Source organism: Coregonus lavaretus (genome assembly GCF_964263955.1).
Source record: "Coregonus lavaretus genome assembly, chromosome: 18".
Classification (NCBI taxonomy): domain Eukaryota; kingdom Metazoa; phylum Chordata; class Actinopteri; order Salmoniformes; family Salmonidae; genus Coregonus; species Coregonus lavaretus.
Window position 1 is genome coordinate 5703975 of NC_140005.1, and position 144179 is coordinate 5848153.

General features: G+C 43.3%; 4 protein-coding genes across 4 annotated transcripts; 3 read left to right on the top strand and 1 right to left on the bottom strand.

Annotated features, from left to right (window-relative positions):
* Positions 1 to 1445: 1445 nt before the first annotated feature.
* LOC311145958 (NACHT, LRR and PYD domains-containing protein 12-like) lies at positions 1446 to 44444 on the bottom strand. Its single transcript, XM_084182361.1, has 13 exons — positions 44400 to 44444; positions 42019 to 42132; positions 37674 to 37744; positions 31700 to 33476; positions 29156 to 29329; positions 26032 to 26202; positions 20549 to 20722; positions 20132 to 20302; positions 7903 to 8076; positions 7569 to 7739; positions 5109 to 5282; positions 3380 to 3414; positions 1446 to 3086 (listed from the first exon to the last, which is right to left on the bottom strand). Exons 1-13 carry the CDS (start codon positions 44441 to 44443, stop codon positions 2530 to 2532), a joined length of 3807 nt encoding a protein of 1268 aa, XP_084038487.1. The 5' UTR covers position 44444; the 3' UTR covers positions 1446 to 2529.
* A 17083-nt stretch (positions 44445 to 61527) lies between these two features.
* On the top strand, positions 61528 to 69591 carry LOC311145300 (matrilin-3-like; the record flags this gene model as incomplete). The annotated part of the gene is made up of 5 exons (XM_084181534.1): positions 61528 to 61783; positions 64619 to 65188; positions 66331 to 66450; positions 69233 to 69364; positions 69548 to 69591. The coding sequence occupies 5 exons, from the start codon at positions 61528 to 61530 to the stop codon at positions 69589 to 69591; spliced, it is 1122 nt and encodes a 373-aa protein (XP_084037660.1).
* A 1600-nt stretch (positions 69592 to 71191) lies between these two features.
* On the top strand, positions 71192 to 112848 carry wdr35 (WD repeat domain 35). Its single transcript, XM_084181668.1, has 27 exons — positions 71192 to 71271; positions 71670 to 71787; positions 72435 to 72506; positions 72649 to 72741; positions 74112 to 74240; positions 74461 to 74594; positions 74781 to 74946; positions 78286 to 78431; positions 78621 to 78746; positions 85274 to 85519; positions 93146 to 93206; positions 94081 to 94225; positions 96321 to 96390; positions 96574 to 96627; positions 96739 to 96848; positions 97096 to 97315; positions 100583 to 100663; positions 100946 to 101082; positions 103374 to 103577; positions 103849 to 103995; positions 104226 to 104358; positions 105028 to 105138; positions 106075 to 106239; positions 107326 to 107466; positions 107939 to 108095; positions 108766 to 109006; positions 110276 to 112848. The coding sequence occupies exons 1-27, from the start codon at positions 71248 to 71250 to the stop codon at positions 110424 to 110426; spliced, it is 3582 nt and encodes a 1193-aa protein (XP_084037794.1). The 5' UTR covers positions 71192 to 71247; the 3' UTR covers positions 110427 to 112848.
* A 5548-nt stretch (positions 112849 to 118396) lies between these two features.
* On the top strand, positions 118397 to 119908 carry LOC311145303 (delayed-rectifier potassium channel regulatory subunit KCNS3-like; the record flags this gene model as incomplete). Its single annotated transcript, XM_084181538.1, has 1 exon — positions 118397 to 119908. One exon carries the CDS (start codon positions 118397 to 118399, stop codon positions 119906 to 119908), a length of 1512 nt encoding a protein of 503 aa, XP_084037664.1.
* Positions 119909 to 144179: the final 24271 nt, after the last annotated feature.

Genomic DNA, 144179 nt, shown 5'->3' on the forward strand with positions numbered 1-144179 from the left:
AGAATGTGAGTGTGTGTCAGTATCCTTACTTAATCTGCATACTGTATGACACGTTGTTGTACCCTAGGACATACAATAGATACATATATATTCAACCACAAGGGTGTACTAATGAGCTATGCGAGATAGAAAAAAAATGAATCATAAGAGGAATACTGAAATTATATTAATTTCAGTGTAGACAAGGGAAGGTCAGGTTAAAATAAAAACATGACGGCCAGACAAGCCAGTGTATGAATCAAACGGATTTGGATATGAATGGAGTGGAAATTAGCTGACTTTGTGATCTGTAAGGTAAGTAACTTTAATGTGTCAAGCAGATTACACGTTTTATTTGCTATTTCGGATTTAATGTTGTAATGTTAACAAGGACACCAAAAAGTAGTTCGAAGTAATATAATTAGCTAAACAAAACTTGTTTAAACAGCGAAATTGTGACTGAAATCAGCCTCGTTTGCGTAGCGATGATGAAAAGAATGTCATTTAGGCTGTAAGGATCTCCAGAATTCTAATTATTAGGTCATCACACCGTTGATATAGCAACAGATGCTAATAGTTTATAGAATGCCATTGTGACGCATAGGGGGACACTATTTGGCCGGGGGACATTATTTTAGCATGACAGGCCCCCCCTGATTTTGTTAGTCACTCTCACTCAGATATCCTATTAACATGGCATAGGTCATGGCATCAGAAATGGCTAAATGTGTAGAATTGCAGGAAATTAGCTTTAAAACTACAAAATGTTTTCACTCCGCCCCATTGCAAAACAAGTAGAATTGCATGAAATTTGTTATAAAATTGGAAAATGTTCTCTTCGCCCCATGGCAAAATGTGTAGAATTGCAGGAAATTAACTTTAAAAGTTACTTTTTCAACCAAATCTCGCATAGGGCCCCCGGAACTTATAACGATCACCCTGTCAGAGTGTTTGAGTTTTTAAATGTTTTGTGTATTTTAGTTCTAAAAATGCTTATAAAGTTTTTAATTCACAATTGAAAATATCAGACTTGATTTGCTAGAAGAAAATAAATGTATCAACCCCTACAAAAATGTCCATTAATTATAATCCACATAATAATTCACATTTCCTGTTGCTGTAGGATTATTTTCCTGCTGTGAGAAACTGGTCAAATTAAGATCCTACTGATTATATCTGTATCTCTCTATTCTATAAAATAATCTTACATGTTAAGAGGAGAGCATGTAGTCGTATTTTGAAATGTGTTATGTTGAGTTTCACGTCCCCCTTTCCTTATTCGGTGGTGAGTGGAAACCCCGAGCGGATGCTTCAGGTTTTAACCCCATGTGTAATCTGTGTTTCCCCTTTTATCTGTGGTAATACTGGGCTGACACTGTTCCGCTCCCAGCCTGTTATTTCAATAGTGTGTCAGGAGGTCAGGTACTGTAAACAGTAAAAATATATACACATTTTAGCTGATACAAAATGTTTGTTGGGGGACTTTTATTTTGAAAACTCCCAATGAATGATGTTGAATAAATGTGTTATGAAGGTTGTTATGAATGATACTGTAACAGTAAATGTGTTATGACTGGTGTTTAGAAAGGCGTAATGTATACCCCCTTCATATAAAGTGTTACTCAACAAGCTTTATAGTTGGTAGCAAAAAGCTGTGTTGAAGCAATCGAAGTTACGTCAGACTGCAGATTTCAATGTTGGTTTGGTGTTTGTAGCTTAGGTGTTTCAAGAGCAGTGGCGAATCCAAATTGTACCATTGAAGTCTATGGAGCTTTTATGCAAATGTTTTAAATGGTTATAGTCAAAACGTACACATGTAGTATCCAAATACACATACCGTACGCAACAGAATACAGAATAGAAAGTCAGGAGCCATAAAGATGTACCATAAAACCATAGCTCAACCATAGCTCAACCATAGATCAACCATAGATCAACCATAGATCAACCATAGATCAACCATAGATCAACCATAGATCAACCACAGATCAACCATAGCATATATAACAGCAGCATCAATCAAACAGCATTAGTAAATACATACTGTACCACAATACAACACAGTACAACCATTAGCATCAAATATAGAATCAATGAACCAACAATAACAGACAATTACACCATCGTAAGATACCATCACTAATACAAATATTGTCATCCTTAGAAACCAGGCTACTGCACATAAATCAACACATGATCCATCTCATAGATCCATTAAAGAATCGTATTGCAGCCAGTACTAAATAAATATCGCTGTAATCTCTCTGTACCTTAACAGAATAAGACGTTGCTTTGCGGCTGCAGCAGGACATTGTGCAGGGGCAGAGTCACAGTTCAGAATAGTCCGTGTTTTCACCCCCCTCCTCCTCTCAACTATGAGCTCCAGCGGTCAAGCTTCAGTCCCATCCAGAGTCGACTTTCTTGACCAGCGTGTCATTTGAAAAAAAAAGAGAGGACACTGGCCAATACACTCTTTCCAAACGTAAAAAAAGCAACTCCGGTTTCTTAAAAAGAACAGCCTGTGTGGCCGTCACAATTATCATGACAAACTTATGACTGTGTTTCTTTGAAGGCTTTGTTGTCTACATGGCACAGGGTCACTGAAGAGCCAACCCAAAGCCTAAACCCTGGGTAAAGAGGCTCAGTGAATTTGGCTTGGAACGTGTGCAGGAGAGTTGCTGTGTCTGAGGAGACGCTGTAGAAGGACAGAGTGCCGGCTGGCCAGTCCAGATACACTCCTACTCTGTTGGAGCAGGGGACCGGTATGAAAGTACTCTTATTATTGTACAAGGCAGTGTACCTGTGATCAGAGCACAACATTCTCCAGGACTTGTCATTAAATCCAAACCCACAGTCTTTCCCCACTCCTTTCCTGCCGATTCCTTTATATGTTACTGCTATATCAACCACATCTCCACTCCACTCTGCCTCCCAGTAGCAGCGCCCAGTCAGACCTTCTCTACAAAGCACCTGTGTCCAGTCCATAAATCTGTCTGGGTGATCTGGATACAGTTTCTCTTCTTTCTCCCATGTCACCTTTCTGTTGTCCTCAGACAGAGAGAGGTGTCTGTATGCTGTGTTCGGGTCCAGTGTTAGCTCACATGCAACTAATGAGGTTAATCAAGGAAGAACAGAGCATGTAAAAGTCATTATGGAATGCGCTGTAAGTATCAGAAGAATTTTCAAAACATTAGTGAAGACGGACGACCGACTTCATTGGTAACAAACCTGATAAAGCTACATAAAAAAAATGTGTTGTTCCTTCATACACTGCAATGAAAAATTACAAATGGAATGAAGTCATGGTCGGCCGCCCGCCTTCACTAGTGTGCTGTTTGTACATGCATTTTTGGATACTTATTCAAGACGTAAAAGCTTGATTTAACAGCAAATTACTTACATCTCTGAAACAGCAAAAACCCTTCAACGTGGCCACTGCAAGAAAAGCACAATGATATGAAGTGACTCTGAAAACCTTATGATATACAGTGGGGGAAAAAAGTATTTAGTCAGCCACCAATTGTGCAAGTTCTCCCACTTAAAAAGATGAGAGAGGCCTGTAATTTTCATCAACTATGACAGATAAAATGAGATTTTTTTTTTCTCCTGAAAATCACATTATAGGATTTTTAATGAATTTATTTGCAAATTATGGTGGAAAATAAGTATTTGGTCAATAACAAAAGTTTCTCAATACTTTGTTATATACCCTTTGTTGGCAATGACACAGGTCAAATGTTTTCTGTAAGTCTTCACAAGGTTTTCACACACTGTTGCTGGTATTTTGGCCCATTCCTCCATGCAGATCTCCTCTAGAGCAGTGATGTTTTGGGGCTGTCACTGGGCAACACAGACTTTCAACTCCCTCCAAAGATTTTCTATGGGGTTGAGATCTGGAGACTGGCTAGGCCACTCCAGGACCTTGAAATACTTCTTACGAAGCCACTCCTTCGTTGCCTGGGCGGTGTGTTTGGGATCATTGTCATGCTGAAAGACCCAGCCACGTTTCATCTTCAATGCCCTTGCTGATGGAAGGAGGTTTTCACTCAAAATCTCACGATACATGGCCCCATTCATTCTTTCCTTTACACGGATCAGTCGTCCTGGTCCCTTTGCAGAAAACCAGCCCCAAAGCATGATGTTTCCACCCCCATGCTTCACAGTAGGTATGGTGTTCTTTGGATGCAACTCAACATTCTTTGTCCTCCAAACACGACGAGTTGAGTTTTTACCAAAAAGTTATATTTTGGTTTCATCTGACCATATGACATTCTCCCAATCCTCTTCTGGATCATCCAAATGCACTCTAGCAAACTTCAGACGGGCCTGGACATGTACTGGCTTAAGCAGGGGGACACGTCTAGCACTGCAGGATTTGAGTCCCTGGCGGCGTAGTGTGTTACTGATGGTAGGCTTTGTTACTTTGGTCCCAGCTCTCTGCAGGTCAATCTCTAGGTCCCCCCGTGTGGTTCTGGGATTTTTGCTCACCGTTCTTGTGATCATTTTGACCCCACGGGGTGAGATCTTGCGTGGAGCCCCAGATCGAGGGAGATTATCAGTGGTCTTGTATGTCTTCCATTTCCTAATAATTGCTCCCACAGTTGATTTCTTCAAACCAAGCTGCTTACCTATTGCAGATTCAGTCTTCCCAGCCTGGTGCAGGTCTACAATTTTGTTTCTGGTGTCCTTTGACAGCTCTTTGGTCTTGGCCATAGTGGAGTTTGGAGTGTGACTGTTTGAGGTTGTGGACAGGTGTCTTTTATACTGATAACAAGTTCAAACAGGTGCCATTAATACAGGTAACGAGTGGAGGACAGAGGAGCCTCTTAAAGAAGAAGTTACAGCTCTGTGAGAGCCAGAAATCTTGCTTGTTTGTAGGTGACCAAATACTTATTTTCCACCATAATTTGCAAATCAATTCATTAAAATTCCTACAATGTGATTTTCTGGAATTTTTTTCTCTCAATTTGTCTGTCATAGTTGACGTGTACCTATGATGAAAATTACAGGCCTCTCTCATCTTTTTAAGTGGGAGAACTTGCACAATTGGTGGCTGACTAAATACTTTTTATCCCCACTGTATTGTACACATGTATACATTTTACAGTTTAAAAACAAATCTGTTTTACCTGACTGTTTTGAGATGATATTGGGGATCCTCCAGGGCAACAGTGAGCAGCTCCACTCCTGGGTCTCCTGGGTGATTGTAACTCAGGTCCAGTTCTCTCAGGTGTGATGAGTTTGAGTTGAGAGTTGAGGAACATTCTTCCAAGTTTTTCTCTGTGATGTTACATCGGTTCAGCCTAAAAAAAAAAAAAAAAAATAGCTATATCTTAGTGGCTAATGTAATGAAGTAGAATTGTATTGGGGGCTGCCACTAACGCTAGGGTTATCAGGAGGGAACTATTTACAGAGCTATTTGTTTTCTAAACAAATTGTTTTATATTCAGTATGATATATTTGATTGATCAATTTTTACATTTGCTCCAACTACATATGCTATTCTATCCGGTAAATAGATGCAGAACCGTAGCCAGGGAAAGCACACTAGCCAGTGCGCCAGTCAGAGACCCAGATCGGCTACTTTATTTGATTTATTTCACCTTTATTTAACTAGATAAACCAATTCACATTTGCAATAACGATCTGGCTCCACTGAGAAACATACAGTGATACACACAACTACTCATTTGACAACAGCAGCAATTACAATTTGCTACATCATGAGGTTGGAGTAAGATCTTTCAGATACAGTGCCTTCAGAAAGTATTCACACCCCTTGACTTTTTCCAAATTTTGTTGTGTTACAAAGTGGGATGAAAATTGATATAGTCGTCATTGTTTTGTTAACGATCTACACAAAATACACACATTTCAAAGTGGAAGAAAAATTCTAACATGTATTGATTGATTCAGGGGGTTGAATACTTATCTAATCAAGATGTGTTAGTGTTTTATTTTTCATTTTTATTTATGATAGAATCACTTTTGGTTGTTGATCATTGCTAGACAGCCATTTAAGTCTTGCCATAGATATTCAAGTCGATTTAAGTAAAAACTGTAACTAGGCCACTCAGGAACATTCTATGTAATCTTAGTAAGCAACTCCATTGTATATTTGGCCTTGTGTTTTAGGTTAGGTTATTGTCCTTCTGAAAGGTGAATTTGTCTCCCAGCGTCTGTTGGAGAGCAGACTGAACCAGGTTTTCCTCTAGGATTTTGCCTGTGCTTAGCTCTCTTCCATTTCTTTTTCTCCTAAAAAACTTTGTAGTTCTTGCCGATGACAAGCGTACCCATAACACGATGCACACACCACCATGCTTGAAAATATGAAGAGTGATACTCAGTGATGTGTTGTGTTGGATTTGCCCCAAACATAATGCTTTGATTTCAGGACATGAAGTTAATTTCTTTGCCACCTTCGTTGCAGTTTTACTTTAGTTGATTATTGCAAACAGGATGCATGATTTGGAATAGTTTTATTCTGTACAGGCTTCCTTCTTTTCACTCTGTCATTTAGGTTAGTATTGTGGAGTAACTACAATGTTGTTGATCCATCCTCAGTTTTCTCCTATGACAGCCATTAAACTCTGTAACTGTTTTACAGTCACCATTGGCCTCATGGTGAAATCCCTGAGCAGTTTCCTTCCTCTCCAGCAACTGAGTTAGGAAGTCCATCATTACTTTAAGACATGAAGGTCAGTCAATGCGGAACATTTCAAGAACTTTGAAAGTTTCTTCAAGTGCAGTCGCAAAAACCATCAAGCGATATGATGAAACTGGCTCTCATGAGGACCACCACAGGAATGGAAGACCCAGAGTTACCTCTGCTGCAGAGGATAAGTTCATTGGAGTTACCAGCCTCAGAAATTGCAGCTCGAATAAATCCTTCACAGAATTCAAGTAACAGACACATCTCAACATTAACTGTTCAGAGGAGACTGTGTGAATCAAGCCTTCATGGTCGAGTTGCCATATTATTATTATTATTATTTAATTGTTAATATTATTAGACAGTAGTTGCCATATTATTCGTGTTACTAAGTGTTGTTTGTTTGTTTTGTTGTTTCCATTTGGACACTTGAAAACGAGATGTTGCATCTCAAGAGATTTCATTCTGCAAAATGTCTAATAAATAAATAAACTACAACTGTTTTTTTAAAGTCAGTTCAAGCCCTCTGATGTGATCATACATGAGTTCACTTCATAAATCTGACATGAATGTTAACGTGCATGCAGCCTGAAATTAACATAATTACACACCCAACATCACCATATTTGGGTAGAAAAATCCACTATTGTATAGACAGTAGAGCAGAGAGGAGAGAAGAGATGTCAAGAGGTGACCGTAACAAATTGATATTCTATGTACAGACGTTCACTTGTTCACCAGTAAAACTGAGTGTACGCACATCTCAGAGCAGACGTGGGATTCATTTGAACACACCATATGATCACGTTGATGTTGATAAATACAGAATCTTGCTTGGAAATAAGCGCATGTCCACTTTACTATCTGTCACCTTCATTTGATAAAGGAGGGCCAAAGTTAATATATGGTTGTAAAGTCAAGTCGCTAAATAATTCACCTCAGCGTCTCCAGTTTACACTGCAGACTCCCCAGTCCAGCAGACAGCAGCTCCACTCCTGAATCCTGCAGGTCATTGTCACTCAGATCCAGCTCTCTCAGGTGTGAGTTTGAGCTGAGAACCGAGGCCAACTCTTCACAACATCTCTCTGTGAGTTTACATCTATTCAACCTAAAAGAAAACAAGTTGGACAAAACAAATTGGATCAAAATTCACAGGTATTTGCACAGTGTAACACCAGAACTCCCTGAATATATATTTATTTTAAAAGCTTAGTCACACTTCAAAGGAATTCAACAAGGTTCTGCTTATCAATAATGCCAGTAATACTGACCTCAGTGTCTGTAGTCTACAGGTTGAACTCCCCAGTCCGGCAGAGAGCAGCTTCACTCCTGAATCCTGCAGGTCGTTCACACCCAAGTCCAGCTTTCTCAGGCATGAGGAATTTGAGCTGAGAACTGAGGCCAGTGCTTCACAACATTGCTCTGTGAGGTTACATCCATGTAGCCTATAATATAAATAAATTGTTGAAGTAATTACATTTTATACAGCATTTAGGCCTCAGTTTTCGATGTATTCCTATTTTTTTAGACGGTGTGCAGGTCTCCATCTCTTCCAGTATTCTCATTTTGATACTACATGGAACCCAAAAGTGTTCCACCTGGAACCAAAAGCGTTTTACTTGGAACCAAAAAGAGTTATTCAAAGGGTTCTCCATTGGTGACATCCGAAGGACCCTTTTAGGTTCTAGATATCACAATTTTTTCTAAGATACTGTTTGTCGTCCAACATTTCTGTCATCCCTCTCCATGTCTCTAATCACTTCTTTTTCAAAAAATCATTTTCTGTCTTCCAACCCCACCCAGTCAACCCCTACCAAGATGGTTACATGCGGTCGCAACCTTCGCTCTCCCTCTTCCACTTCGCTCTCCTCCTCTGCCCTACACTCTTAGAAGTAACGGCGCTATCTAGAACCTAGAAGGATTCTTCGGCTGTCCCCAGAGGAGAACCATTTGAAGAACAATTGTTGGTTCCAGTTAGAACCCTTTTGGATCCAAGTAGAACAGTTGTGGGTTCCATGTAGAGCCCTTACCTGGAACCAAAAAAGGTTATCTTATGGGTTGCGGTGACCATATTACTGCCACACGAGTCATGACGGCAGACAAATTCCACGTGACCATTTAGTCACAGTTATTAGGCTTCTCCAAGCTCTGATGCTGCTGATGGTCATTAGTAGCCTACCAAACTTGCTAACTGCCTGGTACTCAGCACTCTATTGTCCCTCTAATCACTCTGACATCAAGTCAAATGTAATCGAAAATCAAATCAAACACTTAATGAGAACCCATGAGCTCATGTTGCGCAACATTTCTATAGGCTAAGCAATTGTGTAAGAAAACAGAGTGATGGCCTCTATTAAAAAGAGGAGGATCCCATCAGCTTTCTATAGGCTAGGCCTACTATATTTATTTCTCAACTTTCCTAATATTAAGCACATTGCTTATTTTACAACAGGAGTATAGCCGACCTGGCTGGCATGAAAATGAACCATGGGAAAAGCGTCCTCCATTCTTTATTTAAGTGCATAGATGACATGTATGTTTTCCCCTGCCCCTGTTTCGAGACAGGTGCATGATAATGGTCCATTCTAAATCACAACACATATTATTTAGTATATGTAAAGACAAAATTAAATCAAGAATAGTGTGATGGGTGACACTATTAGCTTATCACTGAAGGCAAGAAACAGCACATGCTTTTTTTGGTGACTTTTTCTAAAACTACTTCCCGAGGGGGAGAGCTCAACATCGTCAAGGAGCGGGTGATCAGGACAGTTAGCTCTCTTCACCACTTGCTTGCTGAACACCTCCAAGAGCTGTACCTGCTGGTAACCGCCCTGTCTAGCCTGTTTTTGTTGCCAACATCAATATTACCAAACCAGGCCACCGTAGAAAAAGTCTAATTAAATAAAACTCCTATAAAACATTATCATCATTGTCTTGCTGACATTAAAAGAGTTAATCTTTCTCAGAAAGAAAAGTTGCTGCTGTCCTTTTTTACACACTCTTAGAAAACAGGGTTCCATTAGGGTTCTTCGGCTGTCCACACAGAAGAATCCTTTTTGGTTCCAGGTAGAACCATTTTGGGTTCCATGTAGAACTGTCACGCCCTGGTTCTGGGGACAATGTTATGTTGAGCCAGGGTGTGTATTCTATGTTTGATTTTCTATGTTGGGCTGAGTGACTCCCAATCAGAGGCAACGAGTGACAGCTGGTTGTCTCTGATTGGGAGCCATATTTAACTATCGGTCTTTTCACTTTGTGTTGTGGTTTCTTGTTCCGTGTTGGTTTGTTTTTGTAACCAAGGACGTCACGTTTCGTTGTTTTGATCGTGTGATCTTGATAAAATAAATATGTTTGCTTTCAACGCTGCGCCTTGGTCCTCTCCCTCCTTAGACGATCGTGACAGAAGAAACCACCATAACAGGACCAAGCAGCATGAAGAAGAGAGAGGATGGACTTGGGAGCAGTTGAGTAGGAGTCTCGACTGGGCCAAGCCAAGAGAAGAGGAGAGAGGTTGGACTTTGGAGCAGTGGGGTGAGAGTCTGGCGAGAACGATGGAGGCCTGGCCCACGGGGAGGAGAGACCCCCAGAAAATTTTTAGGGGGGGGCTCACGATGTCGGACCAGCAGGAGGCCGCGATAGAGCGGCCCAGCGGGTTGCCAGAGGAGGCCGCCAGGTTACGGGGGCCACTGGTCGAAGAGGGGATGGAGGTTGTAGAGGCACGGCGAGAGGTACTGGGGTGTGTTACCAGTCCGGTCCGGCCCGTTCCAGATCCCGAGGTAGAGCCAGTGGTGTGTGTCCCCAGTACGGTCCGGCCTGTTCCAGCCCCTCGCACCAAGTGTACGGTGCGCGTCGCCAGCCCAGCCCGGCCTGTCCCTGCTCCACGCACCAAGCCTACGGTGTGCGTCGCCAGCCCAGCCCGGCCAGTCCCTGCTCCACGCACCAAGCCTACGGGGTGCGTCGCCAGCCCAGTCCGGCCCATCCAAGCTCCCCGCACCAAGCCAGTGGTGTGCGTCATCAGTCCGGCACGGCCCGTGCCTGCTCTCCGCACCAAGTCTGTGGTGCGTTTCGTCAGCCCTGTCCGGCCCGTTCCTGCTCTCAGCACCAAGCCTACGGTGTGCGTCGCCAGCCCAGCCCGGCCAGTCCCTGCTCCACGCACCAAGCCTACGGGGTGCGTCGCCAGCCCAGTCCGGCCCATCCAAGCTCCCCGCACCAAGCCAGTGGTGTGCGTCATCAGTCCGGCACGGCCCGTGCCTGCTCTCCGCACCAAGTCTGTGGTGCGTTTCGTCAGCCCTGTCCGGCCCGTTCCTGCTCTCCGCACCAAGTCTGTGGTGCGCGTCGCCAGCCCAGTCCGGTCCATTCCTGCTCCACGCACCAAGCCAGGGGTGCGTATCGTCAGTCCGGCTCCGGCCAGCGGGGCCAGACCGGACCAGGGGTACTTTGGGGGGTTGGAGAGGGAGTGGGGATCAGGTCCGGAGCCGGATCCGCCGCCAAGGCGGAGTGCCCACCCGGTCCCTCCCCTGTGGGATTTAGTTGGCGCGGTCGGAGTCCGCGCCTTTAGGGGGGGGTACTGTCACGCCCTGGTTCTGGGGACAATGTTATGTTGAGCCAGGGTGTGTATTCTATGTTTGATTTTCTATGTTGGGCTGAGTGACTCCCAATCAGAGGCAACGAGTGACAGCTGGTTGTCTCTGATTGGGAGCCATATTTAACTATCGGTCTTTTCACTTTGTGTTGTGGTTTCTTGTTCCGTGTTGGTTTGTTTTTGTAACCAAGGACGTCACGTTTCGTTGTTTTGATCGTGTGATCTTGATAAAATAAATATGTTTGCTTTCAACGCTGCGCCTTGGTCCTCTCCCTCCTTAGACGATCGTGACAAGAACCTTCTGTGGAAAGGGTTCTACATGGAACCCAAAATGGTTCCACCAGGAACCAAAAGCGTTCTACCTGGAACCAAAAAGGTTTCTTCAAAGGGTTCTCCTATGGGGACAGCGGAAGAACCCTTTTAGGTTCTAGATAGCACCTTATTTGCTAAGAGTGCTGATGGCATCTGTGTTCTCCTCAAAGGTCAACTGATTGTCTACAAAAAAGTAATAATAATTGCCCGCGCTGCAGGCGGCTATATCGGTCCGCAAATATAGGACTATTAAAGGCCCAGTGAACTGCTTTTGTGAAAAAAAGATTTCAACAACAAAAAATATATTTTATTAATATATTTTATATTTATTGTGATTTTTCAGGGGGTGTTGCAGCACCCTCAGCATCCCTACTTCCTGCGGCTCTGCCACCACCGTTCCCAGGTACTTTTAAGCACTGACCAGCTAGCTCAATGTACTGTAATTGTCCATAACCACAGCGGGCGTGGGGTTCTGTGGCTGCCTTCTAAAGTCAAATGGCCATGTCTCTAGTTTTGGAGACATTCAGTTGGAGGAAGCAGTTCTCACACCATGACACAAAGTAATCTACCACAAGCCCACGCTCAGACTCTCCATCCTGTAGTAGACTGATAATGACTGAGTCATCAGCAAACTTGATGATGTCTGTTTTCGTATTACAATCATTAGTGTAGTATGTACGGGAAGGGAGAGAGCACGCAACCTTGTGGGGATCCGGTGGAGGAGCAGAGCTGCTTCCACATGACGCCATTTACTCTCACTTGTTGGGACCGGTCAGTAAGGAAGTCCACTATCCAGCACAGGGAGACACCATCCAAAGTGTAATGAATAACTTCACCATGCTCAAAGGGATATTCAATGTCTGCTTTTTTATTTTCAACCATTTATATTAGTTGTATTGGTAGTATTAGCAGTAGTTTATATTAGTTGTATTAGTAGTTGTAGCAGTAGTTTATATTAGTTGTATTAGTAGTTGTAGCAGTAGTTTATATTAGTTGTAGTAGTAGTTGTAGCAGTAGTTTATATTAGTTGTATTAGTAGTTGTAGCAGTAGTTTGTATTAGTTGTATTAGTAGTTGTAGCAGTAGTTTGTATTAGTAGTTGTAGCAGTAGTTTGTATTAGTTGTATTAGTAGTTGTAGCAGTAGTTTATATTAGTTTTAGCAGTAGTTTGTATTAGTAGTTGTAGCAGTAGTTTGTATTAGTTGTATTAGTAGTTGTAGCAGTAGTTTATATTCGTTGTATTAGTAGTTGTAGTAGTAGTTTGTATTAGTAGTTGTAGCAGTAGTTTGTATTAGTTGTATTGGTAGTTGTAGCAGTAGTTTATATTAGTTGTATTAGTAGTTTGTATTAGTAGTTGTAGCAGTAGTTTGTATTAGTTGTATTAGTAGTTGTAGCAGTAGTTTATATTAGTTTTAGCAGTAGTTTGTATTAGTAGTTGTAGCAGTAGTTTGTATTAGTTGTATTAGTAGTTGTAGCAGTAGTTTATATTCGTTGTATTAGTAGTTGTAGTAGTAGTTTGTATTAGTAGTTGTAGCAGTAGTTTGAATTAGTTGTATTGGTAGTTGTAGCAGTAGTTTATATTAGTTGTATTAGTAGTTTGTATTAGTAGTTGTAGCAGTAGTTTGTATTAGTTGTATTAGTAGTTGTAGCAGTAGTTTATATTCGTTTTAGCAGTAGTTTGTATTAGTAGTTGTAGCAGTAGTTTGTATTAGTTGTATTAGTAGTTGTAGCAGTAGTTTGTATTAGTTGTATTAGTAGTTGTAGCAGTAGTTTGTATTAGTTGTATTGGTAGTTGTAGCAGTAGTTTATATTAGTTGTATTAGTAGTTGTAGCAGTAGTTTATATTAGTTGTATTAGTAGTTGTAGTAGTAGTTTATATTAGTTGTATTAGTAGTTGTAGCAGTAGTTTATATTAGTTGTATTAGTAGTTGTAGTAGTAGTTTATATTAGTTGTATTAGTAGTTGTAGCAGTAGTTTATATTAGTTGTATTAGTAGTTGTAGCAGTAGTTTATATTAGTTGTATTAGTAGTTGTAGCAGTAGTTTATATTAGTTGTATTAGTAGTTGTAGCAGTAGTTTATATTAGTTGTATTAGTAGTTGTAGCAGTAGTTTATATTAGTTGTATTAGTAGTTGTAGCAGTAGTTTGTATTAGTAGTTGTAGCAGTAGTTTATATTAGTTGTATTAGTAGTTGTAGCAGTAGTTTATATTAGTTGTATTAGTAGTTGTAGCAGTAGTTTGTATTAGTAGTTGTAGCAGTAGTTTATATTAGTTGTATTAGTAGTTGTAGCAGTAGTTTATATTAGTTGTATTAGTAGTTGTAGCAGTAGTTTGTATTAGTAGTTGTAGCAGTAGTTTGTATTAGTTGTATTAGTAGTTGTAGCAGTAGTTTATATTAGTTGTATTAGTAGTTGTAGCAGTAGTTTATATTAGTTGTATTAGTAGTTGTAGCAGTGGTTTGTATTAGTAGTTGTATTAGTAGTTTGTATTAGTTGTATTAGTAGTTGTAGCAGTAGTTTATATTAGTTGTATTAGTAGTTGTAGCAGTAGTTTATATTAGTTGTATTAGTAGTTGTAGCAGTAGTTTATATTAGTTGTATTAGTAGTTGTAGCAGTAGTTTATATTAGTTGTATTAGTAGTTGTAGCAGTAGTTTATATTAGTTGTATTAGTAGTTGTAGCAGTAGTTTATATTAGTTGTATTAGTAGTTGTAGCAGTAGTTTATAATAGTTGTATTGGTAGTTGTAGCAGTAGTTTATATTAGTTGTAGGCCAGTTAGTAGTTGTAAAATAACTTTTTTATGCTTTATGTTTTAGTTGTTTATTATTAATATTACTATTATTATTTAATTGTTAATATTGTTAGACAGTAGTTGCCATATTATTCTTGTTACTAAGTATTGTTTGTTTGTTTTGCCATTTCCATTTGGACACTTGACAATGAGATGTTGCATCTCATGAGATTTCATTCTGCAAAATGTCTAATAAATAAATAAAATAACTGTTAAAAGTCAGTTCAAGCCCTCTGATTTGATCATACATGCATGCCGCCTGAAATTAACCTCATGAAACGCCCAACATCGCCATATTTGGGTAGAAGAATCCACTATTGTATAGACAGTAGAGCAGAGAGGAGAGAAGAGATGTCAAGAGGTGACCGTAACAAATTGATATTCTATGTACAGACGTTCACTTGTTCACCAGTAAAACTGAGTGTACGCACATCTCAGAGCAGACGTGGGATTCATTCGAACACACCATATGATCACGTTGATGTTGATAAATACAGAATCTTGCTTGGAAATAAGCTGTCACGGTTTCGGCCGAGGCTGCCTCTCTTCCTTGTTCGGGCAGGCTTCGGCGGTCGTCGTCTCCGGAGTACTAGCTGACACCGTTGAATGTTTCTATGTTCGTTTGGTTTTGTCTGTATTATGTACACCTGTTTTCGTTTAGCACTAATTAGTGTCCTATAAGTTCTCGTTGTGTTAGTCTAGTGTTGTGTGTGATTGTTTCGCTGTCGTGTTTGTGCGCTACTGTTGCCTTGTGCATTTCGGAATTTTCCTCCTCTGTGTTAGGAGGTTATTTACGCACTGTTTTGTGCGCCTTTTGGTTTTCGCCTGTGTGCGGACTTTCTCGCCTCCGGGCGTTTGGCTCGTTATTTTGAGTGTGCTTTTCACTAAAGTCTATTGGACTTATTTCCTGCGTCCTGCGCCTGATTCCTGCACCACACCCACCTACAGCACCCACTGACAGAATCACACACCTGAAGGATGGAATCAGCAGGAGCCGCAGCAGCACATGAGTCTCTGGAGGATCGGGTCCGGGAACAGAATGACCAGATCCTTCGTATCGGTAACGCCCTGCAAGACGTGATTAACACCCTGCAACGCTGGGAGACCAGAGGGACACCCCCAACTCCACCTCCCCAGCCATCAACATCAGCCAGTCAGCCCATTCAAGCTCCGGAACCCAGGGGAATTCGACTCTCCCTCCCGAGGGCCTATGATGGGACCGCGGCCGGGTGTCAGGGCTTCCTTCTCCAGGTGGAGCTATACCTGGCCACCGTGCACCCGGCGCCCTCTGGACACGAGAGCGTGTCCGCCCTCATCTCCTGTCTTACCGGCAAGGCATTGGAATGGGCCAACGCCGAGTGGAGGAGAATAGACGCCACCACCATCACTTACTCTGAGTTCTCCCGCCGCTTCAGGGCTGTCTTTGACCATCCACCTGAGGGGAAAGCGGCGGGGGAGCGTCTGTTCTACCTCCGGCAGGGGAGGAGGAGCGCCCAGGAATTCGCCTTAGAATTTCGTACTCTAGCGGCGGATGCAGGGTGGAATGAGCGGGCCCTCATCGATCACTACCGCTGTAGTCTACGAGAGGACGTCCGTCGGGAGCTGGCCTGCAGGGATACCAGCCTCTCTTTCGATCAGTTAGTGGACATGTGCATCAGGTTGGACACCCTGCTGGCTACCCGCGGACGGTCCGAGGGGGGTCCGTCCATTTCATCCTCCAGCGCCTCCGAGCCGAGCCCTATGGAGCTTGGGGGTGCTGGCGCTAGAGAAAGGAGGGGTCGGAGTACGAGGGGGGCCGTCTCCTGCACCATCTGTGGCCGTGGAGGACATACCGCGGCTAGGTGCTGGGGAGGGTCTCCTAGGGGAGAAGACGACAGGCTCCGCACTGGGGAGTCATTCCAGGTGAGTAGGCGCCCCACTTACCCAGAGCTCTCTGCTGCGCACTTCTGTATACCTGTGCGTTTTCCACAGGTAGCACCTCATTCCCAGCATAAGGCGCTGGTAGATTCAGGCGCGGCTGGGAATTTTGTGGATTGAAAATTTTGTTTAGAATTAGGGATTCCCCTTCTTCCTGTTGAGGTCCCATTCCCCGTTCATGCCCTCGATAGCCGTCCGTTGGGATCGGGCTTGATCAGGGAGGTCACGGCGCCACTTAGGATGTGTGCGCAGGGGGGTCATGAGGAGATTATCCAGCTGTTTCTGATCGACTCGCCTGCGTATCCAGTGGTGCTGGGCATGCCCTGGTTGAGTATCCATAACCCGTCTATTTCGTGGCAGGAGAGGGCTCTGATGGAGTGGTCTGCCCAGTGTGTGGGTCGATGTTTAGGCGTTTCCGTGGGGGCTACCTCGGTGGAGAGTCCAAACCAGGTGCCCGCATTGCACATTCCCCCTGAGTATGAGGATTTGGCTATTGTGTTCAGTAAGTCGAGGGCGACGCAGTTGCCTCCCCATAGGCAGGGAGATTGTGCGATAGACCTCCAGGCAGGAGCTGCGCTCCCACGGAGCCATGTGTATCCTCTGTCTCAAGAGGAGAAGAGAGCTATGGAGACTTACATAGACGAATCTCTGAGACAAGGATACATACGGCCTTCCACTTCCCCTGCGTCCTCGAGTTTCTTTTTTGTGAAGAAAAAGGATGGAGGGTTACGCCCGTGCATTGATTACCATAGTCTCAATCAGATCACGGTGAAGTACAGTTATCCACTTCCTCTGATTGCGACCATGACGGAGTCATTGCACGGGGCGCGTTTTTTCACTAAATTAGATCTCAGGAGCGCTTACAACTTGGTGCGCATTAGGGAGGGCGATGAATGGAAGACAGCATTTAGTACCACCTCGGGGCATTACGAGTATCTTGTCATGCCATACGGGTTGATGAACGCTCCTTCAGTTTTCCAATCATTCGTGGATGAGATATTCAGGGACATGCAGGGGCAGGGGGTGGTCGTGTACATAGATGACATTCTCGTGTACTCGTCTACCCGAGTCGAGCATGTGGCCCTGGTGCGCCGAGTGTTGAGGAGGCTGTTAGATCACGACCTGTATGTCAAGGCAGAGAAGTGTCTGTTTTTCCAGGAGTCGATCTCCTTTTTGGGTTATCAGTTGTCTGCGTCAGGGGTGAAGATGGAGGTTGACCGGGTGTCAGCCGTGCGTAATTGGCAAACTCCAACAACTGTGAAAGAGGTGCAGCAGTTTTTGGGATTTGCGAATTACTACCGGAGGTTTATCCGGGGTTTTGGACAGGTGGCAGCTCCCATAACGTCTCTTTTGAAGGGGGGTCCGGTGCGTTTGCAGTGGTCAGCGAAGGCGGACAGGGCTTTTGGGAGGCTGAAGGACCTGTTTACTTCGGCTCCGGTGCTGGCGCATCCGGATCCCTCTTTACCATTTCAGGTAGAGGTGGACGCATCTGAGGCCGGTATAGGAGCCGTGCTTTCTCAACGGTCCGGCAAACCACCTAAACTCCGCCCCTGCGCTTTTTATTCCAAAAAGCTCAGTCCGGCGGAGCGAAATTATGATGTAGCGACAGGGAGCTGTTAGCCGTGGTGCAGGCCCTAAAGGTGTGGAGGCACTGGCTTGAGGGGGCTCAACACCCTTTCCTCATTTTGACTGACCACCGTAACCTGGAGTACATCCGGGCAGCTAGGAGACTGAACCCTCGCCAGGCGCGGTGGAACATGTTTTTGGCCCGGTTCGTATTTAAGATCACGTACATCCCTGGGTCACAGAACGGTAAGGCAGACGCACTGTTTCGGCGGTATGACACGGAGGAGAGGTCCGTGGAGCCCACTCCCATACTGCCGGAGTCTTGTCTGGTTGCACCGGTAGTGTGGGAGGTCGATACTGAAATCGAGCGGGCGTTGCGCACCGACCCTAGTCCTCCTCAATGCCCGGAGGGTCGGACGTACGTTCCGCTCGAGGTTCGGGATCGTTTGATCTATTGGGCTCACACGTCACCCTCCTCTGGACATCCGGGTATAGGCCGGACAGTGCACTGCCTTAGTGCTAAGTACTGGTGGCCCACGTTGGCGAGGGATGTGAGGGTTTATGTCTCCTCCTGCTCGGTGTGCGCCCAGTGTAAGGCGCCTAGACATCTGCCTAGGGGTAAGTTACAACCCCTGCCCGTTCCACAACGACCATGGTCTCACCTCTCGGTGGACTTCATCACTGACCTTCCATCCTCGCAGGGGAATACTACTATACTGGTCGTTGTGGACCGGTTCTCTAAGGCCTGTCGTTTGCTCCCTATGCCGGGCCTTCCTACTGCCCTACAGACCGCCGAAGCTCTATTCACCCATGTTTTCCGGCACTACGGGGTACCCGAGGATATTGTGTCTGATCGAGGTCCCCAATTCACCTCCAGAGACTGGAGAGCCTTTATGGAGCGTTTGGGGGTCTCGGTGAGCCTCACCTCGGGTTACCATCCTGAGAGTAATGGGCAGGTGGAACGTGTGAACCAGGATGTGGGTAGGTTTCTTAGATCATACTGCCAGGACCGGCCGGAGGAGTGGGCACGGTACGTGCCCTGGGCAGAAATGGCCCAGAATTCCCTACGCCATTCCTCAACTAACCTAACCCCTTTCCAATGTGTATTGGGTTACCAGCCGGTTCTGGCACCTTGGCAGCAGAGCCAGATCGAGGCTCCTGCGGTGGATGAGTGGGTGCGGCGCTCGGAGGAGACATGGAACGCTGCACACGTCCACCTGCAGCGGGCCCTCCGTCGTCAGAAGGCGAGCGCCGATCTCCACCGCAGTGAGGGACCGGTGTACGCACCTGGTGATCGAGTCTGGCTCTCTACCAGAAACCTGCCCCTCCGCCTGCCCTGTCGGAAACTGGGTCGGCGGTTTGTGGGGCCATTTAAAGTCCTGAGAAGATTGAACGAGGTGTGTTACAGATTACAACTGCCTATTGAGTATAAAAATATTAACCCCTCGTTCCATGTGTCTCTTCTCAGGCCGGTGGTAGCTGGCCCACTCCAGGAAAATGAAGTCAGGGAGACTCCTCCGCCCCCATTGGACATCGAGGGGGCACCGGCGTACTCTGTGCGGTCCATCTTGGATTCGAGACGTCGGATGGGGGGTCTCCAATATCTGGTGGAGTGGGAGGGGTACGGCCCGGAGGAACGGTGCTGGGTGCCGAGGAGAGACATTTTGGACCCGTCTCTCCTGACAGAATTCCACCGTAGTCACCCTACGCGCCCTGCTCCGCGTCCTCCTGGTCGTCCCCGAGGCCGGAGTCGGCGCACGTCTGGAGCCGCGCGTCAAGGGGGGGGGGTACTGTCACGGTTTCGGCCGAGGCTGCCTCTCTTCCTTGTTCGGGCAGGCTTCGGCGGTCGTCGTCTCCGGAGTACTAGCTGCCACCGTTGAATGTTTCTATGTTCGTTTGGTTTTGTCTGTATTATGTACACCTGTTTTCGTTTAGCACTAATTAGTGTCCTATAAGTTCTCGTTGTGTTAGTCTAGTGTTGTGTGTGATTGTTTCGCTGTCGTGTTTGTGCGCTACTGTTGCCTTGTGCATTTCGGAATTTTCCTCCTCTGTGTTAGGAGGTTATTTACGCACTGTTTTGTGCTCCTTTTGGTTTTCGCCTGTGTGCGGACTTTCTCGCCTCCGGGCGTTTGGCTCGTTATTTTGAGTGTGCTTTTCACTAAAGTCTATTGGACTTATTTTCTGCGTCCTGCGTCTGATTCCTGCACCACACCCACCTACAGCACCCACTGACATAAGCGTATGTCCACTTTACTATCTGTCACCTTCATTTGATAAAGGAGGGCCAAAGTTAATATTTATTTGTAAAGTCTAGTCGCTAAATAATTCACCTCAGCGTCTCCAGTTTACACTGCAGACTCCCCAGTCCAGCAGACAGCAGCTCCACTCCTGAATCCTGCAGGTCATTTTCACTCAGATCCAGCTCTCCCAGGTGTGAGTTTGAGCTGAGAACTGAGGCCAACTCTTCACAACATCTCTCTGTGAGTTCACATCTATTCAACCTAAAAGAAAACAAGTTGGACAAAACAAATTGGATCAAAATTCACAGGTATTTGCACAGTGTAACACCAGAACTCCCTGAATATATATTCGTTTTAAAAGCTTAGTCACACTTCAAAAGGAATTCAACAAGGTTCTGCTTATCAATAATGCCAGTAAATCCCCTGTAGCTCAGTTGTATGCACTCACTAACTGTAAGTCAATCTGGATAAGAGCGTCTGCTAAATGACTAACATGTAAATACTGACCTCAGTGTCTGTAGTCTACAGGTTGAACTCCCCAGTCCGGCAGAGAGCAGCTTCACTCCTGAATCCTGCAGGTCGTTCACACCCAAGTCCAGCTTTCTCAGGCATGAGGAATTTGAGCTGAGAACTGAGGCCAGTGCTTCACAACATTGCTCTGTGAGGTTACATCCATGTAGCCTATAATATAAATAAATTGTTTAAGTAATTAAATTGTATCCAGCATTTGGAAAGGCACACACCTGTCTATATGTGTCTATATGTGGTCCTCTGTAGCTCAGCTGGTAGAGCACGGCGCTTGTAACGCCAAGGTAGTGGGTTCGATCCCCGGGACCACCCATACACAAAAAATTTATGCACGCATGACTGTAAGTCGCTTTGGATAAAAGCGTCTGCTAAATGGCATATTATTATATTATTATTATTATATAAAGTCCCACAGTTGACAGTGAATGTCAGAACAAAAACCAAGCCATGAGGTCGAAGGAATTGTCCGTAGAGCTCAGAGACAGGATTGTGTTGAGGCACAGATCTGGGGAAGGGTACCAAAAAATGTCTGCAGCATTGAAGGTCCCCAAGAACACAGTGGCCTCCATCATTCTTAAATGGAAGAAGCTTGGAACCACCAAGACTCTTCCTAGAGCTGGCCGCCAAATTGAGCCATCGGGGGAGAAGGGCCTCCGTCAGGGAGGTGACCAAGAACCCGATGGTCACTCTGACAGAGCTCCAGAGTTCCTCTGTGGAGATGGGAGAACCTTCCAGAAGGACAACCATCTCTGCAGCACTTCACCAATCAGGCCTTTATGGTAGAGTGGCCAGACGGAAGCAACTCCTAAGTAAAAGGCACATGACAGCCCGCTTGGAGTTTGCCAAAAGGCACCTAAAGGACTCTCAGACCATGAGAAACAAGATTATCTGGTCTGATGAAACCAAGATTGAACTCTTTGGCCTGAATGCCAAGTGTCACGTCTGGAGGAAACCTGGCACCATCCCTACGGTGAAGCATGGTGGTGGCAGCATCATGCTGTGGGGATGTTTTTCAGCGGCAGGGACTGGGAGACTAGTCAGGATCGAGGGAAAGATGAACGGAGCAAAGTACAGAGAGATCCTTGATTTAAAACCTGCTCCAGAGCACTCAGGACCTCAGACTGGGGCAAAGGATCACCTTCCAACAGTACAATGACCCTAAGCAAACAGCCAAGACAATGCGGGAGTGGCTTCGGGATTAGTCTCTGAATGTCCTTGAGTAGCCCAGCTAGAGCCCAGACTTGAACCCAATCGAACATCTCTGGAGAGACCTGAAAATAGCTGTGCAGCAACGTTCCCCATCTAACCTGACAGAGCTTGAGAGGATCTGCAGAGAAGAATGGGAGAAACTCCCCAAATACAGGTGTGCCAAGCTCGTAGCGTCTTACCCAAGAAGACTCAAGGCAGTAATCGCTGCCAAAGGTGCTTCAACAAAGTACTGAGTAAAGGGTCTGAATACTTATCTAAATGTGATATTTCCGGGGGGTTTTCCTCATAAAATTAGCAAAAGTTTATAAAAACCTGTTTTTGCTTTGTCATTATGGGTTAATGAGTGTAGATTGATGAGGGGGGGAAAAAACTATTTCATCCATTTTAGAATAAGGCTATAACGTAACAAAATGTGGAAAAAGTCAAGGGATCTGAATACTTTCCCGAATGTACTGTATTCCTCTTTTTTGACAGTGTCTCCATCTCTTCCAGTATTCTCATTTTGATACCTACGCACCTGGAACAGACTTGATTTGGTACAAAGGACATTTAAAGAGTGCAGATTTCCTTCTATTACATCCAGGGAAATGGGAAATGGGGATCAGCTCATATTTTGGGGGTCTGCTAATCTGTGAACAACTGTATTTTATTTATTTATGAGTTGGACATACTGCTTAGCTCATTCCCCGACCATGGCTAACCTCTGACCCTACTCGGGACTCTTCAACCCCTCGACACATTCCACTCATTTCTTTCCACATCTTTCCTTTTTTGACCTCACCCATTCCCAGTCCCCTCCCACTCACAAGGCAGGCAATGTAGTTGACCTCATCTTCACTACACTCTTAGAAAAAAAGGTTATTCTGCTGATCCCATAGGAGAACCCTTTTTGGTTCCAGGTAGAACCCTATGTGGAAAGTGAGATGTTGCATCTCAAGAGATTTCATCCTGCAAAATGTCGAATAAATAAATAAATAAACTACAACTGTTTTTTTAAAAGTCAGTTCAAGCCCTCTGACGTGATCATACATGAGTTCACTTCATAAATTTGACATGAATGTTAACGTGCATGCAGCCTGCAATTAACATAATTACACACCCAACATCACCATATTTGGGTAGAAAAATCCACTATTGTATGGACAGTAGAGCAGAGAGGAGAGAAGAGATGTCAAGAGGTGACCGTAACAATTTGATATTCTATGTACAGACGTTCACTTGTTCAACAGTAAAATTTAGTGTACGCACATCTCAGAGCAGACGTGGGATTCATTTGAACACACCATATGATCACGTTGATGTAGATCAGGGGTGTCAAACGTACGGCCCGCGGGCCGGATTAGGCCCGCAAACGGGTTTAATCGGGCCCGCGAGATGATTAAAAAATATATATATATAATAATAATAATAATATTGTAAAGTATAAAAATGCGCTGCAATTTTTCAATAAAATAAACTGCTGTTCCAATTGCGTCCACTGGATGGCGCAATAGCAATTGTGTTAAGCAAGCAAACTGTTTATACCGGGGCAGAGCAAGTAGGTCAAGCACGTGCAGCCAATGAGCTACTTTGTTTTGCCCGCGATATTTATTACGGCTTCTACTTTTAACATTATGTGCTTTGGCACCCTCATTGCCCCAATATGTCTCTGTCAAAAAAGAGAAAAGTGGACGCAGAGTGCAGAGTGTTCCAAGAAAAATGGTCATCCTATTTAATCACGGAATTGAATGGGAAAGCTGTATGTTTGGTGTGTTCAGAGCATGTTGCAGTGCTGAAAGAATATAACCTTCGTCGCCACTATGTGAGTCTTCATGCCGACAAATATGACAACTTTCAAGGACAGCGGAGATGAGAGAAGGTGAATGAACTGTTGGCGGGTCTGAAGAAACAGCAGTCTGTGTTTACTCACAGCCGAGACATCAGTGACGCTGCAGTGAAAGCTAGCTACCTCATTGCTAATGAAATCGCAGTGGCTTCAAAACCATTTAGTGAGGGTGAATTTGTAAAAACATGCATGATGAAGGCAGCGGAGATTGTGCCCTGAAAAGCGGCAGGCTTTTGCAAATATCAGCCTGACAAGAAACACAGTTGCAGACAGGATTTCCGATCTTTCAGTGGATTTGGACAGCCAGTTGAAGCAAAAAGTAAAGTCATTTATTGCGTTTTCGGTTGCAATTGATGAAAGCACGGACATTACAGATGTTGCACAACTGGCCATTTTTTCATCCGCGGAGTTGATGACACATTGACCGTCACCGAGGAGTTTGTGGAGTTGGTGCCGATGACAGATACAACGACAGCAGCTGATATTTTCACCGCACTCGTCGGCGCGCTGGACAGGGTCGGAGTGGACTGGTCCCGCGCTGTCAGCCTGGCTACAGATGGTGCGCCCTCAATGATCGGGAAAAAAGCAGGCGTTGTGACAAAGTTCAGAGAGAAAGTGCAATCTGCAAATGGAGGACGTGATTTTTTGACTTTTCACTGTATTTTGCACCAGGAGACTTTGTGTTGCAAGTCATTAAAGATGGATAACGTCATGAAGGTGGTCATCCAAACTGTTAATTTCATCCGATCCAGAAGCCTGAATCACCGTCAGTTTGACAGCCTTCTCAGAGAGAAAGACCACATCTATGGCCTGCCATACCACACTGAGGTAAGATGGTTAAGCCGAGGTGCTGTGCTGAGGCGTTTCTTTGATTTACGAGAAGAAATTGAACAGTTCATGGAAGAAAAGGGCAAACCAGTGTTAGAATTTCATTCCGCAGAATGGATGCCGGACCTTGCATTTATGGTGGATGTTACAGAGCACCTGAATAACTTGAACAAACAGCTGCAAGGGCGCAACAAAGTTGTCACGCAGTATTATGACAGCATACGTTCTTTCAAGTTGAAGCTGTCATTGTGGGAGACGCAACTTGCCGGTGGTGATGCAGCTCACTTCCCCTGTCTGAAAAATGTGTGCGCGACCCAACATGTGGCAGACATGAAGCGGTTCAAAGATAAAATAACGGGACTGTTACGGGAGTTTGAGCAACGCTTTCAGATTTATGTTTATATGTTTTTATGTTGATGTGCTATTGTTTTTAATTGATTTTATTTTATTTGTATATTTAACCTATTCTTGACTCTGTGGTTCTTGCACTTGTTTGGGGAACAGGATTTCATTATTTTTATCTACATTTCTGCCTCAGAAATGACACCCTGATATAGTTCTGTGATCTGTGATATACTTCTGTGAATCACTGAGGCATTGTGTGTTTGTGTGTTCTTTGTCCTCAGAACTTTCAAATAACTTGAGGTGTTTTATGATTAATAGTGATGTTGTGCTTTTGGACACTGTCCTCAGGCTCCAGCTTTATGTTTATATGTTTTTATGTTGATGTGCTATTGTTTTTATTTTATTTGTATATTTAACCTATTCTTGACTCTGTGGTTCTTGCACTTGTTTGGGGAACAGGATTTCATTATTTTTATCTACATTTCTGACTGAGAAATGACACCCTGATATAGTTCTGTGATCTGTGAAACAGTTCTGTTAATCACTGAGGCATTGTGTGTTTGTGTGTTCTTTGTCCTCAGAACTTTCAAATAACTTGAGGTGTTTTATGATTAATAGTGATGTTGTGCTTTTGGACACTGTCCTCAGGCTCCAGCTTTATGTTTATATGTTTTTATGTTGATGTGCTATTGTTTTTAATTGATTTTATTTTATTTGTATATTTAACCTATTCTTGACTCTGTGGTTCTTGCACTTGTTTGGGGAACAGGATTTCATTATTTTTATATACATTTCTGCCTGAGAAATGACACCCTGATATAGTTCTGTGATCTGTGAAACAGTTCTGTTAATCACTGAGGCATTGTGTGTTTGTGTGTTCTTTTTCTTTAGAATTTTCAAATAAACTTGACGTGTTTTATGATTAATAGTGATGTTGTGCTTGTACTATTTGGACACACTGTCCTCAGGCTCCAGCTTTATGTTGTATGTTGATCGTATTAAAACAAAGAAAACAATCTGAAGTTGTTGTTTTTAAGTTATATATACCATGATTTTTCCGGTCCGGCCCACTTGGGAATAGATTTTCCTCCATGTGGCCCCTGAGCTAAAATGAGTTTGACACCCCTGATGTAGATAAATACAGAATCTTGCGTGTAAATAAGTGCATGTCCACTTTACTATCTGTCACCTTCATTTGATAAAGGAGGGCCAAAGTTAATATATGGTTGTAAAGTCAAGTCGCTAAATAACTCACCTCAGCGTCTCCAGTTTACACTGCAGACTCCCCAGTCCAGCAGACAGCAGCTCCACTCCTGAATCCTGCAGGTCATTGTCACTCAGATCCAGCTCTCTCAGGTGTGAGTTTGAGCTGAGAACTGCTGCCAACTCTTCACAACATCTCTCTGTGAGTTGACACCTATTCAACCTAAAAGAAAACAAGTTGGACAAAACAAATTGGATACAAATGATCCACTACTTAGATTCTACTCATTAAACTCTTAGAACCTAAAGTAACAGGACATTATCACTTCAGAGGCAGAACAATAGACTGATTCATTAACCACATTTCCATTCACAGTTTTTATGCGAGTAAAGTCATACCGTATTTTTAAAAAATCACTACAGCTGTGCTGGAAACAAGAAGTTTCGGTACAATTTTATAAAATGGCAACAGATCATTTGTTCGTTCGACACGGTGGGATCTTTTTGTGTCGGTAAAAACAATTATATCGAGAAATGGCGGTGGAAACACCTTTATGCACAAATATTGATATAATAACCATCATATAGAAGTAAACTTGGAGTCACGCGATGATATGGTGTGTGGTCCTCCCACTACAACAAGGGAAACCATGTAGTTTATTAGGCTACTGATGAAATAAGTTATGATGAACGTCACAGGGTGGTGAAAGTGCACGGTGATCTTGATGCTCCTTTCCAATAAATATCAAAAGTCTGGTTCTGGTGACATGATGATCGAGGCTTGGCTGCCATTTTGACACATACAAATATTATCGCTCTTATCCATAATATTCTCATGTAGACTACCCTACCTGCTACTACCTACCTACTTACCCGCACTGTATATGTGAGCTGTTGCACGTGCCAAGACCAGAGAAGCCACATAACATGTTGCTATTTAACGCAACAGTTTTTGTGACAAAACTATTGGTAGAGTTGAAAATGTGATGGAAACACATTGAACTTTATAGATTTTTATTGGGTACAAAAAAAAAAGTACATTTTGTGTACACTACGTCATCACACACTGATTTTTATCCGCAACAAGTCAGTTTGGTGGAAACACACCACTGGTGGGAAAATGCATATATTTTCTTTATGCAGATTTTAGAATATTTGCATGAAAATGTGTCGCCAACTGGATAGAAACCTAGCTACTGTTAGCCTTTATACCTTGGATGGGCAATTTTGATGGGGGTGGGGCCACAAAATAGTTTTACTTATCATGAGGGGCCGCAGTGGCTCGTGGGTCTGCGTCAGTGGCGTTGCGCAGTTTCACGGAGCCCCCACCCCGCAAGGTCTGAGCAAGCCCCCCCAGAGAGAAAAATGTGCAGTTATATAGCTAATCTCATGCTATTTTACATATTTTGCCATGAGGCTGAGAGAAAATGTTGCTGCTTAAGAGCTCAGGGATTCTTGAAAGACGGGACAATCAACTATTTTTCCACAAATATTTTTCTTTAGGCCTTATCACTTGTTGGACTATAATTGTAAAAATGAAATAGACTGAATAGACTGAATAAATCCAATGAGTTGCTGTCACGTCTCCTCCCGTTGCTCCCCTCCGGCGCTCTGATTCGCCGGTCTACTGAGCCACCGGTCTGAGCGCACCACCTCGGCAACACCGGAATGGAAACCCAACACACCCTAATCACCTCCAGCGCACCTGCACCTCATCATCTCATCACTACCCCTATACAGCCCTGGACTGTTCAGCGTTGTGTTGTGTGTGATTGTTAGTGTTATGTCGTGTACTCGCTCTTTGTTGTTCTCTTGCTCAGTGTTAAGGAAACCTTTACATTGTTGATTCCTGCGTCTGCGTCCTGCCTCTTCGTATCCTCAGTACTCGTCACAGTTATCTTATATGTTTTGCTTTTTTCAAAAAAATTAGGAGGTTGTTCCTTTACATGGTGTGATAGCTGATACTTTGGTCTATCAAAATATATATTTCAAATGTTGTTAATATTGATTGTTTAATTCTAACATTAGATGATTGAAATATGTAATACAAATCTTCAAACTTATTTTTGTTTTGCTTTATAGTACTATTAAATGCTCCAGGGTTAATTTCGTCAGCTTTTTGGCATGTTTTTCTAGCTCAGCAAATACTTCAATTGTTTAAGCATATGATGCAGAACAGTGATTAAAATATTTTTTCAGAATATTGACCAAATAAATCTATCTTAAGGGGGTTAGCCATCAGTGACAGAGTTATCAAAAAGCCACTGACAGAGTTGACAACAGATACTCAAAACAAACATATTTCTGCATCTAAAAGTCCAATACGAACATTTGTAAAATATGGAAAATGATTCATTTGGAATTCCCCAATAAAAACGACCTTTCTATCAGATCTTTCAGCACTCTTACGGAGTGGACGTTAGACTTAAATCTGACTGTGTTGATGTTTTACGGAGTTGACAAAAATGGCATTTTTCTTCTTCATTCAAGTGGTATACACAGTAGCAATTTAGTTTTTCCTCAGTAGTTTTATGACCCCTAAACCTAATTAAATGTAACATATTTGAACCAAAACTCATATTTTATCTTAATCTATCAGGCCGATGGAGTTGATAGTTTATGGTTGTGACCATGGTGATTCCAATATTGTTTGTTTAAATAATCAAAAGTAGAGAACTTTACAGATCATGAGTGGTCTTGTTGCACTACATGTAATGAGGACATGAAGAAGGGGTCCTTGTGGTAAAGCTGAACTTGCTAATTCCTGATTAATCAGTTGAGTTGACCAAATCTCCTGACACATCTTTTAGGGATCACAGTTTTTAGAGAAATATTCTCTGGCCTCAAGCAGCAGTTATTGGAAACGCGGAAAGAGCCAAAACAGGAAATGCAGTGCAAGGAGGTTGGTTGTGAGGGGCAATGGTGTGATATGCAGGAATCGTAATCCACGAGCGGCAGTGGTTCAGATCCAACAAAGGTGCATGCCTGATTTATCAAAGTTTTGTATTTGACGGACCTGATTGTCCCGAGTTAAATCTGAGTTCAATGTTTACCTGCATGCGACATGAAACTAACATAATTACTCACCCTTACGTCGCAATATTTGGGTCGGAGAATACACTTCACGATCATATCAGCGCACCTTTATTTGATAAGGGCCAATGTAAATAACTCACCTCATTGTTTCCAGTTTACACTGTGGAATCCCCAGTCCAGCAGACAGCAGCTCCACTCCCGAATCTTGCAGGTCATTGTCACTCAGGTCCAGTTCTCTCAGTTGTGAGGAGTTTGAGCTGAGAGCTGATGCCAACTCCTTACAACATCTCTCTGTGAGTTTACATCTGTTCAACCTGAATAGGACATCAATTGAAATTGAATCAACACAATGTGAACATTTTCAAACAGAACTGCCAAAATATTCAAATCTAACACACCCAGCCAAGTTCTTAAACCATTATAACTACTTACAGAGCTGTTCTGGAGGCTTTGACCACTGGCCAGTGGCGGCTCCTGAAAAAATTCTCAGGAGGGGCAATTTTTCTGATGATTTAGGTGACCTACACACATTTTAAAAAAGATATGTCCAGCAACAACATGAAGACAGGGGCAGCATATAAGTCAATACCAGAAGCATTTATTGACTGATCTGGGGAGATGGATTCCAGTTTCTGTGACAGATTATAAATAATCTCTGATGCCTTTGTTATATTAGCTTTTGGTTGAATGTACTGTCGTAGTAAATATATAATGTTATAGCTTGGTCTGACTAAAATCTTGTGCATGACCCATTTTGTGTTGGGCGTTTGTTTCTGTTCCTATCCTATAACAATGGACAAAAGAGTCCTATCTTGTCAGCCTTGTCAGCAGGTGGCCAAGGAGTGGTGATCCTAGCTGACCTAAGACAGGACACTTTTACTTTACTCGCGTGCACGAACGAGTCCGTGCACGCGATTCCAGATATCTTTACCTCTGAATAAACTGCCTTTATTATACCATATCCACCCTGTCCAAAGTCTCTACTTGGTCTCAGTTCTCCAGTAAACTTGTGATTATCAACAGTACACAACGGTAACAAACAATTGGGGGAACTCACGGGGCAGATAGTAACCACTTAAAAGGAAGCGATTCCCAAACCTTCCATAACAAAGCCATCACCTACAGAGAGATGAACTTGGAGAAGAGTCCCCTAAGTAAGCTTGTCCTGGGCCTCTGTTCACAAACACAAACAGACCCCACACAGCCCCAGGACAACAACAACAACAACAACAACACAATTAGACCCAACCAAATCATGAGAAAACAAAAAGAGAATTACTTGACACATTGGAAAGAACAAACAAAAAAACAGAGCAAACTAGAATGCTATTTGGCCCTAAACAGAGAGTACACAGTGGCAGAATACCTGACCACTGTGACTGACCCAAACTTAAGGAAAGCTTTGACTATGTACAGACTCAGTGACCATAGCCTTGCTATTGAGAAAGGCCGCCGTAGGCAGACCTGGCTCTCAAGAGAAGACAGGCTATGTGCACACTGCCCACAAAATGAGGTGGAAACTGAGCTGCACTTCCTAACCTCCTGCCAAATGTATGACCATATTAGAGACACATATTTCCCTCAGATTACAGCGATCCACAAAGAATTCGAAAACAAACCCAATTTTGATAAACTCCCTTATCTACTGGGTGAAAAACCACAGTGTGCCATCACAGCTGCAAGATTTGTGACCTGTTGCCACAAGAAAAGGGCAACCAGTGAAGAACAAACACCATTGTAAATACAACCCATATTTATGTTTATTTATTTTCCCATTTGTACTTTAACTATTTGCACATTGTAACAACACTGTATATATACATAATATGACATTTGAAATGTCTTTATTCTTTTGAAACTTCTGAGTGTAATGTTTACTGTTAATATTTATTGTTTATTTCACTTTTGTTTACTATCTACTTCCCTTGCTTTGGCAATGTTAACACACGTTTCCCATGCCAATAAAGCCCTTAAATTGAATTGAATTGATAGTAAGGTCGCAATGACACAGAAAGCAGTTCAATGTCGGGGTACAGAGTCGCTCTCTTACCAGGATCGCGGTCCGCTCTGACCAGGGTGAAGGTGGCCGGCTCCACTTCTCTGTCCGGGACTCTGTCATCCAGCCATGTCTCCCAGCTGTATTGGGATTACAGCTGCCTGCAGCGTTTTCATTATTTAGTCCGTTCGTAGCGGGTATGTACACGATCAACAAGATCAGTCCAAAACCGAAAGATCAGTTCAAAGCAGAATGTTTGCAGAATGTTTGTAAACTAAGTCTACAAATTAAAAACATAAAATAACACCACACTGCAGGTCACAACAGAGACGCTGCTAGCCGCCATTGTCTTAGTTACGTTCATGGTTACGTCACGTATGACGAAAGCGCGTAAGTGCATGCCCACAGACACCCATAGAGAATGTATTGAAAGCTTTGAAATTTGAAAAAAATAGATTTTACATGACAGGCTATGAGAGACTTCTGGGCGATTTTCAACTTGACTGAAATCGCCCCAAAAACGGGCGGGGCCATTTGAAGCACGACTTTAGCCTGATTTGATATTTAGTGGCTGGCAGATCAGACATGAACACTGATAACTACTGTTGCCGTGATATAATTGATTAGAAAAAAAATCCCTTCCTTTTCCCGTTTGGCAGTGCGTCGCCCATATCGCCCTATTGAACACACCGCCCATGCCACTGGCAGCAACCTCAGAAGACCCTCCTCTGATCTGGAGAATGTATTTAGGTCAAGAACATCCAGCTCCTTTTCTGAAGTCAGCAACACAAAGACCAGAGCTGACCACTCTGTATCAGACAATTTGGCTTCTGAGAGACTTCCTGAGTTCAAGTAACTTTGGATCTCCCACACTAGATAGTGGTCATTCAGCTCATTCAGACAGTGGAACAGATTGATGCATTTCTCTGGTGAGGGATTCTCCCTTATCTTCTCGTTGATGTACTTGACTGTTTCCACATTGGTCAGTGAGCTGCTCCCCGTTTGTGTCAGTAGGCCTCGTAGGAGAGTCTGATTGGACTCCAGTGAGAGGCCCAGAAGGAAGCGGAGGAACAGGTCCAGGTGTCCATTCTCGCTCCGTAAAGCTTTATCTACTGCACTGTTGTAGAAGTCGATCGTAGATTTGTGTCTGATTGATGATTCCTGTTCCCTGAGTGAAGATCTATTTTTGACCAGTGGATTCTCTCCGCTTTGGTTGAATGTGAGAAACACATATACAGCAGCAAGAAACTCCTGGATGCTCAGATGCACAAAGCAGTACACATTCTCCTGGTGTAGCCCACACTCCTCTCTGAAGATCTGTGTGCACACTCCTGAGTACACTGATGCGTCTCTGACATCAATGCCACACTCCTTTAGGTCTTCCTCATAGAAGATCAGATTGCCTTTTTCCAGTTGTTTGAGGGCCAGTTTTCCCAGAGAGAGAATTATCTTTTTATCCCAGTGTGGATCGCTGTCATGGTCTTCAAGATACTTTTGAATCCCTTGTTTGATGTGAAATACCAGGAAGTGTGTGTACATTTGAGTCTGATTCTTGGGCATCTCTCCACTCTCTGCCTGACACAACAGTCTCTCTAGAACAGTGGCCGTAATCCAACTGAACACTGGTATGTGGCACATGATGTAGAGGCTCCTTGATGACTTAACGTGGGTGATGATTCTGCTGGCCAGGTTCTCATCACTGATTTTATTCTTGAAGTACTCCTCCTTCTGTGGGTCGTTGAAACCTCGTACCTCTGTCACCTGGTCAACACAGTCAGGAGGGATCTGATTGGCTGCTGCTGGTCGGGATGTTATCCAGAGGAGAGCAGAGGGGAGCAGATTCCCCTTGACGAGGTTTGTCAGCAGCACGTCCACGGAGGTTGACTCTGTGACATCACAGCAGCTCTCGTTGTTCTTGAAGTCTAGAGGAAGTCGAAACTCATCCAGACCATCAAGGACAAACAGAACTTTGTAGCTGTCAAAGTTGGAGATTCCAGATTCTTTCATCTCAATGAAATAGTGATGTATAAGTTCATTCAAAGAGATTTTTTTATTTTTCATCAAATTCAGCTCCCGAAAAGGAAGTGGAAATATGAACTGGATATCTTGATTGGCTTTTCCTTCAGCCCAGTCCAGAATGAACTTCTGCACAGAGACTGTTTTTCCAATGCCAGCAACTCCCTTTGTCAGCACAGTTGTGATAGGTTTGTCTTGTCCAGGTGAAGGTTTAAAAATGTCATTACATTTGATTCGCGTCCCTTGTGCTGCTGATTTCCTGGACGCTGTTTCAATCTGTCTCACCTCATGTTCATCATTGACATCTCCGCTTCCCCCCTCTGTGATGTAGAGCTCTGTGTAGATCTTATTGAGAAGTGTCGAGTGTCCTTGTTTAGCCATTCCCTCAAATATGCACTCATTTCTCTTCTTCAGGGTAGATTTGAGTCGGTACACCAGAGGAAGTTCATCTATTTGTTGAAACAATTATTATAATAGCAAAATCCTTAACTTTACGGATGTAGTTTGTCAGATAATTACTAAAGTGTAGTGTACCCCTCAATTTTTTAAGAATGCAAAATTACAAATATATTTTCCATAATTCTGAAACCATTATTTTCACAGACATATTGTTACGTTTATCATTTTCAGCATCAGTGTTCAAATAAATGTATTCAGGAGGAATAACATGCAGCCCTAAGGACTCTCAACATTAGAAACACTGACATGAAGGATGGTAAGACTCCTCATTTTGATTTGTTAGCTCTATCAGTATAGAGGATAATTAAAAGGGATGTTCCACTCAAAATACAATCTTACATGATTTGTCCACTTACCTTGGCTGTTTTTGGCTTTTGGATATGTATTTTGCTTACTTCTGTATTTGATAGATATATGCTAATTTATCAAACAATCGTAGAAATAAGTGTGGATTTGAGCACAGATGTGGTTGTACCCAAAAGTGTACATCTGATTTATCAAAGTTTTGTTTTTGACTGATCTGAGCGTCAACGAGTTCACTGCTTAAATACATTTTACATGATAATTTGCTTGCGCGCAAACAAACAAAAAATTAACATCATTACAGATCCATACGTTGGCCAGATATGAGCAGAATATTCTGCTCCATACTTGAGAAATCCACTTTAGTTTGCAGAATGCTGGGTGACAGTAGAGTAGAGTGGGGACGAGAGATACTACATTAATACAGGAGGAGACAGACGACAGTAATACAGGAGGAGACATCATCAGACGACAGTAATACAGGAGGAGACAGACTACAGTAATACAGGAGGAGACATCATCAGACTACAGTAATACAGGAGGAGACAGACGACAGTAATACAGGAGGAGACAGACTACAGTAATACAGGAGGAGACAGACTACAATAATACAGGAGGAGACATCATCAGACGACAGTAATACAGGAGGAGACATCATCAGTCTACAGTAATACAGGAGGAGACAGACGACAGTAATACAGGAGGAGACAGACTACAGTAATACAGGAGGAGACAGACTACAATAATACAGGAGGAGACATCATCAGACGACAGTAATACAGGAGGAGACATCATCAGTCTACAGTAATACAGGAGGAGACAGACTACAGTAATACAGGAGGAGACATCATCAGACTACAGTAATACAGGAGGAGACATCATCAGACTACAGTAATACAGGAGGAGACATCATCAGACTACAGGAGGAGACATCATCAGACTACAGTAATACAGGAGGAGACATCATCAGACGACAGTAATACAGGAGGAGACAGACGACAGTAATACAGGAGGAGACATCATCAGACTACAGTAATACAGGAGGAGACAGACGACAGTAATACAGGAGGAGACAGACGACAGTAATACAGGAGGAGACAGACGACAGTAATACAGGAGGAGACATCATCAGACTACAGTAATACAGGAGACAGACGACAGTAATACAGGAGGAGACAGACTACAGTAATACAGGAGGAGACATCATCAGACGACTGTAATACAGGAGGAGACATCATCAGACGACAGTAATACAGGAGGAGACATCATCAGACTACAGTAATACAGGAGGAGACAGACTACAGTAATACAGGAGACATCATCAGACGACAGTAATACAGGAGGAGACATCATCAGACGACAGTAATACAGGAGGAGACAGACTACAGTAATACAGGAGGAGACATCATCAGACTACAGTAATATAGGAGGAGACAGACTACAGTAATACAGGAGGAGACATCATCAGACTACAGTAATACAGGAGGAGAAATCAGAATACAGTAATATACAGTGCCTTGCAAAAGTATTCATCCCCCTTGGCGTTTTTCCTATTTTGTTTCATTACCTGTAATTTAAATGGATTTTTTGGGGGATTTCATGTAATGGACATACACAAAATAGTCCAAATTGGTGAAGTGAAATGAAAAAATAACTTGTTTCAAAAAAAATTACAAAATAAATCACGGAAAAGTGGTGCATGCATATGTATTCACCCCCTTTGCTATGAAGCCCCTAAATAAGATCTGGTGCAATCAATTACCTTCAGAAGTCACATAATTAGTTAAATAAAGTCCACCTGTGTGCAATCTAAGTGTCACCTGATATCTGTATATATACACACCTGTTCTTAAAGGCCCCAGAGTCTGCAACACCACTAAGGAAGGGGCACCACCAAGCAAGCGGCACCATGAAGACCAAGGAGCTCTCCAAACAGGTCAGGGACAAAGTTGTGGAGGACTACAGATCAGGGTTATAAAAAAATATCCAAAACTTTGAACATCCCACGGAGCGCCATTAAATCCATTATTAAAAAATGGAAAGAATACGGCACCAGAACAAACCTGCCAAGAGAGGGCCGCCCACCAAAGCATTAATCAGGGAGGCAACAAAGAGACCAAAGATAACCCTGAAGGAGCTGCAAAGCTCCACAGTGGAGATTGGAGTATCTGTCCATAGGACCACTTTAAGCTGTACACTCCACAGAGCTGGGCTTTACGGAAGAGTGGCCAGAAAAAAGCCATTGCTTAAAGAAAAAAATAAGCTAACACATTTGGTGTTTGCCAAAAGGCATGTGGGAGACTCCCCAAACATATGGAAGAAGGTACTCTGGTCAGATGAGAATAAAATTGAGCTTTTTGGCCATCAAGGAAAACGCTATGTCTGGCGCAAACCCAACACCTGTCATCACCCAGAGAACAACAAACCCACAATGAAGCATGGTGGTGGCAGCATCATGCTGTGGGGATGTTTTTCCCATCGGCAGGGACTGGGAAACTGGTCAGAATTGAAGGAATGATGGATGGCGCTAAATACAGGGAATTTCTTGAGGGAAACCTGTTTCAGTCTTCCAGAGATTTGAGACTGGGACGGAGGTTCACCTTCCAGCAGGACAATGACCCTAAGCATACTGCTAAAGCAACGCTCGAGTGGTTTAAGGGGAAACATTTAAATGTCTTGGAATGGCCTAGTCAAAGCCCAGACCTCAATCCAATTGAGAATCTGTGGTATGACTTAAAGATTGCTGTACACCAGCGGAACCCATCCAACTTGAAGGAGCTGGAGCAGTTTTGCTTTGAAGAATGGGCAAAAATCCCACTGGCTAAATGTGCCAAGTTTATAGAGACATACCCCAAGAGACTTGCAGCTGTAATTGCTGCAAAAGGTGGCTCTACAAAGTATTGACTTTGAGGGGGTGAATAGTTATGCACGCTCAAGTTCTGTTTTTTGGTGTTATTTCTTGTTTGTTTCACAAAAAAAAGTATTTTGCATCTTCAACGTGATAGGCATGTTGTGTAAATCAAATGATACAAACCCCCCAAAAAATCAATTTTAATTCCAGGTTGTAAGGCAACAAAATAGGAAAAATGCCAAGGGGGGTGAATACTTTCGCAAGCCACTGTAGGAGGAGTGTCACACCAGCCTTTGCTTTGGCTACTCCTCCTGTCCAGCTCAGGCGTTCGGCGTCGCCGGCCGAACCTGCTGCTGGCAAACGCCCTTCACTCATCAACCCCGGACTTGTCTCGTCATCATTACACACACCTGGTTCCAATCCCCACTCTATCACTGTATATATACTCCCTCTGTCATTTGCCTTTGTCGGTCATTGTATACGTTGCTTGTTTTCCTGAGAGGAATCTCTCCTACTATTTCCTGAGTACTTTATATTTTGCACTGTGGGTTTCGTCCCGCTTTAAGCTATGGTGCTTTAATAAATTCAATAGTTCTAAACCTGCGACCGCCTCCTGCCTACTCCTCTCTACACTTGTGACAAGGAGACGTCAGACTACAGTAACCATTTGCTGTCCTCCACACCGACTATTTAGTGAATAAATGATTGTATCATGTTTCACTGCACCATCATTTTTTTGTGAAAATTAAGTATTTAAATGATTTGGGCGTCGACTGGGGTTGTCGCGACAACAGTAGGTTTTTAGCTGCTACGTTGTGTCGTAGCTTTGCCGGCGTGAAGAGCGCGAGACACTATCACACAACAGCTTTCCTGGGGATTCGACTACAGCCAAGATAAGTGGACAAATCATTAAGCTGTATTTTGAGAGAAACATCCCTTTAAACTATGTATTATTTATTAATTATTTAATTTAAAAACAATAATAATGATTCATTCCTTTTGAATTGATACCAAGAAAGGACTACAGCCTTACCAATCAGTGAACAAGTGTACTGACCACTAGGAATTTCTGAATCTGATCTCTGCTCTTGGTCACCAATCGTTCTGAAAAAAAAGAAGAAGCAATTCAGAATTAAATAAAATACAATTTTTAATGCACTTTAAATAAAAAATGTGATTTGATTTAGTCCTATTCTTTAACTTAGATGTTTGGTTGAGATGGAGAAGTGAATCCAACAAATAAATTATTAATTTGTAGACAAACTGGAATTAAAGCAAGACTAAGTCAGTGGCCCAATGAAATCATTCAAGCAGAAGATACATCTCCTTCAAATGTTGATATTTGGTTGCGTTGACAACCAAACACAATTCAATATCACTAAATATAATTCAATTTTTAAATCAACCAGAGCTTGAAACCCTAGGCCTATTCTATTGGCTATTTTTTGTTGAATTCTGGGTTGAATTCAAACAATTGCTGTTGATGGCTTTGCAAATGCTATACAGGCCTAAATAGCATCATTGATGATTGATCAAGTATTCTCACATTTCATTTGCTCTGTTAAACCTACCCTTCAGAATGACTTCGATAGCAACAGTGAATCTATTTAGTTTTTAAGTCGAGATCTCTCAAAAATCATTCTCACGATAGCACATTGGTAATGGTCAGAGACAAATATCGTAGCTAAGCAGGGCTGGGAATGGTTAAAACCTTGGATGGGAGATCAAATGGTAGCTGTAGATAAATAAATTCTCCCCTAGGAGGTGCGACCCAAAGTACTGTGTTTTTTTCTGATAGTAGATTTAACGTTGAAAATCTGACATTGTTTTAAAAGGTACACATTCAACATATTTTATGTAAGGTTTGTTAATGTTGAAATTTGATTACCCTGATGATATAATCCTGTGGTTGAAATTTCACCCTCAAAACAACAGTTGATTACTTTTTTCAAATCCAATGTATATTCCACATAGATTCCATGTCACAATACATTGACAAATTAGGTTGAAACAACGTTGATTGAACCAGTTTCCAGAGTCTAATGTCAAGATGAGTCCATCTGTGTTTTGTACATCAGATGGCTGAAAGGAATCGGACAATGTGACTTCGATTTGAGTGCAATTCATTTATTCCAAATACAGTGCATTCAGAAAGTATTCAGACCCCTTGACTTTTTCAAAACATTTTAAGTTACAGTCTTATTCTAACATGGATTAAATTGTTTTTTCCCCCCTCATCAATCTACACACAATGCCCCATAATGACAAAGCAAAAAAACACTGAAATATCACATTTACATACAGTTGAAGTCGGAAGTTTACATACACTTAGGTTGGAGTCATTAAAACTTGTTTTTCAACCACTCCACAAATGTCTTGTTAACAAACTATAGTTTTGGCAAGTCGGTTAGGACATCTACTTGTGCATGACACAAGTAATTTTCCCAACAATTGTTTACAGACAGATTATTGCACTTTAATTCACTGTATCACAATTCCAGTGGGTCAGAAGTTTACATACACTAAGTTGACTGTGCCTTTAAACAGCTTGGAAAATTCCAGAAAATGATGTCATGGCTTTAGAAGCTTCTGATAGGCTAATTGACATAATTTGAGTCAATTGGAGGTGTATCTGTGGATGTATTTCAAGGCCTACCTTCAAACTCAGGGCCTCTTTGCTTGACATCATGGGAAAATCAAAAGAAATCAGACAATACCTCAGAAAAAAAATTGTAGACCTCCACAAGTCTGGTTCATCCTTGGGAGCAATATTTCCAATCGCCTGAAGGTACCACGTTCATCTGTACAAACAATAGTACGCACGTATAAACACCATGGGACCATGCAGCTGTCATACCGCTCAGGAAGGAGACGCGTTCTGTCTCCTAGAGATGAACGTACTTTGGTGCGAAAAGTGAAAATCAATCCCAGAACAAGAGCAAAGGACCTTGTGAAGATGCTGGAGGAAACAGGTACAAAAGTATCTATATCCACAGTAAAACGAGTCCTATATCAAAATAACCTGAAAGGCTGCTCAGCAAGGAAGAAGCCACTGCTCCAAAACCGCCATAAAAAAAGCCAGACTACGGTTTGCAACTGCACATGGGGACAAAGATCGTACTTTTTGGAGAAATGTCCTCTGGTCTGATGAAACAAAAATAGAACTGTTTGGCCATAATGACCATCATTATGTTTGGAGGAAAAAAGGGGTTGCTTGCAAGCCGAAGAACACCATCCCAACCGTGAAGCACGGGGGTGGCAGCATTATGCTGTGGGGGTGCTTTGCTGCAGGAGGGACTGGTGCACTTTACAAAATAGATGGCATCATGAGGAAGGAAAATTATGTGGATATATTGAAGCAACATCTCAAGACATCAGTCAGGAAGTTAAAGCTTGGTCGCAAATGGGTCTTCCAAATGGACAATGACCCCAAGCATACTTCCAAAGTTGTGGCAAAATGGCTTAAGGACAACAATTCAAGGTATTGGAGTGGCCATCACAAAGCCCTGACCTCAATCCTATAGAAAATGTATGTGCAGAACTGATAAGCGTGTGCGAGCAAGGAGGCCTACAAACCTGACTCAGTTACACCAGCTCTGTCAGGAGGAATGGGCCAAAATTCACCCAACTTATTGTGGGAAGCTTGTGGAAGGCTACCCGAAACGTTTGACCCAAGTTAAACAATTTAAAGGCAATGCTACCAAATACTAATTTAGTATATGTAAACTTCTGACACACTGGGAATGTGATGAAAGAAATACAAGCTGAAATGAATCATTCTCTCTACTATTATACTGAAATGTCACATTCTTAAAATAAAGTGGTGATCCTAACTGACCTAAGACAGGGAATTTTTACTAGGATTAAATGTCAGGAATTGTGAAAAACTGAGTTTAAATGTATTTGGCTAAGGTGTATGTAAACTTCAGACTTAAAACTGTAAGTATTCAGACCCTTTACTCAGTACTTTGTTTTAGCACCTTTGGCAGCGATTACAGCCTTGAGTCTTCTTGGGTATGACGCTACAAGCTTGGCACACCTGTATTTGGGGAGTTTCTCCCATTCTTCTCTGCAGATTCTCTCAAGCTCTGTCAGGTTGGATGGGGATGTCGCGGCACAGCTATTTTCAGGTCTCTCCAGAGATGTTTGATCGGGTTTAAGTCCGGGCTCTGGTTGGGCCACTCAAGGACATTCAGAGACTTGTCCTGAACCCACTCCTGCATTGTCTTGGCTGTGTGCTTAGGGTCGTTGTCCTGTTGGAAGGTGAACCTTCGCCCCAGTCTGAGGTCCTGAGCACTCTGGAGCAGGTTTTCATCAGGGATCTCTCTGTACTTTGCTCCGTTCATCTTTCCCTCGATCCTGACTAGTCTCCCAGTCTCTGCCGCTGAAAAACATCCCCCAGCATGATGCTGCCACCACCATGCTTCACCGTAGGGATGGTGGCAGGTTTCCTCCAGACGTGACGCTTGGCATTCAGGCCAAAGAGTTCAATCTTGGTTTCATCAGACCAGAGAATCTTGTTTCTCATGGTCAGAGTCCTTTAGGTGCCTTTTGTCAAACTCCAAGCGGGCTGTCATGTGCCTTTTACTGAGGAGTGGCTTCCGTCTGGCCACTCTACCATAAAGGCCTGATTGGTGGAGTGCTGCAGAGATGGTAGTCCTTCTGGAAAGTTCTCCCATCTACACAGAGGAACTCTGGAGCTCTGTCTGAGTGACCATTGAGTTCTTGGCCACCTCCCTGACCAAGGCCCTTCTCCCCCGATTGCGCAGTTTGGCCTGGCGGTCAGCTCTAGGAAGAGTCTTGGTGGTTCCAAACTTTTTCCATTTAAGAATGATGGAGGCCACTGTGTTTTTGGGGACCTGCAACGCTGCAGAAATGTTTTGGTACCCTTCCCCAGACACAATCCTGTCTCGGCGCTCTACGGACAATTCCTCTGACCTCATGGCTTGGTTTTTGCTCTGACATGCACTGTCAACTGTGGGACCTTAGATAGACAGGTGTGTGCCTTTCCAAATCATGTCCAATCAATTGAATTTAACACAGGTGGACTCCAATCAATTTGTAGAAACATCTCAAGGATGATCAATGGAAACAGGATGCACCTGAGCTCAATTTCGAGGCTCATAGCAAAGAGTCTGAATACTTATGCATATAAGGTATTTCAGGTTTTTATATTTTATAAATTTGCAAACATTTCTAAAAACCTTTTGTGCTTTGTCATTATGGGTTATTGTGTGTAGATTGATGGGGATTTTTAAAAATGTAATCCATTTTAGAATAAGGCTGTAACTTAACAAAATGTGGAAAAAGTCAAGGGGTCTGAATACTTTCCAAATGCACTATATATAGTCATATATAGATATATTGTTTTACTGTACCTTTGTTCATGGGTAAAGTCTCCACCACTGAAGTTTATTGGCATATATATAGACTGTTCACTCTTCATAGATACACAGCTGGGTACAGGTGAGCCGGGTCTCTCCTGATGGACCCTGATAAACACAAAGACACTAGGCTCATTCCATATCAAAATGAAACTATGGAGTCATTTCCCATCTGGATTCTGTTTTGTGCTATGTCAAATTGCAATTTAAGGAATGACACTTCAAGTTAAAAGGGACATTACACTCCAAAATCACATTCTGCAATGTTGTGGTTGATATTTATTGTCATGAATCTTGCCCTGGAGGCAGAACTGAGCGATTCCCACTAAATGGGCCAGCTGCAAAGTCAAAATTGGCAACATCGTAAATATTTATGAAAACAAAAATACGCTTTTTGGTCTTAATTTAAAGTTAGGGTTAAGCATTAGGATTAGCAGTGTGGTTAAGGTTAGGGTTAAGAGTAGGGTAAGGTTTAAAATCAGATGTTTATGTGCCAGCTAGTGCAGAGCTGCCTCATGACAATAAATGCCAACCTGCACGTTTTGAGACCTGAGAGTTTTGTACATCGGAGGTCTGACAATGTGATTTTGAAGTGTAATTTAGTTTTACATTTCGGTACGCAACATGTATTTTTTGTTAATCTATTTTAATGAATAAATAATAATAATGAGTGCTATAATGAAAAGGGCATGTGCAGTGGCAGCTTCATTAAATAGTACCCGCAAAACACCAGTCTCAACGTCAACAGTGAAGAGGCGACTCCGGGATGCTGACCTTCGAGGCAGAGTTGCAAAGAAAAAGCCATATCTCAGACTGGACAATAAAAAGAAAAGATTAAGATGGGCAGCCTGAGATATGGCTTTTTCTTTGCAACTCTGCCTCGAAGGTCAGCATCCCAGAGTCGCCTCTTCACTGTTGACGTTGAGACTGGTGTTTTGCGGGTACTATTTAATGAAGCTGCCAGTTGAGGACTTGTGAGGCGCCTGTTTCTCAAACCAGACACTCCCACTCCTCTTTCTATTCTGGTTAGAGACAGTTTGCGCTGTTCTGTGAAGGGAGTAGTACACAGCGTTGTACAAGATCTTCAGTTTCTTGGCAATTTCTCACAAGGAATAGCCTTCATTTCTCAGAACAAGAATAGACTGACGAGTTTCAGAATAAAGTTATTTGTTTCTGGCCATTTTGAACCTGTAATCGAACCCTGATGCTCCAGATACTCAACTAGTCTCAAGAAGGCCAGTTTTATTGCTTCTTTAATCAGCACAACAGTTTTCAGCTGTGCTAACATAATTGCAAAAAGGTTTTCTAATGATCAATTAGCCTTTTAAAATGATAAACTTGGATTAGCAAACACAACGTGCCATTGGAACACAGGACTAATGGTTGCTGATAATGGGCCTCTGTATGCCTATGTAGATATTCCATTTAACATCTACAATAGCCATTTACAACACTAACAATGTCTACACTGTATTTCTGATCAATTTGATGTTATTTTAATCTACAAAAAAAAAGCTTTTCTTTCGAAAACAAGGATATTTCTAAGTGACCCCAAACTTTTGAACGGTAGTGTAGAAACAAGAATGGATTTGAGCACAGAAAAAAACTGTTTGTAAAAAGTCTGATTTATCACAGTTTCGTATTTCGCTGATCTGGCCCTATGAGTTCACTGTTAACAGCTGCAATATGTAACTTGTAACTTTGTGTAACTTTTTGGGCGACCCGACCAAATTCACAGACATTTTAGTTATACAGTAGATCTATCATTATCATTGAAAGCAAGTCTAAGAAGCGGTAGATCATTTATGTGCGCTATTTTTATCCTTCCCGCCAGTATGAAAAAATAAAAATAAAAAATGTATGCACTCACTAACTGTAAGTCGCTCTGGATAAGAGCGTCTGCTAAATGACTAAAATGTAAATGTTAACTTTCGTTTTTTGCATCTTACACCGGCTTCAAACAGCAAAAATATAATATTTTTGGTTATGGAAAATACATTTCACAGCGGTTTAGATGGTTCAATGATTCTCAACACTATACTTGCTTGTTTTGTCACAAACTGAAATTAAGCGAACTATTACAATTTTAGCAAAAAGGAAATGGCGGAGCGATTTCTGCATAGTGCATCTTTAATGAATCAGACTGATATTTTGTCTGCACGCTACTTGAAATGAATATCAGATATGGGTAGACAATTCATGATCCATTCCTTAAAATAAAAAAAAGGCCAGTGATATGGTATTTTTCGTAATCTTGACATGCCAAAACTCTGGCCAAGATTGTATTTGTTGATTTTGCGAGTGAATATAATACAAATCCCCCCCCCCCCCCCCACCCCACCCCAACAAACACTTACAGTAACGTAGCAACTTACAGTGGATATCTATGCCCACATCCCCCTTTTCTGTTGATCTCCATCTGGCTCCTCGGGTGAAGTAAAAGGAAATTGACAAACAAGTTACTGGTGGGATCGTACTTAAAGCTATTTTCAGGTCTCTCCAGAGATGTTCGATCGGGTTTAAGTCCGGGCTCTGGTTGGGCCACTCAAGGACATTCAGAGACTTATCCTGAACCCACTCCTGCATTGTCTTGGCTGTGTGCTTAGGGTCGTTGTCCTGTTGGAAGGTGAACCTTCGCCCCAGTCTGAGGTCCTGAGCACTCTGGAGCAGGTTTTAATCAAGGATCTCTCTGTACTTTGGTCCGTTCATCTTTCCCCTCGATCCTGACTAGTCTCCCAGTCCCTGCCGCTGAAAAACATCCCCACAGCATGATGTTGCCACCACCATGCTTCACCGTAGGGATGGTGGCAGGTTTCCTCCAGATGTGACGCTTGGCATTCAGGCCAAAGAGTTCAATCTTGGTTTCATCAGACCAGAGAATCTTGTTTCTCATGGTCAGAGTCCTTTAGGTGCCTTTTGGCAAACTCCAAGCGGGCTGTCATGTGCCTTTTACTGAGGAGTGGCTTCCGTCTGGCTACTCTACCATAAAGGCCTGATTGGTGGAGTGCTGCAGAGATGGTAGTCCTTCTGGAAAGTTCTCCCATCTACACAGAGGAACTCTGGAGCTCTGTCTGAGTGACCATTGAGTTCTTGGCCACCTCCCTGACCAAGGCCCTTCTCCCCCGATTGCGCAGTTTGGCCTGGCGGCCAGCTCTAGGAAGAGTCTTGGTGGTTCCAAACTTTTTCCATTTAAGAATGATGGAGGCCACTGTGTTCTTGGGGACCTGCAACGCTACAGAAATGTTTTGGTACCCTTCCCCAGATCTGTGCCTCGACACAATCCTGTCTCGGTGCTCTACGGACAATTCCTCTGACCTCATGGCTTGGTTTTTGCTCTGACATGCACTGTCAACTGTGGGAACTTAGACAGGTGTGTGCCTTTCCAAATCATGTCCAATCAATTGAATTTACCACAGGTGGACTCCAATCAATTTGTAGAAACATCTCAAAGATGATCAATGGAAACAGGATGCACCTGAGCTCAATTTCGAGTGTCATAGCAAAGGGTCTGAATACTTATGTATATAAGGTATTTCAGGTTTTTATATTTTATACATTTGCAAACATTTCTAAAAACCTTTTGCGCTTTGTCATTATGGGTTATTGTGTGTAGATTGATGTGGATTTTTAAAAATGTAATCCATTTTAGAATACGGCTGTAACTTAACAAAATGTGGAAAAAGTCAAGGCGTCTGAATACTTTCCGAATGCGCTGTATATAGTCATATATAGATATATTGTTTTACTGTACCTTTGTTCATGGGTAAAGTCTCCACCACTGAAGTTTATTGGCATATATATATAGACTGTTCACTCTTCATAGATACACAGCTGGGTACAGGTGAGCCGGGTCTCTCCTGATGGACCCTGATAAACACAAAGACACTAGGCTCATTCCATATCAAAATGAAACTATGGAGTCATTTCCCATCTGGATTCTGTTTTGCGCTATGTCAAATTGCAATTTAAGGAATGACACTTCAAGTTAAAAGGGACATTACACTCCAAAATCACATTCTGCAATGTTGTGGTTGATATTTATTGTCATGAATCTTGCCCTGGAGGCAGAACTGAGCGATTCCCACTAAATGGGCCAGCTGCAAAGTCAAAATTGGCAACATCGTAAATATTTATGAAAACAAAAATACGCTTTTTGGTCTTAATTTAAAGTTAGGGTTAAGCATTAGGATTAGCAGTGTGGTTAAGGTTAGGGTTAAGAGTAGGGTAAGGTTTAAAATCAGATGTTTATGTGCCAGCTAGTGCAGTGCTGCCTCATGACAATAAATGCCAACCTGCACGTTTTGAGACCTGAGAGTTTTGTACATCGGAGGTCTGACAATGTGATTTTGAAGTGTAATTTAGTTTTACATTTCGGTATGCAACATGCATTTTTTGTTAATCTATTTTTATGAATAAATAATAATAATAATGAGTGCTATAATGAAAAGGGCATGTGCAGTTTCTGTCTAGTTTGAGAAACCGACTCCTCAAAGGTCCTCAACTGGCAGCTTCATTTAATAGTACGCGCAAAATACCAGTCTCAATGTCAACGGTGAAGAGGCGACTCCGGGATGCTGACCTTCGAGGCAGAGTTGCAAAGAAAAAGCCATATCTCAGACTGGACAATAAAAATAAAAGATTAAGATGGGCAGCCTGAGATTTGGCTTTTTCTTTGCAACTCTGCCTCGAAGGTCAGCATCCCGGAGTCGCCTCTTCACCTTAACAAGCAGTAGAGCAGAGTAAGTGATATGGTATTTTTCGTAACCCCCCACCCCCCAAACAAACAAACACTTACAGTAACTTAGCAACTTACAGTGGATATCTATGCCCACATCCCCCTTTTCTGTTGATCTCCATCTGGCTCCTCGGGTGAAGTAAAAGGAAACAGGACAAACAAGTTCCCGGAAGACCTCTGTGAGTAATCGCTGTCCTGATATCCAGAAGCTCTTTTTGGTCATAAGAGACGGTGGCAGAAACATTACGTACAGAATAAATTACAAATAACGCGAAAAAACACACATAATAGTACAATTGGTAAAACGGCAGCCATCTTCTCCTGCGCCATCTCTTGCTGTGTTTTACACAGGATGTAAGAGAGCGGGACAGAATGTAAATAAACCCAGGGTTCACATATTCCTCACACTGGATTCCCCTCATTACTAAGAACAGATACACCACAGCAACCACAAAAACAATCAGGAACATCAATAATCAAATCAAATAAACTAGTACAATGGGACTGTAAAAATGTGAATAAAAACAGACTTACAGGTTTGGTGTATTTACTGTTGGTTTTAGAACCACCCCATTGCATTTGACATGGTAAACTCACTGCTCCTAACTGGTCTTTTCCCACACAGAAAATGCCGGTCTGCTTATTAGGTAGCTTTAAACCAGAGGGTAAGAGGCAAAGCGAGAGGTTTCACTCTGCCCACAGAAAATGCCGGTCTGCTTTTTAGGTAACTTTAAACCAGAGGGGAAGAGACAAAGCGAGAGGTTTCACTTTGCCCAAAATCTGTCCACAAAAATGATCCCACGAAGTGAGGAAGTTTTGTATTGAGGCCAATGAGAGTGGTGAATTTTATATATATATTTTTTTTGTTGTTGTTGTTGCTAATTTGCTACATTAGTCTTATTTTATCGAATATAAGTTTTGTAATGGTTAGGTTGTTACGAATACACTGATATAAGTAGAGGCACGTCGCATTTTGGCAATAAAAAAAAAAATGCATTTATATCTTGTGCCTGTTATCATAGAGATAGATAGAGGACTCGTCATGGATATAACCCGTTTTAGCATGGACATTTCCATTGAGTGCTTCCACCATTTAAAAGTAGTCAACTGGGTGTGGATTCCTATGAGTTGGGAGAGATCAGCCAATGAAGAAGAACAACATTTACTACTTTAAAATGGAGATAACCTCAATGGCGCTGCCCATGCTGTCACAGATGCTATAATAGCACAGATACAAAGATGAGTCCTCTATCAATTCAATTTTCAATTTAAGGGGCTTTATTGGCATGGGAAACATATGTTTACATTGCCAAAGGAAGTGAAATAGATAATAAACAAAAGTGAAATAAACAATAAAAAAATGAACAGTAAACATTACACTCACAAAAGTTCCAAAAGAATAAAGACATTTCAAATGTCATATTATGTCTATCTATCTCTATGGCCTGATGTTCACATGCATATGTGCCCTCTCATTGGCTAGAATCGTCCCACCTGATCTCGCCTTCTCCTGCCGGCCTTCCATCTATGAGGACATGTATTTCCATAGTTAGAGCGGTCACTTGACTATCTTGTCAATTTAATAGACAATCTTTGATTAAACTGGCTTCCTAGAAGTCTGGTCTCCTGTCAAACTGCAAAAAAAGGAAGTGGTCAAATGCGGTGAGATCACGGGTTCGTGATCTCTTTTCCGGGTTCGTTCTAGGTCAGGCGCTGGCACAGTTGCCCCTCCCTTGCATGTAGCATGGCTCACTTCGGACAACTTTAGAGATTCCTGTTTTTTCTAAAGCCGAAAGACTACAATAGCCAAAAGGCTGTTGACAACCAATTGGCAACCATGACTGCAGTTGTTTAACGCTAGAACCGCTGCCAATGTCTTTTGAACATATTTAAAATGTTAATATCTTTGCGATTTTAAAGTCATGTCCTCCTCTGTCCTTGAGATTTAAAATAAAATAATTCCCAATGTCAAAATAATTCAATATTTATATTTATGATTACAGTAAATTAAGCACAATCCCAAAAAAAATCAACAATGACATCTATTTCTTACTACTTTAACCATGAAAAGAGCTAAAAAAAAAAAGTACTCCTAAACACAATTTAACTGGGTGCTCTGAAGAGCTTCCATGGGGACTGTGCAGCAGCCTGAATGTTTGACGTCCCTACTACTGAAGAGATATTGGTGGTCATTTGGCATTTATAATGGACCAACATTTGTAATAGGGAAATATATGTAAATGGGAAAGAGTCCAATGACTAAGGGGGGGGAAGGAATATGTAACTGGGCAAAAAGTGTACATTTCTAAACAAATTATGGGTAAAATCTTTTAAAATATATAATTCTAATAATAAGTAAGCAAGGCTAATAACTTGTTACACTAATTTAAAAGCTAAAAATGTTTGTCTGCTGACATGATTTTCGAAATGGGATTTGTGCCACAAATGCTAAAACGTTAGCATGTGGAAACAATGCCAGGGAAACTAAACCAAAGCATGAATTGCTGTCATACCTTGTCTATAGACTGCTTACAGGGTAAGGAAACCAATAGGTCATTTTGTAATTAAGGTCAACTAACCTTTTAAAGGTCAACTAACCTTTTAACCATGAGCACACATACAAATTCTGTTGTTTCCTTTCAGCCAAAAGGGAGGAGAGTACCAAGGGGGGAGTCAACCAAGAGAGTTATCTACTGCTTTGCAGAGGCAGGAAGACTGAATAACAGCGCAACGCCAGTTCTGTTATGGTGTGATGGCGTGTAAGAATGACAACTACTCCTGTGTCTTGAGGTACTGCACATCTCCCTTAGCGTAACCATCTCCAACCAGGCCGGACAAAGGATTGGTCACAGACAGACCAGCTGTCAGCTACTCAGGTGGCCTGTGGTAGCCGAGGTACTGTCTCTCCTCTCTCTTTGTGTTTACAGACCAAGTGTTTCGTGTTTCCAGGCATTGGTCCATGTCCATGCCAGCAGCTCCAACAGCCACAGTCACAGCGAGATAGCTGAGTTATACGCTATTTACACTCTCTGGTGCTGTTGGCCTTTCACATGACCATTGTACCCCAAAGCTCTGAATTAAAACATTTACTTTGACCGGATCCTGCAAGTCAAGTCTCCTCTTTTACCTTTTCAAAGTCATCTTGCACTGTTTTTACTGTATACTTTTTTGTAGTTATGACGTCCAGATGTTCCTCCGATCGCAAGTGATGAATTTAAGCCATCCAAAAGATAAACAGGTCTCAGATGTTGCCCAATGTGAGTGTCGGACACGAAATACACGACACCTGTGGGGATGTATCAAATACCGTCAAAGCAACACTGAGCCTGATGGAGGACATCTAGGGGCAGGGGGTAAAGCCTACTGTACCCAAACCACATGTTAAAGTGGTCATTGGGGAGAGGTTTTCAGAGATGTCAATAGTTGTTGCCCGTCTACTAGCTTTACCTTCAGTGGCTCAGGTAGGCTTGGCGGATCATGTTTCGGAGGATGCATGACTTGACCTTTGCCTCTCCCGAGCCCATTGGGGAGTTGCAGCGATGAGACGAAGATCGTGATTGGATATCACGAAATTGGGGAGAAAAAGGGGCTAGAATTACAACAACAACAAAAAAAGCCAGTAAATGAGGCTGAATGAACTGTTTCGCTGCCAGACATGGCTCTGCTGATAGCCAGGTGTGTAGCAGTTTTAAGCTGTTGGGACTGCTGTTGGGACAGCTTTATGTAGGCCCGAACAGTTTGTGGGCACCGTTTGTCACCGTTATTAGCACAATTAAAGTATTCTTTAGTGTTGTGTTGTGTTGTGGCTTTGCTGGCATGCATCCCCCCAAAGAAATTTGCGTTTGCCCCACCAAAATGTACATGCAAAAATCGCCACTGAATAATATACATCAAATGTAGTTGTGTATAAGCTGTGTTCTGGACTTGTTCTAAGAAAAAATGTAATGCATATCAAATTGAGATTGCCATTCATGACAACCCAACATATTCCCCAACATTCTTCTTTCTTCTTGAACCTGATTGGCTAGTCTGACTGCATGTTCTCCTCCACCTCATTTGACAGTAATGCTGTTCTGGATCAACGTCAGTGAAATTCCCAAACCTGAGAGTTGACAGTGATTTCATATTAAGGCATGATTCCAGAGCAGTACCCAGTGCCCTTTCCAGCTAAGGTAACTAACCTTTTTATTACATTTCCATTTTAGTCATTTAGCAGACACTCTTATCCATACCTTATTTTTTTTATTTTTATTTTTTATTTTTTTTCATACTGGCCCCCCGTGGGAATCGAACCCACAACCCTGGCGTTGCAAACGCCATGCTCTACCAACTGAGCTACATCCCTGCTGGCCATTCCCTCCCCTACCCTGGACGACACTGGGCCAATTGTGCGCCGCCCCATGGGTCTCCCGGTCACGGCCGGCTACGACAGAGCCTGGATAGAGGGGAGAACCTCTGATACATTTCTGTTCTCTTTACGGGTCCATGAATTACAATACATTTATATTTGTGTGTGTGTGTGTGTGTGTGTGTGTGTGTGCGTGCGTGAGAGTGAGATCATACTCAAAGTACAGTTATATTTGATTATCCATTCACATTTCATGTACATTTACGTTTACGTCATTTAGTGGACACTCTTATCCAGAGCGACTTACAGTTAGTGAGTGCATACATTATTTTTTTTATTTTTTTCATACTGGCCCCCCGTGGGAATCGAACCCACAACCCTGCCGTTGCAAACGCCATGCTCTACCAACTGAGCTACATCCCTGCCGGCCATTCCCTCCCCTACCCTGGACGACGCTGGGCCAATTGTGCGCTGCCCCATGTACATGTTATTAGCAGGTCACATTTACATTGAGAATTTCCCCCCACAAACTTCACAGTGTGTAAATAATCCACCTGCCCTCAACTAAACAGGGTTCAGGATAGAACTGTAACGGGTAAGGAACCACCCCACTGACTGTGTTTAAACCTGCATTGATATGGTCCTGTAAACGTTAGAGGCTAACATTTGACAGGCTCTGCTGCACTCTAGTGGTTAGAGTGAGACTGACATTACATAGAGGAGAGTGAACATCTGTGCGTTCAACAGCACACATTAAAACACACCACTACTCCTCTAACTGCCTGGAGGTCCAACAGAACACATTAAAACACACCACTACTAATCTAACTGCCTGGAGGTCCAACAGAACACATTAAAACACACCACTACTACTAATCTAACTGTCTGTAGGTCCAACAGAACACATTAAAACACACCACTACTCCTCTAACTGCCTGGAGGTCCAACAGAACACATTAAAACACACCACTACTAATCTAACTGCCTGGAGGTCCAACAGAACACATTAAAACACACCACTACTAATCTAACTGCCTGTAGGTCCAACAGAACACATTAAAACACACCATTGCTCATCTAACTGCCTGGAGGTCCAACAGAACACATTAAAACACACTACTACTAATCTAACTGTCTGTAGGTCCAACAGAACACATTAAAACACACCATTGCTCATCTAACTGCCTGGAAGTCTAACAGAACACATTATAACACACCACTACTCCTCTAACTGCCTGGAGGTCCAACAGAACACATTAAAACACACCATTGCTCATCCAACTGCCTGGAGGTCCAACAGAACACATTAAAACACACCATTGCTCATCCAACTGCCTGGAGGTCCAACAGAACACAAAAAAACACACCATTGTTCATCCAACTGCCTGGATGTCCAACAGAACACATAAAAACACACCATTGCTCATTCAACTGCCGGGAGGTCCAACAGAACACATTCAAACACACCACTGCTCATCCAAGTGCCTGGAGGTCCAACAGAACACATTTAAACACACCACTACTCATCCAACTGCCTGGAGGTCCAACAGAACACATTAAAACGCACCACTACTCATCCAACTGCCTGGAGGTCAAACAGAACACATTAAAACACACCACTACTTCTAATCTAACTGTCTGTAGGTCCAACAGAACACATTAAAACACACCACTACTTCTAATTTAACTGTCTGTAGGTCCAACAGAACACATTAAAACACACCACTACTTCTAATCTAACTATCTGTAGGTCCAACAGAACACATTAAAACACACCACTACTACTAATCTAACTGTCTGTAGGTCCAACAGAACACATTAAAACACGCCACTACTACTAATCTAACTGTCTGTAGGTCCATTAGAACACATTAAAACACACCACTACTCCTCTAACTGACTGGTGGATTTCTTACAGTGGAAACCCACATCATGACCCTGTTAGTTGTTTTTTTAAGTCTTTGGTATCTACCTGACACAGGGTCACTGAAGAGTCCACCCAACACTCTGGGTAGAGGGGCTAAGTGAATGTAGAGTGGAATGTGTGCAGGTGGGTCAACGTGTGAGAGGAGATGCTATAGAAGGACAGAGTGCCTGATGGCCAGTCCAGATACACTCCTACTCTGTTGGAGGGGGAGGAGGAGGAGGGGACAGGTATGGCAGTTCTCTCATTATTGTGCCTTGCACTGTAACTGCTACTGTAGCACTCCAGACTCCAGGAGTTGTTATTGAGTCCAAGACGACTGTCAGGACACCCTCCTCTCCTGCTGATTCCTTTTTTATATCACTCCTATAACAGGCCTTTATCACTCCACTCTACCTCCCAGTAACAGCGCCCAATCAGACCCTCTCTACACAGCACCTGAGGCTTGTCCTTAAATCTCTCTGGGTGATCAGGATACAGCTGCTCCACTCTCCCCACTGTCATCTTCCAGTTTCCCTCACACAGAGAAAGGTTATCTATATGCTGTGTTTGGGTCCAGTGTGAGATCACAGGCACCAGATAAGGCAGACAAGGACATCATGATACAGAATGAATGTTGTATTATATTACTTGACTGTTTAGAGTTTATATGTGGGATCCTCCAGCCCAGCAGAGAATAGCTTCACTCCTGAGTCTCCTGGGTGATTGTAGCTCAGGATCCAGCTCTCTCAGGTGGGAGGGGTTTGACCTCAGAGCTGAAGCCAAAGCAGCACAGCCTTCCTCTGTGACGCCACAGAATGACAACCTGTGGAAATAGTTTTACTTTATCTGGTATTCAGTCTCTGAATATTCTACAGTTGTATAAATGTACTGCTTTCATTTCTACAAAGTGATGCATCGTCATTTACCAGCTGGAAACCACAGGAGTAGTGCTAGAGATGATATTATTCACATGTAGTACAGCTCCATTGATACACCTCAAACAAGATCCTTCTCAGTTATCTCCTAGACCCATAAAGTAACTGACCTCAGTTCTCTCCAGTTTACAGTGTGGACTCTCCAGTCCAGCAGAGAGCAGCTTCCCTCCTGAATCCCGCAGCTTGTCGTCACTCAGGTCCAGCTCTCTCGGGTGTGAGTGGTTTGAGCTGAGAGCTGAAGCCATCGCTTCGCAGCATCTCTCTGTGAGGTTACATCCATTCAGCCTGAAGGAAGAAGGAAAGATCATGAAGAGACCTAGGCAATCAAGATACGCAATATGTGTCATATTTAACTGACCGTACATTTGTCAAAAATCCTTTCTGTAATATAATTTAATGTGCACTAAATTGTTGTATAACAACTAAAATGTATTTTAGTTATCTATATCCAATCTGATGTCTATTGCCATTACTCACAGAGCTGTTCTGGAGGCTTTGACCACTAGCAGCAGCCTCAGAAGACCCTCCTCTGATCTGGAATATTTCTTCAGGTCAAACTCATTCCAACTCCTCCTCTGACGTCAGCAACACAAAGACCAGAGCTGACCAAAGTGCAGGTGACAGTTTGGCGTCTGAGAGACTTCCTGAGCTCAGGCAGCTTGGTATCTCCTCCGCTAGAGAATGGTTGTTCAGCTCACTCAGACAGTGAAACAGATTGATACACCTCTTTGGAGAAAGATTCTCCCTGATCTCCTTTTCTCATTGGTCTGTGAGCTGCTTCCTGTCTGTGTCAGTAGGCCTTGAACGAGAAACTGATTGGACTCCAGTGAGAGGCCCAGAAGGAAGCGGAGGAACAGGTCCAGGTGTCCATTCTCACTCTGTAAGGTCTGATCTACTGTACTCTTGTAAGAAACTGACTTCAGGCTTGTCTCTGGACAGCACAAAAGGGTTTCTGAAAGTTGATCGCGGTTTGGCCATTAGATTCTCATTGTTGTTGATGAATGTGACAAACACATATACAGCAGCAAGAAACTCCTGGATGCTCAGATGAACAAAGCTGAACACATTCTCCTGGTGTAGCCCACACTCCTCTCTGAAGATCTGTGTGCACACTCCTGAGTACACTGACGCTTCTCTCACATCAATGCCACACTCCCTTAGGTCTTCCTCATAGAAGATCAGCTTGCCTTTCTGTAGCTGTTGGAAAGCAAGTTTTCCCAGAATGCTCTCTTTATCCCAGTGTGGGTCTCTATCTCCAAGATACTTTGGACTCCTCTGTTTGGTCTGAAATACCAGGAAGTGTGTGTACATTTGAGTCTGATTCTTGGGCATCTCTCCACTCTCTGCCTGACACAACAGTCTCTCTAGAACAGTGGCCGTAATCCAACTGAACACTGGTATGTGGCACATGATGTAGAGGCTCCTTGATGACTTAACGTGGGTGATGATTCTGCTGGCCAGGTTCTCATCACTGATTCTATTCTTGAAGTACTCCTCTCTCTGTGGGTCGTTGAACCTTCGTACCTCTGTCACCTGGTCCAAATACTCAGAAGGGATCTGATTGGCTGCTGCAGGTCGGGAAGTTGTCCAGAGGAGAGTTATTTTTTAAAAACATTTAGGAGTAATTCATTCTGCACAAGCAACTGAAACAAACCAATACAAAAGAAGACATGTATTTAAAATGATATTCAGGCTTATTTTCAGCAGTTTTTACATTTAGGGAAACACATTGGGAATTCAGACTAAAGATTTCCGTTAAATTCTATTTCATAGTTTTATCTAAGACAGCTCACCGTATATTGAGTCCAGGTCTGTTGTATGACTCTGGGAAGACTGACCACTGGAAATATCTGGTTCTGATCTCTCCTGTTGTTCTCTGTAAGAAAAAGAAGTTGACTACAACTGACCAACCAGCTTCCCCCCAGAACAATGACACAATAATTCTTACCCCTGTTTAGTAGAGAAGTCTCCCTCTCTGAGGTTTATTGCTTTTCCCATAGACTGTTCACTCTTCATGGACAGCCAGCTGGGTACAGGGGAGTATGGGCTCTTGAGTCTGATCCTGTCAAGTCACTCTTTCAGTTTTAATTCTGATATCATTTAATTCTGATATCCATCATTTGAAATAAGACAAAGTTCTTACCATGCAACATCAGTTACATCAGTAATATATAGCTATAGATTATACAAGTCAATACCACAGGCGGCCCGGTGGTACCTTAATTGGGGAGGACGGGCTCATAGTAACATTATTATGGGCTGTCCATCCCTAAGTAGCCTCCTGTGGTTATTATACATATTATCAACACCAAGAGACCCTGACCCCTTCAGGTCTTACCCTTGTTTAGCAGAGAAGTCTCCAACACTGACGTTTATTGGTTTCCCCATAGACTGTTCACTCTTCATGGATACACGGCTGGGTACAGGGGAATCGGGTCTCTCCTGATGGATTTTGCTTCAACACAACACCAAAACACCTTTGATCAATGATTTGTTACCCTTTGAGTAAAATTGGCTGAGCACTTTATGTGGATACATTTCATTTTAGAGGCAGTAGTCCCCTCCTCTCTCTCATTTTAGAGGCAGTAGTCCCATCCTCTCTCCCCTTTTAGAGGCAGTAGTCCCATCCTCGCTCTCATTTTAGAGTCAGCAGTCCCCTCCTCTCTCTCATTTTAGAGGCAGTAGTCCCATCCTCTCTCCCCTTTTAGAGTCAGCAGTCCCCTCCTCTCTCTCATTTTAGAGGCAGTAGTCCCATCCTCTCTCCCCTTTTAGAGGCAGCAGTCCCCTCCTCTCTCTCATTTTAGAGGCAGTAGTCCCCTCCTCTCTCCCCTTTTAGAGGCAGCAGTCCCCTCCTCTCTCTCATTTTAGAGGCAGTAGTCCCCTCCTCTCTCCCCTTTTAGAGGCAGCAGTCCCCTCCTCTCTCTCATTTTAGAGGCAGTAGTCCCCTCCTCGCTCTCATTTTAGAGGCAGTAGTCCCCTCCTCTCTCTCATTTTAGAGGCAGTAGTGCCCTCCTCTCTCCCCTTTTAGAGGCAGTAGTCCCATCCTCTCTCCCCTTTTAGAGGCAGTAGTCCCCTCCTCTCTCTCATTTTAGAGGCAGTAGTCCCCTCCTCTCTCTCATTTTAGAGGCAGTAGTCCCCTCCTCTCTCTCATTTTAGAGGCAGCAGTCCCCTCCTCTCTCTCATTTTAGAGGCAGTAGTCCCCTCCACGCTCTCGTTTTAGAGGCAGTAGTCCCCTCCTCTCTCTCATTTTAGAGGCAGTAGTCCCCTCCTCTCTCCCCGTTTAGAGGCAGCAGTCCCCTCCTCTCTCTCATTTTAGAGGCAGTAGTCCCCTCCTCGCTCTCATTTTAGAGGCAGTAGTCCCCTCCTCTCTTCCCTTTTAGAGTCAGCAGTCCCCTCCTCTCTCTCATTTTAGAGGCAGTAGTCCCCTCCTCTCTCTCATTTTAGAGGCAGTAGTCCCCTCCTCTCTCATTTTAGAGGCAGTAGTCCCCTCCTCTCTCCCCTTTTAGAGGCAGCAGTCCCCTCCTCTCTCTCATTTTAGAGGCAGTAGTCCCATCCTCTCTCCCCTTTTAGAGTCAGCAGTCCCCTCCTCGCTCTCATTTTAGAGGCAGTAGTCCCCTCCTCTCTCTTATTTTAGAGTCAGCAGTCCCCTCCTCTCTCTCATTTTAGAGGCAGTAGTCCCATCCTCTCTCCCCTTTTAGAGGCAGCAGTCCCCTCCTCTCTCTCATTTTAGAGGCAGTAGTCCCCTCCTCTCTCCCCTTTTAGAGGCAGCAGTCCCCTCCTCTCTCTCATTTTAGAGGCAGTAGTCCCCTCCTCTCTCTCCTTTTAGAGGCAGCAGTCCCCTCCTCTCTCTCATTTTAGAGGCAGTAGTCCCCTCCTCGCTCTCATTTTAGAGGCAGTAGTCCCCTCCTCTCTCTCATTTTAGAGGCAGTAGTCCCCTCCTCTCTCCCCTTTTAGAGGCAGCAGTCCCCTCCTCTCTCTCATTTTAGAGGCAGTAGTCCCATCCTCTCTCCCCTTTTAGAGGCAGTAGTCCCCTCCTCTCTCTCATTTTAGATGCAGTAGTCCCCTCCTCTCTCTCATTTTAGAGGCAGTAGTCCCCTCCTCTCTCTCATTTTAGAGGCAGCAGTCCCCTCCTCTCTCTCATTTTAGAGGCAGTAGTCTCCTCCACGCTCTCGTTTTAGAGGCAGTAGTCCCCTCCCCTCTCTCATTTTAGAGGCAGTAGTCCCCTCCTCGCTCTCATTTTAGAGGCAGTAGTCCCCTCCTCTCTCCCCTTTTAGAGTCAGCAGTCCCCTCCTCTCTCTCATTTTAGAGGCAGTAGTCCCCTCCTCTCTCCCCTTTTAGAGGCAGCAGTCCCCTCCTCTCTCTCATTTTAGAGGCAGTAGTCCCCTCCTCTCTCCCCTTTTAGAGGCAGTTGTCCCCTCCTCTCTCTCATTTTAGTAGCCTGCACAGAAGAAACATGCAGAAGAAAGTAAAAGAAGTGAAAAAAATCAACTGTAAAAGTAATCAACTGTAAAAGTATGAACATCCCTTCTGGTGTGCTATTGTTGTGTAAATGTCAGATTAGCCAGCTTCACTCTAAACTTGTTTTTTTCTCTCAAATGTATTCCTTTCAAACAGTTACTGACACATTAAGACTTTTCTATAAGAGCTTTACTATCTGAAGGAAACATTGTCCAATGAGATTGTATGTCTCCATAGAATAGATGTTACAACCCTGTATATTACTGTAGTCTGATTTCTCCTCCTGTATTACTGTAGTCTGGTGTCTCCTCCTGTATTACTGTAGTCTGGTGTCTCCTCCTGTATTACTGTATTCTGATTTCTCCTCCTGTATTACTGTAGTCTGGTGTCTCCTCCTGTATTACTGTATTCTGATTTCTCCTCCTGTATTACTGTAGTCTGGTGTCTCCTCCTGTATTACTGTAGTCTGGTGTCTCCTCCTGTATTACTGTAGTCTGGTGTCTCCTCCTGTATTACTGTAGTCTGGTGTCTCCTCCTGTATTACTGTATTCTGATTTCTCCTCCTGTATTACTGTAGTCTGGTGTCTCCTCCTGTATTACTGTAGTCTGGTGTCTCCTCCTGTATTACTGTAGTCTGGTGTCTCCTCCTGTATTACTGTAGTCTGGTGTCTCCTTCTATATTACTGTAGTCTGATTTCTGCTCCTGTATTATTGTATTCTGATTTCTCCTCCAATATTACTGTAGTCTGGTGTCTCCTCCTATATTACTGTAGTCTAATTTATTGTAATTGTAATTTATTTAACCTTTATTTAACTAGGCAAGTCAGTTAAGACTAGTTTAAATAAAGGTAAAATAAATAAAATAAAAATAGAATAGATGTTACAACCCAACCCTGTCAGGTTGTCAGTCTAACCTTAACTCAAGTACAGTACATCTGACCTCTTAATTCCCTTTCTAACTAAAGCATTCTATGTAAATACAGCACATGGACATACTGTATTTCTCTGGTGTTAAACACACACACAGAGGCAACTCTCACACGCACACAGAGGCAACTCTCACACGCGCACGCCGGCACACTCACACAAACGGTTTTACAGTTGTGATCTATTTGTCCCCTCTGTGTTGAGCTCTGCTCTCCACCCTGTCTCCATCCTGTCTCCACCCTGTCTCCACCCTGTCTCCATCCTGTCTCCACCCTGTCTCCACCCTGTCTCCATCCTGTCTCCATCCTCCATCTGTTTCCAACTGAGTACACCAAGTTTGGTACACTTGACTCATTGCCAACCTTTCTAAACAGTTACATTGTTAAAAAGGATAATCTGAGTTAACTTCAGAGAGTAGCCGTTCCATAAGGGAAATATGCAAATACATGCTGAAACAGGCCAATAGGATCTGGCTGCCTTGTGCTTGGCTCTGCCCACCTTCTTCCTTTTTCGGCCCACTGTGTTAGAGTGGAGGTGTAGGAACCAGTTGGTCCACATTGTGTCACCACTGATACACTTCCTCCCTGCATGAACACTGATCAGACCTGCAGGGTTCAAATGCAACCACTTGGGCAGCCTGGTCTCATAGGCTTGACGTAACATAGAAAATGTAAATCTGGGACACTCAAATTAGTATGATATGTTATGTTTGGTATGGTTACATAAGACAGATGGTTACTTAAGGCAAAAATGAAAGGAGAGTGATTGGTTGGGGTGGATGGGTAGGTGTATAATGTGAATGTCTAAAAACCCAAAGGTTGTGAGTTCAAATCTCATCATGGACAACTTTAGCATTTTAGCTAATTAGCAACTTTTCAACTACTTACTACTTTTTAGCTACTTTGCAACTACTTAGCATGTTAGCTGAACCCTAACCTTAACCCTAACCCTTTTAGCTAACCTAATCTTAACCCTAACCCGTAACCCTGACCACTAACCCTAAGCCAGCTAGCTAACATTAGCCACCTAGCTACATTTCGTAACATATTGTACATTTTGCAAATTCGTAACATATAAGACAAATCGTAATTAGTAACATATCATACGAAATTGGTGATGGACAACCACAAATTAATACATACCATGAAACATAACATATCAATCTAAATGGAGTGTCTCAGATTTACCCAAATAATGATACGAAATGCTCTGAGACCAAGTTGCAGCCAGCTAGCCAGCCAGCGAATGATGCTATGACAGTGCCAGAAAGCACACTACATTTCAATAATAATTCAAGAGCAGCCTTGTAACTTTGTCCTCCCTAAGATCCTCACCACTGCACACATCTGCCGTCTTGCTTTCGGCTTAAATAACTATTTGGTTTAGGATTTTCCATAAACAAATTAAAATTATACAGTTGTTTTAATATGAGCCCAACCATTTCAGAGGTACAGTTTTGGCCAGAATACATTTGTTACGTCCAGCTACTGATTTTACTCTTTATTTTTAACCAATTTAACCAAATTCCAGTGGCTTCTATTTTTGTGAACAAGTTTGTTCATGATTTTCACGAATACTATTCATTAATATCATTAATAATCGAAAAATGTCAGCAAATACATTTATAGCGTTTTAAAAATGTCTTATTTATTCAACATTTATGTTTTTTATTGTAACGGCAAAGTATTTCAGTTTTTAAGGACAACTGTTTGTTTTAATAACCTGTAATGAAGCTGAAAGAACAATAAACTAATAAACGAAACAAAACGAATATTATTATACATCAATTGTAGCTATACTAGATGTGTTTTAGTTTTATTTGTTCTAATAAAAATAATGTGTGCATATCAAATTCAGAATAAAACTGATCTCACGAATAAGCTTGCATGTGACGCTTGGCGCCGCACTTTGCATGAACAATGGAAAACAAAATTGCATCTCCAACCTCGTCACATCGTTTGCCTAGCCTAGTGTGCGTAAAGCTACCGCGGGTCACACACCCGCCCCGAACCAACACCGAACTTGTGATCCTTTCTTCCTAGGTCTCATTTTCGATTGGACAACTTTCTCCCACGTGTGTTGGCCGGTGATGCTTAAATATGGCCCCAGAGAGCAAATTATTGTATTCGTCGTTTAGTATTATGAATTGCCTCTTGATAGGGACCTATTAAAAGAACCAACTGCCTGCCACAGGATGAGATCGTTAATCGGAGGACTCGTCTGTTGCATTTCCTTCCTTACCCTGGAAGTCCAAGCAACATACCGACTTTATGGAGGATACCATCCTCGGCAGCATCACGCAGACAGCCCTAACGTGCCACCGCAAACGTTTCAGCGGAGCATCCAACAGCAACAACCATTTCAGAGTGTTCAGCAAGGACAGCAACATATTGGGAATGTGCAGCAACCAGCTCAGTTTTCTCAGAATCAAAGAACTATTGATTTGGGAGGTTGGTTAATTTTCGTGCCATGTCCATTATTCTGTAGAGAGGCCTTTGCTTGCTGTCCATGGTGTGCAGACAGCGGTAGCGGATATTTGGAATAGTCGGTGCAGACTGCTAAGTTATTGCTGTTTATATTTCATTATATTTGAGATTATAGTATATTTAAATTTGAAATAATTTGATATTGACGTCCATTTATGATGTGCATAAAAGTTCCGAATTTAATCAAATCTCGTGTATTGGCCAGTCGTCGGGCATTACAGCATAAATACTTAGGTAGATGATTTGATACTGTAAATATACATTGTTATCTTGCCAGACAATAACAGACATTTAGAAATTCATTAGTAGGAAAATGTTTCACAAATAGCACACCAAAGGAAGGACTGTCAATGTGTAGGTGACTCAGTCCTTTGGGCTAAATTAAACATTCCGGCTATTATATGTAAAAGTTCAGAACCCTTTACATTGTGAGAAATAAGAAACATTATACTGTATGTCAACTTGGTAGGTCGGTTACTACTGTAGAAATTGTATTTTTCATCTAGGTTTTTTTCATCTGTACTCAATTGCTAACAGCCAGCCTCTTACTGATGCTTAAGGCGAACAGCCAGCCTCTTACAGATGCTTAAGTCTAACAGCCAGCCTCTTACTGATGCTAAAGTCTAACAGCCAGCATCTTACTGATGCTTAAGGCGAACAGCCAGCCTCTTACTGATGCTTAAGTCTAACAGCCAGCCTCTTACTGATGCTTAAGTCTAACAGCCAGCATCTTCCCCCGATGATGCTTAACGCTAACAGCCAGCATCTTCCCGATGCTTAAGTCTAACAGCCAGCATCTTCCCCCGGATGATGCTTAAGGCTAACAGCCAGCATCTTCCTGATGCTTAAGTCTAACAGCCAGCCTCTTACTGATGCTTAAGGCTAACAGCCAGCCTCTTACTGATGCTTAAGGCTAACAGCCAGCCTCTTACTGATGCTTAAGGCTAAGAGCCAGCCTCTTACTGATGCTTAAGGCTAACAGCCAGCCTCTTACTGATGCTTAATGCTAACAGCCAGTCTCTTACTGATGCTTAAGGCTAAGAGCCAGCCTCTTACAGATGCTTAAGGCTAACAGCCAGCCTCTTACTGATGCTTAAGGCTAACAGCCAGCCTCTTACAGATGCTTAAGGCTAACAGCCATTCTCTTACTGATGCTTAAGGCTAACAGCCAGCCTCTTAATAATAATAATAATAATATGCCATTTAGCAGACGCTTTTATCCAAAGCGACTTACAGTCATGCGTGCATAAATTTTTTTGTGTATGGGTGGTCCCGGGGATCGAACCCACTACCTTGGCGTTACAAGCGCCGTGCTCTACCAGCTGAGCTACAGAGGACACTCTTACTGATGCTTAAGGCTAACAGCCAGCCTCTTACTGATGCTTAAGGCTAACAGCCAGCCTCTTACTGATGCTTAAGGCTAACAGCCAGTCTCTTACTGATGCTTAAGGCTAACAGCCAGCCTCTTACTGATGCTTAAGGCTAACAGCCAGCCTCTTACAGATGCTTAAGTCTAACAGCCAGTCTCTTACTGATGCTTAAGGCTAACAGCCAGCCTCTTACTGATGCTTAAGGCTAACAGCCAGCCTCTTACTGATGCTTAAGGCTAACAGCCAGCCTCTTCTGTTGGTGTTATTATTATTTTTTAAATCTCTTATCTTGTCATATGATTGAGCAGGTGCTGTGATAAAAGTCACTATTGGGTTGTTTTTATTTTGTCCTCTGCAGGGGAATCTTGAGAGAAGAAGGCTAAACGTGGGCATTCTATTTTGTTTAAAATTTAAAATTGGTTTGGTTGAATTGACCTGACTTTCCCTGTTGCTAAGTTACAATGTTTATTTGCCTCAGAGAAGTTCAGAAACTCCTCTCACTAGGCTTTGCTTTACCTCATATCCATTCCTGATTTTAGAAGTTTTGTATTCATCCACTTCAGACTCCTTTATTACTTCAGACTCCTTTAGACTTTCATTTGTTCTGCTTTGTTTGTAGCATATCATTGCTGTGTGTAATGAAGCGTGCACGATTGCCCGCTTAAAAACAAACGCTCCCATCCAATCCTTTTAGAATAGTAGCACTTAGTAAATGTACTTGTAAAACATGTAAAGGTGACTTGCTTAAAACTTCAGCAACTCCAGGCCTGAATGTGAAACCTGAATGTGTTTGATATACACTGAATGTACAAAACATTAGGAACACCTGCTCTTTCCATGAAATACACTGACCAGGTGAATTCAGGTGAAAGCTATTATCCCTTATTGATGTCACTTGTTAAATCCACTTCAATCAGAAGGGGAGGAGACAGGTTAAAGAAGGATTTTAAAGCCTTGAGATGGATTGTGTATGTGTGCCATTGAGAGGGTGAATGGGCAAGACAAAATATTTAAGTGCCTTGGAACAGGGTATGGTAGTTGGTGCCAGGCGCACTGGTTTGAGTGTGTCAAGAACTGCAACGCTGCTGGGTTTTTCACGCTCAACAGTTTCACGTGTGTATCAAGAATGGTCCACCACCCAAAGGATATCCAGCCAACTTGACACAACTGTGGGAAGCATTGGAGTCAACATGGGCCAGCATCCCTGTGGAATGCTTTCGACACCTTGTACAGTCCATGCTCCGATGTATTGAGGTTGTTCTGAGGGCAAAAGGGGGTGCAACTCAATATTATGAAGGTGTTCCTAATGTTTTGTACACTCAGTGTATCTGACAGAGGAACTCTGGCTAGCAGTTCCCTGTCAAAGTGTGTAGAGTAAACCATTTCACCCTCTGTGGTAAAAACCTATGCCACATCTTTTCCCTCGCAGAAACCCACTGCAAAAGCCGCCCCCTAGATCTGGTGTTCATCATCGACAGCTCCCGTAGCGTGCGTCCCCAAGAATTTGAAAAGGTCAAAATCTTCTTGGCTGACATGGTCGACACCCTCGAGGTTGGCGCGGACGCCACACGTGTGGCCGTTGTGAACTACGCTAGCACGGTGAAGATTGAGTTCCTGCTCAAGACGCACTTCGACAAGCCGGGCCTGAAGGCAGCGCTGGCCCGCATCGAATCCTTAGCGGCTGGCACCATGACGGGGCTAGCCATCAAGACAGCCATGGAGGAGACCTTCACCGAGGAGTCGGGCGCCCGGCTAACCAACAAGAACATCGCCAAGGTGGCCATCATTGTGACGGACGGGCGGCCCCAGGACACGGTGGAGGTTGTTGCCGCGACGGCGAGGGCTGCAGGCATCGAGATCTACGCAGTGGGGGTGGACAGGGCGGACATGAAGTCCCTGCGTCTCATGGCCAGTCTGCCACTGGACGAACACGTGTTCTACGTGGAGACCTACGGCGTCATCGAGAAGCTCACGTCCAAGTTCAGAGAAACCCTTTGTGGTAAGAGAAGGAGGCCATTGCTTAGCTGAGGGATAGGTCATGTTTGCAAGTCTTCCTATAATAGCAGTGCACAATTCCTTAGGGGCAGTGCACAATTCCAGGTCTAAACTAGCTGTTGGTTTCCCAGGTCTAAACTAGTTGTTGGTTTCCCAGGTCTAAACTAGCTGTTGGTTTCCCAGGTCTAAACTAGTTGTTGGTTTCCCAGGTCTAAACTAGCTGTTGGTTTCCCAGGTCTAAACTAGTTGTTGGTTTCCCAGTTCTAAACTAGCTGTTGGTTTCCCAGGTCTAAACTAGTTGTTGGTTTCCCAGGTCTAAACTAGTTGTTGGTTTCCCAGGTCTAAACTAGTTGTTGGTTTCCCAGTTCTAAACTAGCTGTTGGTTTCCCAGGTCTAAACTAGTTGTTGGTTTCCCAGGTCTAAACTAGTTGTTGGTTTCCCAGGTCTAAACTAGCTGTTGGTTTCCCAGGTCTAAACTAGCTGTTGGTTTCCCAGGTCTAAACTAGTTGTTGGCTTCCCAGGTCTAAACTAGCTGTTGGTTTCCCAGGTCTAAACTAGTTGTTGGTTTCCCAGGTCTAAACTAGCTGTTGGTTTCCCAGGTCTAAACTAGTTGTTGGTTTCCCAGGTCTAAACTAGTTGTTGGTTTTCCAGGTCTAAACTAGTTGTTGGTTTCCCAGGTCTAAACTAGCTGTTGGTTTCACAGGTCTAAACTAGTTGTTGGTTTCCCAGGTCTAAACTAGTTGTTGGTTTCCCAGGTCTAAACTAGCTGTTGGTTTTCCAGGTCTAAACTAGCTGTTGGTTTCCCAGGTCTAAACTAGTTGTTGGATCCCCAGGTCTAAACTAGCTGTTGGTTTCACAGGTCTAAACTAGCTGTTGTTTAAAAATCAGGAATGGTAACCAGCAGACGAGGCCCTCGAGGACTGGTGTTGTGCACCTGTACCCAAAAAAGATTGATTAATAGTAATAATTATTTTAACAGTTAATGCGAAACAGCGATTTATGATTCGATTCCGTATGATAACCCTCAATTGACCAATTAGAAAGTAATTAATAATTTACCTGAATTATTCCAAACCTGATTAATTCTGTTCAAGGTGATGATGTTGTCAGACTAAACCAATCAGCTGTGAGGATGTTTGTTTACAGGTGTGGACGCCTGTGCCCTGGGACACGACTGCGACCACATATGTGTCAACAACAACAACTCGTACACCTGCAAGTGTCGAGAAGGCTATACACTGAATGCAGACAAGAAAACATGCTCACGTAAGGACCACAAGCCTCTATCGGGAATGTGGATAGCACTTTGTTCGATAGGTACCTACATAAGGACTTCATAACACATTCATAACCCATGAATAACCCATATATAAGCAAGCATTTAATAAATTATAATGCCAACAACCACAGGTTGATTTTTATGTTACAGGAACGTTTTCAACGATTGTTGACATAAGTAATTATGAAATGCTCATGTACTGCTTATGAATGTGTTATGTTATGTATGAGTTATGAATGTATTATGGAGTCCTTATGTAGGTACCCTTCAAATAAAGTGTTGCCGGAATGTTTTTGTGTGTAGGGGACATTTTTACTATATTTATTGTGTAATACAGAAAGGAGAGGGTAACGAAACAAGCCTTGTATTTAGGGGCAAAGGTTCAATATTAATGTGAAAGATTTTGTCTTGTGTTTACACTTAGCAGCAGGTTCTTTGCAAAACCAAAACCAAAACCAAAATGGACCAGGTTTGAACGGTTGGTGCACCTTTATTCCAGAATTCATAGGCTAGACATCCTAAATGCTGCAGTTATGGTATGCATGCCCAGTGCTTGAAGTGGACTGAACTAGGTGCCACACTCATTCTGGGTGCTGGTACTGTTACATTTAGGTGTCGGAACTCCGCAATATTTTTTAAGCCGATATTACTACAAGAGGTGCAGGAACTCATGCTGTAGAAAATGTAAGGTGCCCGGAACTCAGTCCCTGTGTGTTCCTGCCGAAGTCAAGCACTGTGCATGCCACTATCCAATGCGTTTACGCTAGCTAACATTGCTGTCCCCCCCCTTTCACCTTATACGGCTAATACATGGTGAGTTTGTTGTGATGCGTTGGCGTGGCTTATTTAGCATTCACACCCGTGGAGCTGCAGAGTAGCCTGGGCTGCAGGGCTGGAGCTCTCGACCTGTCTTGGCCATTGATGGCTATAAGAGTGTCCGCCTGGACAACTTTGAGCTGGTGAAGAGTCAACGCTGGCACTGTACAGGTTGGCCTGATCCAGTACTCCAGCCGAGTCCGGACCGAGTTCACCTTAAACTAGCACCGGACCACCAAGGCTTTGAAGAAGGCGGTGAGAGGTGTTCAGTACATGGGCTCCATGACCAGTCTGGCCCTGGTCCATCTGCTGGACAGGAGCTTCACCCAGGGAGAGGGCACCAGGCCAAAGTGTACCGGGTGGCCATCGTGCTGACGGACGGACAGTTGCAAGACGACATCTCGGAGCACGCCAGGAACCTCAAAGAGCAGGGTGAGAGCCCTTTTTCTTAAACAGTGTATAATGTAACACCATTCTATTAAGTTGAACATGTCTGAAGTTGTAAGATGATGACTCCAAACTCTAAAATTACTCACAGTTTTCTGTTGTACATCCAGTAAATATTTCGAGTTCATTATATGAATGCACGTTTCCTCTTACCATAGCTGTGTAATACTTAAACGTCCAATCCCATGTATATAGTTTTGAGTTGGTCAAAAGAGGTGAACCTTGTCCTGTCCTGTCGTCCTTCTCTCTTTCCTCAGGTGTTGAGACGTTCGCGGTGGGTGAAACGGAGGAGAGCGAGCTCCTGGAGATATCCTCTGAGCACCACAGCCAGCATTACTTTCACTCAGCCGACTTTAGCACCGTGGACTCCATAGCTCACACCTTAAAGAGCAAGTTCTGCCACAATAAGGAAGAAGGAAATGGATGAGCACGGGGAGGCGCAGCATGAGCTGCTAGGGGAACCCAAAGGGGCCTGGCCGTCTGACTTGTGTTTGGTCTCATGCGTTTGTTGGACTGATGCCTGGGTATTTAAAATTGCATGCGGTCACCTATGGTTTGTTTCACATCTACGGGAGACCTTGAAAAATCAAAGTATATTAACTACTACCTGATGGGTTTGTTTTATGATGAACAAGTGCTTGAATGAATGGCTGGTCTACTGCCTTGGTTAAATATTGAATGAATGGCTGGTCTACTGCCGTGGTTAAAGCTTGAATGAATGGCTGGTTTACTGCCTTGGTTAAAGCTTGAATGAATGGCTGGTCTACTGCCTTGGTTAAAGCTTGAATGAATGGCTGGTCTACTGCCTTGGTTAAAGCTTGAATGAATGGCTGGTCTACTGCCTTGGTTAAAGCTTGAATGAATGGCTGGTCTACTGCCTTGGTTAAAGCTTTGAAGTGATTGTTAACCTTTTGCAAAACCCAATTGACTTACCACTGACTTCCCGTCAATGATCTAAAAAAGCTTCACCTGATCTTTGACTAACTTCTTGATGCCACTTGACTGTATGCATTGTCTGTATTGACTTTACATGAAGTAAACTAGCTGTCACACTTTACATTAAGTTGCTCCAATACCTCATAGTACCAGCGAATTGTAATATTTGATAGCGTTGTGCAATTTGTAACTACACAGTTAGTTTCCTTGTAACCACTATGGAAAAGATGTTTTAATAGATTCTTAGGTGTGGAAGAAGTTACACTTTACGTTTCTAGCTACTGTGTAACACAGGGGGCTGCTGAGGGGAGAACGGCTCATAATAATGGCTGGAACGGAGTGAATGGAATGGCATCAAACCATGTCTTTGATGTATTTGATACCATTCCACCTATTCCGTTCCAGCCATTACCATGAGCCCATCCTACTCAATTAAGGCGCCACCAACCTCCTGTGCACAATACTGATCAGCCTATCGTATTTAGATGACCAAAATAATTCAGGAAGAGCTAAACTGATAAAGTTGTTTATTGGTAACTGCAGTAACTTAATGTCAAGTTCCTCTTTCAGAGGATGCGAACGAGATGAGTGGGAATGAGCTGAGTGAAGACGCCTGCATGTGTGAGGCTCAGATTGCCTTCCAGATGAAGATGCAGACCACCATACAGCAGCTGACCAACAAACATATCCTTTTACCTCACCGTTATAATGGGTCAGGGTGGCATTTATACAGGGCTTTTCACAAAGCCACTACCACCAGCTGCAATGTTGTACATATGGCCCGAGTGGATATCGCTCTACTTTGAACTTTTACACTTCCCTATTACACTTCAGTGTATGTATTGAAGAAGACAAAATCATTTCCTTGACTGTTATTTCCACTAGATGACCTATCGAGGAAAGTGACCCAGTTTGGACGCAGCCGTTGATTCTAAAGAAGGGGGACGCTGCAAAGAGACCATTCAGAGCTCACCCAGTTCACCACAATCTAAAATGGCTGTATAGTTTTCCTCTTTTTCGCAAACCGTCATTATTAACAACAGTCCATTTTGGAGTTATTGTACTGTATAACAACCTTCAATATATGTGTTTTAGGTCTAAAACAATGTGTTTACCATTGAATGACATGACCAATAATGTTCCATTTGCTCACAACAGATGCCCCCATTTCATTACATTTAAAGCTAGGAACAAAGAGCAAAGTTGACTTTTTTTGCACAATACTTGTCTCCCCATGGTGGCACCTTTCCAGTTGAACAACATTCCATCTTCCACCACATCACCTATAATAAAGAGGAAGCAATAATGGCTCCATCAAATGAAAGACAAGACACATGGAATGTAATTTCTGTCAATATATACTGTTCTATTGTTCTATTTTCTAGTGTTCTATTTTGGATATTTGTACAAATGTATACATTAAATACATATTTTGAAGAAATGTCATATTAACATTGTTTCTGTCAATATTTTTGGTTTCACATGGTAAAATATCAAAAGGTCATAAAGACTAAAGTGCTACATGCATATACTGTATATACGTCAAGCACAATATAACAAAACATAAGATATACCTTTGTCTTCAAGTCCACCAGCTACCGAACAATTTGTAACTAGAATAATTAACCCCCCCCCCCAAAAAAAGGAGAGACTAAAAAGGGATTGTCAACTTCATATATGCCATTTATCAGCCCCCTGTAGCTCAGTTGGTAGAGCATGGCGCTTGCAACGCCAGGGTTGTGGGTTCGATTCCCACGGGGGGCCAGTATGAAAAAATGTATGCACTCACTAACTGTAAGTCGCTCTGGATAAGAGCGTCTGCTAAATGACTAAAATGTAAAAAATCAGACACTTATATCCAAAGCAACTTATAGACATGCGTGCATACACTTTCATGTATGGGTGTTGCAAGCGCCATACTCTACCAGCTGAGCCATACAAGACCAAGGAATGTTCACAGACTATAGCTGAATGATAAAAAGTAGGCACATAATGTAGCCAGGGTTTTCCCAGACTGAGCCATACTGTAGATATTCTAATACATGGCCCTGGCATTTCCCATTTCAGAAGTGATTACATACACACATGTGAACAGTGCATTGAGATAATAAACTCGGAATAAAGAGACTCTATGCCCACGTTTCTAAAGAGATGCAGAAGGGAGTGCAACCAACAAGGACTACAACACAACACGGAGATAAATCATTACGGACTACAATTACCACAATGTTGAGAGCAGAAGCCTCGAGAAAGAGCTTTCCGGTGTGTGGTTACCAGGGATACCGATGAAAGCGACGTCGAAGTGCTGCAAAAAAATCTGGCTTGTGAATTGAGTTTATGAAGGAAAACCATGGTTATTAAATAAATACCTACCTATAAATGTATCTTGCGCGGAGTTTGCTAGCTATATTCTACAATAGTTCGTTTGTAAACTGTTTCACAACGGTGACTGAATCTCCAGCTAGCTACTTCCATAAGCTAGCTAGCAGTAGCAAGCTGCTAGCTCTCTAACGTCGCTAGCTAGCTAATGTTAGCTTTAGAAAGCAAATTCTAGTGAACGTGTGTTGGGTCACTTACCAGCAACGATGTTTATTTATCTCAGTAAGAAGGTAAGCATCCATTTCGGTGACATTTAACTATCAGATATTTTTGTTGATACGCGTGAAGCTTCTATACGTCTCTCACTTGTTGTTGCCTATCAAGACGAGAGCATCATCATCATAATAATTATGATTGTCATGCCATTATGATTAGGCTAATATTGTATTCATCTCCATCATGCACAAAGTCTCTTGCATGTTTGAGCCAGCCATTTACTGCTAGCTAGCTAGTTATGAGACCTGCAAACTAACGTTAGTCATACTGTGCATGTTACTTCCTGGGATAGCAGGCACATTTTTCAGAGCCTGTTGGCATAAGCGATACAATCAGTGTCCCTTTTGCCCACAACAGTAACAACCAGTTATAATCCATTTTATCTAAATGCACAATCCTCTTCCCCTCCCAGATTGCCATCCCCAACAACATACGGCTGAAGTGTGTGTCTTGGAACAAAGACCAAGGCTTTATAGCATGTGGAGGGGATGAGGGTCTTCTCAAAGTCCTAAAGTTGGAGACACAGACAGGTGAACTGGGTTTCCAACACAATTTACCTCTATAACATTTTCTTAGTCGAGATTTGCTGAGAGTACCATCTGACCTATGTTATGCAATGTTTCCAAACCCATTTGATTCAGATTCATTTTAGTTATTTAGCAGACGCTCTTATCCAGAGCGACTTACACCTAATTAGGGTTAGGTGCCGTTCGCTTACTGGCCAAATGCACTCTAATTGCCCCAAGTCTTTAGTGTCACACTCCTGATGGAAACACAATTACACTAGCGCTTACATTAACATAAAACACTGGTGCGGGGTAAGTCTTAGGTGGAAGTACAGCGCAATGGTGTCAGGAACCAATTTGCTTGGGCTTCTCTGTATTAGGCTACTTTAGAGCTATCGTATGATTCAAGCAGCTTGTGACGTTGACAGGCTTATTTAACTCACTATCGGCTAGATATAGGCTTGGTTTAGGCTTGAGCGTTTCAATGCAAAATGTGCAGCTTTTGTATCCAGAGAAGAAGACACACTTAAAGAATAATGACTTAGTGTTAGCAATTACTGTAGTAGTGTGCTATATACGTAAGTAGCCTAAACGATAGTGTTGTCACTGTAATTGTAAAAACACACAAAACATGACCTCTTGTTCTCTTTGGGGCCGTGAACTTTCAACAGACGATGCCAAACTCAAAGGACTTGCAGCACCCAGCAATTTGTCAATGAATCAGACACTTGAAGGCCACAGTGGTAAGTAAGGTGACATTATGGAACATGTGGCAAGCAGTCTGCTGATTAAAAAAAAAAAAAAAAAAGATTTCTGGGAGCCAGTGGGACCTCTGAACTCTTCAGTGTGACCTCTGAACTCTGTTTGTTGTTTGGTATGCCACAGGTGCAGTCCAGGTTGTTACATGGAACGAGCAGTACCAGAAGCTCACCACCAGTGACCAGAATGGCCTCATTATTGTGTGGATGCTCTACAAAGGTAGGCTACACTGTATAGTGACATGCACTGAGAATAATGTATGGCGGGGGTTGGTAAAACGCAAGATCCATCAGGACCCATGTGGCCAATTCTATATCATTTTGTCTTACAGCCTATATTTTCGGTTTCAAGATCATTGTGATGTCTAACTGATTATTATGGCCCAGAAGTGAGTCTCAGATAGGATGTTTGGGATGACGTTTTCCCCTTCTAATGGCAGAAAGACTGTAGGTCTATTACACTGAAGGATATTTCAAGTCAAGTCAGAGAAACACTTCAGCCATGTTGAAGCCATCTCAGTGTTGTCAATTTCTGTTTACTATTTGATGTATGACATAATGATATGGTGTGTGAATAGGCTGCTGGTACCAGGTGATGATCATAATGATATGGTGTGTGAATAGGCTGCTGGTACCAGGTGATGATCATAATGATATGGTGTGTGAATAGGCTGCTGGTACCAGGTGATGATCATAATGATATGGTGTGTGAATAGGCTGCTGGTACCAGGTGATGATCATAATGATATGGTGTGTGAATAGGCTGCTGGTACCAGGTGATGATCATAATGATATGGTGTGTGAATAGGCTGCTGGTACCAGGTGATGATCATAATGATATGGTGTGTGAATAGGCTGCTGGTACCAGGTGATGATCATAATGATATGGTGCGTGAATAGGCTGCTGGTACCAGGTGATGATCATAATGATATGGTGCGTGAATAGGCTGCTGGTACCAGGTGATGATCATAATGATATGGTGTGTGAATAGGCTGCTGGTACCAGGTGATGATCATAATGATATGGTGCGTGAATAGGCTGCTGGTACCAGGTGATGATCACAATGATATGGTGCGTGAATAGGCTGCTGGTACCAGGTGATGATCATAATGATATGGTGTGTGAATAGGCTGCTGGTACCAGGTGATGATCATAATGATATGGTGTGTGAATAGGCTGCTGGTACCAGGTGATGATCATAATGATATGGTGTGTGAATAGGCTGCTGGTACCAGGTGATGAACATAATGATATGGTGTGTGAATAGGCTGCTGGTACCAGGTGATGATCATAATGATATGGTGCGTGAATAGGCTGCTGGTACCAGGTGATGATCACAATGATATGGTGTGTGAATAGGCTGCTGGTACCAGGTGATGATCATAATGATATGGTGTGTGAATAGGCTGCTGGTACCAGGTGATGATCACAATGATATGGTGTGTGAATAGGCTGCTGGTACCAGGTGATGATCATAATGATATGGTGTGTGAATAGGCTGCTGGTACCAGGTGATGATCATAATGATATGGTGTGTGAATAGGCTGCTGGTACCAGGTGATGATCATAATGATATGGTGTGTGAATAGGCTGCTGGTACGAGGAGATGATTAACAACAGGAACAAGTCCGTGGTGAGGAGCATGAGTTGGAATGCAGACGGCCAGAAGATTTGTATTGTTTACGAGGACGGGGCAGTCATTGTTGGATCTGTAGATGGTAAGTGCTCCTCTCTTTAACACGTCTGTCTGGACAGAATTATTTTTCTAATTCATGCACTGGGTTCATCAGGTTATTTCAGATTTAACAGTCAGAACAAGTTGTCATTGCATTGCTATTGATTTCTCACACCCGTTGTATAGTATAATGGTAATGACAAAAGCATCATGACGAATATGGCACATGGTTGTTTTATAATGGATGTGTTCTGTCTGTTTAGGTAACCGAATCTGGGGGAAAGAGCTCAAGGGAATTCAGCTCGCTCACGTGGCCTGGTCGCCAGATAGCAAGATCCTCCTTTTTGGGATGGCCAATGGGGAAATCCACATCTACGACAATCAGGGAAACTTCATTGTAAGTCTGGTAGCCTTTCAAAAAGGGGAAAAGATAGCAGCACCCCAAAAGTAATGATGGATAGCACTTTTTGTACACTTATTAAAGGTGCACGTTTCAATTGTTTTAGGGTGTTTAATGCATCCCCACTTCTGAAGAGTGGATAACTTAGTTCTAGGAGACTTAGAAATGATCATTATGTTGCAGATGAAGATGACGGTCAGCTGTCTGCATAACGTGACTGGAGCCATCAGTATCGCAGGGATCCACTGGTACGCAGGGTCAGAGGGCTACGTGGAGCAAGACTGCCCCTGCCTGGCCATCTGCTTTGATAACGGACGGTGTCAGGTCATGCGCTACGAGAACGATGAAAGTGAGTGAATTGGGGCGGGGGGCGGAGCAGTTGAAATGGCGCTGCATTGGATAGCTGTTTTTTAAAATCATTTCCTAAGACCAAAAACAGCTTCTGGACATCAGAACAGCGATCACTGATCTCGATTTGTACTACATGAAACTACGTTGGCGTGCAAATGAACTGCCCCTTACCTCCGTTCTTTTTGGCGAACGTACAGTCACTAGAGAACAAACTGGACGAGCTCAGTTCGAGACTATCCTGCTCCGTTCGAGACTATCCTATCTACGGGATCTGAAGAACTGTAATATCCTATGTCTCTCCCAGTCGTGGCTGAACAAGGAAATGGATAATATACATCTAGCTGGTTTTTCTATGCATCGTCAGGACCGTACGGCATTGTCGGGTAAGGTTAGGGGGGAGGGGTGTGTCTCTTTGTTAACAACAGCTGGTGCGCGGTCTCTAATGTTAAGGAAGTCTTGAGGTTTTGCTCGCCATTAGTTAGAATACCTAATGATCAGCTACAGACCACACTACTTACCAAGAGAGTATTCATCTATATTTTGCGTAGCTGTCTATTTACCACCACAGACCGATGCTGGCACTGAGACCGCACTCAACGAGCTATATAGGTCCATAAGCAAACAGGAAAACGCTCATCCAGAGGCGCCGCTCCTAGTGGCCGGTGATTTTAATGAAGGAAAAATGAAATCCGTTTTCTCCCATTTTTTACCAGCATTTCACCTGTGCAACCAGAGGCGACAAAACTCTAGACCACCTTTACTCCACATACAGAAACGCATACAAAGCTCTCCCCCGCCCTCCCTTTGGCACAGGGCCTAAAATTAACACCTGCCAAATGCGGGTAGATTTTGGCATTGGCGGGTAAGATGTCTATTTTACCAGCCACGTTGTCGGGTGGTCAGGGCTCCACAATGGGAGCATTTCACTCGCATTTGTGAATAAAAATAGTAAAGTATGATTATAGTAAAATAAATGCTGCAGTAGCTGTTTTCAAAGCATTTCCACCGTTTTGTTTCATAACTGATAAATAATCACACAAAGAACTATGAATCCTATATAGCCTATTCCACCTCGCGTTGCAACACTGCCTGGCTGGGGGCTGTGCGCACGTGAAGAGCTGAGTGAAAGATTCATTTTTAGAAGCGCTGCGCACAGGCATAAAAGTTGGTCTAATTTACTTAAAACGAAAAGTACTGAAATGAGACTTTGTCCTTGGCTATTTACATTGTTTTGTTCACAAGCTAGGTTGTTTTTCTACGTTTAAGTTTAAACTGCTAGGGAAGAGAAGACGACGCTTCTACTAGTCGGACTCAATCTCACAGGCACAAACATTACTCGAAACGCGCTACCACGGTAACCTCCCGTTCCTATTAAAGGGGCAGGTGAAAATGTTTGTCTCATCTGTGAAATTTTGGGACAGGTCACGAAAAATGGAATTATTCAATATACCACATTAGTTACTTCTGACTAGTAATACATGTATTGTTTTAGAAACATTACAAAGCATGCTCATCCGTTTCTTTGTGGTTTGTTGGTGTAATTTTTGCATTAAAGAAAATATATTTTTGCTGGTGACTGATAAACTGGTTAACTCCTCAATGTTATCGGATGAATCCCGGAACATATTCCAGTCTGTGCTAGCGAAACAGTCCTGTAGTTCTGTACTGTGGCTGGTAGATTTTGTCTACCTGCCACAGTGGAACTCAAAATTAAATGTTATGCCCTGCTTTGGCAAATCTGACCATTACTCAATCCTCCTGATTCCTGCTTACAACCAAAAACTCAAACCGGAAGTACCAGTACAGAAGTGGTCCGATGAAGCGAATGCTAAGCTACAGGACTGTTTCGCTAGCACAGACTGGAATATGTTCCGGGATTCATCCGATGGCATTGAGGAGTTTACCACATCAGTCACTAGCTTCATTAATAAGTGCATCGATGATCTCGTCCTCACAGTGACCATACGCTCATATCCCATCCAGAAGCCATGGATTACAGGCAACATCCGAACTGAGTTAAAGGCTAGAGCTGCCGCTATCAAGGAGCGGGACACTAATCCGGACGCTTATAAGATATCTCGCTGCGACCTCCGACAAGCCATCAAACACAAAAAGTGTCAAAACAGGACTAAAATCGAATCCTACTACACTGGCTCTGACGCTCGTCAGATGTGGCAGGGCTTGCAAACTATCATGGATTACAAAGTGAAACACTGCCGCGAGCTGCCCAGTGACGTGAGCCTACCAGACGAGCTAAATACCTTCTATGCTCACTTCGGGCAAGCAACACTGAACCATGCATGAGAGCACCAGTTGTTCTGGACAACGGTGTCATCTCGCGCTCCGTAGCCAATGTGAGCAAGACCTTTAAACAGGTTAACATTCACAAAGCCGCAGGGCCAGACGGATTACCAGGACGAGTACTCTGAGCATGTGCTGACCAGCTGGCAAGTGTCTTCACTGACATTTTCAACCTCTCCCTGACCCAGTCTGTAATACCTACATGTTTCAAGCAGACCACCATAGTCCCTGTGCCCAAGAACGCCAAGGTAACCTGTCTAAATCGCCCCGTAGTACTCACATCTGTAGCCATGAAATGCTTTGAAAGGCTGGTCATGGCTCACAGCAACACCAGATCCACAGATGACGCTATCTCTATTGCACTCCACACTGCCTTTTCCCACCTGGACAAGAGGGACACCTATGTCAGAATGCTGTTCATTGACTACAGCTCAGCGTTCAACACCATAGTGCCCTCCAAGCTCATCACTAAGCTAAGGACCCTGGGACTAAACACCTCCCTCTGCAACTGGATCCTGGACTTCCTGATGGGCCGCCCCCAGGTGGTAAGAGTAGGCAACAACACATCTGCCACGCTGATCCTGAACACGGGGGCCCCTTAGGGGTGTGTGCTTAGGCCCCTCCTGTACTCCCTGTTCACCCTTGACCGCATGTATAAGCGAATATGTACTACTCCAACACCATCATTAAGTTCGCTGATGACACAACGGTGGTAGGCCTGATCACCGACGACGATGGGGAGGGGAGGAATGGGGCTGGAGAATGGGGAGCTTTGTGGAGATGGAACAATCCTTGACTGTTAAATGTCTGCTGTAATGACTTATTGCCAAAATAATGCCAGAATCCCAAGGTCTAAACTGTATAAGAGCTATTTGCATGTTTTCATTTGAACATCATTGCAATCAGTTTTGCCTGCTGGGTGGAAATCCCTGGCTAAGTTAGTTACATTTGAGTAAGTTTGGAGTAATATCGTGATAATGACAATGAAGGTCCTTGTTCCACCGATAATTCCCCTTTTTCTCCTGTCCCTCTCCAGGCCCAGTGTTCATAGACACACTGATGAACGTGGCCAGTATCCAGTGGAACCAGTGTGGCAGCGTGCTGGCTGTGGCAGGCTCCCTGAGGGCCATGGCTATGGAGAAGGAGGTCAATGTGGTGCAGTTCTACACACCATTCGGAGAGGTGAGAGAGCCAGGACATCCCAGACTCCAACCTCTCGTAGCGTAGCTTTCAGATGTTCCCTGTCAATGTGGATATACAGTAGCATATACAGTAGATCTCCAGTTGGGATTCGGCCCCTACAGAGTACACAATATTGTCATTAGGCTATATGGCTTTTGACCAAAGCAATTTTGACTCCCTTTTCCATAGCATTTGCGAACTTTGAAGGTGCCTGGCAAGCAGATGACAGAGGTTGCTTGGGAAGGGGGAGGACTGAGGATCGGACTGGCTGTGGACTCCTACATTTACTTTGCCAACATAAGGCCTGATTACAAGGTAAAACAATAATCTGGGGAATAATCGGCTCCGCTTGAAGTGGTAACAGGGTTTCTTACGCTTGTAGTTTGGTTCAATTCTCTGTGTTTTAAAACTGTTAACACAAGCCGTTTGTAAATGGAGGTTAATATGAAATGAAAGGATTTTAGTGCGATAGGTAAGCCATTAAGGACCCTATAAAATCCCCAGTGCGGAGAATGACGACGGAATCACGGAATCCAGACATTAAAACAGAATTCAACAATATTAATACATTTATTGAACTTATTAGAACATTTATTTGTAGTTTCTCATAATACATGAACAGAATGCATCGGTGATTTGGATTTGATATCAACTGAAGAAGCAACATCATGCCATGGGAATGTGTTCGCGGTGCGCTCGTAGCCATTTCTGATACCGCTATCTATAATTTATTCTGGTAGATGCAAAGGCTTTCCTGAAAACCTTCTCAATTAAATGTTAACTACAAAGTAGCCTAGGCCTCCCTGGCAGAATCATATCATGATTATTTGCATCAATCCGGTGGGCATTTACGGGAACACCTCTAGCCAATCACAACAGTCTACACACGGAGTGATAGACAAACGCCCACACCACACAAACAGAAAGGGGAAATATTGCTGGAAATGAATTGGCAGATATTGTGTTAGGTTTGGCTTTTTAAGCCAATAGTGGCCAACCAGGGGGTGGGATAATGTCAATGTTGCGATGATTAGACAGTAGCTGGGGGGAGCTTGTGGTGTCTGATACTAGTGAGATTTGTTTGTGACAGTTTGCGATAGAACGAGTGATAATTGCACGTACTTTCAGAATTGTTTTGGGGAGCTACTCATAGGTGGTCTACGAGCTGCTGATGGCTCGCGATCGACCTTTTGGGGAGACCCCTGAGTTAAGGAAACTAAGATCGACCTGTTGGGGAGACCCCTGAGTTAAGGAAACTAAGATCGACCTGTTGGGGAGACCCCTGAGTTAAGGAAACTAAGATCGACCTGTTGGGGAGACCCCTGAGTTAAGGAAACTGACAAAATGAACACTAGCAGAGATGACACATCACAACTCTGGTGTAGCAGTACTTACTGTACCTACAGTAGTATTTTATTAAATGCTCTCATTCTGTCCAGTAGCGGTGCATGGGTAAAATCACTGGGGAAGCCATATCACAACCTATGTTGTGATAATTGCTTTGTTTGCTCTATAACCCATTCGTTAATAGTAATAATATAATAATAATAATAATATGCCATTTAGCAGACGCTTTTATCCAAAGCGACTTACAGTCATGCGTGCATACATTTTTTATTTGTGTATGGGTGGTCCCGGGGATCGAACCCACTACCTTGGCGTTACAAGCGCCGTGCTCTACCAGCTGAGCTACAGAGGACCACATTAATAATCTACCGTGATATACAATAAGGCTGATCACACAGTGGCAGAATAAATTCAACCACATGTTTGTTTCATTCACAAAACCGGAGAGCAACATCTGGTCCGGTGAAGTCCACAAAGCAAATATAGCAATGTAACAAACAGTTACATGACCTGCAGCATGGTCGAGCAAGTTGATGTTTCCGACAGTTTACTAAACAACTACTGATTTAGAACCACGGAGAGTTACCGCAAGTCAGCGAAAACAGGAGCATTACCTCTAGTCATTTCAACTTCAAACACTTAAACATCATTATAGAGTGACTGCCTTTAAAAAGCAACTAATCCCTTTCAAAATGGCCTATGTGGCGTCTATATGAGTCAGAAACAGTTAATCTAGTTAACTACAAAATGTACTACAAAGTGTAAATAGGATAATTTTGGTCATAAAGTCAGTCGTCTAAAACTGAGTTTGGAACATCCGTGCATCACAACAGATAAATGAAGGTTGGGTTTTGATTTGACGATGTCCATTTGCCCGCTAACATGGGGTTAACACCTGTGGTATGAAACATGTATGCACTCACTAACTGTAAGTCGCTCTGGATAAGAGCGTCTGCTAAATGACTAAAATGTAAAATGTGGTGATTGCTCTCTAGCCAATAGCATAGACGGCAAAATAGCAAAACAAAACATGTCGAAACCCTACTTGTATTTACATTTACATTTTAGTCATTTAGCAGACGCTCTTAACCAGAGCGACTTACAGGAGCAATTAGGGTTAAGTGCCTTGCTCAAGGGCACATTAACGTCATTTAGCAGACGCTCTTAGCCAGAGCGACTCACAAATTGGTGCGTTCACCCTATAGCCAGTGGGATAACCACTTTACAATTTGGGGGGGGGGGGGGGGGGGGGGGGGGGTTAGAAGGAATACTTTATCCTATCCCAGGTATTCCTTAAAGAGGTGGGGTTTCAAATGTCTCCGGAAGGTGGTGAGTGACTCCGCTGTCCTGGCGTCGTGAGGGAGCTTGTTCCACCATTGGGGTGCCAGAGCAGCGAACAGTTTTGACTGGGCTGAGCGGGAGCTATGCTTCCGCAGAGGAAGGGGAGCCAGCAGGCCAGAGGTGGATGAACGCAATGTCCTCGTTTGGGTGTAGGGACTGATCAGAGCCTGAAGGTACAGAGGTGCCGTTCCCCTCACTGCTCCATAGGCAAGCACCATGGTCTTGTAGCGGATGCGAGCTTCAACTGGAAGCCAGTGGAGTGTGCGGAGGAGGGGGGTGACGTGAGAGAGCTTGGGAAGGTTGAACACCAGACGGGCTGCGGCATTCTGGATGAGTTGTAGGGGTTTAATGGCACAGGCAGGGAGCCCAGCCAACAGCGAGTTGCAGTAGTCCAGACGGGAGATGACAAGTGCCTGGACCAGGACCTGCGCCGCTTCCTGTGTAAGGCAGGGTCGCACTCTCCGAATGTTGTAGAGCATGAACCTGCAGGAGCGGGTCACCGCCTTGATGTTGGCGGAGAACGACAGGGTGTTGTCCAGGGTCACGCCTAGGCTCTTCGCACTCTGGGAGGAGGACACAGCGGAGTTGTCAACCGTGATGGCGAGATCATGGAACGGGCAGTCCTTCCCCGGGAGGAAGAGCAGCTCCGTCTTGCCAGGGTTCAGCTTGAGGTGGTGATCCGTCATCCATACTGATATGTCTGCCAGACATGCAGAGATGCGATTCGCCACCTTGTTATCAGAAGGGGGAAAGGAGAAGATTAGTTGTGTATCGTCAGCGTAGCAATGATAGGAGAGACCATGTGAGGATATGACAGAGCCAAGTGACTTGGTGTATAGGGAGAAAAGGAGAGGGCCCAGAACCGATCCCTGGGGGACACCAGTGGTGAGAGCACGTGGTGCGGAGACAGCTTCCCGCCACGCCACTTGGTAGGAGCGACCGGTCAGGTAGGACGCAATCCAGGAGTGAGCCGCGCCGGAGATGCCCATCTCGGAGAGGGTGGAGAGGAGGATCTGATGGTTCACAGTATCAAAGGCAGCAGACAGGTCTAGAAGGACAAGAGCAGAGGAGAGAGAGTTAGCTTTAGCAGTGCGGAGAGTCTCCGTGACACAGAGAAGAGCAGTCTCAGTTGAATGACCAGTCCTGAAACCTGATTGGTTTGGATCAAGAAGGTCATTCTGAGAGAGATAGCAAGAGAGTTGGCTAAAGACGGCACGCTCAATAGTTTTGGAAAGAAAAGAAAGAAGGGATACTGGTCTGTAGTTGTTGACATCAGTGGGGTCGAGTGTTGGTTTTTTGAGAAGGGGAGCAACTCTCGCTCTCTTGAAGACGGAAGGGACATGGCCAGCGGTCAAGGATGAGTTGATCAGCGAGGTGAGGTAGGGGAGAAGGTCACCGGAGATGGTCTGGAGGAGGGGATGGGATCAAGCGGGCAGGTTGTTGGGCGGCCTGCAGTCACTAGTCGCAGGATTTTATCTGGAGAGAGAGGGGAGAAAGAAGTCAAAGCATAGGGTAGGGCAGTGTGAGCAGGACCAGCAGTGTTATTAGACTTAACAAACGAGGATCGGATGTCGTCAACCTTCTTTTCAAAGTGGTTGACGAAGTCATCCACAGAGAGAGAGGAGGGGGGGGGGGGGAGGAGGATTCAGGAGGGAGGAAAATGTGGCAAAGAGCTTCCTAGGGTTAGAGGCAGATGCTTGGAATTTAGAGTGGTAGAAGGTGGCCTTAGCAGCAGAAACAGATGAAGAAAAAGTAGAGAGGAGGGAGTGAAAAGATGCCAGGTCGGCAGGGAGTTTAGTTTTCTTCCATTTCCGCTCCGCTGCCCGGAGCTCTGTTCTGTGAGCTCGCAGTGAGTCATCAAGCCACGGAGCTGGAGGGGAGGACCGAGCTGGCCGGGAGGATAGGGGACACAGAGAGTCAAAGGATGCAGAAAGGGAGGAGAGGAGGGTTGAGGAGGCAGAATCAGGAGATTGGAGGGAGAAGGATTGAGCAGAGGGAAGAGATGATAGGATGGAAGAGGAGAGAGTAGTGGGAGAGAGAGAGCGAAGGTTGCGGCGGCGCATTACCATCTGTGTAGGGGCAGAGTGAGTAGTGTGGGAGGAGAGCGAGAGAGAAAAGGAAACAAAGTAGTGGTCGGAGACATGGAGGGGAGTTGCAGTGAGATTAGTAGAAGAGCAACATCTAGTAAAGATGAAGTCAAGCGTATTGCCTGCCTTGTGAGTAGGGGGGGACGGTGAGAGGGTGAGGTCAAAAGAGGAGAGGAGTGGAAAGAAGGAGGCAGAGAGAAATGAGTCAAATGTAGACGTAGGGAGGTTGAAATCCCCCAAAACTGTGAAGGGTGAGCCATCCTCAGGAAAGGAACGTATCAAGGCGTCAAGCTCATTGATGAACTCTCCAAGGGAACCTGGAGGGCGATAGATGACAAGGATATTAAGCTTAAATGGGCTAGTGACTGTGACAGCGTGGAATTCAAATGAGGAGATAGACAGATGGGTTAGGGGAAAAATTGAGAATGACCACTTGGGAGAGATGAGGATTCCTGTGCCACCACCCCTCTGACCAGATGCTCTCGGGGTATGCGAGAACACATGGTCAGACGAGGAGAGAGCAGTAGGAGTAGCAGTGTTTTCAGTGGTAATCCATGTTTCCGTCAGCGCCAGGAAGTCGAGGGACTGGAGGGTAGCATAGGCTGGGATGAAGTCAGCCTTGTTGGCGGCAGAACGGCAGTTCCAGAGGCTGCCTGAGACCTGGAACTCCAGGTGTGGGGTGCGTGCAGGGACCACCAGGTTAGAGAGGCAGCAGCCACGCGGTGTGAGGCGTTTGTGTAGCCTGTGCGGAGAGGAGAGAACAGGGATAGGCAGAGGCATAGTTGACAGGCTGTAGCAGATGGCTACAATAATGCAGAGGAGATCGGAATGAAATGAACTAAACATCTGGGAAAGGAGAGAGCAGGGCCTCCCTCACCAAAAAAATATAACTCTCCCAACTTCCACCTCAGAAACTATAATTGTTTCACTGAACCACCCGAATAAAACTCTCCCAACTTCCACTTTAGAAATTAGAATTGTTGTAAACTACAGCGGTTCAATGTTTCAATGAATAGACTCGACTTACTTTATTCAGCTAGCTAACTATGACGCCATAGCTAACTAGCATGCTAGCATCCAATAACACACAGTTTAGCACCAGTACTTGGTTACAACAAACTACCAATAGTGTGTGAACACACTAAACAGATAATTCGTGTCCGTGTCTAGTTCTTTCATAACGCAGCAATGATTAAACGTTGGCTAGCTAGCACAAAGATATTGTATTTAGCTACTACAGTACAGCCAGCTGGTAGTGTTGGCTAGCTAGCAATGGCTGCTGTGTTGACTTTGTTTGAAAAACGGCGTCGCTGCGGACGAATGTAGCTGGCTAAAAGGATATTGTTTTTAGTTGCTACCGTTGCTAATAGCTACTCGCCAGCTAATCCAGGAGGTGAGTTAGCTAGCTAGCTTCGTGCTACACCCGGCACCGCCGAATACAGAAATGTTTTGGTACCCTTCCCCAGATCTGTGCCTCGACCCAATCCTGTCTCTGAGCTCTACGGACAATTCCTGTCCAATCAATTGAATTTACCACAGGTGGACTCCAATCAAGTTGTAGAAACATCTCAAGGATGATCAATGGAAACAGGATGCACCTGAGCTCAATTTCGAGTCTCATAGCAAAGGGTCTGAATACTTATGTAAATTTGTGTTTTTTATTTGTAATAAATTTGCACCCAAAAAAACTTTTCGCTTTGTCATTATGGGGTATTATGTGTAGATTGATGAGGATTTTTATTTATTTAATCAATTTTAGAATAAGGCCGTAACGTAACAAAATGTGGAAAATGTCAAGGTGTCTGAATACTTTCCTAATGCGCTGTATACTTAGACAGAGGGGCGCTGTTTCCCTCTCTAGGATGATTTCTCTCCTGAGATACTGTAGATTCAACGAATGAAGGAAAATTATGAAAACACAGAGAGACGAAAGATAAATTGTTTTATATTTTTTTATTGATCAAATATTCGGGGAAGCCTGGCTTCCATTGGCATCCATGAAAACACACCACTGATTTTCTCTCTCCATCTGTCTCTGTCTCTGTCTCTGTCTCTCTCCCTTAACAGTGGGGCTACTGCTCCAACACAGTGGTGTATGCCTACACGAAGCCTGACCGGCTGGAGTACTGTGTGGTGTTCTGGGACACCAAGAACAACGAGAAGTTTGTCAAGTACGTCAAGAGCCTCATGTCCATTACCACGTCGGGAGACTTCTGCATCCTTGCCACCAAGGCAGATGACACACACCCACAGGTACACACTCTGGCACACACACAGGTACACACACACACACTCACAGGTACCCACACACAGGTACACACACTGGTACACACACACACACTCACAGGTACCCACACACAGGTACACACACTGATACACACACTGGTACTGGTACACACCCACAGGTACACACACTAGTACACACACTGTCTGGTACACACACTGGTACACACACGTACTGGTACAAACACTCACAGGTACACACACTGGCACACACACAGGTACTGGTACACACACACACCCACAGGTACACACACACTGATACATACACAGGTACACACTGGTACATACACAGGTACACACTGGTACATACACAGGTACACACTGGTACATACACAGGTACACACTGATACATACACAGGTACACACTGGTACATACACAGGTACACACTGATACATACACAGGTACACACTGATACATACACAGGTACACACTGGTACATACACAGGTACACACTGATACATACACAGGTACACACTGGTACATACACAGGTACACACTGGTACATACACAGGTACACACTGGTACATACACAGGTACACACTGATACATACACAGGTACACACTGGTACATACACAGGTACACACTGGTACATACACAGGTACACACACAGGTACTGGTACACACACTGACACAGGCAGAAGGACTGGCAGCCTCGCCAGTCACTCTGCACTAACTACAGCTATGTTGAATGGAATCAAGACTACGTTTTCAAAGGGAGTAGTTGTTGATATCGGAGAGGCCTAACACCCATCATAATACCTAGAGTCCATAAGGAACTTGGCTTGACAAAACAGCCACATTATGTTCAAAGCATCAAACTGTTTAACTGTTCAAGTAAAGTACTGTAAGAAGCAGTAGTGTAGCTTGATCAGTGTCAGTGTCAGTGTGTCTCTGCATGTCATGACTTCTCTTGTTTTCACACTCATTGCCACAAAGGAGGATGCTGACGTAGAGTCGGGAAATAATGCAATGGTAATGTACTCCCTCTAAACATGACCCTGTATGGTAATGTACTCCCTCTAAATATGACCCTGTATGGTAAGGTACTCCCTCTAAATATGACCCTGTATGGTAAGGTACTCCCTCTAAATATGACCCTGTATGGTAATGTTCTCCCTCTAAATATGACCCTGTATGGTAATGTACTCCCTCTAAATATGACCCTGTATGGTAAGGTACTCCCTCTAAACATGACCCTGTATGGTAAGGTACTCCCTCTAAACATGACCCTGTATGGTAATGTACTCCCTCTAAATATGACCCTGTATGGTAAGGTACTCCCTCTAAACATGACCCTGTATGGTAAGGTACTCCCTCTAAATATGACCCTGTATGGTAATGTGCTCCCTCTAAATATGACCCTGTATGGTAATGTACTCCCTCTAAACATGACCCTGTATGGTAAGGTACTCCCTCTAAATATGACCCTGTATGGTAATGTACTCCCTCTAAACATGACCCTGTATGGTAATGTACTCCCTCTAAATATGACCCTGTATGGTAAGGTACTCCCTCTAAACATGACCCTGTATGGTAAGGTACTCCCTCTAAATATGACCCTGTATGGTAATGTACTCCCTCTAAACATGACCCTGTATGGCAATGTACTCCCTCTAAACATGACCCTGAATGGTAATGTACTCCCTCTAAACATGACCCTGTATGGTAAAGTACTCCCTCTAAACATGACCCTGTATGGTAATGTACTCCCTCTAAACATGACCCTGTATGGTAAGGTACTCCCTCTAAATATGACCCTGTATGGTAATGTACTCCCTCTAAACATGACCCTGTATGGTAATGTACTCCCTCTAAATATGACCCTGTATGGTAATGTACTCCCTCTAAATATGACCCTGTATGGTAAGGTACTCCCTCTAAATATGACCCTGTATGGTAATGTACTCCCTCTAAATATGACCCTGTATGGTAAGGTACTCCCTCTAAATATGACCCTGTATGGTAATGTACTCCCTCTAAATATGACCCTGTATGGTAAGGTACTCCCTCTAAATATGACCCTGTATGGTAAGGTACTCCCTCTAAATATGACCCTGTATGGTAATGTTCTCCCTCTAAATATGACCCTGTATGGTAATGTACTCCCTCTAAATATGACCCTGTATGGTAAGGTACTCCCTATAAATATGACCCTGTATGGTAATGTACTCCCTCTAAATATGACCCTGTATGGTAATGTACTCCCTCTAAATATGACCCTGTATGGTAATGTAATCCCTCTAAATATGACCCTGTATGGTAAGGTACTCCCTCTAAATATGACCCTGTATGGTAAGGTACTCCCTCTAAATATGACCCTGTATGGTAAGGTACTCCCTCTAAATATGACCCTGTATGGTAAGGTACTCCCTCTAAATATGACCCTGTATGGTAATGTGCTCCCTCTAAATATGACCCTGTATGGTAAGGTACTCCCTCTAAATATGACCCTGTATGGTAAGGTACTCCCTCTAAATATGACCCTGTATGGTAAGGTACTCCCTCTAAATATGACCCTGTATGGTAAGGTGCTCCCTCTAAATATGACCCTGTATGGTAAGGTACTCCCTCTAAATATGACCCTGTATGGTAAGGTACTCCCTCTAAATATGACCCTGTATGGTAAGGTACTCCCTCTAAATATGACCCTGTATGGTAAGGTACTCCCTCTAAATATGACCCTGTATGGTAATGTACTCCCTCTAAATATGACCCTGTATGGTAAGGTACTCCCTCTAAATATGACCCTGTATGGTAATGTACTCCCTCTAAATATGACCCTGTATGGTAATGTACTCCCTCTAAATATGACCCTGTATGGTAATGTGCTCCCTCTAAATATGACCCTGTATGGTAAGGTACTCCCTCTAAATATGACCCTGTATGGTAATGTACTCCCTCTAAATATGACCCTGTATGGTAATGTACTCCCTCTAAATATGACCCTGTATGGTAATGTTCTCCCCTCTAAATATGACCCTGTATGGTAAGGTACTCCCTCTAAATATGACCCTGTATGGTAAGGTACTCCCTCTAAATATGACCCTGTATGGTAAGGTACTCCCTCTAAATATGACCCTGTATGGTAATGTACTCCCTCTAAATATGACCCTGTATGGTAATGTACTCCCTCTAAACATGACCCTGTATGGTAAGGTACTCCCTCTAAATATGACCCTGTATGGTAAGGTACTCCCTCTAAATATGACCCTGCATGGTAATGTACTCCCTCTAAATATGACCCTGTATGGTAATGTTCTCCCTCTAAATATGACCCTGTATGGTAATGTACTCCCTCTAAATATGACCCTGTATGGTAATGTTCTCCCTCTAAATATGACCCTGTATGGTAATGTACTCCCTCTAAATATGACCCTGTATGGTAATGTACTCCCTCTAAACATGACCCTGTATGGTAAGGTACTCCCTCTAAATATGACCCTGTATGGTAAGGTACTCCCTCTAAACATGACCCTGTATGGTAAGGTACTCCCTCTAAATATGACCCTGTATGGTAAGGTACTCCCTCTAAATATGACCCTGTATGGTAATGTACTCCCTCTAAATATGACCCTGTATGGTAATGTTCTCCCTCTAAATATGACCCTGTATGGTAATGTACTCCCTCTAAATATGACCCTGTATGGTAATGTTCTCCCTCTAAATATGACCCTGTATGGTAATGTACTCCCTCTAAATATGACCCTGTATGGTAATGTACTCCCTCTAAACATGACCCTGTATGGTAAGGTACTCCCTCTAAATATGACCCTGTATGGTAAGGTACTCCCTCTAAACATGACCCTGTATGGTAAGGTACTCCCTCTAAATATGACCCTGTATGGTAAGGTACTCCCTCTAAATATGACCCTGTATGGTAATGTACTCCCTCTAAATATGACCCTGTATGGTAATGTACTCCCTCTAAACATGACCCTGTATGGTAATGTGCTCCCTCTAAATATGACCCTGTATGGTAAGGTACTCCCTCTAAATATGACCCTGTATGGTAAGGTACTCCCTCTAAATATGACCCTGTATGGTAAGGTACTCCCTCTAAATATGACCCTGTATGGTAATGTACTCCCTCTAAATATGACCCTGTATGGTAATGTACTCCCTCTAAACATGACCCTGTATGGTAATGTACTCCCTCTAAATATGACCCTGTATGGTAATGTGCTCCCTCTAAATATGACCCTGTATGGTAAGGTACTCCCTCTAAATATGACCCTGTATGGTAAGGTACTCCCTCTAAATATGACCCTGTATGGTAATGTACTCCCTCTAAATATGACCCTGTATGGTAAGGTACTCCCTCTAAACATGACCCTGTATGGTAAGGTACTCCCTCTAAATATGACCCTGTATGGTAAGGTACTCCCTCTAAATATGACCCTGTATGGTAATGTACTCCCTCTAAATATGACCCTGTATGGTAATGTTCTCCCTCTAAATATGACCCTGTATGGTAATGTACTCCCTCTAAATATGACCCTGTATGGTAATGTTCTCCCTCTAAATATGACCCTGTATGGTAATGTACTCCCTCTAAATATGACCCTGTATGGTAATGTACTCCCTCTAAACATGACCCTGTATGGTAAGGTACTCCCTCTAAATATGACCCTGTATGGTAAGGTACTCCCTCTAAACATGACCCTGTATGGTAAGGTACTCCCTCTAAATATGACCCTGTATGGTAAGGTACTCCCTCTAAATATGACCCTGTATGGTAATGTACTCCCTCTAAATATGACCCTGTATGGTAATGTTCTCCCTCTAAATATGACCCTGTATGGTAATGTACTCCCTCTAAATATGACCCTGTATGGTAATGTTCTCCCTCTAAATATGACCCTGTATGGTAATGTACTCCCTCTAAATATGACCCTGTATGGTAATGTACTCCCTCTAAACATGACCCTGTATGGTAAGGTACTCCCTCTAAATATGACCCTGTATGGTAAGGTACTCCCTCTAAACATGACCCTGTATGGTAAGGTACTCCCTCTAAATATGACCCTGTATGGTAATGTACTCCCTCTAAATATGACCCTGTATGGTAAGGTACTCCCTCTAAATATGACCCTGTATGGTAAGGTACTCCCTCTAAATATGACCCTGTATGGTAAGGTACTCCCTCTAAATATGACCCTGTATGGTAATGTACTCCCTCTAAATATGACCCTGTATGGTAATGTACTCCCTCTAAACATGACCCTGTATGGTAAGGTACTCCCTCTAAATATGACCCTGTATGGTAAGGTACTCCCTCTAAACATGACCCTGTATGGTAAGGTACTCCCTCTAAATATGACCCTGTATGGTAATGTACTCCCTCTAAATATGACCCTGTATGGTAAGGTACTCCCTCTAAATACAGTGAGGGAAAAAAGTATTTGATCCCCTGCTGATTTTGTACGTTTGCCCACTGACAAAGACATGATCAGTCTATAATTTTAATGGTAGATTTATTTGAACAGTGAGAGACAGAATAACAACAATAAAATCCAGAAAAACGCATGTCAAAAATGTTATAAATTTATTTGCATTTTAATGAGGGAAATAAGTATTTGACCCCTCTGCAAAACATCACTTAGTACTTGGTGGCAAAACTCTTGTTGGCAATCACAGAGGTCAGACGTTTCTTGTAGTTGGCCACCAGGTTTGCACACATCTCAGGAGGGATTTTGTCCCACTCCTCTTTGCAGATCTTCTCCAAGTCATTAAGGTTTCGAGGCTGATGTTTGGCAACTTGAACCTTCAGCTCCCTCCACAGATTTTCTATGGGATTAAGGTCTGGAGACTGGCTAGGCCACTCCAGGACCTTAATGTGCTTCTTCTTGAGCCACTCCTTTGTTGCCTTGGCCGTGTGATTTGGGTCATTGTCATGCTGGAATACCCATCCACGACCCATTTTCAGTGCCCTGGCTGAGGGAAGGATGTTCTCACCCAAGATTTTACGGTACATGGCCCCGTCCATCGTCCCTTTGATGCGGTGATGTTGTCCTGTCCCCTTAGCAGAAAAACACCCCCAAAGCATAATGTTTCCACCTCCATGTTTGACGGTGGGGATGGTGTTCTTGGGGTCATAGGCAGCATTCCTCCTCCTCCAAACACGGCGAGTTGAGTTGATACCAAAGAGCTCGATTTTGGTCTGATCTGACCACAACACTTTCACACAGTTCTCCTCTGAATCATTCAGATGTTCATTGGCAAACTTCAGACGGCCCTGTATATGTGATTTCTTTAGCAGGGGGACCTTGCGGGCGCTGCAGGATTTCAGTCCTTCACGGCGTAATGTGTTACCAATTGTTTTCTTGGTGACTATGGTCCCAGCTGCCTTGAGATCATTAACAATATCCTCCTGTGTAGTTCTGGGCTGACTCCTCACCGTTCTCATGATCATTGCAACTCCACGAGGTGAGATCTTGCATGGAGCCCCAGGCCGAGGGAGATTGACAGTTATTTTGTGTTTCTTCCATTTGCGAATAATCGCACCAACTGTTGTCATCTTCTCACCAAGCTGCTTGTCGATGGTCTTGTAGCCCATTCCAGCCTTGTGTAGGTCTACAATCTTGTCCCTGACATCCTTGGAGAGCTCTTTGGTGTTGGCCATGGTGGAGAGTTTGGAATCTGATTGATTGATTGCTTCTGTGGACAGGTGTCTTTTATACAGGTAACAAACTGAGATTAGGAGCACTCCCTTTTAGAGTGTACTCCTAATCTCAGCTCGTTACCTGTATAAAAGACACCTGGGAGCCAGAAATCTTTCTGATTTGGAGGGGGTCAAATACTTATTTCCCTCATTAAAATGCAAATCAATTTATAACATTTTTTACATGCGTTTTTCTGGATTTTTTTGTTGTTATTCTGTCTCTCACTGTACAAATAAACCTACCATTAAAATTATAGACTGATCATTTCTTTGTCAGTGGGCAAATGTGCATAATCAGCAGGGGATCAAATACTTTTTTCCCTCACTGTATGACCCTGTATGGTAAGGTACTCCCTCTAAATATGACCCTGTATGGTAAGGTACTCCCTCTAAATATGACCCTGTATGGTAATGTACTCCCTCTAAATATGACCCTGTATGGTAATGTACTCCCTCTAAACATGACCCTGTATGGTAAGGTACTCCCTCTAAATATGACCCTGTATGGTAAGGTACTCCCTATAAATATGACCCTGTATGGTAATGTACTCCCTCTAAATATGACCCTGTATGGTAAGGTACTCCCTCTAAATATGACCCTGTATGGTAAGGTACTCCCTCTAAATATGACCCTGTATGGTAAGGTACTCCCTCTAAATATGACCCTGTATGGTAATGTACTCCCTCTAAACATGACCCTGTATGGTAAGGTACTCCCTCTAAACATGACCCTGTATGGTAATGTATCCCTCTAAATATGACCCTGTATGGTAATGTACTCCCTCTAAACATGACCCTGTATGGTAAGGTACTCCCTCTAAATATGACCCTGTATGGTAAGGTACTCCCTCTAAATATGACCCTGTATGGTAAGGTACTCCCTCTAAATATGACCCTGTATGGTAATGAACACTCTGAATTTGACCATATATGATGAAGGTGATTGGGTTGTATGTCTGTTGAAGAAATACATGACTTTGTCTTGTTTTCCAGTATGTGCTGGTTCTCTGTAACTCCATTGGAACCCCACTGGATTCTAAATACATTGACATTGGTGAGTGATATCAGAAAGATAAGAGAGCATTATGTTTCTAGCAGATTATAATAAACTGGAACAGTATCAAGGATAGTTTGGTTCAATTTCCCTAAAACACTTCAAAAGTGGAGACGTCAGAAATGTCAAGAAGTGCACATTACTGGAGAGACGCCTTGCCGTTTTGGATCATGTAAATACCTTAAACACCTTGGCAGGCTTTGTAACAGATTCCCCTGGAATGAGAAAGCCCAACACTTCCTAGCGCTGATCTGTCACCCAGGTTCAAAAGGCTGCTTTCTCGTCTGGGTTTCTACCACCAACAATCCTTCCCTTTCATGGGCTTGTTCATGACAGACACCGAAGATGCCCCCATCTGTAGGTCAACTACACATTCGGTAATATTCCCTCTGCCGCGTGGCAAGCCAAGTCTGTGCTACTGGCCAAACGTTTACCCAGAGACCATAGTGGAGGCAGTTCAACGTCTGTCATCTGAGAGGGCTGGGAGAGCCTAAAGGAGATCCAAGTATGAGAGCATGCTGAATCAACAATAAAGGATGTATACTTCCTCTTTGTGGAGAATCTTCCTCACTGTGACCTGAGTAGACCTCTTCTTGGGCCTGGAGCGTTGCATTGAAAGAAAGTGCCTCTCACTGTTTTTGTTTCTGAAAATGATAATGAATTTGTTTATTTAGTCGGATTATTATTTTAGCTGTGAAGTTTTTCCTTGTATCACTCTGAGATATGATTTATGAATTATATAAATGCATTTTTGGTTTCTGTTGCTACGTTTTGCTCCGGTGTATCTAACTGAACACGACCCTGGTTACAGATTTTGATTGAATTTAGGGTCCTTAGTTTACTGAAATAACCTTGGATCATGTCACCTCGACAGATCCGCTGTTCGTCACCATGACTAAGACCCATGTGATCGCTGCGTCCAAGGAGGCCTTCTACATCTGGCAGTACCGCGTGGCCAAGAAGCTAACTGCCATGGAGATCAACCAGGTGTCCAGGACCAGGAAGGAGGGTAGGGAGAGGTGAGTGCTGCCGGTACCGGGCCGGTTCAGAGGATATAACCTTACAGAACCTTCAGTACAGATAGAAATGTATGGTGTTGTTACGCACTCCTCTCGGAAGAGGGAACGCAACACCCTGCTACAACTCAACTCTCCGTGGTGTGAAAGAGGAATGGGACTGTAGGTGTGATTAAGGATGACAAAAGGCAGAGAATACCGTTAACAGGGAATTTATTCCTTCGCACGGTAACTTTGGGGAAAAGGGGGCTGGACGGAACCAAAGCAAAGAAAGTTAATATCAAAGCCCCCTCTCCTACCTTACCTGCCTACTCACTACTTACTTAACTAGCACCTCCTGGTGCACTAACCAAAATACAAGGGATGGTCCGCCCAGGTCTTTCCTAGTGTCCATAGACAGTATACCTCTATGGGTAATGTATGCCCGCGGGCCTCTTGCCTAAGCACTCCCTAGGTGCCTTCCCCTTCCCCCCTTGGGAACAAATGAAACAAAATTGCACAAACTGGTTCACAACAAAACCTGAGAAAAACTAACTCAGGACATTAAAGAAACTCTGAGCCACAAACTAACACAAAACATTACAATTGGTTCTCACAACAACACAGTACATACCAAAATCTTAGCATACAACCAACATGCTGTAACTCTCAGCCATTCTGGGTCCCCCTCTTTCCTGAGCAACTGGGGCTTATATAGCTTCAGGAGGAGTTGGTAAATTGGAGACAGCTGCGTCCTGACGAGGGCGCGGGGTCAGCTCTCCAATCATCAATGTTCATCCAATCAATCAGCTGCTTGTTGGGGAATTTCAGGAACCCATTTCCTGAAATACCTACATGAAAATACACAAACCACAACATAGAAACTGGGGAACGTAACAGGTGTATAACAGAAATTACTGTCTGTCAGATAGAATAGGGAATCGTGTCAGCTTTACTAATTATGTTTCTATCTGGAAAGTCCAGGTGGCACGGTTAAGACACCTTGCACAGGAGCAACAAACCAGAAAAAACATATTCTCTGTCATTTGTGAGGATATATCCCGACTGAAACCAAAATAAGCTGAAGGAACCACCCTTGATGTTATTCTGAACTGTTGATTTGTTCTGTGGCACTAATATCATGAAAATCTTCCTTATTTTTGGGGTCAGAAGATGTTTACAAGATTAAGATCACTTTATTTGTGATTTGTACACAAGGTCCAACCGAAATTTGACTTCTGCTTTATCCCAACCGCTCCGAAAGACACACATACAGGTGGCAGGTAGCCTAGCGGTTAGAGAGGCCAGCCAGCAACCGGTGGGTTGCCAGTTCGAGCGGAGGACTGCCACACTGGGCGCCCATGAAGCACTTGTTGTGGGGGTTAAGTGCCTTTGCTCGGCAAGCAATGGCATCTAGGATTGCCAGCTCACTTCCCTACAGATTTTTCTGCTCAGACCCGAGATTCGAACTGGCAACCCTCCGGTTGCTGGCTGGCCTCTAACCGCTAGGATACCTGCCGCCCCAGGTCCTGGCTTGTTTGATCCTGTGCAAGGTGTTGACATTGATATGAAGAAGGTCCATTCATCTGCCTGAAACAGTAGACATACAGTAGACAGCGGGTTGACCAGTGAGTCAGTGATACTGGCCTCAGACAGACAGGCGAGGGTAGGACCGACTGTCCTGCCAGGGATGTTCCTGTCTGCATGCCAACATATCAGCTTGAAGGAAAGTCTAATGTACTCTCTCAATTAAATTCTCTCTCTCTCTCTCTGCCCACCCAACTCTCTGTCTCCCCCCCCCCCCCCCCCCATTTCTGTCTGGCTGTCTCTCTCTTTCTCTCTCCCTGCCTGTCTGTCTGTCTGTCTGTCTGTCTGTCTGTCTGTCTGTCTCTTTGACCCCACCTCCATCTCTGTCTATGTCTGTCTGTCTGTCTGTCTCTCTCTCTCTCCCTGTCTGTATTTTTCTCTCCCTGTGTCTGTCTCTCTTTCACTCCCTGTCTGTCTGTCGGTCTGTCTCACTCTCTCTCTCTCGCTCCCTGTCTCTCTCTCTGTCTCTCTCCCCTGTCTTTCTGTCTGTCTGTCTGTTTCTCTTTCTTTCCCTGTCTGTCTCTGTCTCTAGGGTCTATCATATTGATGATAGTCCATCTGGGACCACTGAGGGCCCCCTGGACTTTGCCAAGGCCTTCACTGTGAGTTGCATTTTTAGAAAGCACACAACACTCCCTTTGTTAACACAAGCTGAAGATTTCACCCTCGGTTACAATGCCTGTTAAAACCCCAAGAGAGAGCCAACATAAATACATTCAATAAAGTTGAATGGAAATAGCTCATTCGTAACCCATTGCCTCATATATTTCCCTTTTCTATTTTAGGCAACACGAGACCCCATTTGTTGCATCACAGCAACAGACAAGACACTGATTGTGGTAGGTATTTCTCTCAGGATTTTATAGAGTATTAGTTCATCAGTCTATCAAGAGTTGGAAAAGTTCAGTTCGGAAAGGTTTTTTACTGTGTTTGTCCGTTTGTGATCAAAGGGCCGTGAGTCTGGTACCATCCACAAATACAGCCTGCCTAACGTTGCTCTGGTGCAGAAATACTCCTTAAACTACCGGGCCTACCAGCTTTCACTCAACTGTACCTCCAGGTCAGGACTCACTGTTGGCTGGTCACTGTAATATTACACGGTAGATGGTGTTTCAGTAGCAGAAAATAGTTTATGCCAATGGAGCTTATTGCTTGCATTACATAAGTACAACCGACATAGCATTGTTAGGAAGTTAGGAACCATCTGAACAGTTATTGCCTGGTCCAAAAGCAGTTTGGTGAACTTCATGCACTTTTTTATTATTATTGTACAATCTTGTATTGATAAAACCCATATTTTTCTTTAGCCGCCTGGCGATAATTGACATTTCGGGAGTGCTGACGTTTTTGGACCTGGCGGTGCGTTCGTCTTCGGGTGATGGCTCTGGGAGCCAGGCGGGGACAGGCGACCCCTCCAAGTTTGAGCGCAAGGACGTCTGGGACATGCAGTGGGCCAATGACAACCCCGATCTGTTTGCCATGATGGAAAAGACCAGGATGTACGTGTTCAGGAACCTGGACCCAGAGGTGAGTCCCTCTGACCTATATCATATATAGCCTCTATATAAATATATATCTCATATATAGCCTCTATATGAATATATATATCATATATAGCCTCTATATAAATATACAGTGAGGGAAAAAAGTATTTGATCCCCTGCTGATTTTGTATGTTTGCCCACTGACAAAGACATGATCAGTCTATAATTTTAATGGTAGGTTTATTTGAACAGTGAGAGACAGAATAACAAAAAAATAATCCAGGAAAACGCATGTCAAAAATGTTATAAATTGATTTGCATTTTAATGAGGGAAATAAGTATTTGACCCCTCTGCAAAACATGACTTAGTACTTGGTGGCAAAACCCTTGTTGGCAATCACAGAGGTCAGACGTTTCTTGTAGTTGGCCACCAGGTTTGCACACATCTCAGGAGGGATTTTGTCCCACTCCTCTTTGCAGATCTTCACCAAGTCATTAAGGTTTCGAGGCTGACGTTTGGCAACTCGAACCTTCAGCTCCCTCCACAGATTTTCTATGGGATTAAGGTCTGGAGACTGGCTAGGCCACTCCAGGACCTTACATGTTTGACATTTTAGTCATTTAGCAGACGCTCTTATCCAGAGCGACTTACAGTTAGTGAGTGCATACATTTTTCATACTGGTCCCCCGTGGGAATCGAACCCACAACCCTGGCGTTGCAAGCGCCATGCTCTACCAACTGAGCTACAGGAGGCCTTAATGTGCTTCTTCTTGAGCCACTCCTTTGTTGCCTTGGCCGTGTGTTTTGGGTCATTGTCATGCTGGAATACCCATCCACGACCCATTTTCAATGCCCTGGCTGAGGGAAGGAGGTTCTCACCCAAGATTTGACGGTACATGGCCCCGTCCATCGTCCCTTTGATGCGGTGAAGTTGTCCTGTCCCCTTAGCAGAAAAACACCCCCAAAGCATAATGTTTCCACCTCCATGTTTGACGGTGGGGATGGTGCTCTTGGGGTCATAGGCAGCATTCCTCCTCCTCCAAACACGGCGAGTTGAGTTGATGCCAAAGAGCTCGATTTTGGTCTCATCTGACCACAACACTTTCACCCAGTTCTCCTCTGACTCATTCAGATGTTCATTGGTAAACTTCAGACGGACCTGTATATTTGCTTTCTTGAGCAGGTGGACCTTGCAGGCGCTGCAGGATTTCAGTCCTTCATGGCGTAGTATGTTACCAATTGTTTTCTTGGTGACTATGGTCCCAGCTGCCTTGAGATCATTGACAAGATCCTCCCGTGTAGTTCTGGGCTGATTCCTCACCGTTCTCATGATCATTGCAACTCCACGAGGTGAGATCTTGCATGGAGCCCCAGGCCGAGGGAGATTGACAATGCTTTTGTGTTTCTTCCATTTGCGAATAATCGCACCAACTGTTGTCACCTTCTCACCAAGCTGCTTGGCGATGGTCTTGTAGCCCATTCCAGCCTTGTGTAGGTCTACAATCTTGTCCCTGACATCCTTGGAGAGCTCTTTGGTCTTGGCCATGGTGGAGAGTTTGGAATCTGATTGATTGATTGCTTCTGTGGACAGGTGTCTTTTATACAGGTAACAAACTGAGATTAGGAGCACTCCCTTTAAGTGTGCTCCTAATCTCAGCTCGTTACCTGTATAAAAGACACCTGGGAGCCAGAAATCTTTCTGAGTGAGAGGGGGTCAAATACTTATTTCCCTCATTAAAATGCAAATCAATTTATAACATTTTTGACATGAGTTTTTCTGGATTTTGTTGTTGTTATTCTGTCTCTCACCGTTCAAATAAACCTACCATTAAAATTATAGACTGATCATTTCTTTGTCAGTGGGCAAACGTACAAAATCAGCAGGGGATCAAATACTTTTTTCCCTCACTGTATATACTCAGTTTATTAGGTACACCTATCTAGTATCGGGTCAGACCCCCCTTTGCCTCCAGAACAGACTGAATTCTTCGGGGCGTGGATTCTGCAAGGTGTGGCATTCAAACATTTCAAACACATGTGGTCTGGTTGTGATGATTATATAGCTAACCACCATACACTTCGAATTGCTGGGAATGTAGGGAGGGTTTGGGTCTCCCCAGAATGTAGGGAGGGGTTGGGGGTCTCCCCAGAATGTAGGGAGGGGTTGGGGTCTTCCCAGAATGGAGGGAGGGGTTGGGGATGGGTTGGGTCTCCCCAGAATGGAGGGAGGGGTCTCCCCAGAATGGAGGTAGGGGTTTGGGGTGTCCCCAGAATGGAGGGAGGGGTTGGGAGTCTCCCCAGATTGGAGGGAGGGGTTGGGAGTCTCCCCAGATTGGAGGGAGGGGTTGGGAGTCTCCCCAGAATGGAGAGAGGGGTCTCCCCAGAATGGAGGGAGGGGTTGGGAGTCTCCCCAGAATGGAGGGAGGGGTTGGGTCTCCCCAGAATGGAAGGAGGGATTGGTTCTCCCCAGAATGGAAGGAGGGATTGGTTCTCCCCAGAATGGAAGGAGGGGTTGGTTCTCCCCAGAATGGAAGAAGGGTTTGGGTCTCCCCAGAATGGAAGGAGGGATTGGTTCTCCCCAGAATGGAAGGAAGGTTTGGGTCTCCCCAGAATGGAAGGAGGGTTTGGGTCTCCCCAGAATGGAAGGAGGGTTTGGGTCTCCCCAGAATGGAAGGAGGGTTTGGGTCTCCCCAGAATGGAAGGAGGGTTTGGGTCTCCCCAGAATGGAAGGAGGGTTTGGGTCTCCCCAGAATGGAAGGAGGGTTTGGGTCTCCCCAGAATGGAAGGAGGGTTTGGGTCTCCCCAGAGAGAGTCAGAGGAAAAGACAAACCTCTTCATTTTATTCCTTTGCTGCTTGTTTTCTCAACCCTACATAGTTTATATAAGCCTAAGGAAGCACTGCTCACTGCATATAGAAAAGTTTAGTTTCAGATTGACTCAACACCCTGTCCACAGGCTATTGCGCACAGCTGGTGCACAAAACAAATTGATTGTAAACTTGCTGTGAGCACTGCTCATGTTAAAACCGTATGGGACATTGCCCCAACAGACCACCAATTAATTCCATACATAGTGTATAATTCATACTGAATTGGAAACTACACACTACCTCTAGTTTGCTGTTCCCTACCCTTCCAAATAGAAATGCGGAGGTTTTTAAATGTTGGGTATAGATTAGGATCAGAGCATAATGGATGTTTTCCCCTTAATGACCATCATCAACGGATGACCCCAAAGAGACAAAAACAAGTTGGTGTTTTTATATTAGACATACAATTTCTTCTGATTTTAATATTCCATATTAATCAGGAACCCATTCAAACGTCTGGATACATCTGCAACTTTGAAGACCTGGAAATCAAATCGGTCCTGCTGGATGAAATCATGAAGGTAACCTTCTTTTCTTAATATGCAAAAGTCCCACTGTTCCCACTAATTCCGGTAATTTGATAGCAAACAAAGTAAGCTGTGCGGGAACAGATGTTTACTATTGCTATTGGAATACATACATGTTCCCAGCAGAACACAATTGACTGTGCACAACAACAGCAAAGATGCGTCTATTTCTGTTAGTTATGCAAAGTATACTTTGCTAAATGGAGTCGGATGCCAAAAGGTCCGGAATATCCATGATGCAATGGGAATGTGAAGTGATCCCAGATTTCCTCTTAGGATCCGGAGAGGCCGAACAAGGATTACCTCATCAACTTTGAGATCCGCTCCCTCCGCGACAGCCGCTCGCTGATCGAGAAAGTGGGCATCGAGGACGCCTCCCAGTTCATCGAAGACAACCCCCACCCCAGACTCTGGTAAATACATGGACAGTAATCTTGTTCCCAGCCCCTTTGGGCAAAAGCTTGGGATGAGATTACATAGACAGTAACCCTGCATTTCATGGAGGCACTTAAAGGGACAGTTCACTCCAAAATTAAAGTTTGTCAGATGCTTTCAGAAGACCTCATAAGTGGTCTTCTGTTGAGATAAATCCAGGTCCCTGGCCATCTGATGTGTAGATCCTGCTATATGCCCTAATCCAAAATGAATGGAAAAGATAAACACAATATCCTGTTTTTTTTTTTTTTTTTTATGCTCTTGGTGTATAATTTCTGTTCATTTGGTTGAGGCATGCAGCTGGATCTACGCGATTGATGGCTTGCGATTCTTCTTGACATTAGAACACTTTTGAGGTTTGAAAACAAATTATATCATTTGATATTGGAGGGAACTTTCTCTTTTAAGGCCTTTCAAGAATCTATTCTGTCAGTCATTCCTCCATTCTTACCCACTCTGAATGGACTCTTATATTGTGGTCCTCTGTAGCTCAGCTGGTAGAGCACGGCGCTTGTAACGCCAAAGGTAGTGGGTTCGATCCCCGGGACCACCCATACACAAAAAATGTATGCATGCATGACTGTAAGTCGCTTTGGATAAAAGCGTCTGCTAAATGGCATATTATTATTATTTATTATTATTGACATCAATGTCTACTCTGAGTGTTTGCAGCCTTTCCAGTAGACTGTCACACCCAGCAAGCATCAGTTTGCCCAGAAAACGTGCCACACAGATGTTTGGTTCGGGGGTCATAATATATTTGCAGGACCTAGTGACGTGAGAAAGTGGGAAGTCAATGGTTGTTACACGTTTATGGTCTGTTTAATGAGGTTCTCCTCAAAGGAACCTCAAGGTGATCGATCTCACTGAAGATGTCATGCCATTCAACCTAAAGGCAAAAAATGCCCCTGGAAGCACTGTTTGCACAAGCAGAGGAGAAACTGTGGCATGTGTGACATGTGGAATGTCTTACAACACAGAGATTTACAGATGGAGATTTGTCCTATTCTTAAAATGTCAGTCCTAGTCACATTTTCAGTTTAGTCGTATACTCGTATTGAAGAACATCATCTAAGGTGAGCCTAGACTTTCCATCCCTGAGGCAGGTTGAAAGCATCACTGTGTCCTTTTTATCAAAGGCCAATATTCATCTGGTTATGTGGGAGAATCCCCACGCTGGCGTGACGGAGTTTGGTTGATTTATCGTGCTGTTTTGGTAGCACTCTGCTAACGGATGCCGGTTAAAAGAGTACTTCGGCTCCCCATGTCATTTTTCACAGCGACTCGAGGAATTTGGGAACTTTTGGGGGGAAATGAAACCAACCTGTCAGGGGTGAGCTGTCCCTTCGATTGACTGAACAAGGTCTAGTGGTAGAGACCTGATGTGCCACAGATATTTTGACATGCCTGTATTGCCCTCAAATGTTCAATTTCTAAGGTGCTCCGTGTACAAGATGCATACCAAAGGTAGCTGGTCATTTTCAGGATCAGGAGTACACACACACACACACACACACACACACACACACACACACACACACACACACACCCCACCCCAACACCCCAGTCTGATTCAGAACACCCCACCCCAACACCCCAGTCTGATTCAGAACACCCCACCCCAACACCCCAGTCTGATTCAGAACACCCCACCCCAACACCCCCAGTCTGATTCAGAACACCCCACCCCAACACCCCAGTCTGATTCAGAACACCCCACCCCAACACCCCAGTCTGATTCAGAACACCCCACCCCAACACCCCAGTCTGATTCAGAACACCCCACCCCAACACCCCAGTCTGATTCAGAACACCCCACCCCAACACCCCAGTCTGATTCAGAACACCCCACCCCAACACCCCCAGTCTGATTCAGAACACCCCACCCCAACACCCCAGTCTGATTCAGAACACCCCACCCCAACACCCCCAGTCTGATTCAGAACACCCCACCCCAACACCCCAGTCTTATTCAAAGACATTCTCAGCAGCAATGTGTTTGTGTTTTTCTGAATGGGTTTGGATGGTATACCGCAGGTTATGATCATATTGCATTTGCATGTAGGGTTGCAAAGTTGGAAGATTCCCAGAATCAGGAGCAAATTCGGATTCCTCCAACCATGATTTCTGGAAAACCTGGGAATTTGGGGAAAGTTACCAGAATTTTGCAACCCTAATCACGTATAGTGAGCATGTATAAATGTTCTCCACCTTCTCAGAGACATTTCGCAAAATGATAGTCTTCACCCTGCTGTTGATCTGCTCCCAGGCGCCTGTTGGCCGAGGCGGCCCTCCAGAAGCTGGACCTGAAGACGGCTGAGCAGGCCTTCGTCCGCTGTAAGGACTACCAGGGCATCGAGTTCGTCAAGAGCTTGGGCAACCTGCAGAGCGAAGCCATGAAACAGGCCGAGGTGGCGGCCTACTTCAGCAGGTTCGAGGAGGCCGAGAGGATGTACCTGGACATGGACCGCAGGTAAGGTGTTGGATGTCACGTAGGATGTTGCGCTTTACCTCTATGGCTGTATGTTAAGTATTGAAGACACTAAACGATAAAGGATACCCTTGTTTTGCTTTTAGTTTTTGTTATGTTTTAGAATGTTAACGCAATGTTCAGTTGTTGATTCAAGTCGGTAAAATGGTGTTGAAGTTTTTCACTATTGACTTAACTTCCATGGACGTGTGATGCTGTCCTAATATGGATACCGTACCGTACAGCTAACGACAGATAACGTCTCTCTCTTTAGGGACCTGGCCATCAGCCTGAGGATTAAGCTGGGGGACTGGTTCCGCGTCCTGCAGCTTCTGAAGACTGGATCGGGTGACTGTGACGATGCAGTGCTGGAGCAGGCGTACAATGCCATCGGGGACTACTTTGCAGATAGACAGAAGTGGTACAGGCCTTTCAGTATTTTGTAATTCAAGACGGTGAATGGTAGCGTTTGCCTTGCACGTTTGATTCTAGGCAACAGAACAGAGTCCAGTTGTTTGACGGGATCCTTTCCCTTCAGCATTTTGTCTTTCATGTTGACATTTTAATGTTTGACACTGTAGCTCCATAATATCGTGTGAGTGTTCTAGTATTGTAGTCTGCAAATGCTTTGGTGCCAATGTTCCTCTCCAGGGTGAATGCAGTTCAATACTACCTTCAGGGGCGCAACCAGGAGAGGCTGGCAGAGTGTTACTATATGCTGGAGGATTACGACGGACTGGAACGACTGGCTAGTTCCCTACCGGAGAACCACAAACTGCTACCGGTGAGGGCTGCCCTGTAGAAGAGAGAGGACATGAGATACGTTTCCAGTAGTGCTTTATACCTAGGTGACAGTTAAAAAAAGCTAGTGCAGGGGTCACTTCTGGTCTTCAGTCTTCACCGAGGTCTGGAGGGCCGCACTGAAAATTGGTGATATTTAGTCGTCATCAAAATGTGCAAAACATAGTCTTATATCCATTGTTGAATTGTTTTTGGAATTTTTTAAGTTTATCTGATTGTTAACGAGCTGGATAAAGTGAAGAGACTGTAAATGTCTGTCTGACACCCCTGAGCTAGTGTTTTGTGTTGGTCCTCCACTTTCTCTGACTCGCCACTTAATTCTCTCCTACCCGTCCGTCTGGCTTCCATCAGCATGTCAATAAATACAGTGTGTTTAGTAGGTTTCTACCAGGGTTGCGGTCAATTTGGTTTTCATTTTCAACCCAATCAATTCAGGAAGTGATACCTGAAATTCACTTCAGGAAGTGAAAAGGAGAACAACGGGCAATTTTCAATTGATTAATAGAATTTCACTTCCTGACTAAATGGACTCAAATCCATAAATATCTCCTTCAATTTTAAGGCTTCAATTGTAATTTCCTCCATTCAGCCATTTCCATGTGGACAAAGAAGACCTTTCCCCTCATCTATCTTTTGTGTTTGCACGTCGTAGGACATCGGCCAGATGTTTGTCACCGTAGGCATGTGTGAGCAGACCGTGAACGCCTACCTGAAGTGCAACCAGCCCAAGGCTGCGGTCGACGCCTGCGTTCATCTAAACCAGGTGAGAGACCGACAGACGAGACGGTCAGAGACCTCCAGAGGGGTTGTGGTTCTGAGCTTAGGACAGTTTATCTATTCAGTGCTGATTCCCCATTGGAAAGTGGAAACTGGCAGTCCCCACTGTCCTCCACCAACTAGGTTTTGACATCACTACACCAGATGACATCACTACACCAGTGGCAGACCACAGTAGGACTTTCTGTTCTGAGGATTGCACTGTCAATTATTTTGTCATTGCACTGTGAATGGTTTTTACTTTTGAAGTGTATTTTTTCAAACGTCTTCGCATGAGCACAACAGACATGAGCAACACTATTTTCTTTAATGTGTCACATTTCTTTTGTGGCATCGTAGTACTTTGCTGATTTTGAGTGTAACTGAATCTTGGCTTCATAACAGAATTGCCCAATGGAAATGTGACCAGGAGAGAAGTAGTAGAGGTATCTGGTAGATCATTTAGCTCGATTTAAAAGCATGTTCTTTTGGCCACAGTTTTCATGATACACATGCTGTGTTGATGAAACGTTTCTTAACCACCAACACGGTCTCGGATGGATAGATACGATTTAATCATGATATACTTTTCTCCCATTTCCTGTTGTGTTGAAAACCACATATGGCCAGGACCTCCAGCATTTGGCTCACACCAACAGCTTTTAAATTATCTTTCAACTGGTTCTTTTTTCCAAAGCCCTAACATATAGTTTTTTCAATCTAATTTCTATATTTTCAAATATATCAAATAATTAAAACATTATTTGTATATATTAAACAATGATTTATTCACAACACATACCAACATATCACAAGTACCCAACAACACAACACTACTTTACACACCGCATGTAAACACAAAGACACATCATTGTTCTGTCTCATATTATAAATGTATATCAGGTACATTTATTATTTCGTAATCTTTTCTGCTTTTACACAGTGGAATAAAGCTGTGGAGCTGGCCAAAAACCACAACATGAAAGAGATCAAATCTCTTCTGGCCAAGTATGCGTCTCACCTGCTGGAGAAGAACAAGCCTCTGGAGGCGGTGGAGTTGTACCGTAAAGCCCACCATTTCCTAGACGCAGCTAAACTCATGTTTAAGGTACTGCCAACCATTATGCCTTAACACCATGCAAAGTCACATTCTTGTTTTGAAGTGTCTTCTGGCTAAAGAAGGCAAATGTTGGAATGTAATTGGTAGGGCACTCATAAGGGGACATGATCAACCAATAAAAGAAATATGCAGTGTAGTCTGCAACACTTCACCACTACAGTAAATACCACACTTCACCACTACAGTAAATACCACACTTCACCACTACAGTAAATACCACACTTCACCACTACAGTAAATACCACACTTCACCACTACAGTAAATACCACTCTTCACCACTACAGTAAATACCACACTTCATCACTACAGTAAATACCACACTTCACCACTACAGTAAATACCACACTTCACCACTACAGTAAATACCACACTTCACCACTACAGTAAATACCACACTTCACCACTACAGTAAATACCACACTTCACCACTACAGTAAATACCACACTTCACCACTACAGTAAATACCACACTTCACCACTACAGTAAATACCACTCTTCACCACTACAGTAAATACCACACTTCATCACTACAGTAAATACCACACTTCACCACTACAGTAAATACCACACTTCACCACTACAGTAAATACCACACTTCACCACTACAGTAAATACCACACTTCACCACTACAGTAAATACCACACTTCACCACTACAGTAAATACCACACTTCACCACTACAGTAAATACCACACTTCACCACTACAGTAAATACCACACTTCACCACTACAGTAAATACCACACTTCACCACTACAGTAAATACCACACTTCACCACTACAGTAAATACCACACTTCATCACTACAGTAAATACCACACTTCATCACTACAGTAAATACCACACTTCATCACTACAGTAAATACCACACTTCATCACTACAGTAAAATGTAATACTTATCATTCAGTTCAGTCCTTAGCCAATAGCCTTCACAGAGGCATTTAAACTACATTATGCGTCGGACCGGATTTTTGCGAAGACCCCTGCCTGAACTCGTATTATTCTCCAGCACACATAACCTCATGCCATCTGGTGTCAGACCCATCTGTCATCTGCTGTATGAACCTTTCAGATAGCGGATGAGGAGGCTAAGAAGGGGACCCGGCCATTGAGGGTAAAGAAGCTGTATGTGCTGGCAGCCCTGCTAGTGGAGAACTACCACAGCCAAGTGAAGACCTCCCAGCAGAACAAGGCCAAAGGGAAGACGTCAGAGGTACACAACCCACAAAATCCTTAAGAAATACAGTCATTTAGGTCGCGTGTGTCATTTTGGTTTGTTTGCTGCTTTAAAATAAAATAAAGGGTTATTTGTCACACGTTTCGTAAACAACAGTGAAATGCTCACTCACGGTTCCCTTTCCAACATTGCAGAGTTAAAGATAAAAAATATATATATTTAATGCTAACAGTAATGTAATTTACAATTTGTTGCAGTTGTTAGCTACAAGGGTCTGGTTTATATAGCGTTTACACCAGTGCAAAGGTAGCACTTGTTATTTTCCAAAAGTGAGTACAGATTAAGCATATCAATGATGTACTGAAAAAATAGCTTGGTCTTTAATTCCCCTCCGATAACAGATGTACGACAGTGTTCGTTCTCAGTGAATCAGGGAATTCATTCCCATGTCTTTTGGTGACTTTTACTCGTCCCAACCTGTCAGCTACTCCCGTCTCTCTCCCTTCAGGCTACATCTGCTCTAGCTGGGCTGCTGGAGGAGGACGCCACGTCCTCAGACAACCGCATGGTGGACAGCGCCTGGCGCGGGGCCGAGGCCTACCACTTCTTCCTGCTGGCTCAGAGGCAGCTGTACGAAGGCTACATGGTGAAAGCCATGAAGACAGGTATCCCACTCTCTCTCAGGCAGTTACATTTAGTATCTTTCCTCCCCTGTTCCTGCCAACCCTCTTCACGTCACCGGGTACGAAAAGACACAGCAAATAACAAGACACCCCCGCTCTCTTTTAACAAGTGTCTGTTAACGTGTGTGTGTATGTAGGCCTATGTCTTCTCCGAGGTATGACTGTGCACCTCACCCTTTCTCATTCGGTCTTGAGGGTGTGGGTTTGACTAGCCCTCTGTTTAGACATTCACTCTGTAGCACCATCAAATGAACTGAAGAAAGTTGTTGGTGGTTGGGTGGTCCACTGTAGCTCAGTTGCTAGAGCACGGCGCTTGCAACCCCAGGATAGTGGGTTCGATTCCCGCGACCACCCATACGTAAAATGTATGCGCGCATGACTAAGTCGCTTTGGATAAAAGCGTCTGCTAAATGGCATATTATATTATTATTAATATGAGACCCATGAGTCTCCCGGTCGCGGCCGGCTACGACAGAGCCTGGATTCGAACCAGGATCTCTAGTGGCACAGCTAGCACTGCGATGCAGTGCCTTAGACCACTGTGCCACTCGGGAAAACCCCAATTCAACGTCCTCTCAATCTCAAATGTCCCCATAAACCCCAAACCTTAAAATGAACTGTAAATACTCAACCAATCTCCCCTCCTTACCAGCTCTCCACCTACGGGACTACGAGGACATCATCCCGGCAGTGGAGATCTACTCCCTGCTGGCCATCTGCTCGTCAGCCAACCGGGCTTTCAGCACGTGTTCCAGAGCCTTCATCAAGCTGGAGTCCCTGGAGAGCTTGAGCCCTGAGCAGAGACAGCTCTATGAAGACCTGGCCCTGGAGATCTTCACCAAACACAGCACCAAGAACAGCCACATGTCGGGACTGGACAGCACTCCTGAGGGGTGAGGTGCATGACCACCGCAGTGCAGACCTGGGTTCATATAGTATTCGTATTTTTTTTAAATGAATACTTTAGCTTAGCTTGATTGAGCTTTCTGCCGGCTGGCTTAATGGAGGAGTGCAAAACCCTGTCCATCTTGAACCCAGGTCTGGACTGCTAAACCCTGTCCATCTTGAACCCAGGTCTGGACTGCTAAACCCCGTCCATCTTGAACCCAGGTCTGGACTGCTAAACCACTGATAGCTAGCTGCTTTATATTTCAGGGTCAAAACATATTGATGCGTGTTCTCGTCATCAATCTTCTTCTCACTGCCATTCAGAATCAAGTCAAGAACAGCAAGGAAAGCTACTAAATAAGTAGCTACATTGCATGGATTTGATATCAAAATGTATTTAACAAATCCTTGGCAATAACACAGAAGAAGTCAGAAAGCAGCCCTTTGAAATGCCTGAGCAGATTTTATTAGTGTACAATAGCATTACAGTTGCTCTCTCTCTGTCTCTCTCTGTCTCTCTCTGTCTCTCTCTCTGTCTGTCTCTCTCTGTCTCTCTCTGTCTCTCTCTCTCTCTCTGTCTCTCTCTCTCTCTCTGTCTTTGTCTCTGTCTTTCTCTCTCTGTCTCTCTCTCTCTCTCTCTCTCTCTCTGTCTCTCTCTCTCTGTCTCTCTGTCTCTCTCTCTCTCTGTCTCTCTCTCTCTCTCTCTCTCTCTCTGTCTCTCTCTCTCTCTCTCTGTCTCTCTCTCTCTCTCTCTCTCTCTCTCTCTCTCTCTCTCTCTCTCTCTCTCTCTCTCTCTCTCTCTCTCTCTGCTGATCATGAGGGATTACTAATATACACTGGAAAAAGCCCTGCGCGGGTTCCAACGGTGGCTTGTGTAATTGCTCTGTCTATGTAATATAACAGGACTATGGCTGTCTCATTGTAGTACTTACTTAGTTAAATGGTAATTACCTGATCATTCTATAATAACTACACTTGGGTTTCTTTTGCGCTTCAGTGACACAAGCATCCCTGGGTAACAATTGGTACTATGTAGTTACTGATTGAGTTGAATCCTTTCAGGTAAGTACCAGATAGTATTCATTGTTACCACATAGTTTCTTAGTTAGTACCACGTACCATGTCAGTACCAGGAAGGTACCAGCTTTAACCAGGCTGTAAAATAAACTATTAGGGAAACGTCCACTGTTCCACATGATATTGGCTTGTAGTTGGTAAAGCTTTGTATTTGGATGTGCTTTATCTTCTCCAACCATCATTCTAATCTGTTCCAGGCCTGAGGGGAAGCTGCCCACCTGCATCGTGACCGGCTGGACCATCTCAGAGTACCAGTTCTGGATGTGCAGCGTGTGTAAGCACTGTGCATTGGAGAACGAGATTGGTAGCCACAACTTCTGCCCTCTGTGCCACAGCTCGCTGGCATAAAGTCCAAGATCTTTAAATCAATCAGTACTGCGAACTTTGAGTTTCCAGGGATAACCCCCAAGAGCAGGGCAGCTACGGTACATTGGCTCACACTACACTAAATACAGTGCCTTCAGAAAGTATTTATACCCCTTGACTTATTCCACATTTTGTTGTTACAGCCTGAATTCAAAATGGATTCAATTGATTTTTTTCTCTCACCCATCTACACACAATACCCCATAATGACAAAGTGAAAACATGTTTTTAGAAATGTTTGCAATTTGAAAATGTAAAACATATATCTCATAAGTATTCACGCCCCTGAGTCAATACTTTGTAGAAGCACCTTTGGCAGTGATTACAGCGGTGAGTCTTTCTGGGTAAATCTCTAAGAGCTTTCCACACCTGGATTGTGCAACATTTGCCCATTATTATTTTCAAAGTTCTTCAAGCTCTGTCAGATTGGTTGTTGATTATTGCTACACAACGATTTTCAGGTCTTGCCATAGATCTTCAAGTCAAAACTAACTCTGCCACTCAGGAACATTCACTGTCTTCTTGGTAAGCAACTCCAGTGTAGATTTGGCCTTGTTTTTTCAGGTTGTTGCCCTTCTGAAAGGTGAATTAATCTCCCAGTGTCTGGTGGAAAGCAGACTGAATTAATCTCCCAGTGTCTGGTGGAAAGCAGACTGAACCAGGTTTTTTTCTAGGATTTTGCCTGTGCTTAGCTCCATTCCGTTTCTTTTTTATCCTGAAAAACTCCCCAGTCCTTAATGATTACAAGCATACCCATAACATGATGCAGCCACCACTATGCTTGAAAATATGGAGAGTGGTACTCAGTAATGTGTTGAATTGGATTTGCCCCAAACATAACACTTTGTATTAAGGACAAGAAGTTCATTGCTTTGCCACAGCATTACTTTAGTGCCTTGTTGCAAACAGGATGCATGTTTTAGAATATTTTTATTCTGTACAGGCTTCCTTCTTTTCACTCTGTCAATTAGGTTAGTATTGTGGAGTAACTACAATGTTGATCCATCTTAATATTTATCTTATCACAGCCATTAAACTCTTAACTGTTTTAAGGTCACCATTGGCCTCATGATGAAATCCCTGAGCGGTTTCCTTCCTGTCAGTCAACTGAGTTAGGAAGGACGCCTGTATCTTTGTAGTGACTGGGTGTATTGATACACCATCCAAAGTGTAATTAATAACTTCACCATGCTCAAAGGGATATTCAATGTCTGTTTTTTTTTTTTTTACACCCATCTACCAATAGGTGCCCTTCTTTGTGAGGCATTGGAAAACCACCCTGGTTTTTGTGTTTGAATCTGTGTTTGAAATTCACTGCTCGACTGAGGGACCTTAAAGATAATTGTATGTGTGGGATACAGAGAAAATGTAGTCATTCAAAAATCATGTGAAACACTATTAAAAGCACACAGAGTGAGTCCATGCAACTTATTATGTGGCATGTTAAGCACATTTTTACTTCTGAATTTATTTAGGCTTGCCATAACAAAGGGATTGAATACTTATTGACTCAAGACATTTCAGCTGTTCATTTTTAATTAATTTGTAAAAATTTCAAAAAACATAATTCCACTTTGACATGATGGGGTATTGTGTGTAGGCCAGTGACAAAAAAAATCTCAGTTTAATCAAATTTAAATTCATGCTCTTACACAATTTTTTTTGGTAAAAAGTCAAGTGGTGTGAATACTTTTTAAGGCACTGTAATTCCATCCTGATTGCAGAGTCTTGGAGATATGTGAATCTGACACACCATGTCAACCAGTCCAGTAGTAATTAATTAATTTGTTTTGCATAACAAATGTTTATTATGGATTGGCATGGGGTGTCAACATGATGGAGCTCTGTCTCTTACTTCATATAGTAGCCTGACATAGAACTATTTTATTGTATTCATCAGTTGTTTTTTATTTAAACGTGTTTTCCATTTATCTAGCACCAAGGTTTCCAATAAGTTTTTTTTTATGTTAATGTGGTTGCTACTTTTGTTTGTTGACAGTTTATATATATTTTTCAACTCTTATTAAGCAGTGATGTTCTCTTCATTTTAAAGATTGAAAGAATGGTTTTGTGACGTTCAAGGCATATACAGTACATTTGTGAAACGCAGCAGGTAGCCTAGTGGTTAAGAGCATTGGGCCAGTAACTGAAAGGTCGCTAGTTTGAATCTTGGAGCCGACTAGGTGAAAAATCTGTCGATGTGCCCTTGAGCAAGGCGTACTAAACCCTAATTTCTCCTATAAGAGAAGCGTGTCTGCTAAATGTAACTGGTTTCATTAAACTGTTACTATGCATTTTTACTGAACAAAAGATTGAAAAGGGACCAATTTTAGTATATTGTCTTTACATAATTACATGGAATGTCATTTTATATTGATGAAAATGTATATTAAACGTAATAACATATGAATCCTTTTGTTACATGTTTTATCTGCTCCACTTTTATTTGTTACTTGGAAAGAGGTTTATACTGGGGTTGCCTGGAGACATGCCAGGAGATTTAGGAATCCACCTTTACGTTCTGGTAGAGCACTAATGCTATTCAGAGAGATTGTCTTAATGCCTGAATTAAATTCATAACTGATGTAAACAATGTTGAAGGAATTTTTAATCTCCCGGAATGAGCTTGGACCTAGTTCGCGAAACTATTTTATAAACTCTGCTTAGGCCATGTTATTTTATTTTAAGTTTTTTTTTTAAACATTTTCGTCATTTAGCAGACGCGCTTATCCAGAGCGACTTACAGTTAGTGAGTGCATACATTTTCATACTGTGTCAACAAGCACGCAACAGAAAATGCTTTGCAACAGAATATAAAAAGGATTGTTTCATACAGGTAGTCCCTCCCTGTTACACTCTGTTTTCTTCTGATTGGTGCCTTATGAACACAGCCAACTTCAAATCAAGTTGATCAAGGTCAGGCTAGCAACAGGAATGGGATCCTTGGCTTGTGTACAGTCTATTTCTGCCACCTATGGTCCTTAATTGGTATCACACAGAGAACAATACATTCAAATCAGCTATTGGGAGGCAGTTTAAAGAAGGCCTATATTTGAAGTGTAGATAAACATCATGTAGAAGACTAGGTCAAATCACTGTATTGTTGAGTCCATTTTCCTCCAGGTCTCAAAAAGCAGATCTCAGTCACGTGAGTACTTCTAGAGAGAGAGATATGCTTTCTCTTTCTCCAACTGGGTTGATCCGGAGCCGAATGGTATTTTGACAAACTTAAAAAGGCTCCCATTGGGCGAATAAGGAAAACATGAAATGCATAAAATCCAGTTGACTGGAATTTGATTGTGTGGTAAATTTGATGTATTATTTACATGGGTAACAATATGGACAAGGTTATTAAATTCCACATGAAGACACCACACAAAAAACTACAATACAAAATGATTGCCCCATGCAGCACAAGAAGGTACATAATATCATGTAAGTTAAACGTAACATTATGACACAGAGAATAGTACGTTTATAAGTGAAAAAACACATTTAAACAAATACGTTAGGCTGACCTCATTAAGTTTCAAGAAGGTATGTTTTCACAATAGAATTAACCTTTCTGTCGTTTTTCAACAATCTTTGGATGAGTTTAGGAGAAGCCGTTCACCTCAGCCTTAACATAAATGTCCAGTGTTTCCAGATTTCTGTGAAATGTGACCTATAATAATTACAATATAAGTTAAATAGTTTTGTAATTAAGATGGTTAAAAAGCAGCTTTTCTGTGTATGAATGGTGTGGGCATATACCAGTTATTAAAAGTATTCATGACAACTAAACAGCTGATTGGCCAGCTCAGCCAATGAGCCAACATGATTTCAAATTATATGAGGAAATACTGTAGCTACCATTTTTGAAAAAGTCTGAGATACAAATTTGAGGTGTGTCTTAAAGGGTTTGAGATACAAATTTGAGGTGTGTTTTAAAGGGTTCTATCTCTAATTTATGCTTTGGCAATAAATACAAGTATAGGATGAGTCAACAACATCATTTGGGTATGAGTTAACAGAATATTAACTTTTAAAACGTGAGATTGTCACTGGACAGTTACTTGAAGTGCTTCTTTGCATGCTGAGATAATGGACAAGATCTCTCCCTATAAACACTCTTGTTATTGTGTGGTATCGTTGTAGTGTTGTGGTATTATTACAGTGTAGATGATGGGGAGAGTGATAATGCATCAGTTGAAACAACCATCGCGTGTGGACACCAGAGCCTCATATTGGCTGTATAAGGCTCTGGTAGATACCATTGCATGTCCCATGTTACACCTGTAGATGGAGATAGCGGATTATTTATGGAAGCTGCCTTCTCTAGAGGACATTACACTAACCACTCCTGCCCTGTCCTCCACTCCCACCCTCTGTATTATCAAGGACCCCAGTCATAAACTGTTTTCAACAGACCAGAAGATAATACCATTGTATTAAAGGGGCAGTCAGCGATTAGGAAAACCATAAACCCCTTGCCCCGCCACTTGTTTTGCATTTGGTAAACAGCTGAGGGATGGGGCTAGAAAAATGTACCCACTCAAATGTATAGATGACGGAGCTTTGAATGCAAAGGCTGACCATCCATGAGATCAAAATGATAGTTTTAACTATGTTTTGAAGCTATACAGTGTTTGTTTACATTTGATTAGAAACAATGGCTATCATTACTACTAAGATGGACATTTGGTTTCCTTTTGTTACGGTTTCTGAATACTTATTTACGTTTTCTACAATGTTATTTCATCGTTGACTGATGCACAGAAAGCCAATTATGAATATCCTTTTGTCAAGTTTTATTAGTCATATGTACAAGAATACTCTACGGGGGACCAGTATGAAAATGTATGCACTCACTAACTGTAAGTCGCTCTGGATAAGAGCGTCTGCTAAATGACTAAAATGTAAAATGTAAATATAAAATGTAAAAAATTTAGTACAGAAATGGATGTACCAATCACAGACTGCAGCTTTAAAGATAGAATCCGCAGTAGGGGAAAACAGCGCCACTTGTCACCCCACCACCATTGTCATTGTTTTTGTTGCCGAAGCTGTGGAGCATCTCGCAGCATGGTAAAAAATACGTCGTGCAGCAACACATATTGTGCTCTTCTATCGCGCGTGCAGTGATGTTTGCAGGAACTTCTTTGCTTTTTGTAATATCGCAAACGGATGTGGCTGTTTCACCATTACATTCCCAGCTTTAAGGCCCATGAGACACTTTCTACCCATAGGCAGTGTGGATACTAGCTGACTGAATGGCTGATGACACATAGGCCTGTTTCACTGTGCTACTTTATATATCAGCTTGTCCAATCTGTTCTTTACACATGGCAAATGAACTTGACACTTAATTCAAGTGGTCCTCTGTAGCTCAATTGGTAGAGCATGGCACTTGAAACGCCAGGGTAGTGGGTTCGATCCCCGGGACCACCCATACGTAAAAATGTATGCGCACATGACTGTACGTCGCTTTGGGTAAAAGCGTCTGCTAAATGGCATATTATTCAACCAAAGATCCCACTTCTATTGGTTTAGTTATCCACAGTCTTGCCACGGGTTGTGCTGGATTTGCTGTCAGTACATGAGACTATAATTGTCTATTCATTCATAAACAGAATATATTTATATCATAATGTTATGATAAAAACATATGTAGGCTCATGTCATGAGAAATATGCGGAAAATAGGAGGGACTAGCATGAGTATATGCATTTAATATTATACAGCATTATATTGTCCTATACTATGATATTGGTCATGTTTTTGTGGTGAATAAGTAGTCGAACATAAGTAGCCTAAACATTACAGATTTGTCAATGTCAACTAATAACAAGCCCTCATGCAAAATGCTTTGTTTATCTTGTTTTTGTAGTTGTTAATTCAGCATTTCTTGTACGTTACGAGTTTCAAGTTTAAATTAAACTGAATATCCTTGAAATGTGAGATCTCACTTCGATGTCTACTCAGTTTATTTGCCGCGTGCGTCTGGCTCACGGGACGCGGCGCGCACAAGTGGAGAGTGCAGCTTGGGGGATGAGAATTGCGCGCACGCACGCCACTGGAAAATGGACCACTGAGTGACGCATTGATTCTGCCCTTGGCCATTGAATCACTTAGCTCCTCTTCTAATCGCCCGGAGCATCCCGACTGAAACAGTGTGATAAAGACATGGAAGGAACAGAAGCGGGAGTTGACGCGCCTTTCAGCAAAATAAGTTTGCCGAAATTGATATATTGCCTCTGGAATAATGTCATTTAATATAAAGACAGGTAGGCTATGTGACTTTGTTGAGTTTTTGTCGTTTGTGTGGAGTCTACAAATAACTTTCTTAGATAGTGAACTGTGCTGTGGGGTTTTAATGTAGTCTGTATTGTGTCGCACGGCCCGGCTGCTCTTCTGAATATTTGGAATTATCCATTATTAAATTGATTTAGGTACGTTCTTGGTCTGAACTACTTTTTATAATTTTCTCTCTGCAAGGTAAGGGTGTATGGGTCTGTTAAATGTATTTTTAAGATAAAATGAGTAAATGAAGAAACTGAAACATTATCTCTTTTATACTTTTTAATCTAAGATTTGTTTTATGTTGGATAGGATGCGTTTATGAAGCACAGTGATTGTAGCATAAATATGGGATATTTATAATTTTATTCAATGTCCTATTGTTTGAAATCGCCATGTTTTGATGCATGATATCTCAATTTGGGTTTCAATTAGCCCAACACTGTGGAACGGATATCAAGGATTCATGGTCAAATAAGGCACTGTAATGTAAGCACAATGATAAGGCACAGTACTATACTGAACAAAAATATAAACGCAACATACAACACTTTCAACGATTTTTGTGAGTTACAGTTCATATAAGGAAATCAGTCAATTGAAATAAATAAACTAGGCCCTAAACTATGGATTTCACATGACTGTGCAGGGGCGCAGCCATGGGTGGGCCTGGGAGGACATAGGCTCACCCACTGGGGATCCAGGCCCAGCCAATCAGAATGGGTTTTTCCCCACAAAAGGGCTTTATTACAGACAGAAATACTCCTCAGTTTCATCAGCTGTCCGGGTGGCTGGTCTCAGACGATCCCGCAGGTGAAGAAGCCGGATGTGGAGGTCCTGGGCTGGCATGGTTACATGTGGTCTGCGGTTGTGAGGCTGGTTGGACATACTGCCAAATTCTATAAAACAACGTTGGAGGCGGCTTATGGTAGAGAAATGAACATTAAATTATCTGGCAACAGCTCTGGTAGACATTCTTGCAGCCAGCATGCCAATTGCACGCTCCCTCAAAACTTGAGACATCTGTGGCTTTGTGTTGTGTGACAAAACTGCACATTTTAGAGTGGCCTTTTATTGTCCCCAGCATAAGGTGCACCTGTGTAATGATCATGCTGTTTAATCATCTTCTTGATATGCCACACCTGACAGGCGGATGGATTATTTTAGCAAAGGAGAAATGCTCACTAACAGGGATGTAAACAAATTTGTGCACAAAATTTGAGAGAAATAAGCTTTTTGTGCTTTTTGAAGATTTCTGGGATCTTTTATTTCAGCTCATGAAACATGGGACCAACACTTTACATGATGCGTTTATATTTCTGTTCAGTATATAATGTTTTATAAGATACAATAATTTATGATACAGTACATAAATAATGTACTATTCGTTTGCTGAGTTTCAGAACCAAACGCTGTTGTGCAAGAAGTATTAATTCACACAATGTATCAAACAAGGCCCCTCTTCTAAAAGTGTGCAAATAATTTTTTATTCTTGATCTCACGGTTTGAAACAGATATAGTATAGCAATGCTGTGGTTTGGCCAGTCACTGATGTCTGCATCTTGTTTCCTTATGTAGGTGATGGATCCTCAGCTGGGAAGTGACCTGAGCCAGCATTGAGCAGTGGCCTCCTCCCCCTTCTTGTAAGGCCCCACCCATGCCACAGTTCCACCATGCAGTATGGCCAGATCCTTCACAGGCGCGGCCCGGACGACAGCTTCCTCAACCTGAACGTGGGTGGCTTTAAGCAGCGCGTGGAGCGCAGCATCCTGCAGCGCTTCCCCAGGACCCGCCTGGGGCGCCTGCTGTGCTGTGTCTCCGAGGAGGCCATCCTGGAGCTCTGCGACGACTTCAGCCCCACCGACAGAGAATACTACTTTGACCGCAACCCGTGCTTCTTCCGCAATGTCCTCAACTTCTACCACACGGGCAAGATCCACCTGATGGAGGAGCTGTGCATCTTCTCCTTCAGCCAGGAGATTGAGTACTGGGGCATCAAGGAGCTCCACCTGGACTCCTGCTGCAGCAACAAGTTTCAGGAGCAGAGACAGTTTGCAGAGTACAAGGACTGGGACCGGAGGAGCAGTGAGCAGCAGCAGGAGCTCAGGAGCATTGACTCCTCCATGGAGGAGCTCTCAACTATGGACAAGGACCTGGAGAAGTTTGAGGGAACCTGGTGCTCTGAGGTCCGCAAGAACATCTGGCTGCACCTGGAGAACCCGGGCTACTCGCGTTTGGCCAAAGGGATCGCCGTGGCCTCGCTGGCTGTGGTGCTGACCTCTATCGTGGCCATGTGCATCCACAGCATGCCCGAGTTCCACCAGGTGGACCTCAACGACAAGGATATTGAAGACCCGGTGCTGGCCATCTTCGAGGCTGTGTGCGTCATCTGCTTCTCTGTGGAGTTCCTGGTGCGGCTGGCCGTGGCGCCGTGTGCCCGTAAGTTCATGAGCAACGCGCTCAACATCATCGACTTTGTGTCCATCGTTCCCTTCTACGCCACGTTGGCCTTCGAGACAGTAGACGAGGAGAACGAGGAACTGGAGAACGTGGGCAAGGTGGTGCAGATCCTGCGACTCATGCGCATATTCCGCATCCTCAAGCTGGCGCGCCACTCGGTGGGGCTGCGCTCGCTGGGTGCCACGCTAAGGCACAGCTACCACGAGGTGGGCCTCCTGATGCTCTTTCTCTCTGTGGGCATCTCCATTTTTTCCGCGCTCATCTACTTTGTGGAGAAGGAGTCAGAGGAGTCGGACATAACAACCATCCCCGTGGGCTGGTGGTGGGCCACTATTAGCATGACGACGGTGGGCTACGGCGACACCTGCCCAGTGACGGTTGTAGGGAAGCTGGTGGCCACCCTGTGCATCATCTGCGGGATACTAGTGGTGGCACTGCCCATCACCATTATCTTCAACAAGTTCTCCATGTACTACCAGAGACAAAAGGCCATGGATGCCGATCAGAGCAATAATGAGACCGACCAATACAATAATAACAATATTAAGATCCCCGACCCCAATCTAACATACTTTAATGTCGGCGACGAGTACACCCTAAAGATGAACTCATTCATCACCGGTATCTCTGTCAGGAGCAGCGTCGGCAATGATGAAGACACGGACGCCACAGGCATCCAGGGTGGAGAGACGACTTGTATCCTGAAGGGGCACTTGAGAGCTTAATTTACCTGACTTAAACCCTTTTACTCCTTGGAGGAGCATAGGTCATCCACAAATGATCTTCTTCACTTTTGGACCAGTTTCTCAAGTTCCTTCCATGAGTAGTTCAGTTCTTCCATCTCTGCATTACAGATCTTCTCCGGGTGTTCCTTGGTATCCCACGGTTTCCTTCGCCTTGTGGGTTCCAAGTCAGGGACTGGGACAGTGGTCTTTCTTAGAGTGTGGCCACGGTTGAGGTGAAATAGGGCCACCATCTTTTCACCTGAGGCCTGAAATAAGCTGGACATGGCAATAAGCACTTTGTAGTTCTCAGGGTGAAAGTGAGCTGTATCTCTCCACACTCTCCTCCTTAGACACTACAATCTCTCCACACTCTCCTCCTTAGACACTACAATCTCTCCACACTCTCCTCCTTAGACACTACGATCTCTCCACGCTTTCCTCCTTAGACACTACAATCTCTCCACACTCTCCTCCTTAGACACTACAATCTCTCCACACTCTCCTCCTTAGACACTACAATCTCTCCACACTCTCCTCCTTAGACACTACAATCTCTCCACACTCTCCTCCTTAGACACTACAATCTCTCCACACTCTCCTCCTTAGACACTACAATCTCTCCACACTTTCCTCCTTAGAGACTACGATCTCTCCACGTTTTCATCCTTAGAGACTATGATCTCAGCACGTTCTCATCCTTAGAGACTATGATTTCTCCATACTCTCTTCCTTAGAGACTTTGATCTCTCTAAACTCTCCTCCTTAGAGACTGTGATCCATTAGCCCTAAGAATTGGCCTGTTTTTTCATCAGTGACTTGAGAACCTATTTTGATGCTGAGCAGTATCTGTCAATATTTATTTTGAATCAATAATTTTTTTTGTCAATCATATGGAATGAAACAGCCATTGTTTGAAACAACCCACTGGGCACATCACGTCATTTCAACATGGATAATTGGGTAATATTTGGTTGAGACGTTGATCAATGAGATTACAACCTATATTCACCCACTCAAAAAGACAGACAAAAATGTGTTGAATTTCCAATGACTAGCACTATGCTTTCAACCATCTAAATGCACAACTAAATTCCAATGGAAAAACAATGTATGATTTTTTTGTTTATTTGTCACCCAAATGTTTATCATTGCGCTTTCAACCATTTAAAAGCACAGCAAAGTTAAAATGTGAACACAATGTCAGATTTTTTATTTATTTATACAACAGATTAATGTGTTATCACTATGCTTCATCTAATAGCAGAACCAAATGACCTGGATTGCAGTTGAGATTACATTAAAAGTACATGGTGAAAGTGATCCAATGCCGTTCGAGATTCTGCACAGATTATTACAGCAATTGTGAAGCAATCTCCACAGACCTGCGACGACCTATGCATGCTATCTTGAACATACGCGCTTTATATGGTTACATAAAAATACATTTATAGTTATAGTAACTTCAAAATGGGACCATGGATGTGTTACTCATTTTAAAGTTGAATGTTACATTAGTTTGTAAGATAGCCTTAACTTTCGGCTATTTACTGTATTACAAAAGTAATATTAAATTGTGTTTGGTTGACAACACATCCAAATAGCAACATTTGAAGGACATGTATCTGCTTCTGGTGGTTCCATCTGAGCCACTGACTTAGTCTGGCTTTACAGTGAGGGAAAAAAAGTATTTGATCCCCCTGCTGATTTTGTACGTTTGCCCACTGACAAAGACATGATCAGTCTATCATTTTAATGGTAGGTTTATTTGAACAGTGAGAGACAGAATAACAACAACAAAATCCAGAAAAACGCATGTCAAAATTTTTATAAATTGATTTGCATTTTTAATGAGGGAAAGAAGTATTTGACCCCTCTGCAAAACATGACTTAGTACTTGGTGGCATAACCCTTGTTGGCAATCACAGAGGTCAGACGTTTCTTGTAGTTGGCCACCAGGTTTGCACACATCTCAGGAGGGATTTTGTCCCACTCCTCTTTGCAGATCTTCTCCAAGTCATTAAGGTTTCGAGGCTGACGTTTGGCAACTCGAACCTTCAGCTCCCTCCACAGATTTTCTATGGGATTAAGGTCTGGAGACTGGCTAGGCCACTCCAGGACCTTAATGTGCTTCTTCTTGAGCCACTCCTTTGTTGCCTTGGCCATGTGTTTTGGGTCATTGTCATGCTGGAATACCCATCCACGACCCATTTCCAATGCCCTGGCTGAGATTTGACGGTACATGGCCCGTCCATCGTCCCTTTGATGCGGTGAAGTTGTCCTGTCCCCTTAGCAGAAAAACACCCCCAAAGCATAATGTTTCCACCTCCATGTTTGACGGAGGGGATGATGTTCTTGTGGTCATAGGCAGCATTCCTCCTCCTCCAAACACGGTGAGTTGAGTTGATGCCAAAGAGCTCGATTTTGGTCTCATCTGACCACAACACTTTCACCCAGTTCTCCTCTGAATCATTCAGATGTTCATTGTTAACTTCAGACGGGCCTGTATATGTGCTTTCTTGAGCAGGGGGACCTTGCGGGCGCTGCAGGATTTCAGTCCAGTGTGTTACCAATTGTTTTCTTGGTGACTATGGTCCCAGCTGCCTTGAGATCATTCACAAGATCCTCCTGTGTAGTTCTGGGCTGATTCCTCACTGTTCTCATGATCATTGCAACTCCACGAGGTGAGATCTTGCATGGAGCCCCAGGCCGAGGGAGATTGACAGTTATTTTGTGTTTCTTCCATTTGCGAATAATTGCACCAACTGTTGTCACCTTCTCACCAAGCTGCTTGGCAATGGTCTTTGTAGCCCATTCCAGCCTTGTGTAGGTCTACAATCTTGTCCCTGACATCCTTGGAGAGCTCTTTGGTCTTGGCCATGGTGGAGAGTTTGGAATCTGATTGATTGATTGCTTCTGTGGACAGGTGTCTTTTATACAGGTAACACACTGAGATTAGGAGCACTCCCTTTAAGAGTGTGCTCCTAATCTCAGCTCCTTACCTGTATAAGAGACACCTGGGAGCCAGAAATCTTTCTGATTGAGAGGGGGTCAAATACTTATTTCCCTCATTAAAATGCAAATCAATTTATAACATTTTTGACATGCGTTTTTCTGGATTTTTGTTGTTGTTATTCTGTCTCTCACTGTTCAAATAAACCTACCATTAAAATTATAGACTGATCATTTCTTTGTCAGTGGGCAAACGTACAAAATCAGCAGGGGATCAAATACTTTTTTCCCTCACTGTAATTCCAGTTTGTCAATAATGGATATGTTGGATTCTTGTCTCCAACTCAACTAAAAATCTAAGTTAAAGAACAGGACTAAATCAAATCAAATTTTAATGCACTTTAAAGTAAGTTTGATTTGATTTAGTCCTATTGTTTAACTTCGATTTTTGGTTGAGATGGAGAAGTGAATCCAACATATCAATTATTAATTTGTAGACAAACTGAAATTAAAGCCAGACCAAGTGAGTAGCTTAGATGGAACCATCCAATCAGAAGATAAATATCCTTCAAATGTTGATATTTGGTTGCGTTGACAACCAAACACAATTTAATATAACTAAATATCATAACATTGGAAATCAACCAGATCTTGAAACGCTAGGCCTGTTGTATTGTCTATTGTTAGTTGAATTCTGAGTTGAATTTAAACAGTTGCTGTTGATGACTTTGCAAATGCTATATAGGCCTAATGAGTATGCTCAGATTTAATTACACCTACCCTTTGGAATGACTTTTAAAAAAATGACTTTTTAAGTGGAGATCTCTCAACAATCATTCTCATGCTAGCAAATTGGTAATAGTCAGTGACAAATATCATAGTTGGGCTTGGTTAAAACCCTGTATGGGAGACCAAAGGGTTGCTGTAGATATAGTAGATCAATTCTCCAGTAGCAGGTGCTGCCCAGCCAATTGTTTTTTTTCTCGGATAGTTGATATAACGTTGAAGATCTCATGTTGTTTTAAAGGTACAAATTCAAAATATTTTATACAAGGTTTGTCTATGTTGAAATTTGGTTACCCTCAAAACAACAGTTGATGACAAAAATATAAATGCAACATGCAACAATTTCAAAGATTTTGCTAAATTACAGTTCATATAAGGAAATCAGTCAATTGAAATAAATTCATTAGGCCATAATCTATGGATTTCACATGACTGGGCAGGGACGCAGCCATGGGTGGGCCTGGGAGGGCATAGGCCCACCCACTTGGGAGCAAGGCCCACCCACTGGGGAGCCAAGCCCAGCCAATCAGAAGTTGTGGGGAGTTTTTCCCCACAAAAGCGCTTTATTACAGACAGAAATACTCCTAAGCTTTTTGTGCGTATGGAACATTTCTGGGATCTTTTATTTCAGCTCATGAAACATGGGACCAGCACTTTACATGTTTATATGTTTGTTCAGTGTATTTTCCACGTAGATTCCATGTCACAATACATTGACAAATGACGTTGGAACAACGTTGATTCAACCTGTTTGTTCCCAGTGGGAAAGAACAAAGTGACTGAAACAAAAGTACATTTTGTAATATCTGGCTAAATGTACTTCATGGCATGCTACTGCATTTCTCTTCTATACTAATATTTGAAAGAGACGACTGTATGTGTGCTTTAAGGGTAAAGTCAGTATAGGGGGATTGCTGTAATAAAGTATGACCTTTAATAAAGTAATAAAGTATTGTAAAGTATGACCTTTAATAAAGTAATGTAAAGTATGACCTTTAATAAAGTAATGTAAAGTATGACCTTTGAGATTTTACAGCTGTGGCTCATCTTTAGGACATCATTGCATCAATCCAGGGTTCTCTGCTTTGGCGGTCCGTCAATTAAGCAATACGTGCCACACAACAATCAGTTATGGCACGATGACCTATTTTAGGTCATAAAATAGTTCCCATATCAGTTAGCCATGCCAGAAAAGGCACTGCTCAGCAAATATGACAGGCACACATACAGCACAAACACACAGACATACTGAAAATGAGTTGCACAGGACTGTTTTCTATGCCCTCTGTGAAGCTTAAGAGTCTTGAACACATTTTTCATTTACCACAATTTCAACAACTTGATATTGTTCTTAGGTACATAAAATGTGCTTTGCCTGTCTATTTCATTCTCACTCTCTCACTCTCCCTTTTTGACATCTCCTGTCATCCCATCCATTTGATCTCCCTGAATGCACTCAGAGGGACGTCTCTCCCTTTCTCAGATTTAAGATGTGCACATCAGATCGATCAGAGAGAGAGAGCGGCCATCCAAGAATTACAGTGTAATGGCCCAGAGAAAAGTGCTTTCCCAAGTGCCCTTGTTAATCCAATTGATTTGGTCTTATTTTGGAGGCGATCATTGATCAAAGTGTCTCTATTCAAATCAAATTGAAAGTGTCTCAACTCAATTCCAATCGCACCTGTCGCAGCAGGTAACTATCTACTCTTTACAAATATAAAAGTCATCCGTATTTACTAGTGTCGTCTATCAATCATGTTTTTCTCTCCTCGTGGCAGAAGCGGAACCATTTAAAATAGTGTAATTGAGGTTGGTTTTGTATAGGTACATCCAAATCTGTATTTCTTAGATTTTTAACCTTGCTTATCACCTAGAATAGCACATTATTAGTCCATCTGAGACTTTGTCTTCAGGTCTGCTCCCCGAAAAAACACACAAACACAACTGCTGTAATGTCTGAAAGCTCTGGTCATCAGAGTAGCTGGGCTGTATTACCCAGGCACACCGTTTATTTTCATTCTGGAAGTATTCCATGAATGCAACAAAGATGTGACTTTGAAAAAAAAAAAGCTGTTTAGTAGGCTCACATATACAATGTCTATGTTTTTTTGTTAGCAGACGTTTTCATATTTATTATCCACCACAGCAAGCAGTGAATGCAGACCATAAGGTAAGAAAAGACCACAAGGTAAGGCAAGCGCAAACTGTTCTACTGATGTGAAAGTCTGGGGCGGCACACAATTGGCCCAGCGTCGGATAAGAGCGTCTGCTAAATGACGTAAATGTAATGTAAATGTCATCCAGGGTAGGGGAGGGAATGGCCGGCAGGGATGTAGCTCAGTTGGTAGAGCATGGTGTTTGCAACTTTTATTGTAGGCCCAAAAGTTGGTTGATGATTGAGTATCACAGCTGTAGTAGACAGCTGTAGTAAACCGTTAAATATTATAAGCCTAATTTATTTACCAATTTATATACAGTGGGGAAAAAAAGTATTTAGTCAGCCACCAATTGTGCAAGTTCTCCCACTTAAAAAGATGAGAGAGGCATGTAATTTTCATCATAGGTACACGTCAACTATGACAGACAAATTGAAATTTTTTTTCTCCAGAAAATCACATTGTAGGATTTTTAATGAATTTATTTGCAAATTATGGTGGAAAATAAGTATTTGGTCACCTACAAACAAGCAAGATTTCTGGCCCTCACAGACCTGTAACTTCTTCTTTAAGAGGCTCCTCTGTCCTCCACTCGTTACCTGTATTAATGGCACCTGTTTGAACTTGTTATCAGTATAAAAGACACCTGTCCACAACCTCAAACAGTCACACTCCAAACTCCACTATGGCCAAGACCAAAGAGCTGTCAAAGGACATCAGAAACAAAATTGTAGACCTGCACCAGGCTGGGAAGACTGAATCTGCAATAGGTAAGCAGCTTGGTTTGAAGAAATCAACTGTGGGAGCAATTATTAGGAAATGGAAGACATACAAGACCACTGATAATCTCCCTCGATCTGGGGCTCCACGCAAGATCTCACCCTGTGGGGTCAAAATGATCACAAGAACGGTGAGCAAAAATCCCAGAACCACACGGGGGGACCTAGTGAATGACCTGCAGAGAGCTGGGACCAAAGTAACAAAGCCTACCATCAGTAACACACTACGCCGCCAGGGACTCAAATCCTGCAGTGCCAGACGTGTCCCCCTGCTTAAGCCAGTACATGTCCAGGCCCGTCTGAAGTTTGCTAGAGTGCATTTGGATGATCCAGAAGAGGATTGGGAGAATGTCATATGGTCAGATGAAACCAAAATAGAACTTTTTGGTAAAAACTCAACTCGTCGTGTTTGGAGGACAAAGAATGCTGAGTTGCATCCAAAGAACACCATACCTACTGTGAAGCATGGGGGTGGAAACATCATGCTTTGGGGCTGTTTTTCTGCAAAGGGACCAGGACGACCGATCCGGGTAAAGGAAAGAATGAATGGGGCCATGTATCGTGAGATTTTGAGTGAAAACCTCCTTCCATCAGCAAGGGCATTGAAGATGAAACGTGGCTGGGTCTTTCAGCATGACAATGATCCCAAACACACCGCCCGGGCAACGAAGGAGTGGCTTCGTAAGAAGCATTTCAAGGTCCTGGAGTGGCCTAGCCAGTCTCCAGATCTCAACCCCATAGAAAGTCTTTGGAGGGAGTTGAAAGTCCGTGTTGCCCAGCGACAGCCCAAAAACATCACTGCTCTAGAGGAGATCTGCATGGAGGAATGGGCCAAAATACCAGCAACAGTGTGTGAAAACCTTGTGAAGACTTACAGAAAATGTTTGACCTGTGTCATTGCCAACAAAGGGTATATAACAAAGTATTGAGAAACTTTTGTTATTGACCAAATACTTATTTTCCACCATAATTTGCAAATAAATTCATAAAAAATCCTACAATGTGATTTTCTGGATTTTTTTCCCTCATTTTGTCTGTCATAGTTGACGTGTATCTATGATGAAAATTACAGGCCTCTCTCATCTTTTTAAGTGGGAGAACTTGCACAATTGGTGGCTGACTAAATACTTTTTTCCCCCACTGTATATAGCAGAGCAATATAATTTACATTGTCCTTATACCAGCAATACTATGTCTACTGTATGTGACTTGCTAAGCAAATTTTTAGCCCTGAACTTATTTAGGCTTGCCATAACAAAGGGGTTGAATACTTATTGAATCAAGACATTTTAGCTTTTCATTTATAAACATTTCTTAAAAAACATAATTCCACTTTGACATTCTGGGGTATTGGGTGTAGGCAAGTGACCCAAAAAATTCTCAATTTAATCCATTGAAAATTCAGGCTGTAACACAACAAAATGTGGAAAAAGTCAAGTGGTATGAATACTTTCTGAAGGTACTGGCCGTGTCCGAATACCCATACTAGCGTACTACATACTTAAACTGCATACTATTTACTCATCGTCACATAATATTTAGCAGGTACTGTTTAGTATGCAGTATGTCATGGTCGCAACGTTGTAGCGGCTCCTGATTGGCCGAGTAGGTGGGGCGGGGCCGAGTAGGTGGGGCGGGGCCGAGTAGGTGGGGCGGGGCCGAGTAGGTGGGGCGGGGCCGAATAGGTGGGATGGGGCCGAGTAGGTGGGGCGGGGCCGAGTAGGTGGGGTGGGGCCGAGTCCGGGTGGATTTTTACAAATTCAACAGACATGCATCATATTAACCAGCCTGATGAAAGCTAATTTCCAATTCAATTAATTTCTTTTTGATTAAACACTGAATAGAATTGGAATGGAGTTCTAGGCCTACTCAGGCTGGTTATAGGCAGACTATCACATTCAACCTATATCGTAGTAGACCATGTAGCCCATCTGTCACGATCGTTTACGGATGAGACGGACCAAGGCGCAGCGTGATAAGCGTACATATTTATTAACGTACTGAACACGAACAAAACAACAAACAAACGATACGTGAAGTCCAAGGTAGCCTAATTACATACCTATACGGAACAAGATCCCACACAGACTGGTGCCAAACGGCTGCCTAAGTATGGTCCCCAATCAGAGACAACGAACTACAGCTGCATCTGATTGGGAACCACCCTGGCCAACATAGATCTACACGATCTAGAAACTCAAACATAGAAACTACACACCCTGGCTCAACATTTAAGAGTCCCCAGAGCCAGGGCGTGACACCATCTATCCTATTTAAAAAGGACTGAAGACAGAAATGGATCATTTGGTTCCATTTCAACATATTTATTAGTGAAACCAAAGTGCTGTAACATATATAAATTAAATTAAATAGCCTAGTACACACACCAAAACTTTTTCAAATGTACAGGCGGGTGCATCGCAAATTCAGAACCGCTGGACAACTAAAGCACTGATAATTGGGAACGAGATCAAAATGACTGCTAAGGCTTGATCCATAAATTAAATAATGAAATAGGTAGCCTACAAAACTAAAACAACAAATCAATTACTGATATTATGATTAACATGTCATCAATGACGCAGCCACATCCCGAGTCCCCGAGCGCCGACGCATTCAGATGGTTTATTATTTACTTTGAAAGCCCTGACCAAGGCCAAAAGAACAAGAAACACTTTTCAGTGAGAAAATAGAAATCCACTTTGGGTAAAACATTAATAAAAAATACTTACATTTTCAAAGATGTAGCCTACGATGCAATACTCATGATCATTTTAAGGAGAACCAAAACTACTTAGCCTACATTTGAACATCACTGAAGAAGCTTCGGGCGTCTTCCCAATTAAGTAGCCTAGTTTTGTTGTTGGCTACATGAAGAGAACTAGGGCCTATCACTCGCAGCCAATGCATTGTGTAAAAGTGTGCATCGAATCCTACTAGATGGAGAGCCTACATGAGTATAACGTCCTGGCATTTAAACCATACTCGATTTTCTAAATGTTACTATTACGTTTTATTTTTTGTCATACGTGATTGCGTTGTTTCTCGCTATTCGTTGATTTCGGTAGCACATCCTCATATCTAATTGATCAGCTGTTGTCAATGCCTAAATGAGTATGACATCCGGGCATATAAAGTATACTTGATTTTCGAAATGTTCCATACTATTATTTTTCGGGCCTACTATTTAGGATGCAAGTATGGGCATTCGGACACGACCACTGTATATGTGGTACACTTTTGATTCGATTTCTTGTAGTTGTAAATACAGCATAAGCTGCATATACTCCCTTACCTAATACTGGCTGATGAATTTGTTCTTCTCCTAGTTAGCTATTAATTTTCATAAGCTATGGAACTGTAGTAATGATTATCATGCATCATCATAAAAAATTATTGGTTCATTTCTAAAGCAGAATAATCTTTATACTCATTGAGGTATTTGTACATGTTATATTTAAAGACTTCAGACTCCACCACAATGTTTGAGGATTGCACTGCGGCGATTGCACAACAGCTCAAATTACAAAAATATCAATAAACGACTAACAATGTCTTGAAAGAAAAACCCATGAGAGGTCTTTTTTGGCCCACTAGCAACCAGAGCCCGTTTCAGCTGACTCATACCACTGTGTCTAAGTGTTCTATGTAGTCAGTCTTTCTCAAACTTCCATTACCCTAGAATTACTGTTTTAGATTGCCCAGTTTTCTCAATTGTAAATGTATTAGCAAATCCTTGAAATTGGGCCCGCTGCAAATAGGTATAACACACGCAAGTAATAGGTAACAATGTGTATCTATACTGTAACTATCTGACTAATGTAGCCACCATGCAAATACACTGTTTTTCCAAATACCTAGGCCACTTGGTGTACAGTGGGACCAGACATACAGCTGGAAGAAGAAGCATCGAGTCTGTTATATTCTACTAAATGACAGATGCTAAAAGAGCGGCTTAAAAGGATGCCAAGTGACATGTTCACAGAGACAAATCTGCACGTTAATGTCTCTGAGGCGTTCCCTCCTAGCTAGAGAGATATTGATTTTGTGTCCACTGTTAATGTTTGGCGATTCTGACGCCTCACAGCACTGGACACGTCTGTGCGATTTGCTTGCGGTGGAGACAAGCGGTGAGCAGCAGACTTTGGACAAACGAAGAAGTATGTTTGAGACATGTCCCCCCCCCCCCCCACATTCTGAAATTGCATTTGGTTTTGTGTTTATCCGACTGGATAAGCTGGAGGAAAGATACGCTATGGCAACATGCTCTTTTGCACACAGGGATGATTTCTGTATTTTGAAAGTTATATATCTTGAAAAGAGGGAATTGTATTGACACGCTGAAATCCCTTTTTATCATATGGCAGGTCTTTCCCTGCTTTTACAAGCAGCATGCTTGAGATATCCCCCTAATGCAATAGATTAGACATCTGAAGGGATGGCTCACAGGCGGAATGTTAAAGGTTGTGTGGTTTTATGGTTATCGGTTATGTCACTCAAATCCAGAGGCAGTAAAGAGATTCCTAAGTGTGTTAGCTAAGACCCAAAGCAGCAAATATGTCACATGACATTGAATGCCATCAATTACGTTACGATTGTTTGAATTGCTGAAGCACCTTAAGGCACTATTCCTGCAGATGTCTTACTGATCAAGGAAAAGGTTAGTTTAATCATCAAATTGAATCTTGAATCAAATGCTACCTGACTGATAACACATGCAGATGTACAGTGACGTGTGACTGTCCTAATATGGACACCACACAGATGCACGCATTTCCTTTATTTCTTGTCTGTGTGTCTACCGCTACCAGACATCTGTATACAATGAGGAGATGCTCATGTCTCCGCCCTAACAATGGGAGTCACTGTCCCAAAGGCGGGGAGACAGGTGACAAGGTTTAAAATAAGCCCATAGAAACGTATTGGGCTTATTTTAGACAGATTTTTGGAGAGAATGATTTTTATTTCGTTTCGCCTCTTCCTCTCTGCCTTTACTGTTGCTGTACAGATGTAGGATCTTCATTTGATCACCCTGTTGTTGCAGGAAATGTCCTGCACAGCAGAAAATGTGAACTTGTAATGTATTCATGGTTTAAAAACGCTTCTAAAGTTTGTAATTTCCATGTTAAAAATGTCAGACTTGATTTGCTCCAATGAAAAATGTATCAACCCCTACAAAAAAATCTACATTAATTATAATCCACACAATAATTCACATTTCTTATTGCTGCAGGATAATTTTTACTGCTGTGAGAAACTGGTCAAATTAAGATCCTATATCTGTAGGTCCATTTGCGGTTATCGAGTGACAACAGCCACAGAGATTTTTTCAACAATTCCAGACCTTCAAGGTCACGAGAACAATATGAACACCTCTGATTTATCCCTTGGTGGATAAAGATATCTGTCAACAAACCTTGTGAGTGGAAATGGGCCATCGTGGGCTGAGAATATGATTCCACACAACACACAGAATTCACACCCTAAATGAAAAGTTAGCTCCTACGAGGGATCATAGCCTGGTGTCATGCTGTGAGCTAGATCTCCTATATTTATTTTCTCTAATGGCAACAAAAAGCAATGTGAAGAGCATCTTCTTATCTCTGCATCTAATATTACACATTTTACACAAAAATATGGGGGGGTGATGGGAATGCCTCTGACTTGACTATGTGAAAAAAATATACATACTTTTGACAGGTCGGTTTGAAACAGAGCAGTGATCTGGTTGCACGTTGAATGGTAACTCTGTGATGAAAGGGCCCTATAATAGGCCTGCGTGAGTTTTAAATTACCAATACAAGTGTCAGTGGTAGTGTTCTTTCGATTGGCAAAACACTGTCAATCGAGTCTATAAATATTGATTGAAATTGAGCATAAAAGAGGTACATCCCATTATTGAGTACTGTACAAAAAAGAACCTCATAAATTCAATCACATTTGACAATTAACATATGAGAGAATTGGTTCCAGTCCAAAAAATCTGAATGAATGTAGGGAGACCAGGCCAGCTACTGCTCCTCTTCCATCCAGCCCCATTGAGGGATCACCATCACAGTCAGGCGTCCATCTTTATTTACATGGGCGTCACATCACCCACCCTGCGTCTGATCCACAGTCAAACCATTAGTCAGTTAATAGACAAAGGGCCTGAAAATACAGCATTTACAGAATTATTCGGCAACTACATCAGAGATCCCGATAAACGTTATGAAATTGCATCGTCATAGGAGGCTATCGTCAGCCATCCCACTCCTCAGGTCTGTTATCATCAGTTACAAGAACTACAGATATACCAAAAACTACAAACTCACTGTTGAGAAAGAGGATACAAATATTTGTCAAAAATAAAACAAACAAACCTTCTGTCTGGTGAACACTCATCACAAACCAACATGCAGAGAAATGTTGTTCTAGAATAAAAAATAATGTTTGTTTTTTCTAGTGAAAGAAAGTTTGGGAACTCATTGGCTGAAGTCATCTGTGAAAATCCAGACACGCTTAAATAACTATTGGATTATACAAACAAACTGGGAGTGGCATGGTTTAATTCTACATGCCCTGACAGATATTGTAATATGTAACCAAATGAAAAATACATTATAACACAGTTTTATACAAAGAGCATCACGTTCATGTCGTCCCGAGTGGCGCAGTGGTCTAAGGCACTGCATCGCAGTGCTAGCTGTGGCCGGCAGGGATGTAGCTTAGTAGAGCAGGGTGTTTGCAATGCCAGGGTTGTGGGTTCGATTCCCACAGGGGGCCAGTATAAAAAATAATGTATGCACTCACTAACTGTAAGTCGCTCTGGATAAGAGTGTCCGCTAAATGACTAAAATGTAACTGGTTGCTATCTGGGATAATACCAGATGAAAATAGTTAAACTGCTCAACAATTATATGGCACAAACAGTGTCTGTGTTAACCGTTGGTTGTTTTGCTATTGATTCATTCAGCATAAAGAAATTATACATAAAAAGCTACTTCTTTTCACCAAGAACTTCAACTACTAAATGGGTTGTTCCACGAAAAGAGTGCCTTTTACAATCGCGTCGCGATCGTCAGAGCCACTGAACGTAATAAGTAACTTCTCCTTTTGAAAACAAGCCATGTGGCATCGATATGAGTCCAAAAACATTATTCTAGTGTCAAAATTGACTACAAAGTGTAACTAGGATAATTTTGGTCACAAAGTCAGTTGGAAAAAATGTTTATGTCACGGAATGAAGGGTACCGTAACAGTTTTCCTTGGGTTGGGCTTATTTCAATCCTGCCCACATGCCTACTGCTGGCACACACTGTATATACAGTGGGGAGAAGAAGTATTTGATACACTGCCGATTTTGCAGGTTTTCCTACTTACAAAGCATGTAGAGGAAATTAATTACTTAAAAATCATACAATGTGATTTTCTGGATTTTTGTTTTATATTCCGTCTCTCACAGTTGAAGTGTACCTATGATAAAAAATTACAGACCTCTACATGCGTTGTAAGTAGGAAAACCTGCAAAATCGGCAGTGTATTGTCGTGTCTGTTGTTGGTGGCTATTGCTGTCAACAAGGAGTCCGCTTAGGCTGCACTGTGATTAGAGGCTTTTATTAATATCACACGTTTACAGCATAAGTGACAGATGTCATGACCACCCGGAGAGCGACGCCTCAGATTGCAATGGCCGCTCTGCCCTTTCTTTGTCTAGCCCCTACTTATAAACAATGCAAAAAGATGGGTGGCTCCCTCTTCAGGCCAATCACCAGTCTCCCCTGGGGCGTCACCCCACAAACGCCACATTTGACCTAAGATCATAAAAACATTTAACAAAGGCATAATCCTAATACATGACAGTATCAAATACTTCTTCTCCCCACTGTATATTTTCTGTTGTATTTTTTTACTTTATGTTTTGTTTACCCTATATGTAACTCTGTGTTGTTGTTTTTATCGCACTGCTTTGCTTTATCTTGGCCAGGTCGCAGTTGTAAATGAGAACTTGTTCTCAACTGGCTTACCTGGTTAAATAAAGGTGAAATAAAAATAAAAATAAAATAAAAATCATCAATACGGAGCGCTGCTGCACACGACCTGATCCTAAAGCCCATGGTAATTTTGGTTTGACATTCGATATCCCTATGGGGCTAGTTAGGGACCATCAGTAAATTACACAATGTACATGGGACAATATTTTAAAATGTCAATAGCTCAAATTTCAGTGACTTAAAAACCTCCAACCACTTTTTTGATCTTCAGCACGCCTGAAGGAAGAGCGTGTCACGCAATTGACTAACTTTTCAAGCACTAAGACTATGAAATTCTGCTCCGACTTAGGTGTCTGTTAGTGGGGAGAGAGTACTCGTCCCCCTAGATGTTGCACGTTTTGGGTCTTGGTTTTTGTGTCTGCTAAAAGGTAACTACATTCTGCTCTGCTTCTGTACTGTAGCTAATGCTTCCTTGATTGGGTAGGATTAAGAGTCAGTGGCCAGTGGTAAGAGTAAGTTGAAAATGCTAACCAACCAAGTTTGAACCTTCAACTGTGCCCTAGGGCTTGTGGTTTCACAATGAAAATGAAAAGGTGTTGTTCGCCTGGGGTCGAAACACGATCAGGAGGTTTTTGGCTCGGACCAATTCTTGTGACCATTGTCTCCGGCTGGGTTCAACTTCCATTGGGCGTTGGCCGGACTTTGTGAGAAAGATTGTGGCTGCTGGCAAAGGGTCTTCCGGGTTAAGCGACCCTTGGGAATGGGGTTGTCAGAGGCCGGGAGAGAGCAGCAACGGTGGTCGGAGTTGATAGGGTTGTCATCCCAGCTGAGTGAGGCTCATTCCGGTTTCTCTGGCAGTGTTCAGAGTCCGGATTCAGGGATGATATCCTATCCCTGATTGGCTCTGGAGGGTTTTCAGAGTGTGAATCGAATGACATCAGTCCGGGGAAAGCCTAAAGCCCCGGCTTTGGATTCGGCGGGGGAGAGTGAACCATTGGTGATTAATGCGCCTTTGATGGAGTTGTTTTGTATGGCGGTAGATCACCTGGGGATTGGCCATCTTCTGCCCAGCAGCGGAGTTCCTCCAGGTTTGGGGGAAGGTATTTACCTCCTGTCCCTGCAATGGTGAAGCGTTGCTTACCCCTGTTTAAAGATTTTGCCGATGAGCCAAAGGCAACCTGGGATTCCCTTCATTCAGCCAGGCTGGTGCTACCAGGTTATGGTGAGTTCATGAATGTAGAGGGTATGGAGGAGGCGGGGCTCGTTTGCACACCGCCGATTGATGGAAAGCTGGCGAGTTAACTCCAAAGGCTAACAAGGGGACTAATCCTAGCACGGTGCTTCTGAATAAACTGTGCCGGTTCTCGGCAGATCAGCTGGTAAAAGTGTACCAGGCTGAGGGTGTGGCAGCCCAGTTGTTGAATGTGGTCACATTGCTGCAGATGTATCATATCGAATTTGCTGCAGGAGCTGAATAAGACGGTGGAGGTGGGAGAGCCGGTTTCAGAGCTTCGACAAAATCCTTACCACGGCTGATTTTGTGCTGCGTCTGTCCCGCTGTACTATCCTGGCTGTGGGGAAAAGTATGGCGGCGACGGTGGTGGCTCAACGCCACCTCTGGTTAACGTCCCGGATTCCTGAGGGGGACAGGCGGATGTATTTGGATGAGCCAGTTTCGCCAACAAGGTTGTTTGGCTCCACTTCTCTGAGAAACAAAAAAGAGGACGCGGCTCTACGGGTCCTTTTCCCTTTGCGGGGGGGCGGCATGAAGGAAATGGTCCATGCCGGAGGCCGGTTTCCCCGGTCCACGGGGTGGCTTCGAGGTGGGTTTTTGACTGTCTTGGTGCTACTGGGCAGCGTAGACGTCTTTGCACAAACCGCCGTGGTCAAGAGAGCGGGATGAAAGTGGATTCTTCCGTGGGAAGAAACAGACCTCACGACCCTAGCTGGAGGCCGGGAGAGGGGGCGTGTTCTCAGGACCCTCCTCCCCAAGCAGTTACTGTGGCAACAGTACTCCAAGTGGCTCGGTCAATGGGGGCAAGTTACTGGTTGCAGAAGTCCCTGAACCCGGTGTGGGCTCGGTATCAGAATGGCGGTACCACGAAAGCACATTGTTTTTACACAAGGTTCCTCGGTGTTCAGGGGTATCGAAAGTGCAGTATCGTCCAGGTGTGGGTATAATGAACACAGTTCCTTCAGATGCAGAATGGTGGATATGAAAACAAACACAACAGAAAAACCAAATTATCCCAGTCCTCAGGGTGGCGCTCTGCCCCTTCAGGAGATAATGTATGGCAGACTGGCAGCATGGGTGATGAGGACGGTAACGAGGGGGTACGGATTGCAGTTCGCTGTGCGTTCTCCTTTACGTGGCATCATTACGTCGATGGTCCCAAGGTCCAAGCGCCTGTCTTGAGAGAGATTTCCTCTCTCCTTCAAAAGCAGGCTATTAGATTAATTTACATCTGTCCCTCATTTTAAGGTCACGTGAACTGAAAAGGTCATGTGAACTGTTACGTGAACTGAAAAATTAAACATCTAATAGTCAAATCATAGTGAAAAAGCAGGTGAGCTGGTTCTACTCTTTGGCCATTTTCTGTTGCTTTGTGTGTGGTGGAAAACTGAACGGCCGAGAGTAACAAGTTAACCCTGTTAGATAGACAGGCTAGAAATGTTTTAACTTAACTGTTTTTGTGAAGCTTGCATTCGATTGCCCCTCCATGTTGCACACAACAAGCTTCCATTTCCCTTGTCAGGAAGGGATTTATGGATGATTTAAGATGAAATAGTCAACTCTGTTACTTTATTTGGCACTTAATAGGGGCCAGTGGAGGCTGCTGAGGGGAGGACAGCTCATAAAAATGTCCGGAACAGCGCAAATGGAATGACATAAACAGATGGAAATCATGTGTTTGATTTATTTGATACCATTCCACCAATTCCGCTCCAGCCATTACCACAAGCCTGTCCTCCTGTGATAGGGACTTAATATAGTAACTTTTTATTTAACCTTGAGATGGGAAATCATGTATTTTTGTTACCAAGTTACACTTCTCAAAAGACACCGAATTTGTGGAACGACCCAAATACTAATGATATTTTTTCCAATAGTGACAGATGGAAAACGTAATTGACTTCTGAACATGAGGAAAGCATATCGCGGCTATTGTTCCCCATGCTGTGTTTGCTGTAAAAGCATGTGAGTAGGACGTTCATCCATGCAACACCAAAAATCAATTACCTTCCAATATCGTCAACCCCACTGTGCGCTGAGCAGATGCAGCAACGGCCATTTGCATGTGGTATGCACTTTTTATTTGCACTCCACGAGCTCGAGTGAGGACTTGGAAAGATACGTTCTCCATATTAGGACAGGACGCATGTCCTAATATGGGTACCGTACAGAGAGGCACAGCTTATGGCTTGATGAGTACCAAGATCAGGGTTTTCTAAAAGCCACTCTCCTTTGTCTAATGGTATAAACACCTGAGTCAGCATCGACAGTTGACATAATCTCTATTACTAAACATGATTTATTGTAACTTTTACTCTAAACCTATTGGGTGTCTCTGTCTCTAACATCCGTTCTAGCACTTTTGTTGTTTTGCCCTTGTGGCGTTTTTAAAAAAATCATTATGCACTTTTGATTGTTTCCACTTAGGCAGCGTAATGCATCTCCCTAGCACTTTAAAGGTTTATAAAAGACAATACATGTCTTGGGCTAATGTGTTTCTCTGGCTTGCGGTTCTCTGTCATAATGTCTCAAAGGGCTAGGATATTGTCTGGACAGAGATGGAAGCGCCATAGAGTGTGAGGCTTTCAGCTGGACAACATGCCACACGGCCCTAAAAGCATTGTCATCAGAAGCTAGTGCCCTCCTAGAATCGATATTTGAAATGTAAGGTTATCCGCTATTCAGGAAATTAGGGCAGCTCAATTTCTGGGATCCTTGTAAGCTGTAGTCAATGTCAAGAAAGTTTTGTAATTGAAGATGGTGTCATATACATTTCAGCTTGGCTTTCAAAGATCGTATTTCTGGTTGAGAATTGGACCTTGACCAAATCCATCACCCCTGTGCAGCAGATTCATATGTATATTGTGCATATGAAGAATTGTATTTATATTATTATTATAATTATATTATTTATATAGTATTTCAGTATTCATTAAAACGCCCAGCTCAAGACTACTTTGCTTAACATTTCCTTGTAGCGTTTCATCACAACATACAACTGAATATTGTGTGCTTTGATGGATTCAGACTTCAGCAGGTAATACAATAATAATATCGTTCCATTTTTTTAAAACATGCATTGATTGATTTTGGAATATAGACCAAAGTAAGCTGCGTTGTCATTTTATCACTACCTACAGTGGAGATATTGCGTCTCTCAGTTTCAAAAGAAAGAATTACGCAAGAGATTGATTATTATCAACCACGTCCATATTCATAATAAATGCGCACAAACTTCGGCTTTTACAGAGAAATTATACAAACCTCAAATCAATCAATGAAATTAGTTTGGACCTTATGTCGCCAGCTACACCATCTTATTGTATAATTAATTTTATAGGAAATGGTCACATTGCAGCTACATTAAATTACTGCTGCTCTTAAGAGAGCCTCTTGTGAATATATGAAGTCAATGGCGTAAAACAATAGACACATATAAAGTCTGGAGAACCGGAGGTGGTCTAATCCATTCATATTTGAGTCCAATATAAAGTCTGGAGAACAGGAGGTGGTCTAATCCATTCATATTTGAGTCCAATATAAAGTCTGGAGAACCGGAGGTGGTCTAATCCATTCATATTTGAGTCCAATATAAAGTCTGGAGAACCGGAGGTGGTCTAATCCATTCATATTTGAGTCCAATATAAAGTCTGGAGAACAGGAGGTGGTCTAATCCATTCATATTTGAGTCCAATATAAAGTCTGGAGAACCGGAGGTGGTCTAATCCATTCATATTTGAGTCCAATATAAAGTCTGGAGAACAGGAGGTGGTCTAATCCATTCATATTTGAGTCCAATATAAAGTCTGGAGAACAGGAGGTGGTCTAATCCATTCATATTTGAGTCCAATATAAAGTCTGGAGAACAGGAGGTGGTCTAATCCATTCATATTTGAGTCCAATATAAAGTCTGGAGAACAGGAGGTGGTCTAATCCATTCATATTTGAGTCCAATATAAAGTCTGGAGAACAGGAGGTGGTCTAATCCATTCATATTTGAGTCCAATATAAAGTCTGGAGAACAGGAGGTGGTCTAATCCATTCATATTTGAGTCCAATATAAAGTCTGGAGAACAGGGGGTGGACTAATCCATTCATATTTGAGTCCAATATAAAGTCTGGAGAACAGGAGGTGGACTAATCCATTCATATTTGAGTCCAATATAAAGTCTGGAGAACAGGAGGTGGACTAATCCATTCATATTTGAGTCCAATATAAAGTCTGGAGAACAGGAGGTGGACTAATCCATTCATATTTGAGTCCAATATAAAGTCTGGGGAACAGGAGGTGGTCTAATCCATTCATATTTGAGTCCAATATAAAGTCTGGAGAACAGGAGGTGGTCTAATCCATTCATATTTGAGTCCAATATAAAGTCTGGGGAACAGGAGGTGGTCTAATCCATTCATATTTGAGTCCAATATAAAGTCTGGAGAACAGGAGGTGGTCTAATCCATTCATATTTGACTTCCGGTAAACCTGCATGGCTGATTGGTATTCCCCTTGTCTCCCGAGTGGCGCAGTGGTCTAAGGCACTGCATTGCAGTGCTAGCTGTGCCACTAGAGATCCTGGTTAGAATCCAGGCTCTGTTGTAGCCGGCCGCGACCGGGAGACCCATGGGGCGGAGCACAATTGGCCCAGCGTTGTCCAGGGTATGGGAGGGAATGGCCGGCAGGGATGTAGCTCAGTTGGCAGAGCATGGCGTTTGCAACGCCAGGGTTGTGGGTTCGATTCCCACGGGGGGCCAGTATGAAAAAAATAATAAAAAATAATCATAATGTATGCACTCACTAACTGTAAGTCGCTCTGGATAAGAGCGTCTGCTAAATGACGTAAATGTAAATGTAATGTTCTTGAGGAAATTAGTATGATTTGGTTACTGAATGAAAGCAGGGGTATTGCCTGATATTGTCATTAAGTGATCCAGGAACAGCTGATTTATAACGCACCACCTGGGCTGCGTTTAGTAGAATACAACCAATAGAGATACAATATAATACATAACCTGATCTAACTTTATATATGATGTTCCAAATCATGACATTTGCTTGTCAAAATTATTACTTCAAGGATGCAAGAAACTCGAAGGGTTAAGGTTAGGCATTTAACCCCCATGTGGTTAAGGTCAGGGTATGGGTTAGGGTTAGTTCGTCAGTCGAGCGAGCAGGTGAGAGAAGCCATGGAGAGCAGACCCAAATGTGACTGTGGGCTTTGTCCCAAGCAGAACATTGGGCGAATAGACCCAGAACGTTGGGCGAATAGACCAACATTTTAAACTTGCCCACCAACTTATGTCTTGTACTATCGAATGGAAACACACTATGCTTGCGATCCAGCTCTCGGCCGAGAGACGACGACGCGGCAGATGCAGGCCGAACCGGAGCAGTCGACAGAGAGTGGTGGTGGTACCCAGCCGAATCCAACGGAGAGCGGTGGGATGCCGGCAAGTGAGTGTCAGCAATCGGAGATGCTGCGAGTTCCCATCGCGCCCAGAGGTTGACTCCATTTCACTGACTACTGAGGAGGTGCCAGATAGCAGTGAGGAAGGTGGCGGGACCTACTACTACTACTACTACTACTACTACTACTGTGCCTGGGCAGCAGCAATTGACTCCCTTTTGCCAAGCGGGTTGATAATACATGCTTGAGCTTTTCCAGAGTGTGGGAATCTGGATGACGGCAGACTGCGTTGCGTGGCCAGGTACAGGAAACTGTCAGAATGGTATGGTTGTTGTCAGCAGCGTGGCTTGGCCCCTTCCACATTAAAAATATATTGGGGCGACATATGCAACTTCCTTCATTATCTTCTGCAGTTCTGACCAAAGCCTCTGCAGGCCAAACCCGGTGGGATACGTAAAGTCTTGCTCTGCCTCGCCCAGCTGGATCAGGATTCTCGGCAAGCAGAGTGAGGTATCGCAGGCACTGTCGAAAAACCGGTCTCACCCCAGAGCAGTTGGGTGGGTATATCATTTTTCATTTTCATTTTCGTCATTTAGCAGACGCTCTTATCCAGAGAGACTTACAAATTGGTGCATTCACCTTATGATAGCCAGTGGGACAACCACTTTATAATTAATTTTTATATTTTTTGGGGTGGGGTAAGGGGGGGTAGAAGGATTACTTTATCCTATCCCAGGTATTACTTAAAGAGGTGGGGTTTCAAGTGTCTCTGGAAGGTGGTGAGTGACTCCGCTGTCCTGGCGTCGTGAGGGAGCTTGTTTTGACTGGGCTGAGCGGGAACTGTGCTTCCGCAGAGGAAGGGGGGTCAGCAGGCCAGAGGTGGATGAACGCAATGCCCTCGTTTGGGTGTAGGGACTGATCAGAGCCTGAAGGTACGGAGGTGCCATTCCCCTCACAGCTCCGTAGGCAAGCACCATGGTCTTGTAGCAGATGCAAGCTTCAACTGAAAGCCAGTGGAGTGTGCGGAGGAGCAGGGTGACGTGAGAGAACTTGGAAAGGTTGAACACCAGACGGGCTGCGGCGTTCTGGATGAGTTGTAGGGGTTTAATGGCACAGGCAGGGAGCCCAGCCAACAGCGAGTTGCAGTAATCCAGACGGGAGATGACAAGTGCCTGGATTAGGACCTGTGCCACTTCCTGTGTAAGGCAGGGTCGTACTCTGCGAATGTTGTAGAGCATGAACCTACAGGATCGGGTCACCGCCTTGATGTTAGTGGAGAACGACAGGGTGTTGTCCAGGGTCACGCCAAGGCTCTTTGCACTCTGGGAGGAGGACACAACGGAGTTGTCAACTGTGATGGCGAGATCATGAAACGGGCAGTCCTTCCCCGGGAGGAAGAGCAGCTCCGTCTTGCCGAGGTTCAGCTTGAGGTGGTGATCCGTCATCCACACTGATATGTCTGCCAGACATGCAGAGATGCATTTCGCCACCTGGTTATCAGAAGGGGGAAAGGAGAAGATTAATTGTGTATATCCTTCTGAGTTCCCAAGCGATTCTGCCAGTTCTAGAAAGACTGGAACCCCGGGCTTCCTGCTCGGACAGACGTAGGTTTGCAGTGCTCATCACCGCCCGGTTAGCCAAATTGTGACGCGTACTGAGGATACGAAGAGGCAGGATGCAGACGCAGGAATCAACAATGTAAAGGTTTACTTAACACTGAGCAAGAGAACAACAAAGCGTGCGTACACAACAAGACACTAACAATCACACACAACACAACACTGAACAGTCCAGGGCTGTATAGGGGTGGTGATGAGATGATGAGGTGCAGGTGCGCTGGAGGTGTTTAGGGTGCGTTGGGTTTCCATTCCGGTGTTGCCGAGGTGGTGCGCTCAGACCGGTGGCTCAGTAGACCGGCGAATCAGAGCGCCGGAGGGGAGCAACGGGAGGAGACGTGACACAAATGCAATGGCACCAGGCGATCTCCACTGACCATGTTCAGTGAAAGGGAATTTTTGGAAATCTCCCAGGAACTACATTGAGCTCTAAAGGTATTGGGGCAGTGACAATGTTTTGTTGTTGTTTTGGCTCTGTACTCCAGCACTTTGTATTTGATTCACTTATATGTGCATTAAATTGTCAAAAGTTTAGTATTTGGTCCCATATTCCTAGCACGCAATGATTACATCAAGCTTGTGACTCTACAAACTTGTTGGATGCATTTGATGTTTGTTTTGATTATGTTTCAGATTACTTTGTGCCCAATGGAAATGAAAGGTAAATATTGTATTGTGTCGTTTTGGAGTAACTTTAATTGTAAATAAGAATATAATATGTTTCTAAACACTTGATTACAGATAATCCTGAATGAATCGTGAATAATGATGAGTGAGAAAGTTATAGACATACAAATATCATACCCCCGAGACATGCTAACCTCTCACCATTACAATAACAGGGGAGGTTAGCATTTTTGTGGGGGTATAGTCCTTTCAGGGTACAAGTATGGATGGCTGAGGCGGTTCCGCGTGCTCAAGCCTTCTCTGAGCGGCTTCGGTGGCGAGACAGAGCATTTCTTTGTCTTTTTCACATACGGTAATCTCTGGGATTACGTCAGCCGGATCTTTGACGAGTTTGGCTTGGGAACTCATGTGACGTTCGGCACACTTCAACGGAGCATTGGGACAATATAATCAAGACTCTGTCATAGACTGCGGCATGGACACCGATCACATGAATCACTTGATTCAAACGCAATCCTGGTATTATCAATTCCATCGTCTGCCTCATAATGCCAGCCGGGAAAGAGCAATACATCCAGCAATACATCCAGCAATACATCCAGCAATACATCCTTCATCCACTGGTGAATAAATAAAGACTTTGAAATGAACCCTTCTGTGTGTGTGTGTGTGTGTGTTATTTGGGGGTTACCAGGTGCACAGAGCTGAGTTTGGGTCACCAGGTGCCTGTGGTTCCTGGCAGCGGGGAT

What these genes read in the sequence shown, in the direction of transcription:
- wdr35 (XM_084181668.1), top strand. Translation starts at nt 71,248, where the DNA reads ATGTTTATTTATCTCAGTAAGAAG. An exon ending in GCGCTACGAGAACGATGAAA is followed by an intron (nt 74,947 to 78,285) that starts GTGAGTGAATTG and finishes GTCCCTCTCCAG; the next exon opens with GCCCAGTGTTCATAGACACA. An exon ending in CAGCTAAACTCATGTTTAAG is followed by an intron (nt 106,240 to 107,325) that starts GTACTGCCAACC and finishes TGAACCTTTCAG; the next exon opens with ATAGCGGATGAGGAGGCTAA.
- LOC311145958 (XM_084182361.1), bottom strand. Translation starts at nt 44,443, where the DNA reads ATGGAGATCAACAGAAAAGGGGGATGTGGGCATAGATATCCACT. An exon ending in GACTTTACCCATGAACAAAG is followed by an intron (nt 37,745 to 42,018) that starts GTACAGTAAAAC and finishes CTTTTTTTTCAG; the next exon opens with AACGATTGGTGACCAAGAGC. An exon ending in GTACACTTGTTCACTGATTG is followed by an intron (nt 33,477 to 37,673) that starts GTAAGGCTGTAG and finishes TTCAACAAATAG; the next exon opens with ATGAACTTCCTCTGGTGTAC.